The sequence below is a fragment of the Euprymna scolopes genome, chromosome 1, assembly GCF_053919585.1.
Source record: "Euprymna scolopes isolate OS-2025 chromosome 1, ASM5391958v1, whole genome shotgun sequence".
Classification (NCBI taxonomy): domain Eukaryota; kingdom Metazoa; phylum Mollusca; class Cephalopoda; order Sepiida; family Sepiolidae; genus Euprymna; species Euprymna scolopes.
In genome coordinates, this window is record NC_136482.1 from 139712958 (window position 1) to 139857136 (window position 144179).

The window sequence follows — 144179 nt, forward strand, 5'->3', positions numbered from 1 at the left end:
TAGTTATGTACTTTATTCCTGTTCTGAATCCAAATGCTTATTTAGTCAATAGTTATATTGATTCCCAAAAGTTTATAACAACTTATAATATCAACTTACATTTGTTGAGCCACATATAGCTGCACTTTTGGTAGTGTTCATGGCAAATTTAATATTGTGATTATTATATATTATTATAATTGCTTTTGTTTCTTCACTAAATTCTTACTGATTCTCTCAGGTTTTTACACAAGTTCTTTTCAGATCGCATTTTCCACATTGCGTCTAAAAGAGATTCAGAGTCCAAGTAATTCCTGGAGATTGAATTGTGTCCTTGATAGGCAATTCAAAAGATGTGTGCAATTCTTTGTTCCAACTTGGGTATGCATATATCAATATGACCTCTCCCTTCAATTAATATACTCATTCTCTTTATGTCAATCTATTTTGAAATTGAATCCAATGGAAGTTTTTTATGAAGAGTTGTAGATGACTAAAATGTAAGGAATAATATATACACACACACACACACACACACACACACACACACACACACACACAAATGTTGAATGTGTTTGTGGTGAGGAAGTAGAGTGGAGTAAGTGGTTTCCGCCTGTTGAGCTTCAACAGTCAACAGTACAACTTGTGCATTTGACTGCAAAAGCCTCATTTTGGTGCTGGGGTTAAGAAACCGTCAAGAGGTAGATTGAATTTCGCATTCATCTCAAAGAAAATGTCTCATTTATTATTTCAAAAATAAGTGCGAGATTAATTTTTATAATTGATATTGTAGAACAAAACAACTAGAAAATTCACAGCATAAATCTTTACCCTTCAGCATTTAGCAACTGCCTTGGTAAATACCCATAAAATTATTAACCATTTCACTACCACCAACAACAACAACCTTAAGCATCTCTCTGGTCTCCATGTGTCAAACACACATGGAAATGGCTACAAAGTCAGAAACCAACACAAATCCTATGCTTTTCAGGAATGCTTGCATCAGTGTCCAGGATTAGAGGGGAAAAATTAGTTAAACACGTTTTTAAATATTTTGAAATTCAAAATATGAAAAATACTGTCTATTTTTTTGTTTATTGTTTTATAATTGTTAATTTTCTTTCTGACTCTGAATGTAAGAAACATTTAATTAGAATTAAAGCAATATGATTTTTATATAGTTTCCAACTTTTTAATATATTAATACGAAGTTTTTTTTTAAACTGAATTATCTGTCTAAATATTTTTGTTTTTTTTAAATTTGCTTAAATCAAACCAATTTGTTTGAATTATTTTTCTTTAAACATTCTTGAAGCAGTGTAGTCTTATTTTACTTTAGGTGGGGTGGGGGTCATCTGACAATTAAAATCTATATATTAAAAAAAATGTTTTGTTTTTTTTGTGAGGTTTTGCATTTTTTCCTTTGTGTTTCCTTTGTATTTTTGATGTTCTTAAAATTAAAAAAAGTCACAAAATAGTTATAAATGATTAAACATTTTTCTTATAATACTTTAGTCATGTTTTATTTAAATAAGTTCAACTATAAATTTGTTGCTTAATCTTAAGTATAATGGTTATAAATCATAAAACTATATGACTATAAATCATAATGGTTATAAATTATAAAAATATATACTTATAAATCATAATGGTTATAACTCATAAAAATATATACTTATAAATCATAATGGTTATAAATCATAATAATATATACTTATAAATCATAATAATATATACTTATTTTATAAGTATATATTATTATGATTTATAACCATTATGATTTATAAGTTATATTATTATGATTTATAATCATTATGATTTATAAGTATATATTTTTATGAGTTATAGCCATTATGATTTATAATGGTTATAACTCATAAAAATATATACTTATAAATCATAATGGTTATAAATCATAAAAATATATACTTATAAATCATAATGGTTATAAATTATAAAAATATATACTTATAAATCATAATGGTTATAAATCATAAAAATATATACTTATAAATCATAATGGTTATAAATTATAAAAATATATACTTATAAATCATAATGGTTATAAATTATAAAAATATATACTTATAAATCATAATGGTTATAAATTATAAAAATATATACTTATAAATCATAATGGTTATAAATCATAAAAATATATACTTATAAATCATAATGGTTATAAATCATAAAAATATATACTTATAAATCATAATGGTTATAAATCATAAAAATATATACTTATAAATCATAATGGTTATAAATCATAAAAATATATACTTATAAATCATAATGGTTATAAATCATAAAAATATATACTTATAAATCATAATGGTTATAAATCATAAAAATATATACTTATAAATCCTGATCATAAATTATAAAAATATATACTTATAAATCATAGTGGTTATTAATCATAAAAATACATTACTATAAATCATGAATCTAAACTAGTTGCATGATAAATGTATAGTTTTACAAAACTAAAATTTCCTTTATTCTCATTAGATTATGGCAAGTGCTCGACTGAACTCTAATCTATGGTCCCCCCTTGCTAAACTTTCACAAAAAAAAAAACGTTTGACTAGCTCCAACCACTACACAACACAATTTTTCCCACTCTGTCTGTGCTTAGAACTAAATGTAGATTCCATGAACAAAGCTTCTTCCCATAACTACCTGCCTTTGGAATACTGTTCCGCTGGCCTGCTTCCCAGTTGAATACAATATGGTAGCTTTCAGATCCAATGTAAACAAGTTCTTGTTGAGTTTTCTCCGTAAATAATCAAATTGTATCTAATTTACATCATTAGCAATTACTATACTGCCACCTTATATTCGTTAATCCTTATCCTCTGGTGGCCTTCCAGCCTTGATAAAAAGTGACTCCCAAGTAAAAAAAAAAAACAGTTTACATGAACTCCTCCTCCTCTGTCCACACACACACACACACACACACACACACACACACGGCTTTGTTTTCAAGTATGTATTACTTTAATACATTTAAATGAACACTTCATTTTAAACTCTGGCTTTAATAATATTTCTTTTACTGTAATTATTTAGCCAATCGAAACACATTATTTGAATTCTTCAAACTACTATTCCCATCTTGAGTGTTCTTTTTCACATTTCCATCGATGTAGCATCAAACCTTTTTCAGGTGCATCTATCTCAAACTCAGGAATTTCGATTGGAATCCTTCGTTTAATTCATGGGATTAGTATGCTCTCATTCTGTTAGCCATGACTGAGTAGAAGTCCTAAGTAATTCACAACTGTATTTTGAGTGTCGCCTGCATCCTCCAAAAGAGTGTAACTTTATAAATAAATTTTACCAAGTACTTTATCCACTAGGTCATGGGTCCTAGCAGAATGATTCCTGAGTCCGGCAAGATACACCTGAAGATGGTCAGAGGTTACATTGAAACGTTGTACAAATAACACTCAAGATGGTTCCAGAGAATCCAAATAATATGAATAATCAATCGTCATCTCAAAAATTCAGAAACGATGAAAGTATAAAAGGCTAGCATTGATCAAAAGAAATTGGTTCATCTGTGTAGATAATGTTCTGTTTGTATCTTTTCGGTTGTTTTAGGTTTCTATTAGAGCTTGCCTATTCTAAACTTCTGTTTCCTGCTTAACCAAATCTCTTTCTATTGACTCTGTTATTTTTATGTTCGACTTCATTTAACTTATGGTTTTAACAATATAAAAGTTTCAGCAGATTGGATATTGGTTGAAGATATTTTTCAAAAACGGTTTTTGGTCCAGATCTAACATTAATGCTTTTGAATTGTTTTTCTCATTATTCAGCCATCTTTAATTGCTTCACAAGGGGTTAACATCTGTATGGGACAAGATAATGATAAGTGGTTCATATTTTTTGGTTGTTTGTTTCTGCTCAGGACTCTCGGGGGATTGAATTGGTCATTCTCATGCATATATTAACACACCCATATATGACCCCCCCCTCCTCCCTCATCATCTTTTTTTCTGAATTTTGTGATGTTCACTGCTTTCACTGATGTTTGAATATTTGTTTTGCTTTTGTAGTCTAAATATTTTTTCTGTTAATTTAATACCAATAACTGGAAATAATACAAACTGATTAGAAGCTTGACAAAAAAAAAACAAAACAGAATTTGAATAATTTAGTTTTATTTGAAAGAGAAAAGTATAGTAGCTCATAACTATCAAAATCTTTAGAAAAATGTGCAAATATTTTGAGTGTTTTAATGCAACTTAATGATTTTTTAAAATTTTATTATTAACATTATAATACTTTTTATTATTATTATTATCATCATCATCATAATAATATTGTGTAAAAAGTGTGTGCGGTGTTAAAATAATTGGATGCTAAATGTTAGAGATTTGTGTTTTTGATGAAATTGAAGAAATTTTCTGAATCAAAATTGAAGGATTGATACCAATTCTGAAAAAAAAATGGTCGTTAATAGAAATAATAGTTTGTTTGTTTTTTGTTTTTTCCATGAATTCTTAAATTATTTTAACATGGTGCACAAGCATTTTCCTCAACCTAAGACAAAAAAAAAAGTTTCCCACTAAATGTATTTTTTAATCACCCCTCCCCCCCAAAAACTTAATGATTATATAATTGCACTTCATAGGCCACTGATTTTGATCTTCTAATGTTGTCAAAGTCTTTACTTCAGTTTAGAGAAATTATGTGATAAAAATAAAACTATTTTTCATAAAAAAAAAAAAATTAAAAAAAAATATGGAAGAGTGATTATGACATCATCATCATCATCATCATCATCATTGTACAATCCAAGTTCATCCTCTTTATCTTTTCCTTTCTTCTATAAGAAAAAATAATATTAAAAACTATTTAAAGAAAAAAAACAAAAAAACTAAAACATGTATGAATAAAATAAATATATTATCCTTTAGAGCAATATTTCTTTCCAGAATGTTCTCTGAATTTTGCGACTCTAGATGTGTATGCCATTGGTGCACAATGTATGCACATCACATGGATATTTTAAACAAAGTACTTTTAAAATGACTGTCAAAAACATTCGCACAAAATAAAAAACGGACATTATTTGAAAAGTCAAGAAAATCAACCAAGTGTGTGTGCGTTTTTCAGAACAAATACAAATTCTGTATAATGTGTGTGTGTGTGTGTATGTGTGTGTATGTACATATATATATATAGAGAGAGAGAGCGAGAAAGAAAGAATAATGTGCATAAAGAAATAATGACTGCGATCAACTAGGTTGGTAAGATCATATATTTATTTATAATATCATAGAATGTGTTCATTAGCCATTCATACAGATGAGTTTGAATCCCATGTTCCATTAGCGGTCACTTGTGATGTGGCATTCAAATCTATGAGTTTGATTTACCTATTGATCCAGAAACCGCTGGTACATGTGGCTAATCAACATAATTGTATGACATTATAAATCAGAAATATACATATATACACACAAAAAATACAAAGAAAAAAAAAACTGAGTGTCTATGTGTCAATTACATATACTTGGTTTGGCCATCTTGCTAGCAGAGTGTGGTCCACTTTTATTACATGCTGTTGTGGCTGGTCCACTAGTTTCTTTTTGACTTATTTTTCATCTTTTTTCTGCTCACAATTGTTTGTCATATTTCTTTTTTTTCTCTTTTTTATTTATTATTTTATTTTTTATCGCCCCCCCCCCCACGGTGAGATTTCTTTCACCTTTTTCATCTGTTCGAAAAGTTTTTTTTAAGTTGTCCTTTTTATTTCCACCAATGAACTCTGCAAATAGATTTGTGATGAAAGACTGTTTTATTCCTTTCTCCTTTGCTGTTATGTAAACAGTGATTTTAAACAAATGTAAATAATTAAAATATTTCTTGATTAAAGAGAAAATGTTTTTTCTTCTTTTTTGACAGAATTCGATTTTACTCCAAATATTGACCCCCCCACCGCCCCTGGAAACTGTTCAGTGATGTTTAAAGAGTAACAATGTAAATTTGTATATGTCAGAATGTGACAATGTTAACAGCTTAAAAAGGGTTGATATGCCACGGAATTCAGATGGAAAAAAAATGAAAAAAGATAAAAAGCAGAGAAAAAAGGAAAGAAAGAAAAAGTTCAAACTGTGTTAAATGATTTTAGGAGGTCGTAACAAAAAAAAAAAAAAAAAACTATTGATAACAAAATGTTTTTTCTCAAGGAAAACCTTTGAGCTATTTTTGGGCACTAAAACTAAATGGAATTTGAGAATGGAAAGGACATAAAAAGAAATACTGATTTGATAACAAATTTCCTTTTCTCGAAGAAATAAAAAATGGCTGATATTTATAAAAAAAACACAAACTAATAACCCTTTATCTAGGTATTTTAAACATCTTTCTCATCGAGGGTAATCCTGTCAGTGTCTAGACAAAGAACATTAGGGTCTTGACCAATATGCATCAGGAGCTTCAGAGACTCTGCTTGACTCCACTAGTGTCCACATCGCTTGGCTTAGGGTTGAAATCGCTAAACTTGAAAAATCGCTTAAAAAGCGTTATTCTTTCTTCTTTTGGCATGAAATGACCTTTGCTCCCCAGTGATAGACTTTAGTGACCAGTGCCAGACGATTTGGCCTCATGATCTTTTTACAGTGTGGGGAGAGTAGTGATTCATTGTATAAGACCTTTCAATACCAAGAGTCTTTGCCAGAGTGACCGGTGAGCACCAAGAAACCAACTGGAACCCAAAATGGCCGAATTCAGTGACATCACTCACTGGAGAAGAATGGGTACAAGGATGTAACAACTTTGTAGAACTGGCAAGATTCTATTGTTGGTATTCTTGCAAGATTAATTATCTGAAGGTTGCCAACATCCCTAAATAAAATTGATCTTATAAAACCGACTGGATTCTGTTGTTGGCATAACATGGAGATTACCAACATCCCCAACTAAAATTGATCCTACAAAACTAATAGGATCTTTGATTTGATTGCCGATGTTTGATATGTTTCAGAGGCTTTTTTTTTTTTTTTTTTTTTTTTTACATGGAGGTCACCACTTATCAAGGCCCAGAAGCCACTTGGGGATAAGGGTTATTACGTATACAGTAATCAATGGGATAGTATCGTAGTAATTGTTAGTATTGGAGATTTGATAGTGTCTTACTTAAGGGGAGGTTTGTCAGGAATTTGTTTATGTTGGGCTTGAAGACATCCAAGTTGTAGTCAGGTGGGAAACAGGCAAACGGAAGAGAGTTCCACAGTCGTGCACTTCTAAGAAAAGCTCTGCTCATGGAATCTACACTTGGATTTAGACGCAGATAAAGAGTGGGGAGAATTAATGACTGGTTTCAGCCAGACGGGTGTTTTTCGTGAAAGATTGGCGAGGGGGGACCAGAGATTGGAGATCAGACGGGCACTTGCCATGAAAATAACGATAAAACAAAGATAGGCTTGCAACGTCTCTTCTGTGAGAGAGAGGTTGCAGGGAAGAGAAAAGGGCATCCCCCACTAAACCACAAAGTCTATTTTGTACTCTGTCAAGGCTGTTTTTAGCAGCTCCCGCCCAGATGTGGCAGCAGTACTCCATCCTTGGATGTACTTGGCTTTTATACAAATGTGACCCGATAGGGACCGGGCGATGCCGAGTGACCTTGCTTGTCGACACGAATTCAGAGGAATTCGCATGGCTGAATTCTAATGATGATGATGATGGTTTGATGTTGTTTAAACAGAAATGTCTGGGATTTTGTCAGAAAGAAAAAAAACAAATGATAATTGTTTTATCTCATTGCTGTTATATATCTGTTAAAAACCAAAAGGTTGTTTTTAAACCCTCTGTTGAGCGATATGAAAGAAACCCATATGTTAAGCTGACAGCTTGGGATGGGAATCAGGGGTGAGGGGTCGCCGCCAGGCATTGTTCGACCTGGAGTGACTAACAATTCCTAATTTGATAAGTTAACATCTCAGTGCAATGAGGGTTAAAAATTGATATAGATAAAGTGGAGAGGAGGAGTAGAAATTAGGGAAACAGAGAAAGGGAGGAAATTCAAGAGGGAAAGGGAGTAAAAATTAATAGGATAAAAGAAGAGAGGGAGAGGAAAGGAAAAAAAGAATAACTCCAAAAAGGTGGAAGGAGGAATTACTGATTTGATAAAAACAAGACACTTGGCTAATCGGCGTCTTCTTTTCTCCCTGGCAGCTGATCCCTTCTCGTGGACTGACGGTAGATGAAGAACGGAGAACTTGGTAAAGGAAAGAAAACTGCCAGCCCCCTAAGTTGCATGACTAGGCCAGTGTGTAACTATTATTTGTAAAGTCGGAGACAATAATCAATTCTATGTTAAGAAAAACCAATTAAGTTTTTACTTTCCTTTCTTTAATTGGAAACGCCATTGTGAATGCAATATATTTCTCTGATAGCCAGGTGATGTTTAGAAGCTGAATTGAAAGCGGAACAGAGCGTGACCGACGACGAAGACGAAAACATGGGAGACGCTACAGGTATCGGCTACAGGTGCATCTCAACCACAAGCCTATGCACCTGAGCTACCCGTTCCGTTCAAAATTCTGTCCAAACTCCCAAATTTGACAAGCTACACCCAAAGAAGATGATAGGTTACATCAGCCAAAACATGACAATGAGACACAAGATGAAAATAACTCATCTGCAAAACTCAGTAATGTAATGAATCACAATATTATAAAGTGTTTGAAACAAGTTTACTTTGATATTGCCTTTAAAAGACTAAATTGTAATTAGTCCTCACTATGTAGCAGAGTTTAGTCAAACTTTTTATTCTAGTTAAACGGATTATGTTTGTCTGGTTATTTCAAATCATACATTTACATGTGAAATCATAAATAGAATGGTTTAACAAACCAGTTCCATTTGGTTTTATTTTTTTGTAATGATGCCAATATTTTAACTGAAATATTCTTTATAGATACTTGAACAGATATTGTCAGATTAGTAAATCTTAAAATTACAAACCTTTAATGTCTTAACATTAAACTTAAATCATCAGCAAATGGCTGATATAATCAGAAAAATTCTTGGTTATAGCCAGCTAATGTACTTTCTAATTTCTGACAGTGCTACTGGTGACGTCAGTTCTTGCACTTTTATTATCCTTCAGTATTTTTATTGTGAAGCGATTTATTGTAATAAAATATTAAGGACATTATTGAAAAGTATAAAATAAAAAATTAACAAAATTAATTATGTTATTTTATTTGTATTGTCTTTATTTGCATTTTCAATAACAAAATTTAAAAATATAAGTTTTTTTATTTTATTAGAAATTTTATAAAAAAATGTTTACAAAATTATAAAAATAAATTGTTTTTTCTTGATTTCAATTATAAACTAAAATAAGACTGAAAAATCTTTTCAATGATTATTTAATAACATAAAAAAGATTACATGCACAGGGAAGATATAGGCACAAGAGAAAAAAAAAGCTAAGGAACGGATTTGTCAGCATTTAACTTCCATAAAAAAAAAAATTGTTTACATGCTTCCTAATTTCCGGCATAGCACTAGCATCGCTTATCTTATGGAAGTTAAACACTGACAATGGACAAAACAGGGAATTAAATAAAAGAAAAAAAAATTTTAAATAAAATATTGAGAAGTAAAACACTATACAAGCACAAATTATGACATTGAGATCAATTTAAATTTTCGGGACATTTACAAATGCCAAAATTAGTCAAAAATATTTGTAAATGAAAAATTTCACTATTATTATAATATTAAAATTGTCCATGAATTTATAATACAATCAAGGCATTTTATTATATACAAAAATTATGGAAATACAAAATATATTGTATTTTTTTAATACCTGAAACCAATGTGAAAATATCTTTAAAAAAATGACAGAAATAATTGTAAAAATCATTTTTCTTTGTACAGAAATAATAAACTCATGTGAACTAATTAAGAAATTTGTGCATTCATTCTGTTTGCAGATTTATCCTCATCTTCATAATTGTTTTACCACATTCTGGCCAACTAATCCTCTGGCTTTCTTCAGGATCCGTGGCGCAATGGATAGAAGTGTTAAGTCTCTATGGTTCCAAGTGACCATTGTCTGAAGATAGGAGTTTTAATCCTACCCAAGCAGGCCAGAGGATTAGTTGGATTAGACAACAACTATAGAAGAAAGTAATTACTGGGGAAAAGTTACAAAACTCAGCATCAATCCCATCACGGTTAATCAACTGAAGAAGGCCAGAGAAGGAGTTGGTTGAAACGTGAAACAATACCTACGAATATGTGGATAACAGTCCGCAAAAGGAATGAATGCAAAAATTATGAAGTCTCATTTCAAAGGATTAAAAAAAAAAAAAAAAAAAAAAAAAAAGGATTTTTCAATAAAACTCTTTATACTGAATTACTATTTCATTATTATCTTCATCTAAAAGTCAATGTTTGGGTGCTTACGTAAAAAGAAAAAAGGTAGATCATCCAAATAAGTTTCAATAAAGGTTAAATCTTACACAGAATTTAAAGAGAAAATTTTCCTTCAGTTCCATCTGGAGTCACTAGGGTCAGTTAATAATATATAAAAAAAAAAAAAAAGTAATTTTTCAAAATAGATTGGCTTTGTTTCAGAAACCAAAACTAAAATGAAACAGAATAATTGTGGAAAATGTATTAAAACAAGTTTAAAAAAAATGTTACAATGTGAAACCCTTTTATCATTTTACAGCCATCTGTAAGTTACTTTTTTATATAGAAAAGAAAACATTACTGCTAGCAGTTTTTTTTTTTTTTTTTTTTTACACAAAAATTATAAATTTTATAAGTAGCACGACACCAGTGAGAAACATCATTGGCATTATTCTGTTAACATGATTATTCAAAAAGTACCAGATTATGAAAATATTTGCTTGAAAGATTGGCACATGGGCTACAAACTAACCAGACAAAAAAAGAGGTGTGGATCAAAAAAATTTTTTTGATCCCCATTTTCTTTAAAATTGTAAGAAATTACACTTTTTAGATATCTTTGTTCACCTTTAAAGAATACAGATATTGCCAAATGTTACGTTTAATTGTAATGTTTGGATCTAACAGATTTGCATTTGCTTTTTATAGGAATGAAAAAGTAGCTCCATTAATATATCATGAAATATTAGAAATTTGATTTTGTTGGATGCTACAAATATTGGGATTTTGAATTTGATTTCAGGTACGGGCTTGTCTGAATTAAATGCAAATTTGTTAACTTTGTATATATTAGAGTAAGTTTCAATATAGTTATTGAGATTTATATATATCTCAAACAAAATATAATACAATGAAAAATATGGAAAATCCTACAAAGATGGAAAGAGAGAAAGTGGTAAAAAGAGATGGTGCAAAAATTAATGGAATGTTTTGATTATGAAAATGAACAATGAAGGTGAATGAACGATTTTTGTCAAATAAATAAAATGCACTTAATTTCTTATCAAGATACAAAATACAGAGCAACGACATCTATTATCATATATATCTACAAAATCCTCGAGTTGCTTCTTACATATATTAGTGATGAGATGATTCCAATATTTTTTTACTGATTTCGATACAATTTCCTGATTCCGATTTTTTTTTTAATATAAATTTCTAAATATTTATCCATAGCCGTTATATTTTTTCCGATTACCGTAAAAACATGCTAAATGTGCAAATATTTTTTTCAAAGATAAGTATACGTTTGTAGGGGCTGATCTATAGATTTTACTTTTACTGGTAGATTCAAATCAATAAATATTTATTATTTTAGCATTACTACCAACAGTGGAAGGTTTTGCTTTCAACAAAATCAAATATAAAAATATAATTGAAGACTTTCCAATTCCAATATTTCAAGGTTCTGATTAATCATCCTAACACTATGCATGATTATATCCACTGTTTTACCACAAGTCTGATTTATTTGCTCGACATTAGAGCAGAGAAATGTCCAGTCATGAAAATATGTGCTTCAGGATGGTGGCAATATATCATATAAACCCCTGATTATGCAGACGATCTCACATTGTCTCTCAATAGAAGGCAAGCCAAGTCAAAAATGTATGCATAAGAGAACTTTGTTCAATTTATTTCTGGCATTTAGTCATTTCTGTACACCTACTAGAATATTTGTTGCAAGTGTGTGTGAATTAAATGATCAGGGGTAACAAACAAAAAAAAAAAACTTTTATATTGGCAAGAAACGCAAAGAAAAAAAAATTTATTTTAATTATTTTTTTTTAAATAAGGCACTTTAAAATTAAAATAATCAGTTTTTATAAATAAAAACTAAAAAAAAAAATAAAATGTATAAAAAATAAATGTAGGTAAGAACTAAAATTGGATAAAGAACAGTTATAGAAAAAATTACAGAAATAAATTTTATTTTTATAAATTAAAAAGTATCAAAAAGTTAATTCTTCAACATAAAAATGATATCAAAAGATTTTTTTAAAACATATATACATAGGCGATAAAACAAGACAGAATGTATGGGAAAAGACGAAGGAAAAAAAAAAAAAAAAAAAAAAAAAATCAAACGAGGTTGACTAGTTTTTGAATATGTTGCTTCTTTTTTTTTTTTTTTTTTAAAGATTCATAATCCAAACAAAAACTGGTTAATATCTAGTTTGTTTTTATTTCTTCCTATGTAATATTAAGCCCTATCACACCATTCTGAAGTTGTGGGCAATTTCTTTTATTCAGAAACTTTTTAAAGCAATTTACCAAAATTATTTCAATTGATTTACATTGATAGTTATAAATTGAAGGTCATTCATTAGATAATGATAACGACTCCAAGCATAAAAATAATCCATCAAAAAAATTATGAAACAGTTTTGTCTATTTTTCTCAGAATTGTTATATTATGGTTTACATTTATAATAATGTTCAGCTGATATGATTTCTGATCAAGTTTATGGGTAATTTATGTATAGCAATGTTTTTAAACATGATTCTTGTAGATTATTTGTGTATGCTGGTTTTTCTTAGATACTCGAGACTACAGAACCGAATGTTTATCATAATTTTATTTATTCTTTGACATTATGTAACCATGACAGTTTGATAGGAATCAAAATCTGCAATTATGTTTACATTAGTTTTTAATAGCTGGCCTAAAGGGAACACTTATGCTGAAGAGATCTCCAAAAAATTTCTTCTCATTATCTCCTCCACCAAAGATGAGGATTTCATCATCCTCTTCATTTGCCGATGTGAACGGAAGACACAAGCAGGAATGTCCGGCACGAGGAACTGGACTACTCGTCAGTAGGATCTCCATCCAACACATTGTGGCTGGAAAAAAAAAAAAAAAAAAAAAAAAAAAAAAAAAAAATGAAATAAAAATAAAGAATGTCTTGTTAGAAATTAAAATCATAAATTTCTCATGTAAATAAACTAAATACAAAATCTCTGAACCTGTTTAATATTGAAGTGTTTTGTTCTTGCAAACATAAATGCGAGGATGATGGATTAGTTTAGAAATTTAAAAAAAATATATATTGACAATTTACTGATTTAAAATATTTCAATCGTTTTTTGTTTTTTTTTATTAAAGAAAATTGAAATCAATTTACTAAATTATTTTTTACAAAATTTATTTACAAAATCTGACACTATTTATTGATATAATTGGATTTAAAATTTTTCTTCTAATGTTTTATGTGCAATTAATTTTATTTCTTCCGTCAAAAAATTATAATCAATATAATAATCGTTTTTTATAATGAGAAAATTCATAAATATTTAAAATCTTAAAAAGTTCAACAGAATGCCAATTACATTTTTTTAGTGCATAAGACACATCTGATTGAGTGTAAATAAAATATTATCTTTTTAATTCTAGTATCTTCCTTTTTATAGTTTAATATTAATAGTTTTCGGTAAAATAATTTTCCAGTTAAACATTTTGCTGAACATTTTTCTGTTGAGGCAGAAATCTTTTTCAAGAAAATATAATACAACTGTAGAGGTTGCTCTGGTACTATGTGGTTTTGATGGAGTTGTTTAGAATCTTATGTTGTGTCGTGACAACAGAGATGTTTGGTATCGTATTGACAGAGTTGTTGAAGATAGTGTCGAGTCATGTTGACAGAATTGTTCAAGACCATGCCGGATCAATGTTGAGTGGTGTAGACAGAAGTGATCGGTTTATGTTTATTGTCCAGTTGACTTGATTGTCACATTTGTACTGCTGCGTGTGATAAGTTTTTCTTTCCATTTCTCCCCTTTGCTAGTTCTATATAGATTTATACACTTTTTTCTTTTTTTACGTGTCCTGATTGAAGAAATTTTCTCCATTATTTTTTCCAACTTCACCAATTCAGATGTTATTTTATATAGATACTAGCAGGCCACCCAGCGTTGCAGAGTCATAAAATATGTATAAACATCACATCCTAATTCATGCAGATTTCTTATTGATTATTAAACAATACATATAGTAATGATTTCAAAAGTTATTAAAAAAAATATGACCATCCGCTAGAATCAAAACCAGAACATTTAACCAGCCTCCAGCTTTAGGCGTTATTTATCTCTCTAGCGTCGTTACCGTCTGAGCGACTGACAAATGAATACTAAAGGTTAAAAATTAAGCAACTTTGAACTACGAATGTTTAATGAGTAACAGCAGGAGTAATTCGACTCACCCTGCCAAGGTCAACTGTTTTGTTTTCTATTTTGACCATTGAGTAAACAATTTTTGCCAGCTAACACAAAATCGAAAGTGTGCTAGATTTCCAAATACCCTATATATCATATTTCAATTCTGTAGACCAAATATTAAGAGGAATTTGGTAGAGATTTTTTGCACACACACCAACAAGGTCACTTCCGTGTGCTAGAACGTTTTCATCTTAAATTCTGTACAATTATGCAGAATATAGAAACTATGCATAAATAGAATTCAGTGTAATAGTGAAATGAAACCAATCATCTAATAAGAAACCAAAAAAAATGAATAAGTAATTAATGAAGGCTCGTTTTTCAAAGGGATATGCAAATTAGTTAACCATCATGTAGTTGTTTAGATATCATGACAGTATATTAAGTTCGTTTTAATAATTTTCATATAGAAAAAGTAGATCTTGGCAATGAAATCATTTCAATAAAAACAATCTATTAATGTTCATATTTATTTATTAAAAAAAAAAAAAAAGAAAAAAAAAGAGGTTGGTTTGAGAATCTTAAATAGGACAACATCTGAAGTCAATGTAGCATTATGGTGATTAGAGATTCTAATGACAGACATATATAAGGTACAGACAATGATAAGAATAATGCTATTTGGAAGAGCCTACTGCCCAATTTATTTTTTTGTATTTTTCAGTGTAGTATCTGTTCTGCTGCAACACTTAAAATAATTTGTCCTTAGTATAGAAGGGTTTCCACTACATATACTAAGGCAATTTTTATTTTTGCTTAACTCCAGAGTGCCTTTTTGGGGAGCTGCTTTTCCCACACATTAAAAACGACCTTGTGTCACATTTCTCTTGAGGGAAGCAAATAAATAGAAAAAAAGTAGGCTTTTAATATCAATGGCAAAAAAAAATCAACTTTATAGGTATACAGATATTAGTGCAAACACGGATGAAGGACATTCATCTATATATATATATATATAGAGATATATATAAAAGCGAAAATGTATGTGTGTATGTATGTATGTTCGCTTTTCCTCGATGTCCACGAAAGGCTTCTTTCAGAGAAGCGCTTACTCGCTTCACAACTTTTTAAAACTTTTTATATCATCTATAAATTGTAGTATCTACGAATTATCCACGGAGCTCGCCTCTCTATTTAATTTTATTGACTTTCAAACCTTAATTATTCCACATTTCCCGCATCGGCACGCGTTACATGTGGTTTTCGGTATAAAAAAAGCGAACCTCGACTCTAATCACAGGTCCAGAACCAGTTTGGTCAATGTCGACTTCGTCATATCAGACTCTAGCTTTCATTTCGCTCCTCCTAATAAAAAGGGAGCGGGTTTTTAAAAACAAACAAACCGATTTATTCACCTCATTCAAAACTGTCCCGCACAAAATCGGAACTACTGAATACCTATCGCCGTCACGTCAATCAAAAACGCGCACCTGTTTTGTTTTTTTTTTTAAAACACTTTACTATTTTCCAACTGCGCGTCATGAAGGCTTCGTTTTTTTTTTCACATTTTCGGGGTTTTTTCACATACCCCGGGCAACGCCGGGTACCCCTCGCTAGTATATATATAAAAGCGAAAATGTATGTATGTACGCCTTTCCTCGATGTCCACAAAAGGCTTCTTTCAGAGAAGTGCTCACTCGCTTCACAACTTCTTAAAACTTTTTATATCATCTATAAATTGTAATATCTCACACTTAACCACGGAGCTCGCCTGTCTATTTAATTTTATTGACTTTCAAACGTTAATTATTCAACATTTCCCCGCATCGGCACGCGTTACATTCGGTTTTCGGTATAAACAAAAAGCGAAACTCGACTCTAATTACTGGCCGAAAGCCAGTGATCTCTAGAGAGCTAAGTAACGTTTGGTCAATGTCGACTTCATCATATCAGACGGTAGCTTTCATTTCGAGACGAGACGCTCCCCCTAATAAACAGGGACCGGGTTTTAAAAACAAACAAACCGATTTATTGACCTCATTAAAAATTTTCCCGCACAAAATGCTAACTGCTGAATAGCTATCGCCCTCACGTCAATCAAAAACGCGCACCTGTTTTTTTTTTCACACTTTACTATTTTCCAACTGCGCGTCATCAAGGCTTCGTTTTTTTTTCATGGGCACCTGTTTTTCTTCGGGTTTTTTTCACACATACCTACAAACACCTGGGCAACGCCGGGTACCCCTCGCTAGTATATATATATATAAATGGCAAATGCGCGCGAGTATTTTTTGTATGTCTCGAAAAGAACTGTTTATATAGCCCCTAGATCATAATATGTACGATTTGCGCACGCGCGTTGCATCTAGATTTATTTATTTATTTTTTTTTTTTTTTTTACATGGGGGTCACCACTTATCAAGGCCCAGAGGCCACTCAGGGATAAGGGTTATTGCGTGTACAGTAATCAATGAGATAGTATTGTAGTAGTCATTAGTATTGGAGATTTGATAGAGTGTCTTACTTAAGGGGGCGGTTTGTCAGGAATTTGTTTATGTTGGACTTGAAGACATCCAAGTTGTAGTCAGCTGGGAAACAGGCAAACGGAACAGAGTTCCACAGTCGTGCAGTTCTGAGAAAGAAGCTCTGCTCATGGAATCTACGTTTGGATTTAGACACAGATAAAGAGTGGGGAAAATTATTGACAGTAGTTTCAGCCAGACGGGTGTTTCTCGTGAAAGATTGGCGAGGGGGGGCCAGAGATTGGAGCTCAGACGAGCACTTGCCATGGAAATAACGATAAAACAGACAGACTCGCAACGTCTCTTCTGTGGGAGAGAGGCTGCAAGGAAGAGAAAAGGGCATCCCCCACTAAACCACGAAGTCTAGGCTGTTTTTAGCAGCTCCTGCCTAGATGTGGCAGCAGTACTCCAACCTTGGATGTACTTGGCTTTTATACAGATAGAGAATTGCATCAGTAGTGAGATATCTTCTGGAGCAGTAGAAGGATCCCACCATTTTCCCAGCGTCCTTAGCAACTAATTCACTAATCCTATGAGATATAACCGTTAGCACATCTGCTGTAGATTTTGCAGAGCGGAAACCATATTGCATGTCACTAAGAAGGTTGTTTCTGTTGAGGTGGTTGACTACTTCTCTATTTAATATGGATTCCAACAACTTACTCATGACACACAGATGTATTAGTCTATACTGAAAGGGAGATGACTTTTCACCTGAATTCTTAAATACAGGGCATACTGATGAGGTTTTCCAGGGTGTTGAAAAGCACTTCTCCTTAAGGCAATGCTTAAACAGTTTTGGAAGTATGGGAACAAGTTCTGGTTGGAGCTTTTTCAGCACTATAACTGGAATGCCATCAGGGCCAGTTGCTTTACTAAAATCAAGGTTCTTGATTAGCTTAGCGACCTCACGCACAGATATTTGTATGTTACATAGCGTGTTGTCTGTTATAGGAGGAAATACGGGGAGTTGATGGCCTTTGTCGCATAGGGTAGAATTAGCTGCAAAGTTCTTGGCAAATAATCTCTGACGCTGACGAGGTGACCTCAGGTCCATTGATGATAGTTGGGATAGAACACACGCTTCTGTTCAAGATCCTGTTTGCTATTTGCCAGAACTGGTGGGAACCAATCCGCTGCTCAGCTACTTTGGATTTAACGAACTGGGCATATAGCTCTCTTGCATTTTTTATTACTCTTTTACAGTGGTTGCTGGCAGTCCTGAAAGCAGCTTTAGTCTCAGTACATCTATTACGTTGGTAGCTATGGAAAAAGTGATTTCTGTGCGCGATGACAGCAACACATTCAGGGGAGAACCATGGCTGGCTGTTAGGTTTTTGTTGGAATTTTTTGGATGGCATGAATCGGTCTAGGCCTACAATTAACCCAACTTTGGCTGGTTGTTTCCCCAAGATGTTGGGGGGGAGGGCAGCTCCCCATTGTCCAGATTGAATAGCAATTGTCTGATATAAGGAGTTTGTCCTCACATTGATCAAAGCTGATTGGCTGGACATTCCTCGGTGTGATTGCTGGGAACGGCACCTTAGCTTTGAATTAGTTTCGCTTTTATACAAAAAAGCTGAATGAACACAAAACAGGCTGAAATAGCAATAATTTTGTAAAAATCGACATATCACCCCCACAACAGTGGGGTTACTATCTTTAAGAGCATATCTGAGAAAATTGACCACATCCTGTCTGCTCATCCTTCGGCTAACATTCACATTTGCGTTGACTTCAATGTCCATAATGTGGAATGGCTGACCCACTCAAATAAAACCGATGACGAGGGGAGGTCCTGTCATGATTTTGCCACTGCCTATGACCTCACTCAGATTGTTCACGAACCCATCCGTGTGCCCGATACTTCCAGACCTTTTCCTCACAACTTCCCCTGAGCTATGTTAAAACACCTGGGTACTCACCGATTTTTCAAATTTTAATATCGAAACAGGCTTATTTAAGCCATTTTTCACATGTTTTTTTCTTTTTTGGTTTTTATTTTCCAGATTTTTTAAAGCAGTTTTAACGTTCGTTTTTCTGTTTTCTTTTTTCGATTTTTACATTTAACATCGTTCGTTTGCCTTACATTAGTTTTTTTTGTGTGTTTTATTCTCATGTTTTGATGCGGTGGGAACCTTATATCAGACAATTGCTTTCATATGGACACCCCTATTTTTTTTATGGGGAGCTGGTTTTCAACTCAACATCTTGGGGTAACTAAACCAAAACAAACTTCACTGTGGGATTGATGTTTGCCCTAAATCACGTTGTTTTTCCTTTTTTTTTTTTTTTGCTTTCGCCTCAAGGATTCGAGTTCGAGCCCCCCCCCCCAACTTTTTTTGGTTTTTCAAACACCCAGGCACCGCCGGACCATTCGTATTGCATCACATTCCTTTTTTTTTTTTGTTTTTAGAAGTTTTAACATTGTTGCTTATTAGTTCGCTTTGTAATCATTTTACCCCCCCCCCCACGCCTCTAAAAACCTGGGCAACGCCGGGTACCCCCGCTAGTTTAATGTAATTGTTTTTTTGTTTTGTAAGCTTCAAACACATTCAATAAAATTGAAGAAAAGCACACCGGAAATGTTATTGTTACAAGGACATAATGTCCATTCCTGATTTAATTAAAATTTTTCTATTACAGATGTATGTATATGTATATGTGTGTGTGTGTCTTTGTGAAAATATTTAAGCCTTAATTCTGCAAAATTTTAACTCCAATTAACATCAATGACCAAGAAATAATAAAACAGAAATAACATAACGCATTTCTTATGAAAAGTCCACATTGGAAAAATACTGTGGTCTTTATTTTTCAATACCATATGGACTTTTTTGTACCTTTCTGTATTAAAATCAGTAAATCGTTTCAGGTGTCATAATACTTACCAACATCAAAAATGTGAATGTCATCAAGGGCAAGGTCTCCATCATAACCACCGTGAATAAGTACGCGGTTGTGGCTCAAAGCACAAGATGCATGCCAACTGAGGAAATAAAAATATACAAGTAATAAAAATATACAAGTAATAAAAATATACAAGTAATAAAAATATACAAGTAATAAAAATATACAAGTAATAAAAATATATAAGTAATCTAATTAAAAGAATAGATTAGTCATGTTCGTAAACAATTCTCAGTATGAATCACATTTTATTCATTATTAAATCATAATGTACAATTTCTGTGTTATTAATTACAGTTTGTCTAAATTATGTATTGAGGCAGTTGTGTTACACAATTTAAACTTTTCGTTAATAGCACATTATAAATCTTATAAGAAAAAAAAAAACCTTGACTACTGAACATCCTTAGACGTAAAAAAAAAAAAAAAAAAAAAATTTAATCCCCACATTTAACCTTTTTAAATTTTGTAGATTATAAAATTTAAATATTTTTAAATTTTGTAGATTATAAAATTTAAATAATTTTAAATTTTGTGTAGCTACATGCCTAACAATTATGTAACAAACACAGCACTGATACATATTTTTAAAAACCTATAAAAAAGCTGCAGTTTAAACTTAGCAGACATACAGTAGCGTCCAAAACTAAGGGACAAAATTTTAAAACCAAATATTAGGTTAGAAATAACAACTGTGAAAAGCTGAAATTTTGACAACTGGTAGTTATCATCCATAATAACATACTAAAATTTGAATTATTTGCAGAGGATAGAAAAAGAATTATAACAATTATTTATTTTCAAAATAGAAATGTCCAAAAGAGACAAAATTGAGAAAAACAATGTAAACAGTCGAAAAACAATAAAATTACATGTACAATCAATATTTAGTAATGACAGCTGCACATCTTCGACTACAAAACGAATCGGTTCTTGACAATCCTCGATACTAATTTTAGATCTTTCTTCTTGAAGTTTCACCCACAAATCTTCTGTATTAGTGGGATTTCTTTCCATAACTTTCACTCCTAAGGTCTTCCAAAGATTTTCTATAGGATTTAAATCAAGACTTTGCGGTGGCCAATCCATAATTTCGAAATTTTGCTCGCTAAGGTGACTCATTACTATCTTTGCCTTGTGACATGGGGAATTATCTTGCATAAAGGTAGCCCTATCGAAACCTGAATTCTGTATGATTGGCACAACATGATCTTGAACAATGTTTTTATAGATCTGCGCGTTTACACGAGTTTGTAATAGGACAAGAGGCATTGTACCTTGGCTAGAAAACATTCCAATTATCATGACGCTTCCGCCCCCAAACTTGACAGTTTTCTTAGTGCACTTTGCACCTAATCTTTCACCAATACATCTCTTCACATTGTTTTTTTCCATCATTTCCAAATAAATTAAACTGGCTTTCATCACTGAAAAATACTTTTGCCCAATTTTCATACCTGTTTGCAAACTCTAATCTCTTATTTTTCAAACTAATAAGTGGGTTCTTTCCTGGGATTCGATTAAACAGCCCTATTTCTTGCAGTCTGTCTCGACACATTAACCTTTTTAATTTCTGTGCAAAACCTAAAATGGCTCTTTAATAACATATGCTGCATTATTCGATCTTCTCTTGCCAAAGTTTTGCGGGGTCTGCCGGTTTTAAAAGCACTATTTTGCCAATATCATTGTAGGATTTAACAACCCTACCTATAACACTCTTGGAACGTTTCACTTTCTCTGAAATCTCTCTAATGGTGTGCTTTTCCTTGTGTAGCTTCACAATAGCTTGTCTCACAGAGTAATCAAGTTTTTGGCGTTTTGCCATGGTACCAGCTGATGCAACGTTTACAAATGACTAAGTAAGACTTATTCTTTAGAGAAAATCAAAAAAATTTGAATATAGCATACTGTTTACATGGTTTTTCTTAATTTTGTCCTTTACTTTTGAACGTTCTTATTTTGAAAATAAATAATTGTTATAATTCTTTTTCTATCCTTTGCAAATGATTCAAATTTTAGTATGTTATGGACGATAACGACTACCAATTGTCAAAATTTCAGTTTTCACAGTTGTTATTTCTAACAAATATTGGGTTTTAAAATTTTGTCCCTTAGTTTTGGGCGCTACTGTTGAATAGACCAGACAGATACCTTGTCTGATGAGTCAGTTGAAGGTATTTAAAAAAGCTACAGAGCCTATTTCTATTTATGACTATTCAACAGAAATATGTGATGGAAAATTGCTGCTGTACAGTATTCACTATAGGAGGATTGAATCTGTTTTGTCCAAAGGAAAAAGTGTCAAGGGAATATTGAATTCACAGATGGTCCCCAGTCACTTGTAATGTTTGGTGCATTTTTTGGTCAGGAAATTAGTAATTTCAGACAGCCTAATCTGGTGGCACACATATTACCACTCTGGGCCAAAGTGAACCTGGGAGCATTGGTAACTAAGGGGCAACTCCACATTCCTCACAACCTCCAAATGTGACCTCACCACTGGATGTTTAAGATTAAAAAAAAAAGAAAAAAAAAAAAAAAAAGGATTAATATAAATTATTGTTATTTAATAAAGTTTATCTAAATGAAAAAAATGCTGCCTAAATAAACAGACATGCACGCCAGTACATATGTTCCCTACAGAAAAAGGTTTAAAAATTTGCATAAAAACTAAAAGTTCATTCATATGTACAATTTTCTAAATAAGACAAAACAAGTCTCCTAAACCTTTAAATGCGTCTCTAAGGGGGTGTGAGCGTAGAATCCCTTTCAAACTAAATAAATCCCACTTAAACGTAATTTAAATCATGTGTAAATTCTCCAGATAATAAATGGAAGTGGTCCCAAATCCATGTAAAAGGGAGCTAAAATTTCAAATATGTATATCCAATTGTAATGAAATTGAAATAAGTCACTAAGGGAGTTTACCAAAATTTTAGTTTCTTCAGACTATATTAGGAGCTGAAACAGGGAAGGAATTTAGTAAAAATAAATAAGTTATTTGGTGTTATGAGCAATGTTGGATTTTCCTGCTAAAAATATTTATCATTTGAATTTATTTAAAATTCACAAAAGTTGGGTTAATAGCATCTCTACTGGATATACCCCTCTCAAAAAAAAAAAAAAAAAAAAAAAAAAAAAAACCGGGCCCAACCCTAATTAGGTCTCGTTTCTTAGTGTTTTGTCTGAATGAAATGAAATTGGTTATAACTAGGGTCTTTGGTCTTTTTTTCTCCGTTCTACAGCATATGTTTTAGATGGCCTCCATTTAGCTTTTGTTTTTTTTGGGTTACCCTGTATTAATAGAGCCCAAAACAATTTAATAAATGTTCAGAATTTCTAAAAAAAAAAATAAAATAAGTTCAATTTTTTAACCCCCCCCCTCCAAAAAAATTGAACATTAAAATTGTTTTTTATTTCACTTATTAATAGCAGACCAATGAAAAAAGGAAAAAAGAAAATATCTTTTTTCATAATGGTTTTCATTAAAAGAATGTACAAAAAAAACTTATAAAGAAAAATCTTTATAGTGTGCATACTTGTCATGGAATGAAGATGTCATATTCCAAAAATGAGGTAAATTGATCAAGTAGTTCTTTAAAAAAAAAAAAAAAAAAAAAAAAAAAAAAAAAAATCAAATTTCACGATTTTTAGTTACTAGAAAACTTATTTTGAATACAAACAAAATCTCTGTAGTCAAACTGAATTGACGCCTTTGAATTTTGGCAAAATATACATGGCGCCTCGTAGCTCTTCCATTCAGTTCATCATAAAGCTACTTGATCAATTTACATAATTTTTTAAAATATGACGTCTATTGAGTAAGGAGTACAAAGATTTTTCTGTATTTTTTTTTTTTTTTTTTTTTTAAATACGTGTAATTCCAGAAAAATTCGACATTTTTCCCATTTTTTTTTTTTTTTTTTTTTTTTTTGTTGTTTACTTTTAATTTTTACCAAAGTCTTATTCATTTAAAAAAATTTTTTTTTCCATTTTACTACAGTATTTAATTTTATTCCGGCAACTTAGTGTTTTAGTAATTTTTTTTGTTCTAAATTTGAAATCAATTTATTTTTTTACTTTTATTATTAATTTCAATCAAAAGTATTAATTAAGTATTGATATTAAAATGATTGAAATTTTGATTGAAACTAATTAAAAATGGTAAGCAGGCATTTTGATAAATAATTAAAGACTTAATAAAAACTGGAAGTTTAGTAGATAACTTCAAACTAACTTGCAGTTTTATTTATTTTCTTTTTTAAAATTAATCTGTTTTAATTTTTATTATTTTCAATCCAAATTTGCAGACTACTGCAATTAAAATAATTTAAATTGATTAAAATCAAATTAATAAAAATCGAGAATTAGGATAATTAAGTATCACGATTGTAGCGTTTTTTGTTTTTTTTTAGTCCCCTGACAAAAAGGAGGATGTACCTTTAAATTCACCCTTGTCTGTTCATCTGTCCGCACTTTTCTCAATAACTACACCTTGGATTTTTTTTTTTTTGAAATTTTGCACAAACATTAAACATGATATGGGTAAAAAAAAAATAACGGAACAGATTTTCTGGGAAAACTCCGGTTGCTGCCCCCTAGGGGTGCCTTTCAGGTTAAAATTGACACTTTTGTGTTTATTAAAAAAATAAAAAATTGATTCCTTGGATTTCTACATAATTTTGTTTGTCTATACTTTGCGATAACTCTTGGATGTGCCCCAGGGGCTCTTTTAAGGGCTAATAAAAACACTCCATTTTTAAGACTTTTACCATATTTGTCCAAAATTTTCTGTTTATGTCTATTTAGCAGTTTTGCATGGTGCTGAACTCAAATTTAAATATGTTAAGGCCTTGGGGACTTTTGGGGCTTGGGAGGGGGAGGGCAAATGATGGACTTGATCATTTCTTTTTTTTTGCATGGTGCTGAACTCAAATTTACATATGTTAAGGCCTAAAACTGCACCACTTGTTTATTTTTACCAGGATTTGACGTCCCCTGGGGACTTTTGGAGCTGAATGCTGAACGTAATCATTTTTTTATGCCTCGGTCACTGTGCACTCACAGGGGACCATGCATGCTTCACTTGAATTCATCTACTTATTTTAATTATTTTCAATCAAAATTTGAAAAGTTTTAATTCACTTTTCTAACTTCTAGTTTTATTTAATTCCATTTTTTATTAAAAAATAATCTCATTTTAATTTGTATTATTATTATCATTATTATTTTTCAATTTCGATAATTTTATTACAATAGTCGACTATTTTTAACGTTTTGTTTTATTAATGTCTTTATGTATATATAATATTAAATTCCCAGGTACAAATATAAATACAAAATAGAAAAAAATTTGAATATTTTTACCTTCGAGGTTTTGGCAGAGATCCTTTCACTTCAGGCTTTCTCCACTCTACAAGATCTGAAAAAAAGAAAAGAATATATATTTATTATTAATTATTATTATTAATTATTATTATATTAATTATTATATTATTATTATTATTAATATTATTAAGAATATGTATTTATTATTATATTAAAGCAGAGTTAATTTTCTTTTTTCTCTCCACTCATTTTGGTATTTGTCTAGAACCCCACCTCCCCATGAAAAAAACAAAAATCCAAGTAAATACTTGTGATGGAAAGAAAATATTGTACACCAAAAATCACGTAACTTGATCAAGTAGTTTTATTTTATTTATTGGAATCTTTTGAGACAAGTAATTTATTTATTTATTAGCGGACTTATTCTCATCTTCGTAGTTGTGTTTCACGACGTTTCAGCCAACCATTCCTCTGGCTTTCATCAGGTGGTTAACCACGACAGGATATGAATGCTGAATCTCTTAACTGTATCCTTAGTAATTACTATTGTCTGAAGTTAGCGGTTTCAATCCTACCCAAAATCAGCCAGAAGATTAATTGGCCAAAACATGGTAAGACAACTATGGAGGGCAGTAATTACTAAGGATACATTTAGGAGATTCAGCATTCATATCCCGTCATCGTTAAACACCTGATGAAAGCCAGAAGAATGGTTGGCCAAAATGTTGTGAAACAACAACTACAAAGATGAGGATAACAGTTTGCAAATAAATAAGTTTTTATTTTGATAAAGAAAACATTTCCAAATGAACTGGAGTTTATTCAATGCCCCCCCCCCCATGTTAAGAATGGCTTTCTAAAATCTAACAAAAGTTTGAATTATTTGGAGTTATCTTCTTTGTTCTATCAGACTATTTTCAAGATAGCATAGCGGGATTGTCACAGATTATTTAGCGATAAAATATTATTTAAAATTAAAACTGCTTGATCAATTTATATGATTTTTGGTGTACGATATTTTCATGCAGATTTTTCTTTTTTTTGTTTTCTCATGGAGGCACTCTTTCTGACTTATTCCATATAAATATGTCAGGTTTGCCAGCAGCATTTTCAAGGTAAGTGGCTGTAGGGATTACATGGTCGTAATGTATGGTATACAAGTCATTTCCAACTGTTTTTTCAGGTTGATGTTCCCAAGACTTGCTGCTACACTGGATGTTTAATTTTTTAAAGATGGTCCAGTGGAGGTACTTATATACTTCATGTCTCACTATATAGTAGCCGTCCCCCAAAAGAACCTTGCAACTTGATATCAGATGACTCACACTTTCCAATTCTGTATGGCAGAACTTGCATTTATTGTCATTACTGATACATGCCATCTTCTTGAATGCATTGGTCATCAATCCCTGGTCTTGAGCAGTCATTATAACTCTTTCCTGATTGTGGTGGAGGGTTCCCCTCTTGAGCCAGTCTAAGGAACATTCTTTGTCTATGTATTCCTGCGAGAGTTCTCCCCAAAAAACATTTTGCACGCTGATGTTGGTCCCATTCTTTAAGATTCATCCTTTGGAAGGTCTCGGTATATTTCGGCCGGCTCTTTCTTGCTATTTCTGTGGCTTGTTTGGTGCTTCATCATCATCTGAGAGACAGCCCTAACCAAAATGCTTGGCCAGCTGGGTGACTGATGTTCTGCTGGCTCTCGTCTCTTGATGTTCATATACTATTGAGAGGTTGTGGTTCTGGGAGCTTCTCAGATACTGGCCTATGCTCACAATAGTTGCCCTATGTAAATAATTGATCTCTGAGAGCCCCAGTCCTCCTCCTCCTCCCCGGGACAAATACAGTCTTGGTAGACGCTGATTTCTATATATTATTTTTTTATTATGTGTGTGTGTCGTGAAAATATTTAAACTTTGTTTGGATGGATGAATATCGCGTATAGAAATATGTCGGCAAGTTGAAATGCAAACTGTTCATTCCAACTTGCCGAAATATTTGTACTACTTTTGCAGATAGGAAAATTCATTCCTAGCTTGAAGTGGTTTAATTTTAAATCTTAACCTGTTGATAGCTCAAACGATAAAGAACACGTCTGGAATGCTAAATGTTTTTGTTTCGATTCTAGTTGATAGCACTAAAGTAATTTTTTAAAGCTTTTGAAATCAGTATTATATATCTTGTCACACTCTGGAATGTTTCTGTTGAATTCTGAACTTTGGACGGAATTTCGAATGGAACACTTTACGGCATTTATGTAGGTAGTATGCCCTTATTCCGTCAGTCATAACAGAATAGAGGTTCTAAGTAATTCGGAATTGTATTTTTCAGTCACCCACACTAAGAATTAAACCTTCAACCTTCAGGAAAAGGTCCCTTTTACAATTGATTTTACAACCACTGTACGATGAGTCCTTGCAGACAGTTCTAGTATGAATCTTGAAAGCCTTAAACCAATTTTATTTCTAGTTGTAAATATCACTATTTATTATTAATTATTACTATATATTATCTCAAATATTCAGAAACGCAATACTTATCTGTGTATTTTTATTGTTTACTCAAAATTCAGAGCTTTTATCAGCAGTTTTTTTTTGCTTTTTTTACTGTTGATGTGGACATAATCAACAAAATCAAGGTAATAAATTAAATTGCTTGTTTAAGAATTAAAATAAAGAATTTATTGGCAATTTAATGAATTGGTTAGAACAATACGTTACGTATTAGAGGAAATAAAAAATTCGATCATGTTTATACAGCCATAGAAATGTACGTGTCTGAATGGGTGTATCATCTAGTGATAGAAAATATTCTACTATTGTCGTACGTGTAAAATGTTTGTGTCCTGCATGTATATAAAATGTGTGACAGGCCACTTCTTCAAATACAAATTTTTAACAAACACAACACAAACATTCATAGACAGCTTTTTAAAATCAAACGATAACATTGGGTCTGCTCGTCTCAAACCAAAAGAATCACATACTTTCTTATTGATCAAAACAACTAAAAGAATGCAATAAGTTATATTTTACATGGGTTTTATTAGTTTTAGGGATTCCCTTGTTGGAGTTTGGCACATTTTCCTGTTTCTTCACCTCTCTGCTTCCAACAGGGTCATTCATACGTCTATTCAGTAAGATGTTTCTCACCAACTTATTAATTTGATCTCTAATCATTATGGCAGCAAAGCAGACCAAATCACATGTCGTTCATGTGAGTTAAAATCTGTTTACTTAAACTAACCAAATTCCAAAATTTCTTTGTTTATTTCTGGGTTAAATTCTCAACTAAACATTCCAAGCTGTAAATCCACATTTTCCAAAATCTAATGGTTTTATTTTTCTAATAATAATCGACCAGATTACCCGATGTTGTCTGGTCAATATCTAACATTACTGGTAATCTGTTAATAAACAATAAGAAATCTGTGCTGGCGGTGCAGAGAGAGACAGATGAGCCACAAAGAAACAGTGAGCGTACGCAGACACAAACCTAGAATTGTTTGATTTTGAGGTGAGAGTTATGATTATTACAGTAGAAAAAAAAAACTAAATAAAAAGCGTGAGATTTGCTCAAAGATTAGTTCATTTTTGGACTCCACATCGTTCACACATATCTTGGAGTGTCGGTGAGGAGGAAAAATACTGCTGCTGATATTAAGAGCAAACATCTTCCCCGTTGTTGAAGAGACGAAAAAGAAAATAGTTCAGCTCCCTACATTAATATTGAGAGTTGGCATCCTGGGTTTTTTTTTCAACTTTAAATAATTTATGTAACTAAAATAGAAATTAATTAAACATCTTTTAAATTTCAAATCGGAGGATAAAATAAAAAATTAATTTTTTTTTTACATGTATTGCCTATTGCACATCAGATTCTATAAAAAAAAAAAAAATTGTAAAATTTAGTAGTCATAAACAAAATATATACTTTTCTTATGGCTATCGCTACAGACAAGGCATCTAGCCACCTAATGAAAGAACTAAAAAAAACATTTTCAAAGACAATTAGTAAAAAGTTTTGCTAAATTGGCAAAAGATTTTCAGTTTTCAGAAAATATTTACCTCCCTTTTGTTACAATTAGAAATCTCCAGTTTATTTATTTATTTTTTTTTTTGCAAAACTTAATTTTCGTTGTCTTTGAAAATTTTTTTCGGTTATACTTAATTTTCTACCTTATTTTTTATAATTTTGGGATATTTTCATTTGCTGCGACATGACAATTCAGTAGATACCATTGATTTCACTTGAAATTAAATATTTCATTTTTCGAATTGCGCTACAATAACGAAAAAGAACCAAATATTCTAAGCAGAACAACTAATATTTACAAATAAAATTAAATTAAAGGTGGTTAAGTACAATGGATAATTGTTTCTGTAATTGATGGGATTGAAAGCTAGAGACACACTGGAATAACCTAGAATATTGGAAAAGAGTAATTTGTATCATCAAAATTCATGCCAGTTTAAAAAATTTACAAAACTTAATGACTTCTTGAATACAGTGAACATGTGAATTGGAGAACTGCAACAAAGTTCACTCTACGAACATAGTGCAGAAAAAGTGATATTATGAAAGTAAATATCAAGAGTATTTTTTTTTTTTTTTTTATAATGGTTATCAAACTAGATTGAAAATAAGGTTCTTGAAACAATTAAAACTTGTGCTTCTATATTACAATAACGAAAAAATATTGAATTTCAAGTAAAACAACTGGTACCTACATAATTGTCATGTCACAAATAGTAACATATACAAAAACTTATAGAAAACGATAAGGTAGAAAAATAATAATTAATGAAAAACAGTTTTTGATAAAGTTTAGATGGGCAATAAAATTTATCCAACATTTTAAATTACATTCATCATGTGATGTAAACAATAGAACTTATCTCTTTATTAAGCGTGATACAGTGATTTCACAAATTTCTTTTTTTATCAATAATTATTTTTCTACTTTATCATTTTGTGTAATTTTTGGATATGTTACTATTTGAGACCTGATAATTATGTAGGTATCACTTGTTTCATTTGAAATTCAATTTTTTTTTTTTTAGTATTATATAGAAGCGCTAAAATCTTTTGGACATGAATCAGATGAAAGTACTTACTTAAATCCAGAATATAAATATCATTGAAGCAATATGGAAAATCCCATCCACCAAAGATTACCATTTTCTCCTTTATAATTGTAGCTGAATGCCTACATTAAAAAAAAAAAAAAAAAAAAAAGTGAACATTGGTAAAGAAAAAAAAAAAAAGCTAGCAAAAATATTCAGTCATTTTGGTTATAGTCAGCTTATTTACTTCTTAACTTCCGCCGTGGCTGCTACCGGAAACAGTGACAAAGAAAATCAGTTCCTTCACTTTTATTGTTCTTCAGTATTTCTATTATAAAGTGAGTTATTGAAATTACAAATATAGAAAAAAGACATTATTGAAAAGTATACAATAAAAATTAACAAAATTATACAGATAAAAATAACAATTAGTTTTTATTTGCACTTAATAACAAAATTAAAAAAAGTTTTTATTTTAAATTTTATAAGAAATTATAAAAATAGTTGTTTTTTAAATTTTAAAAATAAGTTTTTTTTTATTTGAATTTACAGAATAAATGTTATGAAAATAACAAATAAAATTATTGAAATCAGAATAAAATCTTTTAAAACTATTTTGGGAATATTATATATTGGATACATTTTTTATGACATTTGGAATTTTGTTAAAGTGTTTTCAAAAATTCTTTTAAAAAACTAAAAAATATTGGAAAAACATAATAAAAAAAAAAAAGTACATGCACAGGGAAAATACAAGTGAGAGAAAAAAAGCAAAGGAACCGATTTGCCTTGTTACAGTTTCCAGTAGCAGCCAAACCGGAAGTTAGTACTAATTAGGTGACTATAACCGTCATTTTCTATAAAGCATTCTTGTTTTTATATTCATTAAATCGTTTTGGAGAAGAAAATTTAAATAGTTACAAATTAACTGCTAAAATTTATACAATTAGATACACAATATGGGACATGAAAATATAAATAAAAATTAGTTTTATGATCGGTTGCGGAATCTTAAAATTAGTTCCCCCTCTTGCAATATAAATAGTAGAAACTAAATTATCTTTAAAGGAAAAATACAAAATCAAACTTAAATTAACCAAATTAATTTATAACAAAGCAAAAAATATACAACTAAAAATATTTGCTTTGTTATTTATGTCTAGATTAAGTAAAACCAAAATAGTTATATGGTCAATAATGGTCAAAATAGTTATACGGTCAATCACACAAAATTGTTACTCATTCGTTAATAATTAACTAACTGTACATGAACTGCATGACTACATATTCAGTTTTTTTTTCATCTTTATGAGCAATGTCAGTTTTGATGATCGATAATACCATGAAATTGCAGTAGCATTACAACTAAGTGCATTTATTATCATCTTAAATTTATATTTGAAAACTATTTTAGTTTATTCCAGTAAATTGTTGACGCATTCAAGTTTTTAATAGGATAAATTCTGATTAGCTGAAAACTTTAATTTTCATCTGGAGTTTTAATGTCTTGTAGTACAATTGAAAACAATGTTACAATTCTTTACCCTGATCTGGCAGCTGGTTTCTCACCAGTAACAATCGGCATATACCAATTCCCCATGACGGGACTGAAAACATGAATTTCATTACTGCATCCATCAGGTTGAGGATCCGGCTTAGGATAAACACCACCAAAGACCCAAATTTCATGTCTATATAAACAAGATGTATGATAAGCTCGAGTTGGTGCCTTGCCAGTCACCTGGAATAAATAAAAATAATAGTCAAATATTTTACCGAAATGTTAAGCTCTTCAATGTTATGTAATATCTAAACTCAAAGATATTTAGAAATAGGTGAAAAACAATTTTATAGAAATATAGAATCATAAATCTGAAATGGTTTTTAACAACTTATAATGGCTGCTACAAAAGTATTTTTAGCCCCCATCCCAAAACTATTGCAGTATTTTTATAGAAGAGAACTGATATTAACCAAATTGCAATTCAGGGAGTAGATTGCAACTGGTCAGAGTTATTGCTAAAGAATCAATTAGTACAGACATTAAATGAAATTTTTTTTTTCATTTTTCCCAGACTTAAAGTAGGGTCAATTAATACCCCCCTTCTCTTCACATTAAGAATGGGTTTAATTCTCATCTTTAAATAAGTGAAACAACTTCATTTACTGGAGAAGCTAAATAAAATTTGGTTTTACATCTACATGCTTTAGTGTCTACTTTTTATCATTTTTTTTTTTCTTGTGGCTTTCTAATTGTAAACGGCTTCATACACTTCCTGTCTGTTGTATAAATTGTCATGGGAAACATTCAGATTGATGTAGATACTTCCCCATAGAAGCACCAGTATATCCCTGCATCTTCAGAATTTATTTTCTACAGATACCTCTTAAGCAAACTTAACAGAATAAAAAAATTTTTTTCTTTTTTTTAATCGTATAGAATATAAATATTCACAATGAATGAAACCAGGAAGTGACAAAGAGCTTTAACCCATTCTAAAGGTAATCAGAAACAACTGTTAGTTCAGGAAAAATTGGATATCCATAGTGAAATGGATTGGTAATAATAACTGGAAGCACAATTGCCCCCAAAGAAACAAACTCGAAGAATTTTGGTCCTTAGGTTGTTTGGTTTCCAATAATAAATTGAGGCGATGGACTGACAAGCTGAGTATGCCAAGTTTGGCAACCTCTACGTGGCCCCTCCTGCGAAAATGCCAACAACAGAATCAAACCAATTAACAAAGTTGTACCAGGCTGACTCATACAAATTAATTTTTTTTTTTTTACTGATCAGTCAAGTCAATTGACCTAAAACTTTTGGCTTTCTTTCAAAGTGTTATGATCTTGCAGGCTAGTAATAATCCAAACACAATGGTATTAATTTAATTAACAAAAAGTGTATTCTGGAGGGATTGCTGCCACATCTACATCTAACTTTATTTACTGTCTCTGGATAAGTAAAATTATTCATATGGCCTCTCCTGCGAGAATATTTATCAACTTGATTCTGTGTTGACAAAGTTGTACCATGGTGATTAATACAAAGAATTTATGCTAAATTAGTATCAAATGCTTACAACACATTCCAGGTGATTATTAAACAGCACACAATTCAATAAAATACGTTTTGTTATATGATACACAATTTCCTTGTTTATCCACCTCAAATGTAACTTTGTATATAGATGAATGCCTGAATCCAACCATGAGCCCCCATAATGCTTAAAATAATGTTTTATGTATTCTGAAGGACTAGCAGGGGTGCCCAGCATTGCACGGGTGTTTGTTTGGGTAAAAAAGTGGTAGTAGGCAGGCAGGCTTGAATCTCTGACGCGAAGATGGAAAAGAAAGTGAAAGAAAAGCTGACGTCTTACCACTACGCCAAGACTTGAGAGGAAGTGAAAAGCGTTCAACTTAATTATTTCAATCAAAAAGTTGACTTGAAGTGAATAAGTTAAGAACCATGCAGGCGTAGAAATGAAGGTTGGCTGGGATTTTAATCTAAGCCGGCAAGATACAACTAGTTTTCTTAGACGGTTGTACTGGCATGTTACTTTTCTTGCTAAAGTAAGTTAACCAAATATTTCTTCAGTGAAAAATGTCCATCATCTCTTTCCTAATCATTTGTCATCTCTTGGTCCAAGAAGTGGATAAGATCCATAACCATTGTAACAGAGTGCGGACGTGCATATGGCAGTAGCAGCTATATGACCAAGCCGGGTATGAGGTGATGTCACAGCAGGGGAAAAGAAAAAGATTATGAAATAGGACAAATAGACTTGTTAGACACGTGGCCCGAGAGCGAAAGGAAAAGACATGTTTCTAAACATGGCTGGACAAAGTACCATGTGTTCAGCAGTCTTGTTAAGCACATCGACGGATGAGAAGATTTTTGAACAAGAGACAAAACATTCTGGATGTACCTATAAATAAACATCTATTGTTTCAACTGGGGGGGGGGGGTTGAATTCTTTCCTTTTCTTGTGACTGTCTGCACACAACGCGTAGGTCCCGAGTGTTGCCATGTTATACTATCATTAAAAGGGAAATACAATAATTTTGCGTTAATCTTAGCATGCAGAAAATGTTCGCCCCATTTATACTGTTTTTATTCCACTTATATATAAAAAAAAAAAATGGATTGCATACAGATTTTTGCTTAGTTTGTAATACTATTTTTTTTGATTTGTCGGTACTTGTACAGTTTAATCAAGACATTAAAAAAACGAAAATATCGGAAAAAAGTTATATTGTATGTATCCATTATGGAATGAAGTTCTCTGAAGAAAAAAAAACAAAAATTCACTTAATTTGATCAAGTAGTTTTTTTTAATAACTAAAAAAAAAAAAAAAGAAATTGATACCGATCAAAATGTTTCAAAGAAGAAAAGCTATGATTTAAGATGGGGAGGAGGTGTCGGCGCTTTAGACAGAGTGGCATGTTTTAAAACTCCAAACATGTCTACCTTCAGCACGCTGTCATAAAAACGTGTTTTTCCACTGTAAAAAAAAAAAAATTACTCAATCAAATTAAGTGAAAATTTTTTTTGAGAACTTCAGTCCAAAACACGTACAACCCCCCCCCCTCCGAAATTTTCATTTTTTAATGTACTAGTACCTAAATTTGTCAAATAAAATTAGCTATAAAAAAAATTAAAAATTATTTTTATTGTTCTTGTCCAGCATTCCTCTTATATTAAAAATACAAAAATTAAGAAAATTTTGTCAAAACGAAAAATTAAAAAAAAAATAAAATAAAAATATTAAGTAGTTTTATTTTTACAAAAATTAATGGGAATTTGTAGACATTACAAAAATCTTGCAAGTTTAGATTGTTGAATTATCTTGTTTCTTGAAATTATTTTCTGAGACAGTCATTCTCCTCTTATTCATAAAATTTGATTTTCTTACTTAAAAATAAAACTACTTAATCAAATTACAGGATATTTGAAATATGATATTTTCATTCTATCACGAGTATGTACATCATACAGATTTTTCTTTTTTAATATAAAGGAAATTCTGGACAAGAATTGCTTTTTTTTGTTGTTTTTGTTTAAATATTATAAAATTTAATTCATACCTCCACAAGCTGCCAAAGTCTTTCATGTACATCCAAGGCATGGACATCATTGTACCATTTGAGGTTTTTGGAACCTCCATAGACATATATACAACGGACTGTGGGGTCATATGTTGCAGTATGACCCATACGTAGATCAGGACGAGGTCCCTCAGACAAGGTTTCTAACTGTTTCCATTTACGGGTTTCTGGAGAAAAAAAATAAAAATAAAAAAAAAATAAAATACAACTTATTATATATCAAGTTGTATTTGGGTCTTCTCTATATTGTATGCAGTATTCCTGCAAATTATACCACGGAAATATTGGTAACTCAAAAACTATCTGATCAGGCAGAAACTTTGCTGAGTGATTACAGAACATCAAATAAGATTGGTCAAAGAACATGGGATCCATACATTGAATTTGGGAAAACCGCAAGTTAAAATTTCAATTCTGACAAGATCTTTCAAGGTCAGAAGATGTGAGACTTCATTAGCTACAATATGGACGAAGTAGAAAGTTTCTATGATGAACATAACCTTTAACCTAATCCTAAAATTAAATCTAATTTAGATCATGACTGATATTTTGACAAATTTGATGACTGGTGAAGTGATATAACGTTAGGCTGTACATAAACATAGTGACAGACTATCAAAAACAATCTCTGCATAATCAGCACAAAATCTGTCATAGTAAAATTGTAAGGATTTTAATACAACTTATACAAACCGTGTTGAAAGTAACTTTTTTTTTTAGAGACATACATTTTTTTTTAGTACTTATAACATGCAAAACTGAAAAGATTCGAAATGGAGGAAAATTAGAGAATTTCAATCAATTTTATAAGATCCAATCTATATATCTATAAAAGTGAAAATGTGTGTGTGTGTGTGTGTATGTACACTTCCCTACCAAATAACTGTCCATTTTCAGTCAACAGACCCAAGATTTGACATAAGGGGTATTGAGATTTGGGAAAATCTTTTTAAGCAGTTTTTCGACCAAAAATTTGGCTGTTAAAGGATCAAAGTTCAACGATTTGAACTTTGAGAACTCAAATTCCTTCGCCAATTTTGGGTCTAAACATTTGAAATTTTAGATATAGGTTATTTGGACATGGATCTAACTTTATAATTTGATTTGAGTCCAAAACAATAAATGTTAAGGGGTCATAATTAGGGTTAAAGTTAAAAAAAATTGACCTCTGCAGTCTACCAAATTACTAAGACAATTTTTGGTCACAACGTTTGAAATTTTACATAAAGTGTATTCAGACATAGGGCAAGCTCTTTAATCGTTTTTTTTTTTTTTTTTTTTTTTTGCTGAAAATTTGGCTTCCAAGGAGTCAAAGTTCAAAAGATTTTATCTTTACGGTCTCTAGCAAACTATTAAGCCAATTTTGGGTCTAAAATTTTACATAAAGGGTATTCAGACATGCAGCAAGCTTTTTAATCAGTTCTTGGACAAAAATTTGGCTGGCAAGAGATCAAAGTTTATAGAGTTGACCTTTGCAGACTCTACCAAACTCTTCTGCCAATTTGGGGTCTAAACATTCGAAATTTTAGATGTAGGTCACTTGGACATGGGTCAAACATTTTAATTTAATCTGAGCTGAAAATAAATGTTAGGGGATCAAAGTTAAAATAAATGCACTTACTGAGCCGTGCTATTTTTTAAATCGTATTTCCAAGTTTAATTAAAGTTTTATGATATGATTTTTTTATTCAATTGTACAGACTAGGTACAAAACACCCTCCCCTCCCCATGTTAAGAATGGCTTTTAAAATAATAACATTATTTTAGCGCGGATCACTAAGTGCATGAGTACCAGGAAGCCTATTATATAGAAAAGCATTACCATACATATTCATACTTTTTAATATATACATACGCACATAAAATTATGAACAGTACATAGGGCCTGAGCAAAGCCGGGTGGAACTACTAGTATATAAGAAAGCTATCTGCAAGTTAAATTTTTTTTTTTTTTTTTTTACATAAATCTCAAAAACAATTATTGAACATCATTTTGCCCCCATTATGTGACAATTTTTTGTTCTAGTTAAGCTATAAACATTTATTTTTCAAGGATCATTTTGTAATTATTGTTAAATGTATATAATTATATATAAGCAAATTTTTCCTCTATTTCATTGATAATTATAGCTTTCAAATTTTCATATGCTAATCTGTTCTGATATTCATTTAAATAATTTTTTTTATTTTTACATTTTCTTTTTTCAGATAAACTGCTTCTCCCAACAGTCATTTTTAGAGGAGGTTTGATTATTTTTTTCTTACCATCATTTATTGTATAAATTGGTATTTGCCTTCTTACTATTTATTCGGTTTTAAATGTAAATGCAGATTGCTCCCTTCAACTACTTTCTCTTTTGATGGAATACAGGAATAGTAGATACAAAAGCAAAACAGATCTGATTTTTATTCATAATTAAAAATACTTGAAATTTTTCCCCACATTTCTAACGCAATATAATTCATATATCATAATTACATTGCAGTGCCACATTAAATATTTTTCTCCATTTTTTATTTATTTTTTATTTTTTTATCTATCTTAGCTGATTTAAATTTTAAAATAAGAGAATATCATCTCATCTAATTTATAAATAATGAAATGACTATGCAATATGTCCACTAGTTTAGTTTTAATTCGCTTCCCAAATTATATTTTTTTCTTTAACGGAACTTCTGTTTGGACATGTACTTCATTTATATACACACAAAAAAAAAAAAACAGGCAGATTTAGAGAATGAAACACCCCTTTTTTTTTTACATCTGGCCATGTTTAGCATTTATTTTCTTCTGTCTTTTTGCATCAAAACAAACACATAAACGTACACTTCCAAATTGTATTTTGACAAGGTCACTCTTTTCTTTCATCTAGCACAAGTGTTTTTTATAGCAGTGACAGCACCTAACTTCTTTTTTAAAAAAAAAAAAAAAAGTTGCTAATTAAGCATCCACGATAAGTCAGAGAAAACAGTTTTACATTATATTTATATGTGCATGGGCGTCGGGGGGGGGGGGGCCTTAAGTTTAACAACCAGAAAATAGATTTGGAAAAAAATTCTACATTGTTATATCTAATTCAACTTGAAAAATTGTTTAAAAGAAATATTTATTTGTTTGGTTGTTTTGTTTTACGGCATATCAACCCTTTTCAGGTTATTTAATACTGAATCTGGTGATTTTGAAGAACGATTTTTGGTCAGAGTGGACCTGGGAGCAATGGCAATTAAAGGGTGGCTCCACACTCCCTAAGGCCTGCAAGCTGGGGCCCTCACCATCAGATATAGTTTAAGGTCATATCCAGGACCAAGAAATATTTATTTCTCCAAATTAAGTGTATACTGTGTAATAATAGTAAAATAATTTAAATATTTCACTGAAATGATATAAGCAGTAGATTATTATTTCTGAAGAATAGATAATTTTATGGTAAGTTGATTATTAATTAGATAGGTGAAAAAAAAAAAAAAAAAAAAAATCATAATGAATTTTACCTGGGTTTAAAGACCAGACTGAGTCCTTATTGAAGACTTGTTTTTCTCCTTGTCCTCCAATGAGGATTGCTTTATGCAAACCAACCATACTTAGAGTAGGACCCCAACGTTCACTTGGATGACAACCTAAAAAAATAGAAGAAAAAACAAAAAAAACAAAAGTCGTTCATTTTCTAAGAATGTTTGTGTGCCCAACATCAAAACCTAATCAATAAAAACATAACTGTTGGTCATTAACTTATTTAAAATTTTTCTTCATTATAATTTTTTATAATATACCAGCAGGGAGACCCGACGTTGTTCAGGATTGAATGAAAATAAATTTTCAACACTCCCATATTTTTTATTGTCATCGAAATTGTTGAAAGCCCATTTTTAAATCGAAGCTATTGATTTCCTGCTCTAATTGGGGACCCATCACGGTGTACCGAAGGGAAGCTTCACATGCCTCTTTGCAGTGACTTAGTTCACAATAACTTTTAGTTTATATTGCACTGTAGATAATCTACTCTTGACTTTATAAAATTATTTGTAAATATGGGCTTCACTTAGTTTAAAATGCAAAAGTCAAATACAATGATTCAATTCTTCCTTAAACAGAAACATTTATTTCAAACATACCCATCTGATCAAAAACCAACTGTTGATTTTTTGAAATTATACATAATCACTTGAATTAAAGTTAAATGTACAAAAGTTAAGTATCATGGTTCAATTGTGCTCTAAAAAGAAACTTATTTGGAACGCATGTAAGAACACTCCTAGACGCATCAAGTACCTTTTGTATGAAATTAAAAAAATTGGCCTAACCATTTTTGAGTCTTTTATACCATAGTAGGTAGATATATTACACATAAATAAATAAGTAGTTTTTAGAAATTAACCTTACATTTTGTAACCATACTAATTTAAGTTTTCCAGAAATAGCAGACATGCATCTGCTTGAATACATAGTATTTTTATGCTTGTAATTGAGAATCGATTAATTTATGACAGCATATCTTACATACTCATACCACCCGATGTTGCTGGATATGTTTAAACCATAAACTCTTGGGAGCAATCAGTGGTTTCTTGTAGTTAATGGAAAAAAGCTTTTTCTCAGTAGCATTAAATATGATCATCCATTTTTTCCCCCCCATTTTACTACAGCTGGGAGGCCATTTTTCAAGGATTTAATTGTTGCCTTGCCTGTGTTGGGTTGTCCTCATGCTAGAAATATAGAGTGGCATTAATCAACAAATATATATACACTTCAAGATGTGATTGCATCAAAGAGGTTGTTTATGAAGATCAGAAATAACAATGGTCCAAATATCAACCCATAAGTAATAACCACATTAATGTGGTATTGTTTAAATGTATATCCATTGAGGATGATCTGGATCTGTCATTTACTTAACATATTCATCCAGTAATAGTGATTTTCTTGAAAAGACATTCATGCCAAACTTTGTGAAAAGCCTTGAAAATATCTAACGCTACCATTCTAGCTTTTTCTTATTTTTTTAATGCAAATTGCTCCAGACAAAGTATGAAGCCACTTGATGCAAGGACATTAAAAAAACAGTACTACTTCAAAGTCAAAAACTAGCTAATAATGAGTGTTGGATAGATTATTTTTCTTTTATAGCTTACGTGCAAAGATCAAATTTCAAAGAAATGCAGAACAAACAAACCAACTAGTGCTGATTGTTTATTTAGCATATTTTTACAACAAAAACAAATTTGTTGCCAAATTTTTTTACATCTGTAACACAAAGTCAATTGCAATGGTTTTGTAGGTTGGTTTATTTTCATATTAGTTTTGTGATTCATCTCCATTTTTCTATCTGGGAATCCCTAGTGCCTGTTGCTTCCACCCTCTTTATAAAACAACATGGCAAAGATTTAAATTAAAGCTAGTCAATCAAAGAGGAGATGACTTTGGAAAATATCGGCGAAAAAAGCGACCCCCCTCCTCGTAGAAAACTGACCCAGTGAGGGTGAAGGAATTAATGCTTTTGGCCAATTTTTCGATATCTGTTGTCCGAAAGTTTGAAGTTTAAAACGATACTGGTTTCGTCATGTTTCGACACATCTGTCGAAAGTTTTAGGCAGACATACAAACAAACATACATACATTTAAACAGACAAGTGAGATTTATATTATAGATTATTTACATCAGCCTTAATTATCAGTTACTAAAACAAATTTGTAGGTTGTAGACTTTTTAAAGTACTTTACCAATCAAAAAATAAATGAAAATATTATCTCACTAAGTGTTTGTTTCAGTGGTAAGATTTTTATTATTATAAAGTAATTCGCAATTGTTTACAATGAAGGACGAGAGACAAATTTCGGTGAATGTGAATTTAACAACTACAAAGCAAAAAGAAAAAGGGAAGGATCTATTTTTTTTGTTTTCTTTTAAATGCTTATATGTAGCGTATAGAGACATTTTGTTTGGTGGGGAGCTTGCCACTCGTATCTAGGGTTAAAGGTAGGATTACAGGAGTTTTATTTAAAAAGGGCGTTTGTTTCGTTTTTAAACTTTCCAGTTTAAGACGTTTTTTTATTTCTTAATTTTACTAGAAACTGAGCACCCCAACAAATATTTAAATGTCGATTTTTTTTTTTTTTTGCATTTTTTTTTTTATAATCTGGCAGATTAGTGTCCATTCGATAATAATCTGCTGAAAAAAAAATTGTAAAAGAGACAAAGATGCAAAAACAAAAAGGGGGTATCGCTCATAGATGTGAAAAAAAAAAAAAAAAAAATCATTTCACATTTTTGGTTGTTCAAAGCAAAACACTGTTTAATTCACTGTTAGAAACTGATGCAATAGATAAAAATGCACACAAATTCTATACATTTACAAAAGCTTATTTTCTCGTCTTTTTAACCATATAAATATTTTTAAAATTTGACTAGAAATATGCAAGAAATTGCAAATTGGATGAAGTTCATTATGCCAGACTGGTTAGGATTGCTTTTAATAATTATATATTCTGATAACCAAATAACTTAGTGGTCCCATCAAAATTAGTGGCTTAGTGGTTCCATCGAACAATACTAAGAAACAATCTTTTAAACTGAGAGTAGGATTACAAATGATATTGGTATGAATACAAAGAAAAGTATTTAATATCTGTTTGATATAAATTTTGAAAGTTTGACAATACAATGTGAAAAAATTATTTAGTGAAAAAACTTACTTCGATCCGTCACATCTTTACACATGGCAGGGTATTTTGCATTGGATTCTTTCAAAAGAGGGGATTTAGCAAATTCATTTTTTAACGTTCGGACTCGTTTTGGACTTCTCTTTTTGGGTGTTGAGCCAGAGTCAGGTGTAACTTCAAAACTTACTCTTTTATTTTTATTTTTCTGAGGTGGTTTTGGTGGTGATGGGGTCTTGCAAGAGATTTTCATCTGGTTAAAAAAAAATATAAATATATATATATATATATATATATATATATATTATACATACAAGATTTACAAATAATCACATTAAAATAGAAACACAAAACGAATTAAAAGATACCCTCATTCAGAAAAAAAAGAAAAATTGGCTAAATTAACCAATAAATATTTCTAAAATGTGCTGTATATTAAAATGGCCTTATGAAGGATGAAGACAGGCTATAAACTATTAAGAGTTTAAATTTGATATATGGAAACAAAAGAGGTAAAAACAGAAGTATCTATTAGCATGTTGAAGTAAAGGATTTATTTAGAAGCAAAAAGCTTATAAAAATATAGCTCTAAAAAATTAAAAAAAAAAAAAAAAAGGTGCTTCTACATTATAATAACAAAAAATATTGAATTTCAAGCAAAACAAATGATATCCATGTAATTACCAGGTTTTAAATAGTAACATCCAAAAATTACGAAAAACGATAAGGTAGAAAAATAGTTATTTATGAAAAAAGAAATTTGTGAAATCACTGTTAGGGTTACTAAATAAAATGACAGGGGAGATAATTAAGTTCTGTTGCTTACGTTACGTGATGAACAAAATTAAAAATGTAGGACAAATTTTATTCCTAATCTAAACTTTATCGAAAACTGTTTTCCATTAATAATTATTTTCTTACCTAAACGTTTTCCGTAATTTTTGCATATGTTACTGTTTGCAATATGACAATTACATAAGTACCATTTGTTTTACTTGAAACTCAATATTTTTTTTATTATTATAATATAGAAGCGCACAAAAAAAAAAAAAAAAATCCGGTATTAGACCTCCCCCCACTCTTTTTGTCTGAGGGTTATATCTAAGATAAAGTACGATAAAGTGCTAACTATTTTTGGGTACAAAGGCTTTATGTTAATCGTAATTAATGATGAACTAGCAAGATACCTTCTAATAAAATATCCACTGGATATATATATCCAACCCAGCAGAATCAAAATCCATGACGACCAAGCAAGTTTTTTTTTCATATTTACTGAGTGTTATTGAGTCTCTGTCAAAAAAATTTAAAGCACTGAAATTTAGAGTTCAAAACTGACTCATATAAAATGATAGACCAATCATAATTCACCAATTTTGTATTTTAGGAGCAATTTTGATAGAACTTGGCTTTGCTCGGGCCCACCAACCTTATTTACTACTTGCATTTATGCCTGACTTTGCTCGGACGCTTTGTACTGTTTATAACTTGCCCTACGTGTGAATACACTTTATGCAAGATTTCAAATGTTGAGACCAAAATTTGTCTGAGTAATTTCATAGAGACCGCAGAGGTCAATTTTTTTTAAAAACTTTGACCCCAATTTTGACCCTTTTATTATTTTGGTCTCAAATCAAAATACAAAGTTTTACCCATGTCCAAGTTACCTACATCTAAAATTTCAAGTCATTAGACCCAAAATTAACAGAGGAATTTGGTAGAATCTTCAAAGGTCAATTCTTTAAACTTTGACCTTTTGGCAGCCTAATTTTTGCCTCAAAACTGATTAAAATGCTTGCTGCATGTCTGAATACCCGTTACGTATAAATTTCATATGTTTAGACCCAAAATTGGCCGAGTAGTTTGCTAGACACCACAAAGGTCAAATCTTTTGAACTTTGACCCCTTGGCAGCTCAAATTTTCGACCCAAACCGATTAAAAAGCTTGTCCTATCTCTGAATACACTTTATGTAAAATCTCAAATGTTTAGACCAGAAATTGCCTGAGTAATTTGGTAGAGACCGCAGAGGTAAAATCTTTTAAAAACTTTGACCCCAATTTTGACCCTTTAATATCTATTTTTTGGGGCTCAAATAAAATTAAAAAGTTGGATCCATGTCCAAGTAACCTACATTTAAAATTTTAAGTGTTTATACCCAAAATTAGTGGAGGAGTTTGGTAGAATTTTTAAAGGTTAAATCGACTCCTTGACAGCCAAATTTCTGGCCGAAAACCGATTAAAAAGATTTTCCCAAATCTCAATACTCCTTATGTTAAATCTCAAGACCAAAAATTGACAGAGTTATTCTTACTTTTATAGATATATAATTGTCTTCCATTTTACACAAATTGTATTCATCTATTTTGTAACCCATTATTTAGAGAATAAGGAGATTCATATATCAATATTTTGTTGTTTTAGCAAAAAATAAATGAGACGCAAACAAAGTATATAGACTAAAACTTTGTAGATGTTGCTTGTTATTTTGTATTTTTTTTATACAGAATATATTTTATATCATCCACAAAGTTGGAAGATACCTGGCAGATACTTTATATCATTACAAAGGAAAGACATACATTAAAAAGGGTTACGTCATAGATACTGCACTAACAAAAGGACAGCGTCATCTATTAAGACAAAACATACAGGATCATCACAATCATCCGAGTATAATATACTACTAAAACTTGGTGTATTTGGGCAGCATTTTTTCTCTTATCCAGGTTTCATTGAACAGCAATGATAATTTTTGCTCATTTCTCTTGCAATCCGTTTTTTCCATTTGGTTTTGGGCCAATGTTCAAACATTCTGTTCGAGTGTAAAAGGAAATTTGTCATAGTCGAACGTTTTCGACTTCCACGAGTCATTTTCAGACAAATGATGAATAAAAATTGCATTTGGTGAATTTATTGAAAACAATTGATTAAAATTGTTTAAAAATCACCAAATGCAATTTTTATTCATTATTCACCTGAATGGAAGTCAAAAACATTTGTGACTATGACTATGACAAATGACTTATGACAAATGACTATGACAAATTTCTTTTTACACTCAAACAGAACGTTCAAACATTGGTGCGCTAAATGGAAGAAAAAAAAAAAAAAACGATTACAAGAGAAACAAACAGGAATTATCCCTGTTCTTCAATGAAACATACTAAAACTTAGTGAACCTTGTTTGTCACTATGTGCATTGGAAGATGTCATCCACTTAAACATGAAGCCAATGGTAAGATTCTTTGTAACTTCATAAGGAATGCTATCATCCATTAAAATAGATCATTAATAACCTGAGTTTATATATTTTGTAATCCTGGCAAATATATGGAATACAAATTCCAGATTCTGAAATGCTTAATGTCAACGCCATCATTAACATTACATGAAGGTTAGTTTATAAGAATTTATGGTGCCTGTCTTAAATTCCTCTCTTGAGAGAAAAAAAAAAATCTGTATGATGTACATACCGGTGATGGAAAGAAAATATTGTATGCAAAAAAATAACGTAAATTTAGAAGGAGAGTAAGAAGTGAACGTTGGGTTTAGTTTTGGCAACCTCGTAACTCTTACTTCCTTTATTTTGTCCTTTACATTCCATGAACAATATTTCTAAAAAAGGGGGAAGAATTGCTGTTTTCAGAGTCAAAATCTTTCCAGCTAAGACTTATTGTTGGTTAGTTTTGAGACTTTTCTTTACATCAAGATTGCTTGGAGCAATTTCCACAAAAAACAAGTGAAGCATGGTACACAGTGAACGAGGCATAAAAAAATGACTAAGTTCAGCATTTAGCCCTTGAAGTCCCCAGGAGACATCAAATCCTGGTGAAAATGAACAAACAGTGCAGTTTTAGGCCTTAACATATGTAAATTTGAATTCTGCACCATGCAAAAATGACTAAGTCCATCATTTGCACCCCCCCCCCATTTAGCCTCAAAAGTCATTAAGATATTTAAATTTGAATACAGCACCATAAATAGACATACACAGAAAATTTTGGACAAATATGGTAAAATAGTCACAAAAATTGAATATTTTTATTAACTATAAAAGAGCCCCTGGGGCACACCCAAGAGTTATCGCAAAGTATAGACAAACAAAATTATATAGAAATTAGTTAGTTACAACTTTTCAGAAAGTTTTCTAAAAATCCAATGCATCAACTTTTTTTAATATGCACAAAAGTGTCAATTTTAGCCATTTTAACCAGAAAAGCACCCCTAAGGGGGCACCCAGAGTTTTCCCTGGAAAATACGTTGTTACTTTTTTTTTTTTTTGCAAAATTTTTAAAATTTCAAGGCATAGTTATTGAGAAAAGTGCAGACAAACAAACTCCTTTTGTCAGGGGTTGGGGGGGGGGAGACCAACAAAATCAAGTAACTTGATTTTTAAATAAATTTTTTTTAAATAATTAAAAAAAAAAAAAAAAAAAATCAATCAGGTTTTTATAGCTAAACTACAAGTGATGATTTCACAATGCCATCTAAAAAATAGTTTGAAGAAACAACGATAATTCCAAATCAAGATTTTAGAAAGTTATTCTTAACACGGAGAGGGAGCAATGAAAAAACTACAATTCACATAAAAATTAATTTCTTTATATAAATAAAACTACTTTATCAATTTATGTAATTTTGGTGTAGAAGATTTTCTTTTTATCATGAATAGAGTTTTCTTTAATTTTATATTTTCATAGTCAGGAATTCTGGACAAGTGCCAACTTTATTTAAATTGTAATCTGTGCATTTGGGTTATTGGATGTGCAAGTATGATATTAAAAAACCAGAAACTCATGAATGAAAATGTTGCATTACTGATGGCTTAATTACTGCAGTTATTTGTTTACTCATCAAGTAAAACTTTACAATGTTGTCTACCAACCACCCAATAAATAAAGAGTAGAAGTTTAATTATTTGTCACTTCATTATAATAGTGAAATTCAAAATATTGAATTAAAAGTAAAATCAATGATATCTATTTAATCATGTTTTAGCAATGAACCGATCTAAGAAAAAAAAAAAAAAAAAAGAAAATTAATTATTAATGCAAACAATTTTCAAAGACAATTAGCAAAATGGAACAAGGGAGGTAAATATTTCTGAAAACTGAAATTTTTTTAGCAAAAATCAATTTTTATCAATTATCTCTGAAAACTTTACTAATAATACATTTTTTCATAACTTTTCAGGTGTTCATTATAGTGACATGACAGATACGACTAGCTTTACTTGAAATCCAATATTTTGATTTTTGCTATTATAACGAAGTGCCAATTATTTTCTATAAACTTACGTGTGGTGTATTTAAGTTTTCCGTTGTGTTTTCCTTCTGATCCCTTTTATATTCAATATCTTTTTCACTACTAGGCATTTTCATTAGCGCTTCAGTATCTTTCAGTGGGGTCTCCGAATCAACATCAGTTTCTGTTTTCTTTCTTTTTGGGGAATTATCTAAGTTAATCTTTGATTCTTTAACATCATTTGGTGACTGTGGTTCTTCAGGCTTGTTCTCGACTGATTGAACACCAAAACTAACAGAGAGTTTCCTTTTCTTTGAGGGTGTTCCACTTTCTTTCAAGATGCTATTTTCTTTGGTTTTGCTTGACAGTTTTAAAGCATTGAACTGAAGAGTTGTCTGCTTTGTCTTCACAAGATCTTTGGAAATTTTCGACTTTGTTGGCCCTTTTTTATTTAGTAATGTCTTGCCTTTGGCTGCATTTTTCACCAAGGTCAGTTTGACAACCTTGGAGATACTTGATGTTTTTTTCTGAATATCTTTTTTAGTTTGAATCTGTTTCTTTTCCGGCAATTTTTTTTGGATTTTCACTTCTTTCTCTACAGAAGATAGCTCTTTCTTTTTCTTTCCATTTTCTTTAACAGTGTTGTTGCTTTTAGAAATCTCAAGGCTTCTTTGTTTCAAGTCTTTATTGCAATTTTTGGCTGTAGACTGTGTTTGCTTTTTACCTTTGCTCTTTTTCAAAGAATTTTTGTTATCTAAAATTTCTGAAGATTTTTTTTCTTTCAATTCCTCCTTGCATTCTTTTTCTGTTGTAGTCTTATTTCTTCTGCCGGCTTTAATCTTTAATACATTCTTAGGACCATCGGATTTTAAGTCGTTAGATTTTTGTTCTTTTGTAAACTTTTCTTTCTCATTATTCTGCTGATCTTTACGATTTCGAACGGATCTGGCTTTACCCACAATGTTACTACTTTTTATCTTTGGCACATTTTCTTTAATTTCCTTCATATGAAGATCTTGGACTTGTGACTCTTTTTGGGTCACCTCATTGGAGCTTTTACATCCAGCTTTCTTGACTTCTTTGGTAATTCCATTCTCATTACAACTTGTCTCCAATTCCTTAGGATCCCTCAAATTTTCAACTTCTTTTAAGTTACGTTTTCTTCTAAGAGACATTTTCTCAGGAAGCACGATTTTTTGCTGGTTGCATGGAGCAGATTTCTTCATTTTGGAAGAATTATTTATTTTAGTTTTGTCGGTAGATTCAGTTTCGATTTCTTCTTTTGGCACAATATTCATGGAATCACCTTTAGTTACTTTGTACTTCTCATCTGATGCTTTCGAAGAACATTTGTTGACAGGTTTCACTTCTAAACGAGCTCGAGAAATCTTGGGCAGAGAATCCAAATGAACTTCTTTCGCAATAGATCTACAATAAAAAGCAGTATGCAAACAATTATTCAAAAGAGAAAAAATATTTTTAAATCTGAATTATTTGGATTATTTAGACTAATCGTCTTGAGTGTTATTCTCACATTTCGGTCGATGTAAACTGACCTTTGTAAAGCCATGGTCATAATACCGTTAGCAATATACAGAGGCTACTAAGCTAATTAGGGAATGCATAAAACTTAGGAATATCATGAGCTCCGAAAATGTGATAGTGATACATGTTCATTCGCACAATTCTGAGGCAGGACGTTCAGGACTGCAGAACACAATACGAAAGGAAATTGTCGAGTACATCTCTGCACAAACACCACAGTGTGATTATGCAAAAGGTCTAATGTGAATGCATATCGTCACAGCTTTGGTCTGTTCAGCCGCAGCATAGGGTAGTATTTAAACTGTATTCTCAATCATCCAAATTATCAATTCTCATTTCAAAAATTCAGGAACAAAGTATGCTAAGAATTATTTAAAAATAATGAATAAAATAAAAACTTGAAATAAAAACCTTTTCCAATTTTAATCCAGTCATTAAAAATTGAAAACTGTATCAACTTTTGAAAGTTCCATACATATATGTGACTTTTCTGTATAAACATGAACTGTTAACTTAATTCTATCAAAACAAACTATAATCTCTTTAAGATTTAAAAAAATGTTTTTTTTTACATGGGGGTCACCACTTATCAAGGCCCAAATGCCACTCGAGGATAAGGGTTATTGAGTTTACAGGAGTCAATGGGATAATATAATAATCGTTACTAATGGAAATTTGGTAAACTGGATTACTTACAGGGATGTTTCATCAAGAATTTGTTTATATTAGACTTGAAGACAACCAAATTGTATTCAGCTGGGAAACAAGCAAACAGAAGGGAGTTCCACAGGCATGCAGTTCTAAGAAGTTTTGTTCATGGAATCTAGGTTTTGGTTTAGGCACAGATAAAGAGTGGGGAAAATTATTGACAGTGGTTTCAGCTTGAGTGTTTTTTGTGAAAGATTGGCGAAGGGGAACAAGAGATTAGAGCTCAGACGAGCACTTGCCACGGAAATAACGATAAAATAAAGACAGGCTTGCAACGTCTCTTCTGTGGGGAAAGATGTTGCAGGGAAGAGGAAAAGGGCATCCCCCACTAAGCTACAAAGTCTATTTTGAACTCTATCAAGGCAGGATAAGCTGCTTCCAGCAGCTCCTGCCCAGATATGGCAACAGTACTCCATCATTGGACATACTTGGCTTTTATATAGGTAGAGAATTGCATCAGGAGTGAGATATCTACTGAATCGATAGACGGATTCCATCATTTTTCCAGCGACCTTGGCAATGGATTCGATGTGTTTCATTTCAGAACAGGAGTAAAGGTCAAGCCCAGAAGTTTGTCAATACATGGAGCCTCCACAAGATGAGAGGCATTTATTTCAATTGATGCCAGATGAGGATCAGAGCGTTGATTTTAGATGCATTAAAAGTAATCAGCCACCTCTTTCCCCATTGTACCACGCACTTAAGATCAGAGGAAAGAGAATCAGAGAGAACTTGGTCATTTACGACCTTTGATGTGTTGCCATAGATGAGCGTTGTCACCATAAATGTCAACAAATGATCTAAGTATGTGTTTTGGGAGATCATTGATGTAGATCAGGAAGAGAGTTGGGCCTAAGATGGACTCTTGAGGGACTTCAGCATTAATACTAAGAGCTTCTGATTTCTGCCCATCAACCACTACTCTTATGAGCCTATCAGAGAGAAATGATTTAATAATTGAGAAGATATTTCCAGCTATACCATAGCTGGAAATCTTGTGAAGTAGGCCTTTATGCCATACCCTATCAAAGGCCTTTGATATGTCCAGAGCAATTGCCCTAGAAAGGAAGCCTTTGTCGAGAGATTCACTAATCCTATGAGATATAACCGTCAACACATCTGCTGTAGATCTAACAGAACGGAAATCATATGTATCACGAAGATTATTTCTGCTGAGGTGGTTGACTACTTTATTTAATATGAGTGATGGGAAGCAATTCTTAAGACAACGCTTAAACAATATTGTAAGTATGGGAGCAAGTTTTAGTTGAAGCTTTTTCAACACTATAATTGGAATGCCGTCAGGGTCAGTTGCTTTACTGGAATCAAGGTTCTTGATTAGCTTGGCGATATCACGCACAGATAAGATTATAAAAATGTTACTGATGAACCCCTTTTTTTTTTTATTACTAAGTCATTACTTATAAAGACCAAAAGCTACTGAAGGATAAGAGTAATAAGAGCAGTTGAATGATGAAAAATATTACTAGAGGATTGAAAATGGAATGAACAAAATTTGATTACTTATGAAGACGGTTTCTGACATCCTTAATATTGGATTTGAAGAAAAGATGCAACTACACTATCATAGCAAAATTCGAAATTTTTAATATTGAATTTAAGGCAAACCAATGGTCTTTACATAATTGTCATGTTACAGTAATGAATATATCCAAAGATTAAGAAAAACGATAAAGCTTTTTAATAATGCGGTCATATTTAAGTACTCCGACATGCCAATTAAGTAGATATCATTACTTTTAGTTGAAATTGATACACAAAGTCGGTAGATACCACTGTGTTTTTTGGTTTTAAAATCGATTTTATCCCTTTCAGAATTTTGCTATTATAGTGTAATTGCACCAAAGAAAATTATGTAGTTGGAAGAAAAGCAGTCCCGTGGTAATGTTAAAAAAGAAAATTTTCTGGAAATTTTGTCAAACATTATGCAAATGGAGGAAGAAAGATTCTTTGCCATTCACAACTGTGAAGTCTTATAAAAAAGAAACCATAGATTGGCACTTAGTCAAGCATTCTCTTGTTTCTCTTTTCCCCACTTCCTTAAACTCTTGTTATGAGAATTCGTACTCGCCTCTGAAGAACTCTGATCAAACAATGTCTTCATTATTTTTTATGCTTAAATTATTGAAGTTGTAACAATTCTTTTTTTTCAATTTTCTCATCATTTTGTTATAGCTGAGGATGGGACATCCTACCAGATGTCAGACATTCACCCGCTGTCTCATACATTCCAACCAAAAGATTTTTAAGATTCTAACTGTCTCTATAAGTACAATTCTTTGAATCTCTCTTGCACTTGGCTCACCAGGTATATTTGTCAAGTAGTTTTGAAATTCTTATCCATAAAAATGTTTTTTTTTACATCCAAGTGAAGTTTTAACAAATACCAGCATTGCCTGATAATGAAGATTTCTGTGTACATCAACTCACATGGACCTTTTTATTTTATTTTTACTTTCTATAATTTTCAAATTACAAATCAAATAGGATAATCGTTCTGTCAAAAGTGAGAGAGACATTACATTTTCAAAATATCAGTCAAGCATTGAAGGGAAAAAAGAATTATACACAAATAGAATTTGATTCACATTTAAAATTTACATTAGTTTCTCAAAATGAATGAATTCTCACATTTTGTCCATCAAACATGCAAGGTCTCAATGTTATATATCAATATTATAGACTTGATTTTAATCAATGTTTTAATATTATAGACTTGATTTTAATCAATGTTTTAATATTATAGACTTGATTTTAATCAATGTTTTAATATTATAGACTTGATTTTAATCAATGTTTTAATATTATAGACTTGATTTTAATCAATGTTTTAATATTATAGACTTGATTTTAATCAATGTTTTAATATTATAGACTTGATTTTAATCAATGTTTTAATATTATAGACTTGATTTTAATCAATGTTTTAATATTATAGACTTGATTTTAATCAATGTTTTAATATTATAGACTTGATTTTAATCAATGTTTTAATATTATAGACTTGATTTTAATCAATGTTTTAATATTATAGACTTGATTTTAATCAATGTTTTAATATTATAGACTTGATTTTAATCAATGTTTTAATATTATATTATATTATAGACTTGATTTTAATCAATGTTTTAATATTATATTATATTATAGACTTGATTTTAATCAATGTTTTAATATTATAGACTTAATTTTAATCAATTCAATTAATGTGTACTTATTTACTACTATAGTCCAAAATTATGATACATTGTCAAAAATCATTTTTAGTCAATTCTATCACTGATGCCTAAAGCTGGTAAAATCCAATAAGAATAAAATGTAATTTTTGTTTAATAAATTTAAAGAAACTTTATTTCACGCTTAGTGTTGAGGAGAAAAAGATAATCAGGGTTTTTCTGTTTCATATCTCATAAAAATAAATAAAAAAAACAATGTTTTCAATCAATATAATCAACAAAAATAATCTGCAGAAATGAACATTATGTTAAAAGATAATTTTTTTGTTTATTTTTTGTATTTCCTAGGTACAAAAAAAATCAGTTTCCACAAATGTTTATGGATATTATTTTGCAAGTTAGAACCAACTGAAAATATAACAGTGTAAAAGTTAGTGAAAATTGAAAAGAACAAAAACATATTTACTTGTTAGTTTTGTTGATAAAACCAAGTTCTTGACATTTATTGTTGACAAACAAATTGGCTTCCAAGCACAAATCCTCTTGAGAATCAAGCCATTTACCTTGACTGAAAATTAACAGAAATCCAGGAAGACGTTCTTTCACATTAAAACTATAAGTGAAACTACCTTTTGTCCTGTGTACAAAAAGAAAAAAAAAAAAAAAAAAATTTTAAACAAAAAATACATTTTTTACTTTCTAAGAAATATAAAATATATATAAGTAACTGCTTAAATTGTAGTTTTTGTTTAAAGTTGTCTCCCTTGGTTATGAACTCTGAAAATAATCGTTTGCCTTATCACGAGTCTAGAAGAGAAGCACTAGGGATGAAAAGTCGTGTTCAACACCATTAACCAAATGAGCAAGATAAGTGCTCCATTAAACTGTTCATCTGTGTGTGCACAGTTAACATAAAAACTACACAATACACACCCACAAAGCCGATATATTTTTTTCCAACATTACATTGAGTAATACTTAACCCCACCCCTTTTTTTTAATATTCATTCTTGGGATGAGGACAAATAGAGCTTAATTAAATAGTTATGTAGTAATTTAGAAGAAAACTGGAGTTATTCCTCAAGAATTTGAGAAAACATCAAATAACACCCAGGGAATTAGCATTTCTCTATAGACTATTCTCCTCAACATAATTTCTTTTCAGATTAATGTAATTGGATTTATCTTTCCTTTATCCACCATCAGCAATATTAGTAGGTATATGCCAAATTAAAATTTTATTTTCATTATATCTAAAAGCTTTTTAATATGGACACAGATTTTTGCAAAGTAAAACCATTGTATCAAGTTGATTTTGGTAGCTCAATTATGATCATTTAAATTTTGTTGGAAATTAAAAAAATTTGCAGACTTGTGTGCTACTGATTCAGAATCCAAATTTCAGTGTATAACTAAAATGACAGGCCTTAAACAAGTGAAAAATCCTTACAAATGTCATCTTGTGGTACATGAAAACGAAGTTAGCAGAAGCAATCACATCAACATTGGGTGAAATCCCATTACCTTTCAAATAAACATACAAAAATGGACACAGTAAAAAGCTAACACGTTGACTCTTTAAACAAATGAAAGAATTGTATAATTAGAAAAGAAAAGATTTAATTTTATTTATATCCAAATTTTATCAAAATACACACCAAAAAATAAGTAGGTTATTACAAGTTGCAATTGAAAGCAATTCTACTATACTCATTTTCCAAAGATAGGATTCTGTATAAATGGAAGTTAAACTGAATATAATGACGATGATGATTTCGCACTCATCTGGTTTGTGATATCAGTTCCTTGGATGGATCAGAAAATGGCTGCAAGCAGGCATTTTCTGAGAAGACGATTTGAAATTTAATATCCAGAAAAGCTGTGTCCCTTATGGCTGAAATCCATGTATTTCATCGTTTATGTCAAACTGTACTGAAATTGAACCCTTTAACTCTAAAACAAACTTAAATTATTCTTAAACTGCACATATCTGTTATTCAAACACTATTTCTTTTATGGTGTCAATTCGAACAACACATCAAAATTCAGTAGCATTTTGTAAGTGACCACTATTATATTGTTGGATTCCATTATAATCCCAATCATACAGAATCTGCAGCAAGTCAGATTCTTAGTATTTATTATGCCCACTAATGGTTCTATTAACTTGTAGTAATCTGGCGCTCAATATTGGAGGGTCAAGCATAGGTTTCTATTAACGTGATAGCATTTGACTTTAAGATAGAAGAAACTGATACTGACATCTTGTTCATGCTTCTTTTCCCTAGACATTCCCAAGCCATGTGACCAAATCCATTGCAAAGGATGTAATACATTAGCACTCCACGTCCTCTGCTCAGAAAATCTCTTGATGCATAATTCAAACCATTACATGTATAGCAGATAGAGAAAAAAAATCAATTGCTAGGACTGCTTATGCATTCTTTTTTTTGGGGGTATCTATCTTAAAGAATGCTCTTAGAATTGCCCTAGATGACAATGAAATTGGGTCACAAAGCATGCACATTAATCTCTCCAATGAGCACCATTAGTTTTTGCAGTTTTAACAAATACACCTGTAGAAATGAAGACAAATTCATTAATAGAAGCGAATTGATTTAATATATTTTATTTATTCTTTATGGAGTGAATTTTTTTTTTTTTAATATCTAAAGAAAAATACTGATTGAAATAGAAAAATTGTCGTAATTCTAAGAAATTTTCTGAACAATTATAAGGTTTCATTTAAAACAAAACAAAAAATTCAATGTTTATCATTTTTTTAAATTGCAACTTCAAGGTAATTTTTTGTTCAATATGTGTATTTAAATTTAAAAAAAAAATACATATGTTTTACTTATTTGAACTCTTATGTTTCATAATAAATAGAAATTTCGATAGATTTAAATATATTTTGTTCAAATTTCGAAAAAAAAATAAATAGGGAGGGGGGCACGCAGTAAAAAAAAATATTTCCCTTCGTATATTTTATGGAAACTGCATTTTATATGTAATTTCATTCTAAAATGGATAAGTATCGAAAATCTCACGAAAATCTAACCATTAGTTGATTTTTGCTAGATTTATTAAATACGGGTATGTTTTCACATTCGAAATGCTTACTACATGGGAACGTTATTTTAAAGCGCTAATTATGTAAACAAGATTTTTGTCTCGCAATTTCATTATTTTCGTGCGATGAAAAAAATTTTTTTTTAATTATTACTAGTTTATTTTGCCCTTCTTTTAAATGATACAAAAATTATATTGATAAGATTAATTGATAATAAAGTTACATCTTTTACATATGGGGGGGGGTTATTCTGTGGTGACTTTTGGTAGTGCCTATAGATACCCCTATCTTTGTCCGCCCATTTTTGCCCGTATACCTAACTTGATTTTAACTTCAAAATGTTGAATGAACATTTTGGAGTTAAAATCAAGTCAGTAAAGTTTTACAATGTAAATATAAAAATCCGATAAAAAAAAAAACAACGTTACTTCCATTAACACTTATAGCGCAAATGCTCATCCAGAGAAACTGACTCAGAAAATAGTAAACATGAAATGATGACGTTTTTATTGTGTAGAACGCTGACGTTTTACACACAACTTTTTGGTAGTGCCTAATGTTCATGTTATAGTCTTTAATAAAATTTGATGTTTATTATCGAGTATTAGGCATAGTCTGGCATACGATTTTATTATTTCCTATAAAACCTATTAATAATTTGGACAACAGAATATTCTCAAATAAGCTGTATAATTTAGATTTTTCGCACTCATCTCAATTGTTATATTGAATGTTTCGGCCAAGGTAAAATTTGATCTTCAAATGCATATTCCAGAGTTCGAAAAGATACGTCTGAAGATGGTCAGAGATAACATCGGCCGAAACATTGTGAATATATAACACTTCAGACAATAATCGTTCGAATAAGACTCAGTATTGTCTAAAAATCAAAACAAACTAAAGCATCATTAAATAATAAGCAGAAGTTACCGAGAAAACCTTTCTTTACATGGGGAGGATGTTTTGTAACTATTCTGTACTTTCACCTAACAATTTAATAAACAAAAGATATCGTAAAAACTTGAAAATATTATTTACAAAAATAACACGGTAACTTCTCTGGCTAAAGCACCAATAATAATCACACGAAGTCGAATCTTTCAAGATGTGACATGTTTTTATTTACTACGAGAAGTGAACACAGACAGAAATCGAAATTTATTTATGAAATAAAAAAATAACAGCATTAAAAACGCTATCTTCAAATGTTATAAAAACTAAAATTCTAGCAATAGCTGTTTAAATGTTTAACAATTTATCGAACTGATAAATAAAATTTAGGTCAATATAAAAGAAATCAATGAACACTTTATAAAAAAAAAAGAGAGGGGGTTACTGTTGTTCTATATTTGTTTTGTGACACCTAAATGTTATCAAAGGCAAAATAAGTTACTTTTCTACCTAACTGGATATGTTTTTAGTGTTTTTATTTAATGCAACATGTTTATTCAGCTCGAAAAATAGTGTTTACGGATATATTGGAAAATTAAAAATGGCGCCTGACTCTCTTTGGCACGGAAAGTTTAGGAAAATGAGTTATAAATAAAAAAAACTAGACAAAATACTGTTAAAAACCCGCCGAATATATGTCAGCCTATGTCACGGTAACATATATTGAGCGAGTGGTATTATTATACAAACACCGTGACAGCGTTAGGGTTAGGGTTAGGATTAGGGTTTAGGGTTAGGGTTAATTCGCTGTCACGGTGTTTGTATAGTTTTACCGAGCGAGTTTCTAACATTATTTTGCATAGTTTTTTATTTTTCATTCTTTTTCCTAAACTTACCGTGTCAAAGAGAGAGTCGGGCGGGCGCCACTTTTAATTTTCCAATACATCGGTAAACACTGTTTTGAGCTGAATAAACATATTACATTAAATAAAAAACACTAAAAATACACCTAGTTATGTAGAAAATTAACTTATCTTGCCTTTGATAACATTTATTTGTTCTATATTTGTTCTATGACAACTTTTTCGAATCTATGTGTACAGTAAAACACACACACACATATATATATATATATATAGTGTTGTGTTTGTGTACAGTTTATGGAGTGTGTTATTTTATTTTTAGAGGTATTTTTTTACGACCTGCCCCAGCGTAGTATAAACACTCCCAACCAACCACCCCATGTTAAGAACGGCTTTCGGAATAGACACCCCACCTCATGTTAAGAACGGCTTTCGAGGTTGGAGGTGTTTAATCTGAAAGTCGTTCTTAACATGGCGTCGTAAAAATTTACCTTTTTAGATAGGAGTCAAGTTAAATTCATTTTACAGTATCTTTTGTTTAGAAAATGAAATAGTTAAAAAGCTCCCTCCCCATATTAAAAATAGCTTTCTTTGATCGTTATTTTGTTATTACCGTACGATCCGTAAGAACAGTGTTATCAATTTTTACTAATATTTTCTAAATTAATTATTTGGATTAATTAATGTTTAAAAACTAAAGTCACTATTTTTGCTAATCTTTGCCCTGTTTCTCTAAAATCTTTATCAAACTTTTTTGTTTATGGAAATAATGAAAAAAAATTAGTAAAAAAAAGAAAACAATTTAAAAAAAACTAAAAACACACTAAAAAAGAAAGAAAAAACAAAAAAGTGCCTCTAAAAAGCAGCAGTTAACAAATAAATTGTATTTCTTAATCACCTGGAAGAAAAACTCGAATAACATGTAATTAAAAAAATAAAGAAAAGAGAAGAAAATAGCAATTACTTTCGTAAATAAATACTTTTTTATTAACGTTTTCATACCTTTTAAGTTCGACTGGGGGTGAATTCACGTCTATGACGCAAAATAAATTCATTTCTTCGTCCATATTTTCAAAGGATTTCAAAAACTCTTTCCTTCCACATGAGCTGAAATAAAAATGAGCTTGAATAGAAAATAAAAAAAATTGATTTAAAACTTTCCTCCTTCTCCTCCGCCAAAAACGCGTCCTTTATGAAGACTTTTTACAAAAGTGGCGCGGACAGAAATTACTGGTCCGTTCGAATGTTGGCGCGCCACCAACTACTGGCCGCGTATACATTATTATTAAAAGCTTTCACTTACTTTCGTAATTATTGTTTATTTATTATTATTATTATTATTATTTTTAATAATAATAATAATAATAAACACTTATTAAAAAATAATTAATTCTCAAAATTACGTTTCATTTAATTGTTATTTTAATTACATATTCATAGACTTTAAGACATGTTTTTTAAAAAGTTTTATTTCATTAAAACTAACACGACAATAATTGGCAGCTGTTGTTGCTGTTGTTTTTCTTTTCTGCCGTTTATTATTTCACAGGGGAATATGAAAGTGTAGCATCTGTTCTGTTTCAGGGAGCAATCCCCCAGACATTATCTTCTTTCGGAAGTGACAGTGAGTGTATGGTTATATTGAAGCGGTTGGCTCCCAAATGACGGCTAAATTTTATCGATTAGTTTTGTCTGATTTTGTAAACGGTGACAGAGCACTATTAATTTATCACCTGATTTTTTTCCCCCTAGACTTTTTTATGGTGCTTATTCGAATTGGCACATCTGGCGGTAATTAAAAGTAAGGAAAATACAGAAAAATATTTTATGATGTACGTACTCGATACAGAACGAAGATGTCATATTCCAAAAATTACTGAATATCAAGTATTTTTTTTTCAAGAAAATCAAAATTTACGATTAAGCGAGTCGTAGTATTTTCGTCCGCCATGATAAAATCCGATGAAATAAATAAGGGGGAGACAACTCTAATCGAAGTGTCGAGGTCAAAAATCAGCCTTATATTTAATACAGTTTAGTAGTAAAATCGCTTAAAATCGTAAATTTTGTTTTTAGTTAAAAAAAAACTACTTGATCGATATTGGTGGAATATAGGTACCTTCAACGCGCGCCACAGTTTTACCCCCCCCCTATGTAACACGTAATTTAATTTAATATTATCATCCTAACTTTTTTACCATTTAAAAGAAGAAGCTTCAAATAAACTGCTTATATTTTTTATAAAAAATTTTTTTACAGCATACAAAAATAATGAAAATGTGAGACTAAAACCGTGTTTACATTATCAATGCTTTAAATATATATTTATATATATAAAATCCCCTTATTTATTTCACTTACCTTCAAGTTGTAAGTAAAATTGGACATAAAATCAATATTATTATGTTAAAGAAAAATAAACACTTTTTCTTGATATTTTTTCTCGGTAATATAATTCTTTGAATTACTACAAAAAGACACAAGTCTAAAAAATAATTATTTTTAAAAATCTTTAAATGATATTAATTTCAAATATTACACGATATGAAGTTTAAACAAAGATATTTTTATAACAGGTTTCCAATATTAAAAAATATATATTCATATAATAGAATATATGACTTTTGATATAATAAAAATCGAAAATCCAAAATTGGCCTTAAAAAATTCGTTTTTATTTGATTATTTAAATTGATAGGGAGTGAACTTTATTTTTGTGCCATTTTCCAAAAAAGTATGAAGGCCTTTAAGCAAAATTATCTTTATGTACATAAGTGTCAACAGAAGATGTTAAAATTTTATTTTATTAACTATCGTCTGTGCAGTTGGTTAAAAAAATCTATTTGTTTTACAATGTAAATATGAAAATCCGATAGCAAAAAAAAAGTTACTTCCATTAACACTTATAGCGCCAATGCCCATCCATAGAAATTGATAAAGAAAATAGTAAACACACAAAATGATGACATTGCTGTTATTGTGTAAAATGCTGATGTTTTGTGAAATATAATATCTTAGTTCTGTAACAAGTACATGCATCTGTATTTTCTTTACTTTAAATAGCCGCCATAAGTGCCAATTTGAATAAGCACCTTACCTTTCTTCTTGTTTTGCAAATACTTATTTGTTTTCTGATTTTTGCTGAATAAATTGTAATTTTTTTATTATTTTGCAAATAATAATTTATTTTTTGCAGATTTCTTTCTTTTTTATTTTGATTTTACAAATCACGGATTAATGTTTTTGAGCATCTAAAAACTTTGTATATCTTACTATTAACAATAAGTCGTTAACAGGATTTTTTGAACAGGCACTCGAACTTGAGGTTGATGGTAGGGTTAAGAATGTGTATGTTTTATTTTGTAAGAAATAAATAATAAAATCAATAAAAAAAAAATAAAATTGAAATATATTACAAATTAAACATTATAGCATACCCAACATAGAATATTGCCAAAGAACTTTTCTTTTATACAATTGATGAATTTGCTTGATGGATTAATTCTATATAAAGCAGAAAAAAATAATAATATTTGCAAAACAAAGATTTAAAAAATCTGCAAAAATCAAACAGCAAAATTAATACAGTGGATTAATTTACTTTGTCACCGCTTGCAAAGTCAAACTGAAATTTGCAGCAATTTGGGATTACCTACTTCAATAGAATGGGGCCTACTGCTTCTCAAAATGAACTATGTCTATTTTTATATCATCCAGAGTGCCTCTTTTGGGTGGGTGGGTATTTGAAGAGCTAGACTTTCCAACTTAATCTATAGTCCAATCATATATTAGTGTGTTGCAAGTGTTGTACCTATTCTGTTTCAGGACACCATCCTTCCAAGCCTTATCTCCTCCTTTCCAAGTTGACCAGGGGCTTATTGTCTTTCAGAAGAAAGGGCAGAAGAAGTCTTTGCCTGTTATCTGAGGCAGCTTGTTACAGAAGGCCGGATCGGTTGAATGTTGATCAACTGTACAATTAAGAAAGTTGACAAAGAAGAGAGAACAGATGCAGATAAATAGTTATAAAAGAAATGTGTATTTATTTTGCCATAAAATACAAGAGGAAAAAACATAGAAGAACTGAAGAAAGTCGATTGAGGAAGATTCTGGAAGCAGGAATGTTGAAGAACTGGAAATGTTGTACCTGGGCAACAGTGGAGACTGGATGGACAGGATTGCGAGGAAAGGCTGGAAATGTGGAAACTGGATCCTGGACAGCATGGAGTGATGTCACACTGAGATTGATGTGAACATCCCTGAGGTGTGATGAAATGTCTCAAGTAGGTCTGGTTCATGTGTCTTATATTATGCTGATATCTTTTTAGGTTATATGCAAATGCATGTTAGCAAAAGTTAGCATTTTGGAAGATAAAAGAAAATATGTGTGTACATAACAATACATTTATTTAAACTGTGAATTGGCACCTCATGTATCTTATATTATTGGAGATTGCTGTAAGAGGAATAGTGTGAGTAGAATAGTGTGATTAATCCCAGTCAAAGGGGAACAATTCATGAATATCTAACATATTCGGGTTTTTTACAAAAACTTTTAAAAAAAACTTTTTATTTTTCATCTATTAAATGTATTTGTTCATTGCCTATATCTGGATAGAAGCCTGATTGTTTTTCCTCCCTTTGTGCGATTATTTTACAGAAGAGTCACCACTTATCAAGGCCCGGAGGCCACTCGAGGATAAGAATTAATGGGTGTACAGTAGTCAATGTGATTATAGCGTAGTAATCTTAAGTAGTGGAAATTTTTTAAATTGGATTACTTGGGGAGACGGTTTATCGAGAAATTTTATAGTCAGCAGGAAAGCAGGCAAACAGAACATAATTCCATAGGCATGCAGTTCTAAGAAAGAAGCTTTGTTCATGGAATCTACATTTAGGTTTAGGCACAGATAAAGAGTAAGGGAAATTATTGATAGTGGTTTTGGCTAGACAAGTGATTTCATGAAAGTTTGCCAAGGGAAAACCATAGATTGGAGATCAGACGAGCACTTGCCATAAAAATAATGATAAAGCAGAGACAGACTCACAACGTCTCTTCTGTGGGAAACAGGTTGCAGGGAAGAGAAAAGGGCATCACTTATTAGGCTACGAAGTCTATTTTGAATTCTGTCAAGTCAGGATAAGCTGCTTCGAGCAGCTCTTGCCCAGATGTGGCAACAGTACTCCATCATTGGATGTAACTAGCTTTTATATAGAGAGAGAATTGCATCAGCAGTGAGATATCTACTGGAGTGGTAGAAGGATCCTACCATTTTTCCAGTGACCTTGGCAACGGATTTGATGTATGTGTTCCATTTCAAATCAGGAGTAAAGATCATTTACGACCTTTGATGTGTTGCCATAGATGTTAGTGTCGTCAACATAAATGTCATCAGATGATCTTAGGATGTTATTTGGGAAATCATTGATGTAGATCAGGAAGAGAGTTGGGCCCAAGATGGACCCCTGAGAGACTCCAGCATTAATACTGTGAGCTTCTGATTTCTGCTCATCAACCACTACTCTTATGAACCTATCTGACAGAAATGATTTAATAATTGAGAAAACATTTCCAGCTATACTGTAACTGGATATCTTATGAAGTAGACCTTTATGCCATACCCTATCAAAGGCCTTTGGTATGTCAAGAGCAATTGCCCTAGAAACGAAGCCTCCATCAAGAGATTCACTAATTCTATGAGATATAACTGTTAACATATCTGCAGTAGATCTAGCAGAACGGAAACCATATTGCATGTCACTAAGAAGGTTATTTTTGCTGAGGTGGTTGACTACTTCTCTATTTTTCTTATTCTGTTTTGTGCGTTTTGTGTTTGACTATTTTCTTCATTAAATACTAGTGGAATCTGTGGAAATTCCACAGTGAACTATTTCATATGTAATATATTAATGTTAACATTCTGTGGATGTTAAGTGTAAATGAAGACTCCTTGTTATTATTATAGTTCTTTTGTCAAAATTGCAAAAATATTTATCTAAGCTAACAGAGACATCCGGCATAGCCTGGTCATAAAATACTTAATGCTTAAATATGATATTTCAATTTATGCAGATTTCGTATATATTGTTATTGAGTCAATTTTCAATCGATTCTTATATATTATAAAGTTGTGATTTCAAAAATAAAAAAAATATATCCATATTACTTGGGTGCATTAGTTCGAATCGAAACTGAAACCAAAACTTATGAACAAAAAAAATATATATATATATATATATATATATATATATATATATATATATATATATATATATATATTAGTGATGGGACGATGCCAAAATTTTCCCGATTCCGATTCCGATTCCGTTCAAAATTTCCGATTCCGATCCGATTCCCGATTCCGATTCCGATTCTTGTAAAATTTATACATATTTAATTAGAGATTTTTTTTGTTTGTTTTTTCGTAAATTTTCAAATTATTACATAAACCCCTGGTTAATGTCCGCGTATATTTTATCTCAAATGTTTGCCTTGTAATTGATTAAAAATTGTAACACAACAAAACATTTATTTTGATTTTAAAACAAAGCTATATTGTACCAGTTCGTATTTACTGTATAACATGCTACTTACATGAATAGTGGAAAATATTCGAAGATTGGTAGGCAAAATAAGAAAACGATGTAAGAACAATATATTTAACAACGCCACTTAGCAAAGCCACATCTCATTGTTACGAACGAATTTCTAAATAATAATATTACTATTATGAAAACCATTTTTAACGTGAGATTGCGTGAGCTTTCTGTGCTTTCTCTCGCAGCTAAATCCCTATTCCAAAATGAAATATTACTTTTATAGATTACGTGTTAGAACATTTTTTTAATTGGCGGAAAGAAAAGCGATCATTTAGAATTTAGAGTGTAAGATCAGTTTCGAATATAAATTTAACGTAAAATGATCATCATTTCTGGCCATCCTAATTCTTTATGGATATTAACTAAAGTGTTTCCCACTAAATTAAGTTCGGTTTGCAACGTTGTAAAACCATGTGTAATCGCTTAAAAAGTAGACACCCTATCCCCAATAAGCGCACATAATTTAAAATTGGTAACACACTACAGCTCATGTTACGTTATATTTATTTGTGAAACTGACCGTCTATTTTAAATTCCTAATCGTTTTATATTAGTGTTGTGTCGATTAATCGGAATCGGGAATCGGATAAATCGGTAATTTTGGGGGTATCGGAATCGGTATTGGAATCGGAAAAATGTGTGCCTAATTTCCGATTCCCAAATCGATTCTTTTAATATTTTTAAAAAGTTCATTTTCAATTGTTTGTACCGATTATAAATATTTCTTTCTTTTAAACTATTAGTAAAACTAAAGAAGATCTAAACTTATTTTATATGCGTAAAATAAACAAAACAAAAATTGAAACTTTGCGAAAATTCGCTATGTAACCTTTAGAAGAATGCAGTTTATTTTCAAAGTAGCGAAAGAATTGTCTAAAATTAAAGAAATATTTTGCCCAGAAAAATAATATCAAACATTATTGCTAATTAAATGAAAAGTAGAATATAAAAGTGTTGGGTTTTGTCGGTATGTTTGCTGCTCCCTCACTCGGCAATCGGTATTGACAAATATAACAAGCCGTGCATGCATGGTCCCCTTCTATGTGAGGAGGGGGGATCGAATAAAGTGATAAAAAAAGTGATACATAACTGATAAAAAAACAATTTTGAGTGAAAAAAAAATTTTCAAAAGTTTTCAGAAAAATGACTAAGTTCAACTTTTGCTCCACACCCAATATTAGCCCTAAAACCTCCAGGGCTTGTGACTCTGATTTTTCCCAGGGTCAGTGATACTTCCATCAGATGTATATCAGGTATGCCCATGGTTTTGCCAAGTTTCAGAAAAATCTAATGAATGGATGAAAAGTTATTCTGAAAAATATGTCAATTTTGTCTATTTAGAGTCATTTTGAGGTATTTTTTTTACCTCTTTTGCCCCCATGGGGGAGCTGATTACTTGTAAAAATGGACAAACGGCTATGTTTCAGGCCTTAAGACATGTAAATTTGAGTTCAGCACCATAAAAAAACACTAAATAGAGATACATAATCACATTTTAGACAAATATGAAAAAAAGAGCCTAAAAAAGGGGTGGTTTTTAGCCCTAAAAGTTCCCGGGGGGCGCAAACCAGAGTTTTGCCAAGGTCAGCGATACTGAATTTACATTTGCAACAATTGCCTTCACATTTTGGACAAGTTTCAGTAAAATCTAATGGACGGGAAAAAAGTTATGGGGCCAAAAGTGTCATTTTTGCCATTTTGGGCATTTTTGACCCCTTTTCAGCCCCTGGGGGAGCAACGAGAGTTTTCTTAAAAAAAAAACTCGATGTTGTGCACATCTACGTATTGGAGTACAACTTGTGGCAAAATTTCAGAAAAAAGTAATGGACGGTTATCCAGGAATCATCCGGACGAACGGACGAACGAACGGACGAACGGACGAACGCCACTGAAAACTATAGTCCCTCTCCGATAAATCGGGGGGACCAACAAGGAATGGGCAAAATTGTGAAAAGGCTTGGCCTTTGATTTAATTTGAAATATGCTTCCAGTGTGATTTTCTTTGATTCTGCCGGTATTGTTTATGTTTATACTTAAGGATTGCTACGACGGCGCCAATGCCGTCTGAAGCCGAGGCCTCTGTGAGATATATATATATCACGGAGGCCTCGCTGAAGCCCGCCAATCTCACTCAAAAGTTGAGTTGAAAGTATTATGGGGTAATTAACACCTTCGATGCCGTTGGTTTCGACAACAATACTTTTTCACACCCACTTGCCAAATTTCTCAAGGAGTTTAATATGAAAAGATTTCAAACGAATAGAGTTTTATTTTATTTTCCTGGAGCCACATTGTCTGACACCGTCACATTTTTCGGAAAAGTTAAAAATATACATGAATATCTCACAATGAATTTATCAAAGTCTGGATAAAATAGATAAAGAGAAAACATTTAGAAATTTTTCAGATTGAAAAAGAAATTATATTTACATTTAAAAGTCCCCCCTCATTGAAATTCTACTTCTGGACGATATTTGTAAACCCACTAAAAACCAAATTATTTTTAGATCTAGGATGAAGCTCTAAACTGTCTTCACGTATTAAAAAAAGGGTGCTTGTGCAGTTTACACTATGTTAAAAAACGAAAAATAAAAAAAAATATATATTCTACGTACTCGTTATGGAATGAAGTTCTCATAAAAAAATCACGTAATTTCATCAAATAGTTTTTATTTTATGCCGTAAAAACGATTTGGGAAATTCGGAATCTTCCTAAAAAAAAATGCGATAATTAGTCAAGGGAGCGTAAAACAAAAACTATTTAATGAAATTACGTGATTTTGTTATGAGAACTTCATTCTATAACGAGTACGTAGATCTATAGAGTTTAGTTTTACTAATAGTTTAAAAGAAATAAATATTTATAATCGGTACCAGCAATTGAAAATTAACTTTTGAAAAATATTCAAAGAATCGATTTTGGAATCGGAAATTATACACAAATTTTTCCGATTCCGATGCCGATTCCGATTCCTCGAAAATTACCGATTTAACCGATTCCCGATTCCGATTCCGATTCATCGGCACAACACTAATATATATATATATATATATATATATATATATATATATATATATATATATATATACTAGCATTTCAGCCCGGCGTTGCCCGGGTGTTTGGATGTGTGTGTTGAGCAAAAAAAAAAAAAAAGTGGTAGTAGGAAGGCAGGTTCAAACCTGTACTGCAAAGAAGAAAAAGAATGAGGAAAAAACCTGCTGTCTTTGCTGTTATGACCACCGCCAAACCGGAAGTGACGTAGGTTTTAATTAAGGCTAGACAATCGAAAGGAGAGGATGACTTTCAAAAATATTGGCAAAAAAAGCGACCCCCCCTGTAGAAAAGTGCCCAGTTGAAGGTGAAGATATTAATGTTTTTAGCCAATTTTTCGATATTTGTTGTCTGAAAGGTCGAACTTCAAAACAATACTGATCTCGTAAAAATCAATCGCCTCTGTCAAAAGTTTTAGGCAGACATGCAAACATACATACATTTATATATTGGTAACTAAAAATTTTCGACCTAAACCGATTAAAAAGCTTGCCCTATCTCTGAATACCCTTTATGTAAAATTTCAAATGTTTAGACCAGAAATTGTCTGAGTAATTTGGTAGAGACCGCAGAGTTCAAATTCCTTTAAATTTTGACCCCTATTATGACCCCTTAAGATTTATTGTTTTGGGCTTAAATAAAGTTATTAAGTTAGATCCATGTCCAAGGAACCTATATCTAAAATTTCAATTGTTTATACCCAGAATTGATGGAGGAGTTTGGTAGAGTTCTCAAAGGTTAAATCATTGAACTTTGACCCCTTACCAGCCAAATTTCTGGCCGAAAATGGATTAGAAAGATTTTCCCAAATCTCAGTAGCCTGTATATCAAATTTCGAGTCTGTAGACTTAAAATTGACAGAGTTATTGCGTAGGGAAATGTACACAGACACACATACACAGACATACAGACACACAGACACATTCATTTTTATATATATCTATCTATCTATCTATCTATATATATATATATATATATATATGGTCACTATAAATAGAACCTCGATGCCAAAAAGAAAAAAACAACAAAACATTTTCTTTTTGCCGTTGAGAGGTTCTATTTGTAACGACCATATGTAACTGTTTATCCTCAAATAATAATATATATAACTGTAGTTCCTTCTGCTATAATCGAAACTGAAACCAAAACTTATGAAGAATTCTTGGTAATATTATTTACAAAAAATAGAAGACTTGAGTGCCATCAGCTATAATCGAAACCGAAACCAAAACTTATGAAGTATTCTTAGTAAAATTATTTATTACAAGAAATGGAATAACAAGGTCATAACAATTAAACGACAGTCACTCTGAAGAAAAAAGATGTAAGCGTAACACACAAAATAACACACACGCTATTCTATTAATGCATGGATATTTTCATAGTCGTGTAGTTCTGATGATATGTGATGGATTTTTATTTGTTTTTAGAAGATGATGTCTATTGCATCTTAGATAACTCTCTTGTTCCATTTTTATTAAATATGAGCCAGATTCTTCCAATTTTTTACCTACGTTTCCTTTCTGGTTCCATTTTCCATCACATTATATGCAAACTGTGACGTTTTTGTTCAGACTTAGTAATTCATTAATTTTTTTGTCTGTTTCAGGTTTTTTTAAAAAATTATTTTGCTGTGCAAAATGTTAGAGAGATTTGTCCTAAGAGTCCTTTTCATCAACTGTTGGGCTAGTGACAATGATTTTTATTTTAATGGAGTAGTTCTTAATGCTAACATTGCTAAAAATGGGTCCTGGTTGCTTTCACAAGATTTTCTTAATGTCCTTTTTATAGTTTGTATGTTTCTTCCCACTAGAGTATTCATTTGTGGATGATTTGGACTCATTGTAATATGCTTAAAATCACATTCCTTAACAAATTGTTTAAATTTCATTGATCCATATTTTGGTCCATTGTTGCTGATCATTATTTGTGGAATAATAAATAAAGTTTTTTATTTTGTTGATCATTGCATGTGACTTACATTTGTTAATAAATATCTCATCATGTACGCACACGTTTTTTTTTTTATCCTTCTAAAATGCTAGCTCATTACTAACATGCATTTGCATGTCTATCTATATCGATAAAAGTAAAATTGTCAAAACTGGGGTCAAAGTTAAAAAGAATTTGACCTCTGCGGTCTCTACCAAATTATTCAGCCAATTTTTGGTCTAAACATTTGAAATTTCATATAAAGTGTATTCAGACACAGGGCAAGCTTTTTAATCAGTTTTTGGACGAAAATTTTGCTGACAAAGGATTAAAGTTCAAAAGATTTGACTTTTGTGGTCTCTAGCAAACTATTCAGCCAATTTTGTGTCTAAACATTTGAAATTTTACATAAAGAGTATTCAGACATGCAGCAAGCTTTCTAATCAGTTTTTGGGCGAAAATTTAGCTGGCAAGACGTCAAAGTTTACAGAGTTGATTTTTGCAGACTCCTCTGCCAATTTTGGGTCTAAACACTTGAAATTTTAGATGTAGGTTACTTGGACATGAGTTAAATTTTTTAATATATATATACATATGCACATAAAGTTATGAACAGTAGGTAGGGCCTCAGCAAAGATAGGCTGAACTACTAATAACCTATAAAGATATCAACATAATATAAAATGGTGTCAGAAGTGGGATTTTTGTCTTCCTGCTTAGTCATCATCGACATTTTGTTTTTTGTTATCTTATTTTTCTTTGTTTTACAAATCATAGATATGTTTTCTGTATCTTATGTAACCATTATTTTTTAATGTCTTTTGGTTTCTTCAGCACTGAGGCCTGCTTGGTCTGCGTTTTCCAAGTCCAGTGATGTTTCTCTTGAAATTCTTTCCTGTAGCATATTATCATTAATACCTCATATGAGAATGTCTTTCTTTAGTCTGTCTGTAAGTTGTCCAAACTCAAATTTACTACCTTTTTGCCGCAATTCCATAACTTACTCATTGAATCTTTGATTTTTGTTTTGTTTGAAAATTAATATGTGAGAAAAGTTAGAATAGTATGTATCAAATATTTTGATTACTTTTTCCAAGTTAAATTTCTACTCTTCGCCATCGAAATTGAATGTATTATAAATTTTCATTCCTTTGTTTCCTATACAGGTCAATAAAATTAATGTTTTTACCTTCTCTGTTTTTTTTTTAATCTGATTCTGTGGTTAATAGAAGTAACTGGAATTGGTTTTTCAATCTTTCCAATTCTTTTCCGAGGTTGTCTGAAGAAAAGCTTAATTCCTTTGGATGCAAATTTCTGGGAGTTCTTTGTTCCTTTTATGCCTTCTATGGCCAAGGGCTGGGTCGACAGGAGACAGAGGATTGCAGAAAAGGCTGAATCCTGGAGCAAGGTATCGATGATCATTGGAACAAAGGACCAGACGTTGGCAGATACTTGATTGTTGTCTGTTTCAAATGTACATAATTTTACATGATTAAGATTTTTATTTATATTGAATAAAATTTAGTTAAATCAAATCGCATTCCTTTCTTTTCTTTTTTAAATGTAATTTTAAGTAAATAATTAACATATTTTAATGAAATATTTAATTACTTTTAATACATAAACACACAACTTTTCTTTTTTGAATTTTTTCTTTTTAAATTAATATTGAACTAGCGGAACCTATGGAAATTCCACAGCAGCATCTTTCATATGTAATATATTGCTGTTGAGTATTCTATGAACGTTCAGCATGAATGGAGACCCATATTATTGTATTATTGCAACATTGTTGTACCTGTAGCCCTTTTGTTAAGATTGTAAAAGTATTTACCTGAGGAATCTGGTTAATGTAGTGTCAGAATATATCTGGTTAGTGTAGTTTATCTTCAATATCCTTATAGGAGTTTGTGACATATTTCCATTGTATGGACGCCCGGCATTAATGAAAACCCCACAATATCTTTATATCATCTTTAGACAGAACATATACTGTCCTTGGATCCAAGCCAGAAGACCAAGAAGGTATATTTTAGTTTTATGTACGGCCCAAAAATGACATCATTTTTATTTTTTTTATTTTTTTTACTTTGTGTCTTCGGTGATTGGGAGATCCTATTTATTATAAAGGAGGATAGAAGGTGATAACAAACTATGAAGAATAAATTAACATATCTAGATACTAATTTAATGTCCGTAGTACATTATCACCTTTTATACTCCTTTTTAATAAATAGAATTACCTGATCAAATAATTTATAATCTGGAAAGCATGGCACCCGTATATACATTGAAGGTACTACAGTATTAATATATACATAATACAAATTATCAATCCTCATCACAAAGAATAAATAAACTCCCACTTGTTCTACTGCTTCGTTTCTATTCGTGCACTGCATATGTGTGTCATGGTTTTTACTCACTCCATTTTATTTCAATTTTTTGTTGATATTTATTGGATTCTATCAGTTAGAATTCGATGCATCTAAAAGGTTATAAAATTCTGTATAGATTCCCGAGTTCAATAAGACATGCCTGAAAGAAGGCCGAAGGTTATATCGGTCAGAACGTTGTAAGTAAAACAAAAAATAAGAATGGTGTTCTGAATAATCCAAATAATACAGTTTATTCATTCGTTATGAAAATAAAATGTGGTATGATAGTTTTTTGGAACTCCCCACTTCTTTGTCAGCTGGAAATTAATGTGTTTGAACCACTGATTTGAAGCAAGTACGTGTTAATACAAATAAAATGGATACAATTTAACATCTTGTCCAGGACTATTTTTTTTTTTTTTTGATATATAGAAATTTATATACATACAGGGCCGGGAAAAAAAAAAAAAATTATTCAGTTGAATCCCCCAACAAGTTTTGAGAAAAAAAACTTTAACTTTATTCTTGTTGTGGGTTTCGTGAATACATCAGCGATATTTTGTTCTAATGATATGTAATTCAAAATAATGGATTCCTTTTTCATCTCGTTTTTTATGAAATGGTATTTTATATCTATATGCTTAGATCTTTGGTTGATTATCGTGTTCTGTGCTAAGACTATACTGGCTTGATTATCACAATTAATTACTATGGGGCTTTTAGTTAATTCTGGCTCTAAAATAGTCTTTAGGATATTTTTAAGGTAGAGTGCTTCCTGGGTCGTGTGTGTGATTGCGATAAATTCTGCTTCATACGTAGAGAGAGATACAATCTGTTGCTTTTTAGATTTCCATGAAATAATAGGCCCATTTTCTGAGAGTCTGAAACAATATTCAGATATACTCTTTCGATCTTCGTCATTTCCCCAGTCTGAATCTGAAAAACCTTCTAATTTTAGGGGATTTCTTGATTTTCTAAATACTAACTTCTGTTCTTTAGTTCCTTTTAAATAATGCAGGACTTGTTTAGCTCTGTTTAAATCCTTCATTGTCGGTCGTGATAATTTTTTGTGACAGTTTTGTTATGTCGGGCCTGGTTGCAGTCATTAAATATATAAGACTACCTATAATTTCGCAGTACTGTTTGTCATTTATTATTTCAGATTCTGCGTGTATATTTTTGTTAAGATCATCTTTGACTGGTGTAGAGCGTTTCTTGCACTCTCCCATTCCAAATTTTAATAGTATTTTGTCAATGTATCTCGATTGATTCATCGTAACAAGTCCTTTGCTTTGAGTAAATTCTATCCCCAGAAACCGGGATATTTTGCCGAGATCGGTCATTTTGAATCTTTTACTTAATTTGTTCTTAACATCGGTTAACATTATGTCACAATTTGATGCGATTAAAATATCATCGACCCACAAAACCAAAATCAGTAGTTTATCGTCTTTGTGTTGGGTAGATAAACAAGGGTCTACAGCGCATTGTCTAAATTGTTGTTTAATAATATAATCATGAAATACTGTGTTCCAACACTGAGCACTCTGCTTTAGACCATATAATGATTTGTTAAGTCGCCACACGCTATTTTTATTTTTCATTATAAATCCCTCTGGAAGGGTAATATAAATTTCACAGTCTATTGGGGCATTCAAATAAGCATTTTTTACGTCCATTTGATGGATGTTTAGGTCATATTGTGATGCGATTTGCAGTAAAATTCTGATTGTCGTTAGGTTTGTGGTCGGTGAAAACGTAGTAAAATATTCTATACTGTAAATCTGAGAGTACCCTTTAGCAACAAATCTAGCTTTTTACTGTTCTACACCTGATGCTGTAGTCTTTTTTGTAAAGACCCATCTTGTAGAAATAACATGTTTATCTTTTGGGAGAGGTACTACTGTATAGGTATCATTTTCTGTTAAGGCATCTATTTCTTTTTTCATGGCAATTTTCCATTCATCACAACATTTTGAATTAATTGCTTCATTAAAGCTTTTTGGCGCATTTTCCATTGAATAGCAATAGTTGATTTGATAATCTTTTATATTGTCGACCACAAAAAAAATCGGGTCGCCTTCTATTTCTTTTGGGATATCTTTCGACTTTATCATCATCATCGTCATCATCATGGACACTCTTGTCTCCGTCATTTTTATCATCTTCGTTTGTTTTAATTATTTGAGGGAATATAATTTCATCTTCTTCATATGACGGGTTTTCGTCTGTAAAATTAAACATGTCTGTGAATTTTATACATCGGATTCTTTTTATTTTATTCTTTTCTGGAAAAAATACTAAATTGGCTGGACTGTTTTTATCGTATCCAAGAAATATACCTCTGTCGGCTTTAATATTCAATTTACTCTTTTTATCTATACATGCGAAGCAAGTTGAACCAAATATATGCATTCTGCTTAAATTTGTTTTTTTACCACAGAAAGGTTCATATGGAGTTTTAGATAGTGTTTTGTTAAAACACCTGTTGCATATATAGGCTGCCACCATAAGTGCATACGTCCAGAGGTTTTTAGGGAGTTTTGATTCAATGAGTAGGCATTTTGCCATTTCAAAAAGTGTCTGCCATGCACGTTCAGCAGTCCCGTTTTGGTGTGGCGATCTAGGAGTTGATGTTTCATGCCTGATATGATGGTTAATTAGTAAAAGTTCAAAGTCTTTATTGGTGAATTCCGTACCATTGTCAGAGCGAATACACTTGACTTCACCGTAGGGAGCCATGTCAGCTAGATATTTTTTAGTTGCTAGCAGGGTATCAGATTTGTTCTTTAAAAAGTAAACCATTATTAAACCTGAATGGTCATCTATGAAATTCAACACATATCTATAATGTTCAAGTCACAATGCACCATTTATAGGATTTTTTGGCCTTTTTGTCTGGTATCTTGCTTTGATAGTTTGTAATTTTCCCTTGCGTACAGACGTCGTAGTTGAAGTTTTTTGATGTTTGTATTTTCATTTCATCAACTACAGTCGGCAACTTTTTGATATCAGGAATATTGCAGTGTCCAAGAATTTTATGCCATGTCTGTAGATCATGGCAGGCGGTTTTCGATGGGACTACGCTATTTAAATAATATAGTCTTCCATTTTCTTTAATGTCGAATACAGTTCCATTCGGGTATACCAGTTTTGATTTATTGGGGCTAAAGTTTATATTTGCACCTTGTTTTGTGGCAGCTTGTACTTCTGTACAATATATTTTGTTTAATATATTTTGTTTAAATTTTGGGATTAGAAGAGAGTTTTCTAAAATACAGAACCATAGTTCACCTTTATTGTTCTTTAGCGAGATTTTAGCATCGCCTCTTTTCAAAACGATATCATTTACTCGACTCCCGTCAGCTAGTTCTACAAAATGATTTTGTGGCTTAAAGTTGGGGTCAAAATTGATAAAATCAGGTTTCTTTGTAATCACATGTTCGTGGCCCCACAATTGACAAGAAAATTATTATTGTTTGTTGAAGCATTAAACGTACACAAAAATAAAAATGTATGTTCGCTAACAGAGCTCTCTACATTTTTAATGGAGTCGCCATTTTGAGTCCTATATCTATATTGGAAACTCTTGTGATTAGGTTGTCCACAATTATAGCAAATAATTTTTGTATTTTTCTTAGGAGAAAAATTGTTTTTGGCAAAGTTGCGGTTTTTATTCCTGGCATGAGTATAATTTAATTTTGGTGTTTTTATGTGTGTATTTTTAAATTTCATGATATTTGTGGATTCGTTTTCTCCTGTGATCATTTTTTCAGTTTCTTCGTAACTTCTGAGTGCTACCTTGAATTGGCTAAAAGTCATGGGTTTTTCTTTCTGGGTTATCACGGTGGTAAATGGCTTGAAATCACTCGGTAATCCCTTAAGGATCATGGAAATTAACAGACTGTCACTTATAACTTCACCAGACATTTTTAAAGAATTTGCAGTCATTTCGACTCTTATAATATAATCAGTAATAGTTTCAGCTTCCATTCGTTTTAGAGAGGTCAGTTCAGTATATAAAGAAATAATTTTGGGGTTTCCTTTTGGTAAATAATGCTCTCTCAATATGTTCAATGCTTTGCAGCCATCATCCAGGGCTTCTCTCATTACCAGTGATAGACTTTGGTCATCTAAACACTGTATTAATTCCGCAAAGACAGTTGTGTTCTTTTCAATGAAGTCAGGGTCGTTTCTGTTTTCACGTTGTGTTTGAAGTACTTTGTGTAGCTTTTGGATTCGTAGATATCCTAGAAATTTAACTTGCCACAATTCGAATTTTGATTCGGATCCATTGAAATAAAGACGCACACTGAAGTGTAAGCCATGTTTAGTTTCAGATGGTTCGTTGTTCTAAACAAGTCTTGAGAGGTGACTGGTTTACAGTAGACTGAACAATTTCCGATGGTTCGTTGTTACATACAAGTCCTGAGAGGTGACTTGTTTGCAGTAGACAGTTCTACAGAGCAAAATATTCTTACCGTGTCGAGACGGAAAAAAACATGTGAAATTGCTATAGAAAAGGTTTAATATTTATGGAGCAATTCTGGTTTCTTATTGGTTGGTAGCAGAACGTGCATTAATTCAATTCGTCAGTTCCTAGCACCATCGTTTATAAATAGAATCGTCCGACTGTGTGGGATCATACCCCATTACACGTCCAAAATATTGCAACACATAACCTCTAGAAGTGTAAGCCATGTTTAGTTTCAGAACAGTTTCCGATGGTTCATTGTTCTAAACAAGTCTTGAGAGGTGACTGGTTTGCAGTAGACAGAACAGTTTCCGATGGTTCGTTGTTCTAAACAAGTTTTTCGACAGAGAAGATAAATATAAATATTTTATTCATGTCAAAATAGATATTGTTTGAAACCAGAGAAATATGTTTTGCAGTTAAGTTGATGACAGGAAATTTCACGTATCACCTTGTCTAGCCTTGGTGAACTCAAAGTTGGATGTTAGAATTGACATCTGCCCTTGGAGTCGTGAGAATCAGAATTCAAACCTCAGGTTTGGGAAATGTACCCACGTAAAACCTGGGGCTTTTTGATGTCGTGGCGAAATCTTATTGGCTGGGGAAAATTTCCACCCCATCCACATGCCTCACTCTATATATGACTGTAGTGCGAAAATTAGTCAGATGGGATTACTTGTTGAGTTCTGAAGGAGTTTCGAAGTGTGTGACCGCTCCCAAAGATACGTGACCCCTCCACCTTCCTCATCTGTCACCGTCTGTGAAGAGATTTGAGACTTTGAAAAGACTTACAAAAAACTGAATGAGATTTGTAAAAACAATTGTACATAAAATTAAGCTTCAGTAGAATAGTCTACAATTGTTTGTTTTTCTTCCTGCCTGCTGCTTCGATATTCGCTTTCAGCATACCAGATTTCATGTGACCACCTCAGAGAAGACTAGACGACACAAGCCGAGAATTCCAGAAAAAAAAGTGTCTCAACCACCTTCTCACAGAGAGGAGTTACACTTGCAAAAACCATCTTCTTGAATTTGTCACAATAATTTGATGCTGCATGTGTATCAGCAGACCGATGTTCACCTGACATTGTTAATTGTCTTATACCATGTCTACTCTTAAAGCTCCTAAGCCATCCTTCACTGAATTTCATATCTTCAACTCTTTCTTAAGAGATTTTGCTTTAGCAATTAACATGGCCCCAGATATTGCTACACCTTCATTGCGTTTTGCTACAAACCACTCATGCAATATTCGATTGAATTCAACTTGCTTTGGTCTGCGAAGAGTCCTTCTTTTGACATGTCTTTAATTTGGAGAGAAAGGAGCAGCCTTCAATATTTCCTCCTTTTTCTTTTTGTGTACTTCCAATCTTATAATCTCTCAATATAACGCTATTTTCAACTCCAGCATCTAATTTTTCTATAGTTTGACGTTTTTCGAGTAAAGTTAGTGTCACTTGTTTTCTTTTAGAGTTGCAAGCCATTGTGATGGGTTGTTTTACACTATTTTAAATATAGCAATCTGAAAAAAAAAAACTTACAGTTAGTGTAAATTAATTATCAATAGCTAATCTACATTAATTACATAATACCAATATTAACATTTCTGCGCAATATCTGACTAAACCATGTAAACAGTTTTACTGCAACTCCGCATCAAATATGCTATACAATTTCAATGACGAGACAGTTCAAGTTTAGAGAAAGTCCAGGTTTAGAAGAAGTCCAAATGAGAGAAAGTCCAACTTTAGAGGAAGTTCAAATTAAAGAAGCTTTACTGTATTAGATATAAAACAAAATACAATTTTATTGCACCTGTGCGTTTATTTGGCACCAAATTTATATCTCTTCAAACATACATACACACACTATAGCAAATAGGGTACTGGCACACCTTACGAACCAGATTTTCATAAATGTTCCTTATGGCTCGACCAGAAACTGATACAAACTGCTAGAATATGCTGAGCTCTGTTCAAAATGATCAGATAATCAGAAAGTAATAACAAAGCGATTAGCCAATAAAAAGCTAAGCAAACAACTTTTAATAAATTGGAAGAAAAATATTTAGTTTGTAATTTTAATCACTCAGAAGAATGGAGCACATGACAATAAATCTAACTATGTTGGACAAAGTATTACGCTGAAGCAAGTCATAAATCCTCAAAATCATTTACCTGTGGACACACGACATGCCCACTAAAAAAAATCTGAAGAGAGAATATGAGATGGGCTCTGAATACACAATTATCAATTGGAGGAATTAACTCTAACCCCAACCCTTCAATCTTATCCTAATGTTCATTTTTTTAAACTTATGTTAGGTTATTATATTTTAATTGATTGTTTTCCATTTTTTTTTTAAATTATAATTCGTATTCAATAAATATTGTTATTTTCTGTTTGCTAGCGTTTTTAAATTTGATCGGTGTTCTCCATTTTCTGGCAGTTTATATCAGATGTTGTTTGAGCCCGAGTGGGCATTTACATAAATCTGGTTCAACAGTACTGGCAATATATTAAATTTAAAATCTTGTATTCCTTATAAATAAAATTTATTGAATAAATGATGAAAATTTAATTAAAAACTGAATAATTTTTTGATTTTCAATAATTAAAAAATGCAGCAGATTGGTTTGCTTACTCTTGTGTGAGCTTTGTATTGCTGTGCTTCGATTATAATTCAGCACTCTGAATGATATAACCAGAAATGAATCTTATGACAGCTCCAATGCATACGGCAGATATAGACACAATTTTATCTCTCCTCTCTGTGCACATCTCTTTTTTTCATTGACCAATCAGGTGACATTGGAACAGCACTATCAGCTACAGCCGATAAACATTGATAAAAAATGGGCAGTTTTGACACTTGTCAATGATTTGAGGATTTGCCATCATCCTTACAATCAGATGGCCTTTTGGCCAAGATCAAAGTTAAAATTGGGCTTAAGTAGGCACCCCTCTCCCACCACACACACATAAATACAAATTTAAAGGGGTAACCATGATAAAAGAGGCTGGCCGAGAGAAAAATCATTTAAAATTTACAACAGAGACGAGATGGATCAACCAACCTCACCATCCCCCCTTCTTTTTTAGTTGGCCTTGTGCCTAAGTTTTTTGTTCATTTTCCCAATTGTATTTTTTTTCCTGTGAATAAAAAAATTAATATCTCAAAGTGTAGTATCTGTTCTTCAGATGCGGCACTTCTATTTCTGGTTCTCTTTCAGTGCAGGAGAAATCCTTCACGACTGAGACAATTTTTATTTTTGTACCTTTTCTCCACGTTAAAAAACGGCCCTGGTGTCTAACTCTGTCCTGTGGGGAGGCATTGTAAATAGGTACAATTAGATGAGGTGGCAATCATTATCATCGTCATCGTCGTCGTCATCATCATCATCATCAACACCTTCATTGTTGTCTACGACAGTGCCTCTGTTCCTATATACAACGTGCAGCAATGACTATTCCTTCTACAACAAGCAGCAGTTTCCAATTTTGCCTATAGTAACATCATCACCTCCTACAGCAGCTCTTTCCTAGAGATATATTTCATTTTCCTGAAATAAAAGCGCTCGTTTTATCGTACACCTGTGTTGTCGCTTTTTTGTTATTGTCATGTTCATCACGCTTTTTATTTGATTTGTTTTTTTCATTCTTGCTAGCAAGAACCATGGTATACTACATGAATACTCATCACCATCCGTGCCACCACTTCTTCATAAACATGGGATGAACACATAAGTTCCAAACACTGAATTTATTAATGACCATTGGATTCTCTGAGAAATCTTTATAGTATGGTAAATTCTTTGCCAATTGGACATGATTAAATATATATAGAATTGTTTTAACTTAAAATTTAAAAAAGAATTATCCATAAATTTGTTGAGAATGATAAAAGTGTAGAAATTTTGCTAATTGAGGCTAGCTAAAGAAGAACGATAACTCGTGTTCATAATATTCTAGTCAAAGGACCAGGTTACAAAAATTCCCTTAGCCTTTTTTCAAGCTTAGTTTTCATTTTCGTATTTGTATGATACAATTTGTTATAGTCAAGTGTTTTTAATGTTATTTTTTTTTTATTGAAAAACAATTTTAAGTAAAAATAAATTATTTGGAAATAACATTACAACCATGTTGAAAACTATTCCATTCTGAACAATTTAGAAATAAACCTAAAAAAGAAAATTAAATTTTATTTTATTTGGAAAAATTCAAATAAAAACTATTTTATTGATCAAATTTAGATAAACTTTTGTCGAGGAGCAAAGTGTAGTATACAATAAAAAAAGAAACATTACTGAACTTGCCCTTGTTCTTGTTGCAGGGCCAGTCGTCCGGGGACAATCGACCCAACAACTAACAAGGTAGACACAGGCAAACGGTAAACAGCAAAAAGGTAAAGAAGAATGATAGACATGGGTTGTTCAGTTAAAGGCGAGGGTTCACCTTTTATTTTTTTAAAGGAAGCAAAAAAATTAATCGTTGGATCTGGAAGGCCGCACGTCACTGGGGGCTAAGGTCGGGAACAGTTATTCTAGACGTAGCGTAGTTCAGGATTGCTCGCTGGGTCTGGAATGATCAGTTGGACGTCAAGGCGGTCCGGAACAGATGGTGGACACTGAGACGGAGGGGTCAGTGTTAAGGAATGAGCAACACTGAGAACGGAGGGATCAGTGTTAAGGAACATACGACCCTGAGAACGGACAGCACTGAGAACGGAGGGATCAGTGTTTAGGAACGGACAACACTGAGAATGGAGGGATCAGTGTTAAGGAACGGACGACACTGAAAACAGATGGATCAGTGTTTAGGAACGGACAGCACTGATAACGGAGGGATCAGTGTTAAGGAACGTACGACCCTGAGAACGGACAACACTGAGAATGAAGGGATCAGTGTTTGGGAACAGACAACACTGAGAATGGAGGGATCAGTGTTAAGGAACGGACGACCCTGGGAACGGACAACACTGAGAACAGAGAGATCAGTGTTAAGGAACGGATGACCCTGAGGACGGACAACACTGAGAATGGAGGGATCAGTGTTTGGGAATGGCTAACACTGAGAACGGAGGGATCAGTGTTAAGGAACGGACGACCCTGGGAACAGACAATACTGAGAATAGAGGGATCAGTGTTTGGGAACGGACAACACTGAGAATGGAGGGATCATTGTTAAGGAATGGACGACCCTGGGAACAGACGACCCTGGGAACAGACAACATTGAGAACAGAGGGATCAGTGTTTGGGAACAGATGACCGGCAGGGAGCCAAGTGCGAGCAAGGTGGCAGGCGAGGCTGCAGGAGACACCAAGGGCCGAAAAGCTGCAGGAGTGATCTGATGGTGCTGGAGCGAGCTGAGAAGCGCCAAGGGCTGGAATGCTGCAGAAGTGAGCTGGAGGCGTTGGAGTGAGCTGAGAGGCACCAAGGGCTGGAAAGCTGCAGGAGTGAGTTGAAGGTGCTGGAGCGAGCCAGAAGCACTGAAGACTGGAAGTGAAGTTCACTGCCAGTGGGTCTCAAGAAGCAAGCAGTGGTGAATCGCATGTGTGAAAAAACTTATTAGTCCTGATAAGGGCTGTTTGAACTGCTGCTGCTGCTGCTGCTGCTGGAATCATTCGGTGCTGGTGGATTCGGACAACGAAACTGGTAGTGTCAGTTGTTGGTCTCTGGGCGAGATGCCCCGACTTTGCCAAAATAAGCTGCATTCATTTTGCCGGCGTAATATCACTGAGGTTGGTTCCCATGAAAACAAACAAACGACTCTAATCAATTCTAGAACGTTGTTGTTGGTGTTTTGTTGATATATGTTCATGTGTTTCACTCGTGCTTAGCCGCATGTTTCACTCGTGTTTGGTAAACGTTTCATTCGTGTTTGGTGAATGCACTCGTGTTTGGCGCTCATTTAACTCATGTTTAGCCGGTAAGAGTTGGAGCGGAGACAAAGAAAGAAAAGAAAGGAAAAAAAAAGAAGACGGTGACTTGAAACCGTGACATTCTCACCAAACTCTATAACAAATCTCTTGCTGAATCTTGCTTCTCTGTCATCTGGAAAATTGGTGCTGTGGTACCAGTGTTAAAGAATTATAGCAAAAGAACTGACCTGCAAAATTAGTCTCCTCATGTTCTTTGCTAAAATCTTTGAATCATTAATCAATCCAGTGATAATCCATGACATAACTCTGACCAACAGTATAGATTTAGGCAAGCCCGTTCTACTATGAATATCCCTAAAGTCATCTCTGAATGCATATATCATACACCTAGACAAGGCAGGTGAAGTTAGAATGGCAATGTTTGATAAATCCAAGGCCTTTAACAAGGTATTGCATGATGGTTTTCTCATGAAAGTTAATTCGTACGGTATTACTGAATGAGTATTTAATATAATCAGATCCATCTAAGCTGAAAGAAAGATCCGGATTGTCCTTGATGGCCAGACATGTAAACAACATCACATTAATGCAGGTGTGCCCTAAGGGTTGACCATTGGACCTTTATCATTCTTGATTTCCATAGAGGACCTTCCTAATGCAATTATATCCAAGATGTGTATATTTGCTGATGACACCAGACTCTATTCTCAATATGTGGGAAAAACGAATGCACGTTTTACCCAAGGCAATTGCTGACTCTTTCCCTTAAGAAGTATAAGAAACTGACATGGTTAAAAAAATTCTACCTAAAAGTCTAACATTCCAACACCTCAGCCTAACATTCATAAATAACATGAATTGGAACAAATACATAAAAGATATTGCCAAGTCTGCTGCAAAGAAGGTGAACCCCTGTATTAGAAAACATTTCTTACTTGCCAGTATCCTATATCTCGACAAAAATACATCATTCATCTATGCATGCTGTATTTTTGTTACATTTGGGCTGGTGCATCAATCACAAGTTACTCCCTCTTAGACAAGCTCTAAAAAAGAGCCTCTAGTCTATTAAGTCTCACACTGTCTATTAAGCTGAAGCCCCTGTCACATCACTGCTATGTTGCATTCTTGTGCTTATTTCATAAGTACTCCAATAAAGTATGATCTGAAGAACTAGCTGTACTTGTGCCCCTTTAACATAAATACCTTCCAACAGTCAGCAAAATTCCACCCATTCATTGTAGAGGGCCTGAGATGTCAGTAGTAGTAGATGTTAGTAGCTTCTTTCTTCAAGTTGCTTGTGTTTAGATTTCCATTTCTGCTCTCTGTTTTCTTGACAGTACAAGCATGCAGAAATTTAAATGTAATGTGAACAGACATCTTGCTGCACAACTTCCTGTTTAGCATGCATCTATAAATCTGACCCTGAATTGACGATAGCCCCTTACATCTTACTGAAAATCTGCCTTGTTTATTTAACTTAAGATAACAATGTTCTGATATTACACTTCATCTTTTCTAGTTGGCTAGGGATTTTTATCCTTGGGCCCCCAAAATCAAGTGATGAGACCATTCCTGGAATGACCTCATCCCTGTTGATTGTGGTGTATGCTGATTCTGTACAGTTCTAGGAGGTCCACCCTCCCAGGCTTTGCCTTCTCTCTTTGAAAAGGGGTTAGTTTATTGCTAATCACCTGATGCGCATTTATCGGGGAATACTGACAAGGTTTCCCGGGCACGTTTTGCAGGTCAGAGTGCCACTTCCTCAGGGGTGCTGACTTCTCAATTCCACTTTCCAACCCTGGTGTCACAGTTCTTGTAGCAAGAGAAAACTAAACACATTACACTTCATCTTTTGTGTTCTCTGTTAGTGAAGGAGAAATATTAGGTGCCTTCAATAAGTTTCCAGACTTTTTTGTACATGCATTTAAAATTGTCATAAACTCTTGAAAACTCAGTATGTTATTGCCATACATCTTATGAGATGACTGACCAATTTATATGACTTCAGGTTCAAATGAACAGCTACAGCAGGAATTGGAATACACCCTACTAAAGCCTGATTGTCACAGCCGGTTAATTTCAGAAATGCAATCTGGCCGTGAGGACACTGCAATAAAATTCTGTTTTAAGCTTGAAAAAAATGCCACAGAAATGTATGAAATGCTTCAGGCTGCTTTTGGACCATCTTGCATGAATTAAGCATCAGTTTTTAAGGGGCATAAGAGATTCAAGGAAGGTAGGGAGTCTGTGAAGGATGATGAGAGGTGTGTGGGGGGGAGTAAAGAAATCAGAACACCAGAGTTGATTGGCCAAATAAAGAATTTCATGGATAAGAACCATTGTGTGTCTATACAGACAATAAGTGCACTGTTTGATGTCAGTGTGGGAACTGCACACACAATTATTTGTGAGGAACTGAAGATGCGGAAGATTTGCTCAAGTTTGTCCCAAGGATGCTCAAAGAAGATCAGAAAGAAAGACGTTATCATGACAGCAGGGAGATGGTCGAGTTGATCCATTCAGATCCTGCAATGAAAGCTGGATCTACTGCTATGACCCAGAGACCAAGAGACAGATTTTCCAGTGGAAGCACGTTGACTCGTCTAGACCCTAGAAGGCCAGAGCAATCCAGCCAGAAACTTATGATGATCCCTTTTTTTGATGGCACAGGCATGATCTACATACACTGGATTTCCACTGGACAGACAGTCAACAAGGAATAATATATTAATTTTATTAATTTATTTTTATTTCGGACTATTAGTCTCATCTTTATTAGTTGTTGTTTTTCATCTTTCATTGGTTTGTTTATTCACAACGTTTCGGCCAACTATTCCTCTGGCCTTCGACACTTCCTCTGGTGAGACGACAACAACTACGAATGGCAGTGATGACTGAGAATGCAATTAGGAGATTCGAAGTTCCTATCCGTCGCGGTTACCACCTGACGAAGGCCAGAGGAATAGTTGGCCGAAACGTTGTGAATAAACAAACCAATAAAAGATGAAAAACAACAACTAATAAAGATGAAACTAATAGTCTGAAATAAAAATAAATTAAGAAAATTAATATATATAATGCTCATCTCAAAAATGAATTCCAATTAAGGAATAATATATATATAAGGAATAATATATATATAAGGAATAATATGTTGAGGTTTTAAGGTAGTTCGTCGTAAGAGGCCAACACTCTTCAAATTGGATCATCGGCACTAGGACAACAACTCCATCCTTGTTACACATCACTTGACCAAGATAGACATCAAGACACTTCCTCACCTTCCCTATAGTCCAGACCTTGTTCCCTGTGACTCTTGGTTAATCCCTTAGCTCAAGGAAAACCTTAGAGACTGTCGTTATGAGACTGTCGTGGTTTCAAAATCACCATCTCCATTTTTCTTTCTTTCTTCACCCCCGCCATATCTCTTCACCTCTTCCCTCAAATAAAGCACGCAATAGGCTAATACAAGCTAAACGTATGAACAATATCAAGGTTCACTGAATACGTTCACTTTCTCTTTCTTTCCATCCTCGACTCCTTTATGAAGGTTGGAATCTAAAAACATCAATAATTCAAGCAATTGATTTTTTTTTCTTTTAGACGAAATTAATTTAAATGGAATCAACAAACTCCCAAGCTATTTTTGATTGCAAAAATTTCGTTCTAGAATTAATTAGAGTCGTTTGTTTGTCTTATGGGGAGTGATACCACTAATATCACTCTTCCAAAATGAATACAGCCTGCTTCGGCCCAGTCAGATCAGCTCGTCCGGGGAGTAAGAGGAGGCTCCCGAAGTGCGACTGACGCTACTAGTTACATCAACTGAATTCACCAGCTGAAGCATTCCTAGCAGCAGCAGCCGTCTCAGCAGCAGTTCAAACATCCCTTATCAGGGCTAAACAACCAGCCCTTATCAGGGCTAATAAGTTTTTCTACTAATGCGATTCACTATTGAGACCCACTAGCTGCGAACTTCACTTCCAGTCTCCAGCACCTCCTGCTCACTCCTGCAGCCTTCTAGCCTTTGGTAGCTCCAGCACACTCCAGCGGCTTCCTGCTCACTCCTGCAGTTTTCCAGCAATCTCACCTGCACTTTGCTTCTCCAGTCTGCAACGTCGCCTGCACCTTGCTCCTCTGGCCTGCAATCTCACATTTACCTTGCTCCTCCAGTCTGCAACGTCGCCTGTACCTTGCTCCTCCCGCCTGTGACCTCGCCTACACCTGGCTTCTTACCGACTGTCCATTCCTTAACACTGACCCCACGTTCTCAGTGTCCACCAACCGTTCCAGATCGCCCTGACGTTCAGACGATTGTTCCAGAACCAGTGAGCAACCCTAAACCATGCTACCTCTAGAGTACCTGTTCCAGTCCTCCAGACCTTAGCCTCCGGTGACGGGCGACCTTCCAGACAACCAGCATCCAGATCATATGATTTTTCACTTCCTTTGCAAATAAAAAGTGAACCCTCGTCGTTAACCAAACAACCTGTGTCTGTCATTCTTCTTTGCCTTTTTGCTGTTTATTTTTTCCCCGTGTCTACCTTATTAATTGTTGGGTCGATTGTCTCCGGACGACTGGCCCCGCAGCAAGGCAATTGAAAATGAAATGGAGGGTCATTGATATGCTCACACAAGAGGACTTCCATAGGGCCTTCCGCAAGTTGTTGGAATGGTACAAGTGCATTGCAGCCAGAGGAGATTACTTTGAAGGGGACTAGAGTTTTAATTATATACTATCAATAAAAGTGCCTATACATTTTTCAGACACCTTGTACTTTTACTTTTGTTACAATTCAGTGTACCCTTCTTCTTTTTTTTTGGGGGGGGGAGGATCCCCATATTAAAAACCGACCTTATGTCTAACTGTTTTCTCTTGAGCAGGCGAGTAAATAGGGACTTAGAAATGCCTAAGACAGAGGAAAGTGACTAGAGTAGGACATGGAAACAGCATGGTCACCTGACAATGCCATATAAGGTAATGGCGTGACGTAAATCTTTCTTTACACCGTTATTTCATAGCACCGTACGAGAGAACGTATACAATGGCGGAATTGTTCCAGTACGGTGCCCAATAATGGGATGGAAAAATCATGCTTTGTGGTTACATAAACTGACTTAACTGATACGTATGGTCGCCCTGAAGGTAAAGGAAGCATTTACAAAAAGACAAACAAGGAGTACATTGTTATAATAACGATTGTTTCTCTTTCACTATCTGTTCATGTAGAAAGAAAAACATTCTGTCTCTCGTATCAAGACACCGGTGTTAAGGCTAACAAGTTCCCTCTTTTTAGAACCTCCAATTAGTATCGTTAAAATCAATTAAATATATTTTCAACATGTGAAATTTATGATGACTATTATGTAAATAAGAAGATAGTCTCCTTGTTTTAATTTAATTATTTATATAATGATTATTTTTATAATAATTTATATAATAAAAGAAAATGAGAGACTATATTTTCTAATCGTGACTTCTCCGTTGTATTGTTTATGTACTTTTTTGTTTTTTGTCATTTGCTATCTTCCCACTCACGTTTACATATTTTTTTTTACCCCGTTGTTTATTCCGCAAATAAAATTGAAATATCTATATTTATAATATAAGTTTACAGTTTTAAAAATTGTGACTGTAGTTTATTCTTTCAGGTCAGCTAATTTCACGATTCATTCTTCGTTTTTCTCTCTCTTTCTCAAAATTATAATTTGCAATCAAATTCGATTTTAATTATTGAAATAAGAAGGATATGTTTTATCTCATTTATTCGGGTGTATGCTTTTCATTGAAACGTTTTCAATGCATAGAGATTCGAAAAAGTGACCAAAAACAAATATATAACAAATAAATGAAAGACAAGATATCTAGTTGAATAAGTTTTTAGTGGTTTTAATTACTTTAAAACGTTTATTCGCTTCGAAAAACATAGTGTCGAGCGTTAGGTGAGAACAAGAAAATTGGCCGCGAATTGACATCTAAATATTTAGGGACTTGAAAATGACTAAATATTTAGGGACTTGAAAATGACTTAAAAATAAAACATAATACAAATACAGTTAGAAACCGACCCAATAAATGTCTCGTTAATATATATTGGGTGGGGTTTTAACAGTATTTTGTATAATTTAAAAAATTTTTAAGTCATTTTCAAAACTTTAAATATTTAGGTGTGAACTCGCGACCAATATTCTCACCTAGTGCTTGCTCGACTGCTCGACACTATTTTTCGAAGCGAATAAATAAACGTTTTAAAATGATTAAAACCATTAAAACTTATTCAGCTAGATAATAGAGTAACTTATCTTGCCTTTGATAATATTTGTTTATTAAAGGTTTGATATTTAACCACTTTTTTCGAAGCTCTGCGGATTGTAAAACATACCCCATATTTTGGTTCTTTATTTCGTTAAAATAATGTGATTTATCAACATCTTTTCGAGAAATTCTATTTAACAATTGCATGGAAATCGCTAATTTTTGTTCTTTACTTTTTGATGTTAACATCTAAAGTTATTTGCGTTTTTTTTTTGTTTTTTTTACATAGGCATCACCACATTATCAAGGCCAAGAGGCCACTCAAGGATAAGGGTTAAAGAGTGTACAGTAGAAATTGGACAATATAGTAATCATTAGTAATGAAAATTTGGTAAATTTAATAACTTGTATGGAACGGCTCATCAAGAACTTATTTACGTTCGACTTGAACACAACCATATTGTAGTCAGCCGGAAAGCAGGAAAACGGAAGACAATTCCACAGGCGTGCAGTTCTGCAGTTGTTCTAAGAAAGAAGCTTTGTTCATGGAATCTACGTTTAGGTTTAGGCACAGATAAAGAGTGTGGAGGGGGGGGGGAATTATTGATAGTGTTTACAGCTAGACGAGTGTTTCTTGTGAAAGTTAGGCGAGGGGGGACCATAGACTGAAGCTCAGTCGAACACTTTCCATGAAAATAACGATACATCAGAGACAAACTCGCAACATCTCTTCTGTGAGATAGAGGTTGCAGGGATTTCCGAAATAAAGAATTCTAAGTCAGGTAAAAAAAGACAGAAACAGTTCAATGTCTGGCAACATAGTCTTAAAAACAAACAAAGAATAAAACAAAACATTTAGATTGGCACTTATGGAGATAAACAAAAATGAAAAACAAAGACAAAAAAAAAACAAAAAAAACTATTATCGTTTGTAGATGATATATTTCCCAAAAATCACAAATTTTTTGAAAAACAAATTTCCCGTTTTTTAAGAAATGTTTTCAGAATTTGAAAATTTTATTAGTTTTTTTTTTGGGGGGGGGGACAGAAATACACGTTATGTTAACAAATTATTGTTTAGTGTTTTTGTTTTCTGTCAAAATTATCAAAAAAAAAAAAAAAAAAAAATTAAATGAATGTCGGTTGTTTGCCCTTGATTCTACCATGGTCGCTGGCACTAAGTAAAATTTGATTTTCTTGAATAAAAAAGAAACACTTGATCGAATTACGTAGTTTTTGGAATGTTTCATCTTCTTTTCGTGACTGATTCGTACATCATACAAACTGTATGTTCTTTAAAAAAATTAATTTAATTAAAAAATTGCCGCCATAAGTGCCAATCTGAATAAGCAGCAAAACAGCTGTTTTAATTACTTATTCCTGTCAGTTGTTTTGTCTACTTAAAATTAAGCCATTTTAAAATTCGTTTAGGTATTATTAATTAACCATCAGCTAAGATGGTTAAAGGTTCTTTAATACAAAAGGCATGTTTTAAAATTTATGTTTTCTTTTAGTTTAAGAGCACAAGTGGATACGATTCAAGCCGGACATTACTTTATATTTAGAAGCTTAAAGACTTCCAAACCACTTTCGAAGTTTGAAGGGTCATCCCATAATAAACATGTTGAATATTCTAACCCATTAAAAAAGTGGTCTGCATTTGTAACCATTCAAAATGTGAAAGTAATGTTGAAATATTTAAACTGTCGATTAGAGAATGATTTTTATATTTTCATTTAATTTTACTTACTCAGGGCTTGCACTTTGGGAGAAAAGTATGCCACTCCATCCAAGTATGAGTGAAATGGAAAGGTAGATAGTACTTCTAAACCTTGCTAGGGCAACTTATATGAGAGAAGGAAAGGTTTATTTTATATATATATATATATATATATATAGTGTCTTCTCAATTGTTTTTTTTCCCCTGTTAGCAACTTTATTTTAAACATATATTTTTTGGGGGAATATCTTGCTTTTAAAATAAATCCCTCGGTCCAGCTCTCATGATTGCGTTTATGTATATATATATATATATATATATATATATATATATATATTACTACTTCTCTCATCAGGGTGTGTGTGATTGGTTTAATGGATACCGTCATGGCCTATAGAATCTGCGATGCCAAATTCAAGTATATTATGTTCATTTACTATTAGGAAGGGTATGCCTCTCTCCAGCTATGAGTAAAATAGTCATTTGTGTTCAATGAATCGTTAAATATAAACTTTGAACATTTCTGTACATTGCTTGAATAACCTTCACCAACCACTCATTTGCTCTTAGTTTATACGGAGTGAAAGTACAGATTCCTTTTCTTACCAGCACACTTGTATTTTTCTCAGGATAAATATAACACCAGTCATATTTTGGCCATACATAAAACTGCTTTGATCTGTGCTTATCTGACTTGTTCAACCATTTTCAATTTTAAATTTCTGTAATTACCTCTATCTAGTACTTCCCTTTTAGCCTTGGAATAATTTACGATTGTATTAAGTTCCAAGTCTTTTGGGATAACCTCATTTTTTATAAACTGTTTTGTTAAATCTGTGATCATCTCAATACCTGTTTCACCCACAGTCTTCAATATTTCTGCAACAGTACTTATAGCATTACCCTTCTTCATCTTACAGTTTCCCATTTCTTTCTCAATCCCTTATAGCTGGGTCAAATACTGCTTCAGCAAATTCTACATTTTCAGTTCCATGAAAACAATTACTATAATGACATTTCCTAACATCTCTCTCGTCCTGTTTCTTTGTTGCTAACGCTCCATTGTCATTTTGAAAGCACTCCTCTTCAATAATATCTATATTTGTCTTTACCATATATTTGGTTATCCTGAATACTTTATTCTTTTTGTCATTTTTTTTTGAGTATATCTAGAAACCTGGCTTTCTCAGCCTCTTTTCTCTTGATTCACTTGTTTTTGCTGCCAATAACAAATCCTGATTCACTAAACATTTATTCATCAACTTTTATGCATTTATATATATATATATATATATATATATATACTAGTAGGCTGCCTGGCATTGTATGGTCATGAAGTACACTTAAATATCATATTTCAATTCATGCAGATGTCATTTATTATTGTAGAGAAAATTCCATATTGATTTTTATATTGTACCCAATATAAATATAATAACGATTTCAAAAGTTAAAAAACTGACTTCGGTGCCATAAGCTGGAATCGAAACCAAAATATTCAGCACTCTAGCCTTAGTCATTATTTAGCACCTCAATCTCCATAGTTACCATCGGAGCTATCCAGATGAATAAAAAAATGCTAAAAATAAGCAACTTCAAGCTAAAAATGTGTCTGTGCACATGCTCTGAAATTAGCCGATTTACTCCTAATTAGGTCAACTGCTTTTTTTTTTTTTTTTTTTTTTTTGACCCTTAGCAGCTATTTTTACTGGCCAAAAACCAAGTGTTCAAATACCCTATATAGACCAAATATTCAGAGAGGAGTTTGGTAGAAACGTTTTGCACACATCGACAAAGTCACTTTATATATAAACATTTCCATGTACTAAAACATTTTCAATTTAAATTCTATGCAATTATACAGAATGTATATACATAAAAAGAATTAAGTGTAATAGTGAAATGAAACCAATCATTTTATAAAAAAACCCATAAAAAATGAATAATTTATTAAAGAATGCTTGTTTTTCCAAGGAATATGCAAATTAGTTAACCTTCATGTAGTCGCTTGCATATTCATGACTGAGTATATTAAGAAGTTCATTTTTATAATTTTTAAATAGAAAAAGTAGGCTTTTAATACCAATGTCAGAGCCAAAAAATATTCAATTTTATAGATATTAAAATGAATAACAATATAGCTATTATTCCAAGATCCAAAGTATTATTAATCTTAACAATAAGTTCAATGTACCAAAGTTTTGATATTTTGAAAGAACTGATTAAGATAAATAAAAACTTAGATCTTGGAATAGGTATATTGTTTATATATAATGTGCTACTGTTATTTTTAACAAGCATAAAGTTAGTCAACAAAAAGGATTCCTATACGCAAACGGTGAAATATAATCGCAAAAGCAGATTTTCCCAATACATATATCACTAAATTTGAGACAACTTTGTGTGTTTCCATCATGCCAAAGTAACTAGTCTCCCCTTTTACTCGCCTTCATTCATCAGTTAATCAATACCCCCTCCCCCTCTATCAGCATATCTTCATATTCTGTAGGCCATGACGGTATCCATTAAACCAATCACGCAAATCATTATGAGAGAAGTAGTAATATATATATATATATATATATATATATATAACAATAAACAAGTGTATATATATATATATATATATATATATATATATATACATAAACTTTATGGAGTTGGGTCATTTATTGCATTAACAGATAGATTAAAATGCCAAATTTATATTCACAATGGAAGAAAAATAGTTTCTTAATATATTAATCATGTGTAGATGATTTGATACTGTAAGGTTAACTAATTTACATATTGTTTTGCAAAAGAGCATCTCATTAATTCACAATTTGTAGTGTTTTCTAAGTCAGTGATTGTTTTCATTTTATATTCTGTATTTCTATTTAAAAGTATTGAACTTGTATTACTGTACACATAGATTCGAAAAAGTTGTCAAAAAACAAATATATAACAAATAAATGTTATCAAAAGCAAGATAAGTAACTTTTCTACCAAACTGGATATATTTTTCGTGTTTTTATTCAATGTAACATGTTTATTCAGCTCGAAAACCATACAGTGTTTACCGATGTATTGGAAAATTCAAGATGGCGTCTGACTCTCTCTTTAACATGGTAAGTTTGGGAAAATGTGTTATAAATAAAAAACTGGATAAAATACTGTTAAAACCTCACTCAATATATGTTACCGTGACATAGGTTGACATATATTCGGTGGGTTTTTAATACTATTTTTTCTAGTTTTTTATTTATAACACCTTTTCCCAAACTTACCATGTTAAAGAGGGAGTGAGACGCCATCTTGAATTTTCTAATACATCGGTAAACACTGTATGTTTTTCGAGCTGAATAAACATGTTACATTGAATAAAAACACTAAAAACATATCCAGTTATGTAGAAAAGTAACTTGCCTTGCCTTTGATAACATTTATTTGTTATATATTTGTTTTTTGACAATTTTTTCGAATCTATGTGTACAGTAATACAAACCCAAAGTATTTTTATATTGTGGATAAATGATTAACATTCTGGATAAAAAGAATCTTTCCCGATTTTTCCAATCAATTTACTTCTGTAGGCGGTGAGAGATTTTTAAAGTGTTACTTTGAAAACAAAGCCATTCTCATCCAAACATACACCAACACCACTGTGAGCAAACAAGGTTAACAAATCCATTCCTAGCATTTATTTCATTATAAAATTAAATTCCACCATAATGCATTCTGGTTTATTTGTAAACAAGTCTTTTCTGGTCAGTTTATTCTACTGATTGTGAGTCTTAGTTTGTTCAAGTTTCCGAGCAGTGCTGAGACACTGGTTCTGCTAGTAGAATATATTTTTACAAAAAGTTATTGATAAAAAAATGATACCAAACTCCTTGCTTTTTTTCTAATCTTTCAATTTCTATTGATCAGGTTTTGTTTGAGACCATGTGACCAGTTCTCAAGATGGATTCTGCAGAAGCTGAGGGGGAAGATAGAAACGACCTCAGTCGTTTATCTAAAGATGGAAATACCTCAAAGGAGAAAGAATTTGGTAACAAAATTGATTTTGAAATGTTTTCTCAATCTTCTATACTCTTATAAATTCGTTTTTCTTTTGTGTGTATTGATATTCATATTAAAAACCTTCTATTCTATTTATTTAAAAAGAAAATACAATTTTCTTATATGGGTTGTGGAATTGCATTCACTATCAAAAGATTTAGCATTAGCTAAATCTTTTGATAGTGAATGCAATATTCTTTTAAGCATTCATTTTAATTAATTCCCTCTTAGTTGCTTCGGTTTTCTAATGGGATAATCATCTTTAGTTAACTATTACATGTAATTATATTCATGCAGATATTCTACATGATTTATACTTGCATAATATTTGCGTAAAAAGTTTAAAGTAAACACAAAATTTTTTCCATATATATTTATGTATACGTATATATTTTTGTTTAACAAATTTTGCCTACCAAACTCCTCCCAGAGTTTTTGGTTTACAGACAGGAAACTTTATATATGAGGTATGTGAATCCATGCAAAACTATATTTGGGTTTTACCCGGGGAAAAATCGGTGCAAAAGTGTGGAAATTAAAAAATATGAAATTTGTCAGGTGAAGGTCGAACGCCAGCATAACGTAGTAGCTATTGGTTCATGTTTTAATTTTTAGCCTTGCAGTAAACACGTTTTCATAGTCCAGTCATTAACGGCAGAGGCAAAATAAATCGTGAGCTGAACGTTTTGGTTTCGAATCTCGGTGGTGGCGCATAAGTCTTTTTTTTTAATATACTTTTTAAATCATTTTTTGTATCCTATCTATCTATCTATCTATCTATAAAAGTGAACGTGTGTGTGTGTGTGTCTGTGTACATTTCCCTACGCAATAACTCTGTCAATTTTAAGTCTACAGACTCGAAATTTGATATACAGGCTACTGAAATTTGGTAAAATCTTTGTAATTGTTTTTCGGTCAGAAATTTGGTTGGTAAGGGGCCAAACTTCAACGATTTAACCTTTGAGAACTCTACCAAACTCCTCTGCCAATTTTGGGTATAAACAATTGAAATTTTAGATATAGGTTCCTTGGACATGAATCTAAGTTAATAACTTTTTTTGAGCCCAAAACAATAAATGCTAACGGGTCATAATAGGGTTCAAAGTTAAAAAAAAATTTAACCTCTGCGATCTCTATCAAATTACTCAAATAATTTCTGGTCTAAACATTTGAAATTTGACATAAAGGGTATTCAGAGATAGGGCAAGCTTTTTAATCGGTTTGGGTCAAAAATTTTTAGTTACCAATATATAAATGTATGTATGTTAGCATGTCTGGCTAAAACTTTCGACAGAGGCGACGGATTTTACCAAGATCAGTTCGACCTTTCAGACGACAAATATCGAAAAATTGGCTAAAGACATTAATATCTTCACCTTCAACTGCGCACTTTTCTACAGGGGGAGGTCGCTTTTTTCATCGATATTTTTTAAAGTCATCTTCTCCTTTCGATTGTCTAGCCTTAATTTAAAAATAAGTCACTTCCGGTTTGGTGGTGGTCATAACAGCAAAGACGTCAGGTTTTTTTTTCTCATTCTTTTTCTCCTTTGCGGTACGGGTTCAAGCCTGCCTTCCTACTACCACTTTTTTTTTTTTTCTTTTGCTCAACATACATATCCAAACACCCGGGCAACGCCGGGCTGAAATGAAATTTAACCTCTGCGGTCTCTACCAAATTACTCAGACAATTTCTGATCTAAACATTTGAAATTTGACATAAAGGGTATTCAGAGATAGGGCAAGCTTTTTAATCGGTTTGGGTTGAAAATTTGAGCTATCAATATATAAATGTATGTATGTATGTATGCTTGCAGGTCTGCCTAAAAATTTTGACAGAGGCGACGGATTTTCACAAGATCAGTATCGTTTGAAGCTCGACCCTTCAGACGAAAAATTGGCTAAAAACATAAATTTCTTCACCCTCAACTGGGTACTTTTCTGCAGGAAGGGGTCGCTTTTTCCACCGATATTTTCAAAAGTCATCCCCTCTTTTCGATTGTTTAGCCTTAATTAAAACCTATGTCTCGTCTGGTTTGGTGGTGGTTGTAACAGCAAAGACATCACTTTTTTTTTCCCGTTCTTTTCACGGTACGGGTTTGAGCCTGCCTTCCTACTAACACTTTTTTGTTTTGCTCAACATACACCTCCAAATACCCAGGCAACACCGGGCTGAAATGCTAATATTCAAAATAACTAATCTTGCAAGTTAAATTTGAATATTTTTTGAATGATTTTGCATTCCAATTTCTGTTTTCAATGAAACAACCCAATGGAACTTTAAAACATTGTTAGTACAATGGGTATAATATACAAGAGACTTTCTTTTAATTCAGTTTGTTTTTATGGAGAGGTAGAAAGTAGATCTTGGGTTTAATTTTAGCAGTCTTGTAACTCTCGCTTCATTTATTTTGTACTTTAGTCCTCACATTCCATGAGAGATGTTTCTGACAAAGGGGTAAGATTTGCTGTTTTCTGAGTTGGAATCTATCTATATAACACTTATTGTTGACTAGTTTTTAACCTTGAAGAAGTATTTAAAAAAAATGTTTTTTAGCTCATTACATCAAGTGGCTTCATATCTTGTCTGGAGCGATTTCTATAAAAAAAATCTGTTAAAGAATTGCTGTTATGAATGAGTGTGTGGAATGAGAAGAGACATGAACTTTAACTCACTTTGTAATGAATTACCAATCATTGTAAATGTCTTTGTCTTGAACATGCACAATAATATTAGCATCTTTATTACTCTGATGGAAGCTCAGGAAAACTTCTAAACATAAAATGTATTTATATTGAGATCAGTAATAAGTTGCACGATCAATGAAAAAGCAGTGAAAATTCCTTCTTGGAGTTCATTCGTCAAACTAAAGCACTCACAGAAAAAAATGTATACTAATCCCAGTTTTTGAAAATATGTTTTTACACATTTGACAATATTTGTAAGATGAGATACTGTTATTTACGTCACTTACTACACCTAGGCAGTGTTACTCAATAGTGCTTTTACTTATTTTTGTAAAACTATTCTGTTTTTTGGTACTTTTGCAATTTGTGCACTGGATTTACATGATGTTGGCTTGGGCTGAATTGGCACTTGCTGTAAACTGCTGGAATATTCTGGGCGCCAATCAAATTAAAAAATGCTAGGAAACAAAAAATAACAACAGATCAGATATTAATAAAAAAAATCAGATATTAATTAAAAATAAAATGGAAAAACAATATAAATCTACCGTAAGTTTCATGAATAAATATTTTTTTTAGTTTTTTGTTTTAAATAAATAGAAACATATTTTTCTTTCTTTTCAAGAGAATTTTAAGAAAAAAAATTTGATATTTTTTTTAATGTGTATTATTAGGAAAACTTTTGAATTTGTTTTTTTTTCGTTTTTTTTTCAAGAAAAAGTACAAGAATTTTTAGGAAAACTGTTGACATTAGGGTTGGACTGATTAAATTTATACGTGATTAAAAATACATTTTTTTTCTTCCAATTTATTAAGTCGTCTGCTTTACTTTTCATTGGTTAAGTGTGTTTGTTATCGCTTTTTCATTGGCTGATCAACTTGATCAACGTTCAGCATATTCCGGCAGTTTACGTCAGTTGCCCATCAAGCCTGAACCAACATTTACAGAAATTGACGTTAAATTTGAACTCAACTCCAACTCCAAATCCAACTGTTCTCTTCTCTCTGCACTTTCCACACTGACCCCCAAAGGAAAGAAGACGGCTCTTTTATAGAGAGACCCAACCACATCTCATTTGCATATCCCCACACTCTCCTCACATCACATCCATAAATACCAGGGGGCGGCCATTTTTATTTTCTCTTTTTTTTTTCTTTCCTAACACGAGCCGCATGATGCATGAGGTAAGGTTCTTTACTTAACCACACGCCCCCTTTGATCTCTAAGATCAATAATTAGTATCATAGTCCACCATCCACGCTGGGTGTCTTCATTCACAGTGCGATAGTCGAAAAGGCTCTTCTTCAGACACTTCAACATCAGCATCAACCTCCTCTTCCTCTGATGGCAAGGAGACTCTCTGTATATCTAAAATGTGACGAGGCATTCCGTGACGAGGCATTCCGTCAATCGCTACCTTGTTTTTGGAGAGTACTTCAGTCACTGTACCTTTTCCCCAGCGAATCGTGCAACGAGAATTGGGTGGTTTCACCCACACCTCTTCACCAATTGCGATGTCCACGCAGGCCTGTTCTTCTCTCTGTGTTACAGCCAATGGATGTCGCCATTAATAAGAGAAAATAGACCGGTGTGGCACTGAATTTTCGTCTTGACCAGCCTTCGGCGTCATATTGTACCAAAAACTGCTTCTTGGGGCGAAATCTGGCTTCTTGATGCCACAGCTTTTATAGTGCGATGGTGCCTCTCTATAATTCCATTTCCACTTGGACGGTATGCAGCTCTAAAATATAGCCCACTTTCCACTTCGCACATAAGTCTCTAAAAACTTCCGAGCAGAAAGACGTACCATTATCCACCAACACCTCTTCTACTGGCCCCCTTTCCATAAAAACCTCCTCGACAACTCTCTTTACCTCTTAATGTGTGATGTCAATGACCAATCTCCGCCACATGCAGTTCCCCTTTTTCATGTCTAGCCGGTGCAGGGTCGATTGATTGGCATTCCCTACATTGTTCCACCACCTTTTGGATGTCTTGCATTGTGACGTGCGGGTTTACTTTTCTTGCCGGGTAAAGGGTCCGTTCCTTTTCAAAATGATGCAGGTTACGCAGGTCTTTTAAATTCTCTACTGCACGACATGCTGGAGCCCCGTCTCTTTCCTTGTTTAGCCAGGCTTTCTTGACTCTTGTCAGCCCATCTGCTTTATTTTTTTGTGACGGAACTAAGGTAATAGTTACCTTTAGTTCGAATTCTCGAACCAAGTCTACGCTTGATAAGCATCTCCGCTGCTCCTTTTGTTTTGATCCGCTTATCACCAGACAGCTCCGATTTAATCCACGAGACCACTGTTGCAGAGTCTGTTTTAATGTTCACTATCTGTAGCCCCCATTTTAGAGCCAGATTGATGCCTTTCATCACAGCATCGAGTTCCGCAACATTGATATGGGCGTTATGATCCTTTTTGCGTAGCCAAGCAGCATCTTCAACAGCCACTTCTCCTATTTCCAATAATACCCCTAATGCTACACTGCTAGCATCAGTCCATATCACCCCTTCATGGCCCTCCTTTACATGCTATTCTCCTCTCACAGGGTCCATTTTTTTCACTTCTGCAATGACTTCTTGTATCATGAGAAGCACTTTTTGATCAACTGCATCTTCCCAACTGTCTGTCCCAGTCTGCCTTTTAATAAAACTGCATGCAGTTCGCAGCCATCCAGCTATTGGGTAGTGGCCAACCAGCTTTCCACATATAGAGAAAAGCTCTCTCTTGGCTAGGTCAACCTTGGCTTCAGGGATCTCATTTCCTCGCCCAAACATCAATTTTCCTGCCTTATTGTTCTGTAGTCGAAATCCCAAAGCCATTCCGTTTTCCAGTGACTCGGCGGTTTTGTCGTCAGTCCATATGCTTTGATATGCTCTCTCACCCTTTCCTCAGTCACCTCTGTTTCGTCCACTAGTACATCGTCAATGTAAGAGCAGGTGCTTCTCTTCACTGCATCGTCTTTGGCCAACACTGTCTTAAGAACTGCCGTCATTATCTTTGGTGCAGAATTCAGACCAAATCCTAATCTGGTCAGACAATAAACTTGACCTTTGTACTCTACCAATTGATACTTCCACAATTTCTCATCCACATGAAGTTGGAGGTAGGCTGACTTCAGATCCACAATTTTAGTTGCCTGCTTCATCCTCCTCCATTTCCTTACGACTTCTTCACACACGTCGATTCCATCCTTTGTGTGACAAGCGACAAACTTGTTCAGCTCACGGAAATCCAACACTGGCCTAACTTTCTTCTTAATAGGTTGGACCACAGCCATGAGTGGCAAAATTCCTTCAACTTTCCCTGACCATGGCATTAATATTCCTTCATCTATCCATCTCTCAACTTCTTTTTCAAACTGCGGCTCCGCAGCTCCTTTCAGAGTGCTTTTGTAGCAGCTGACCCGATTCGTCAATACAGGTGGCTCCGCGGTCCATCGCCATTCTACCATCCATTTTTTGCCATCGAAGCAGGCTCGAAAGTCATCATCCTCAATCAGACATGGTCGGAGTTTCGATGGTTGGTTGGTATCACCCCTGGTTACTCTTCCTGTTATTCCCGGTGCACTCTGATTGCCAAACTTCACCTGGCCTTTAGCAATAGTAGCTCCTCCCAGTCGGTCTATTGCGTCCAGGCCCAGCACCACATCAATTCCTGCAACCAGTCTATCCAGCACGATCACTCTTAGCCGCAATGGCATATTCCTTACTACAATCTCAGCATCGGCCTCTTCACAGCATTCCATTTCTCTGCCATCCACCACTCTAACATTGCTGGTTCCATTCCAAGAGTTGGCGACGCTCGTAGTAATAAGTGTTGTTGTACATCCAGTATCAACAAGAGCTCTAGCCCTCTTTCCATTGATGGTGATCACTAACTGTGGCAACAAACTCTCATACGCCTGTTCAGTATAAAAGGGGTGACTACTGGCGCAATAGTACCCCTTTTACTTGTTTCCCGGAAGTGAAGGGCAATTCCTGCTAATGTGCCCTACTTGGCCACACTGAAAACAGATAATGTCTGGCCGTGGCTTCCTACAGTCTCTTATCAGGTGTGGCCCTTGACATCGAAAGCATTTACTGGTAAATCCACGGCCTTGCTTCATCACTGGTCACTCCTTTCTGCTTGCCACAGCAGCCGTGACCACCCCCAGCTCACCGGACTGTTTCACCAAAACTCTAGCATGCCTTAGAATCTCCTCCACCTCCATGGTTTCAATATCAGTAAGTCGTTGCAGTTCCATGGAGATGCGACCAGGGAAACTAGTTACAAGCGCAAGCTTTACAGTCTTCTCAAGGCTGCATCCCCCATATCCAGCCAATCCTTCTAGTCGCCTTATCTCTGCCACGTACACGTCCACAGACTTCCCAGTCCAGGTGACTCTTTTGAGCTTACAACAAGCCTCAAACGTGCTCTCGGAAAATACAGTCTTTAACCGTTTTTCAATGCTCTCAGCAATGGCCTGATCCGTCTCTCCCATTTCTAGATAGACCGCTAGAGCACTTCCTTCCAAATACATAGGTATTAACGTGGCTACATCCTCGATCTTCTGCAGCCTTGCCACCAACTTCGACTTGTTAACCCACGCAACCACGTCACCTTCTCCAGTAAATGGCCTCAGGATATCGCTGCTCAATCTTACTCGGTCACCCATTTTTGTCACTGTGCCGAAATAGCTTGACGTTAAATTTGAACTCAACTCCAAATCCAACTCCAAATCAAACTGTTCTCTTCTCTCTGCACTTTCCACACTGACCCCCAAAGGAAAGAAGACGGCTCTTTTATAGAGAGACCCAACCACATCTCATTTGCATACCCCCACCCTCTCCTCACATCACGTGATCATCAGTCCATAAATACCAGGGGGCGGCCATTTTTATTTTCTCTTTTTTTTTCTTTCCTAACACGAGCCGCATGATGCATGAGGTAAGGTTCTTTACTTTTAACCACAGAAATCCAGTGCACAAAGTGCAAAAGTACCTTGTTTTTATTTTCTCTCAAAATATTTCTTCCAAAGTAAATCTGTATCAATATAAATAAGTATGAGAAATAAAAATATAGTGCTGCAGTTTACAATGAAGGATTGTAACTTTTGTTGCAAACAGCCACCTAAATAAGCTGATGAATTAACTCTATTAACATTTCCAGATAATTAATGAGAGTTAAGGGCCAATGCTATATTAACCCATTAAAGAGGACCTACCATTCAAATTTCATTACATACCTCAACATCCACCCACACGTTAATTTCATGCTATTCTTATACTACAAGAATTAGTACATCTTTAGCTTTCATTCTTGTTAGTTCCTCACATCAAGTGGCTTCATGTCTTGTGTTGAGCGATTTTCATAAAAAAACAATTTCTGCATCTAAGAGGATTTTTATAAATTAATTTCACTGATGTGCCAAGTATATTTGTCATATAGCATTAATAATTAATCCTAAAAAAAGTTTTAGAAAAATTTATTTTTGTTTTGGTTGTTTTTCTTTATAAATCAGTTTATTTTTCTTTTATTATTAAATTTATATATAACTGTGGTGTTGGTCGAATGGAGATAATATTGTTAAGTGCTTGAATGCATGCAAGGCTTGGTCACATGCATTTTGAAGAGGATTTGGATACCAATTTATAAAGAACAGCTTCTGCACTCTGCCTATTTTCACTTAAGTAACAAAGTCTGTAGAGCCATCTAATTCTAACATAGAAAGTATGAATAAGAAAGTCAATCTAGATCTTGATAAGTTTTTCACTGAGGTCATATTGAGGCCTGCAATCATACACACAATCTTTCGACTCAACAAATGAAAAGCCACTTATTCTGTTAGCATCGCTGCTCCATGAACCAGATTTCCTCAGACAGACATGCTTAAAAAGTCCTTGAATTTTGAGTTTTGCTTTGAAAAGATCTTATTTCTGTTATTACCTTGAAAGATCCTTGAAAATATGGAAAGTTTCTTGAAAATGTCTTGAAAATTATTGTTTACGTTCAGTAAAAATTTGTATCAAAACTATTCAAAAAAAAAAATCGAAATAAATACTATTCAATTATTTTTTTAATATCTATATATCTATAAAAGTGAAAATGTCTGTGTGTCTGCCTATGTACGCTTCCCTACCAAATACCTCTGTCAATTTTTGGTCTACAGACTCGAGATTTTAGATAAGGGGTAGTGAGATTTGAGAAAATCTTTTTAATCAGTTTCGGCCAGAAATTTGGCTGTTAAGGAGCCAAAGTTCAACGATTTGACCTTTGAAAACTCTACCAAACTCCTCCCCCAAGTTTGGGTCTAAACACTTGAAATTTTAGATATGAGTTACTTGGACATAGATCTAACTTAATAATTTGATTTGAGCCCAAAACAATAAATGCTAAGGGGTCATAATTAGGCTCAAAGTTTAAAAAATATTGACCTCTGCCGTTTCTACCAAATTACTCAGCCAATTTTTGGTCAAAACATTTAAAATTTTACATCAAATGTATTCAGACATAGGGCAAGCTTTTTAATCGTTTTTTTTTTTTCTGAAAATTTGACTTCGAAGGGGTCAAAGTTCAAAAGATTTTACCTTTGCAGTCTTTAGCAAACTAATAAGTTAATTTTTAGTCTAAACATTTGAAATTTTATATAAAGGATATTCAGACATGCAGCAAGCTTTTTAATCAGTTTTTGGGCGAAAATTTGACTGACAAGGGGCCAAAGTTTATAGAGTTTACCTTTGCAGACTCTACCAAACTCCTCCACCAGTTTTGGGTCTAAACACTTGAAATTTTAGATGTAGGTTACTTGGATATGGGTCAAATATTTTAATTGAATTTGAGCCTAAAACAAATGTTAAAAGGTCAAAATTGGGGTCAAAATTAATAAAAAATTTGATATCTGCGGTCTCTACTACCTTTTCTCTATAGTAGTTATGGAAGTCATTTATATAGAAAGGCATTACCGTATATATGCACACTTTTTTAATATATACATATGCACATAAAGTTATGAACAGTACATAGGGCCTGAGCAAAGCCGGGCTGAACTGCTAGTTGGAAATAAAATCAAAATATATTGTTCTGAAATTGCATTATATTATTGTAGATACAAGAGTTATGTCCCTTTATCTTAAAATAACCTGATGTTTTCCATATAATAATATCAGGTAATTTTGTGATAAAGAACTTAAATCTTGTATCCAAAATTTAAAAGTAAAATGAACACAGCATAGACCATTCTACAATGGGGAAAATAATAATTGTGCTTGGTTGGCCAAATATAAGTGAGTCAGGGAATGTAAATGCGATTGTCAACAGACATATTGTTGTGTGTGTAAAAAGATATTTGTTTTGAGCAAAATGGGCGAAAGTGCCTTGAAATCGCACATGGCTGGCACTAAACACAAAACGAACAAAAGCCGTAAATAGTTGGCCAGTTTTGTTGCGCGTTAGAGAACTTCATGTAAATAATTGTGTGTTCTTTAAAATTATTTTATGAAATAAAGAAATAAATGAAAATGACTTTTCCTGTTGTCAATTAAGTTTTTTGGTTTATTATATCATTGTTTAAAAATCAAATTTTGTTTTGAAAACTTGAAGATCTTGAAAAACTTTAAAAAGTCCTTGAAAATGAACATTGAAAATCTGTACGAACCCTATCAGGATATAACATAGCAGTCCACTACAAACTATTCAATAGTGCATTGGATAACTGTTTTAAAGCTATATACATAACTTTTTTCATGCTATAACTCGTTCTTCTTTACATGGCATTATGTATTTTTCCTTTTTAATGTATTTTTTTTTTAACTTCCCATTGTTTCTTTCAGATATTCTGCAAATTAAAAAGGAACTTTTTGAGAATGATTCTCACCTGGATCCTCATTCCTCTTTGAATCTGAATGTAATAAAAAATGGTTCTTCCATTTTCTCGCCTTCCTCCTTTGATTTGATCAACTGCAGACCATCAACTCTATTTTCCAGTTTCCCTGAATCTGTCTTCTCTATGTATCGCTCTATGGCTGGCGTTTTCTATCGTGATTACTGCCAGATGAGCAATTCACCTATAAAGGTATGTAAAATGTTATTTCCCTGTTGTAGATTGGCCTATGCTGTGTTCATTTTACTTTTAAATTTGAATTTCCGGTATTTGGGATACAAGAGATGTATGAATGAAACTACACAGTATATAAAACATCAGGTAGTTTTGTGATAAAGGGATGCAACTCTTGTATAAAAAATAATACAATACAATTTCAGAACAATGCATTCTGAATTTATCTTCAATATTTAAAAAATATTTTAGTGATACTTTTATTAATACTTCAAACATAATTAAAAATTATTTATTTCATTAATATATGACATTATATATATATTCATATGACATTATAGTTTATTTGTCTTCAGCATTTTTAAACATTAATGACCTTGCCTGTTAGCTTATATTTCTGACTGAGTTAACCAACTCTCAGACAAGGAACCAGACAATTTTGGTTGTATATTTATCTCCAAATGATACATCACTGTTGAGAATCTGTAAGAAATTTGTCATTTCTCTGCATTTACACATATTTTTATTTCATCTCTCTAACAATATGGGCATTATCTGCATTGTCATGCAGTAATTATAATTCCTGTGAGGATTCATGTTTTATAGATTTTTTAATGTACTCATGTATTACACGTCTTTTTCACTTGTTTTTAATGTTTGTCAAACTATAAATAAACTAAGTGTTATATTTTAATAAACTGTTTCCTTTCTTTCTGACAAATGTCATGTTTATTGATAAAACAAAAAGACAAACGAACATGACTACCATATGTTTAGCAAATGCTTACATATTCCCACACGTGTGCTGTTAAAATAATAAACTTGAATATCCAATATTACAACTTTGCATCAGTATAAATCGTCTGTTTCAGAATGAATTAACTTTGGAGACTCCAGTCGTGTCACACCATTTTCCTTCCTCCATGTTTGCTGCTGCTTCACTTCTAAAAATGTGTTATTCGAGTAAGAATGAAGAAACACCAGAAATAGACGATGTTCATGAATGTCGGTGGATCAGGTGTGTTAAAAAATTTGATAGCTTGGACCAGCTTGTCAAACATGTGAATGAGGAGCACGTTCGTTCTGAACAGTTGTCAGGGGAATTCAGGTGTAAATGGGATGGATGCCAACGTCTTGGCAAAGGTTTCAATGCCAGGTGAGTGAAGACAAAAAAAAAAAAACTGGAATTATGTAATTAATAATTTATCTGTAATATTTTTGTCAGTACTAACCAACATGATATACTTATATGTATTTTGTTTATTCATTTATTTTTGATAAATTTATTTGCTTATTTTGTCAAAGTATGGACTCTTGCATGATACAATTTATAAAAATTTTTCATCTCGAACAATGCCACTCAAATACTACTGTAATAAGGGGCCAGTTTTATAGTGTGAATCCTAAGTGAGGAGCTCTGCAGCAAGATGTTTGTTCAAATAACATTTATACATGTTGCTGCAGTAGAAGAAACATGGAGTAGGGAGGGGATTTTGAAACATGCAGTGAGGAAAGAAGCTATTTGAATATAAAAATTGTTTGGTATCTTGGGACCTCTAACAAAATCACACCGTTTTGTCGACTTTAAATTTTTTTCTTCAGACCACTTGCCTTTGAAATCTCTCCCCGTTCCCTATTTCCTGACTGTACCAACATACAGAAATTTAAATGTAATGTGAACAAACATCTTGCTGCATAACTCCTTGCTTAGGAAGGCTACTAAGAATCTGGTCTTTAATAACAGTAGCCCTTACGTTTCAGTGACAATATTCCTTGTTTGGGTTGAATAAAAAGTAAAAATAAAATTTAAATGTGACAAAAGTAAATAAAAAAAAAAAATAAAGCTATATGACGAAAGCGATAACTATTCCCCCAAATCAAATTGAATTTGATGATATTTTTGTATTGTTTGTCTAATAATTCATATTCAAACGACTTTTTTTTTTTCACCCCAAGCAAGGCACAGTGACACTTGAATGTAGGGGATACCATTTGGGACATAATTTGCAGGGATACCATGTTGGGAGTTGAATATCAAGATGCCTGTTCACATTACACTTGAACTTCTGCATGTCAGTACAGTCAGGGAAGCAGGAACCCTGGAAATTCCAAAGTCTAGCAATTCAAGTGAAGAAACTATTAGAGTGGAAGGCTTTCTGGCATCTGAAGATCCTTACTGTGTAGGTAGGATTTTGCTGCTTGTAGGGTTTATCGGGAGTATATATGTTGAAGGAGTACTAGGGCTTAGAGTTTGTCGGAGCCCCTTTCATGCCTTAAATAATTTTCCAGATGTTTTTTGTATGAGCACATGAAACTTTAGTCTCCTTCAAAGTAATCTTCTCCAGCTGCAACGCCCCATCAAAGTCCTCTTGTGTGAGCACATGTCAATGACTCTTTCATCTCCTCAATTGTTTTATAACGACAGTCTCTAAGGTTTTCCTTGAGCTTGGGGAATAACCAAAAGTCACAAGGAACAAGGTCTGTACTACATGGATCTTCTTCAGTTCCTCGCGAATAATTGTGTGTACACTTCTCACACTGACATCAAACTGTGCACATATTGTTTGTAGAGACACATGACGGTCATTATTCATGAAATTCTTTATTTGGGCAATCAACTCTCATGTTCTGACTTCTTTATTTCTCCCACACCTCTCATCATCCCTCGCAGACTTCCTGCCTTCCTTGAATCTCTTATGCCTTATTGGTCTTCTAAAGTGTGTCTTCACGTCCAAATTGAATTTTTGAAATTTACCAGCTGTGACAATCAGGCTTTAATAGGGTGTATTCCAATTCCTGCTGTAGCTGTTCAGTTGTACCTGAAATCATAAAAATTGATCATTCATCTCATAAAATGTATAGCAATGAAATACTGAATTTTCAAGAGTCCACTACAATTTTAAATGCCTGTACAAAAATGTCTGGAAACTTATTGAATGCACTTGTACTTGTAAAATAAGCTGAGGGATGCAATATTTTGTCGATAGAACATGGGTTGTAATTTGGTTGACAGAACAAGACCTATTAGGTGGTGATTCTTTTTTGAACCCTGTCTAGGAGAGATAGACTAGTAGCAGATACACCAGCCCAAATATAGCAACAATACTCTATACATTCGTTGATGGGGGCCTTGTAGACGTACAGCATACTCTCAAGTGCAAGTAATCCACTAGAGAGAGCCTAGCTTCTTCACAACAGCCTTGAAAATGCCCTCAATGTATTTGTTCCAATTCATGTTTTCTGTGAATGTTAAGCCGAGGAGTTTGAACAAAGAGCTTTCAGGTAGTGTATCATTAGCCACGGCTATCAGTGGTGAGAAGGTTTTTTGTAATTATTAATGAAAAGGAGCTTAGTCTTGGCAGCATAGAACATTACCATCCATTTATGTTCCCATTACACTACAGATTGTTTAAGTTAGCTTTTCAGTATGTTATAAATTTATTTTGTTCAATTAATGACAAATCCTTAACATAAGTAATTTAATTAAATTTCATAAAAATTCATTAAAAATAAATTAACTAGCATGCAACAGCTGTTTTAAAAAACTTGTTTTGTATCATGTCTATTTCATCATTAAATCAAGAAAAACAAAGTCCAAAGTATTTATGTGATATAAAATTCACCATTTCATAAGACATCCTATCAGTTTTATTACAAAATCAATCTTTTTAATGAAATCTATTCTTTTGTTGAAGTATATTTCCAAATGTATAAATATTTTCTTCCAAGAAGTAAGAAAAAAGGCAAAGGTTGTTAATGAGTGAAACAAAAATGGAAGGTAAAAAATTCTTGATTAACAGGTAAATATGGCTAGTTAATAATGTATTCATCTATATATTATAACTATTTCTCACTCATATATCATTCAAACACACTAGTATATGGTTAAGTGGCAGTTTTAGTCATTTAGAACTGCTTTAAAGCTTCACCGCTCACTGATTTTTTGACCAAATTTCAAACAATTATTGCAGTTTATAGATCACCTTCTCAGCTATATTGCGAAAAAAAATTTTCAATTTTCGTTCAGTAAAACAAAAGTTATGATGAATTTTCTAGTGTTCAAAATCGTAAAAATATGTAAGGAGGTGAGCAACGCTTATGACTGGTTTCCATAACAACCACGTCACTTCAGCAACTACTGTTGCTACTAATTCGAAAAGAAAAGTAACAAGTCAAACAGAATGAAACGATAAAAGGGAGATAATTGTGGGATTTTATTGAAAACAGACACGTGCCGTACATATGTGATTATAGGGGCAAAAAATAAGACTGAAATTAAACAAAGAACTGGTGAATTTATTGGAATCCTGGAAAAATCATGGATTACATTAGAAAAATGTGAGTATGAAAAGTAATACGGTTAAGCTTAAACATGGAAAAGTAAAGGACTAGTTGTTAAAACTGGAAAAGAAAAGGACAAGATATTCTAGTAAAAAATATAAATTTATAATTTAAAATATTGCAGCATTCAGAATTTTTAAAAAAATTCAATTTATAACATTATATAGATAATTCTTAATACTGCAATATTTTAAGTTATACATTTATATTTTTTACTAGAGTATTTTGTCCTTTTCTTTTCCAGTTTTAACAACTAGACCTTTACTTTTCCATGTTTATGGTTAACCATATTATTTTACATGCTCACATTTTTCTATTGTAATATATAAATATATGTTAAGCAGTTTTGAAAATATATCTGGCAATTAAGTTAATTGCCATATAGATTTTTTCAAAACTTACTACTTATTATTACATATACTAACTGGGTTTGCCAGCTTGCTACTGCTTCACAAAGTCTGCTACTTAAAGCATGGTTTTAAGTATCAGAATTATAAGAGCCAGATAAGTCCTAAAATGGAGTACTGTTGCCACATCTGGGGGGGAATTTTGAATAATAAATATTACATTCATAAGTTTCTTGCAAACACAAGACTAAAACTTTTGTAGGCGCTTTTATATTATACAAATGAAAAAAATATTGAATTTCAAATGAAATGATACCTATGTTATTGTCAGGTCTCAAATAGTAACATATCAAAAATTAGGAAAAATGATAAGGTAGAAAAATAATTATTTTTGAAAAAAGAAATTTGTGAAAGAAAATGAAATCACTATATTACGCTTACTAAGAAGGAGATGTTGACAGGGGAGATAATTAAGTTCTATTGCTAACATCACGTGACAAACGTAATTCAAAATGTCGGATAAAATTTATTTCCTGTATAAACTTTATTGAAAACAGTTTTTTATGAATAATTATTTTTCTACCTTATCGTTTTTGGTAATTTTTGCATATGCTACTATTTGCAACATGACAATTATGTAGGTACCATTTGTTTTACTTGAAATTCAATATTTTTTTTGTTATTATAATATAGATACACCCTTTTGTATTTATCTATGTAAACATTAACATCTTGATAATGTTGATAGAAATGTATTTATATTTTAAATAAGTTCATAACGAAATCAGAACAAAGAAGAAATGAATTTCATTGGGAAAGATATATCTCCATTAATGGGAAGGAAAGCGAGTAAGATTGCCGCTTGCTCTCTTACCTTTTCTTTTTTGCTTTTGCCTGTAAGTATGAATTCTAGAGAGCAATGTTAGAGGAAAGGTTTTTAGTAAGTTACTCATTTCTTTTATTAAGCCAGTTTACTTAATTAGTGTTAATATTGATGACAATTATTCCATAAAATGGTACGATAAAAGTATGATTATATAACCCCAAACATTAATTTAATATGAACTATTTAAAAAAATAATTATGCTAATCAAGCATTCAAATGATTGTCTTTGGATTGTTTATCGGTACTATATATAGAGTATTTAAAAATATTATGTATTATTGATTTACATAATGTTTTGATGCTAATACAGGAATGATAAATGAATAAAAAAAACTTACATTTCATTTATATATACATTTGTGTGGTTAGGGTGCATTCTTTCATTCAAACATATTTTATTAAATAAGATAAAGGTGTTTATTTGATCTGTTGATCATTTTAAGAAACCCATGCAAGTCAATATTCAAAGCAAATAGACATTTTTTAAAGGTCATCTTCTTTCTAATTTTGTTGCTTTTTCCATTTATTTTTGAAGCTTGTGATTAACATTAGACATCTTTTGAAGGAATTGTAAACATAGGAAGCATTTTATTCATTCAAGTGTATTTCTATAAATAAGGTAGCCATGTATTATTTGGACTATTATTTTTATCTTGGTTAGTATTTTCACAACTTTTCAGGTGATGTGAACCTCAACCTTTTTCAGGGGCATTTCTTTTTATAACTTGAGAACCATTACAGAATTTCAAAGAACGGCAGAGGTTACAACTGAACCGCTGTGAAAATAAGTATGAGCATAGTAGTTTGATTAATACAAATTATCAATTCTCATCTCAAAATTTCTCAAACAAAATTATATGCTCTGTAAGTTTAACTTTAAAGCTAAAAATGGACATTTTTTTCAAAAATTATTCTTTTGAACTTTATTTTTCCCTTTATTTCTTGAGCTTTCAATTAACTTTAGTCATCTTTTGAAGGAATTGTACACATATGCATATAGTTTGATCAATTAACGAAAACATATTTAGTTAACACATTTATAAGAGCTCCAAAACTCCTAAAATAGAGTACTGTTGCCACATCTGGACAGGAGTATTCTATCCTGCCTTGATAAAGTTCAAAACCGGCTTTGATACCTAATAAGTGATTACCTTTTTTCTTCCCTGCAACCTTTTTCCGCACAGAAGAGATGTTGCGAGCTGTCTCTGCTTTATCATTATTTTCATGGTAAGTGCTCATCGTAGATTCAATCTATGGTCTCAACTTTCCAAACTTTCACAAAAATCACTCATCTAGCTACAACAACTATCAAGTTAAATCATTCGCTGTCATCATCGCTGATGACACGACCATCTATGGCAACGCATCAAAGGCTGTAAATGACAAAGTTCTCTCTGATTCTCTCTCCTCTGATCGTGAGTGCGCGGTACAGTGGGGGAAGAGGTGGCTGGTTACTTTTAATGCATCTAAAACCAAGCTTCTATCTTTACATCATCAACGCTCTGATCCTCATCTGGCATCAATTGAAATGGATGGCTCTTGTCTTGGGGAGGCTCCATGTTTTGACAAGCTTCTGGGATTGACCTTTACTCCTGATCTGAAATGGAACACGTACATCAAGTCTGTTGCCAAGGTCGCTGGAAAAATGGTAGGATCCTTCTACCGCTCCAGAAGATTTCTCACTGCTGATGCAATTCTCTATCTATATAAAAGCCAGGTACGTCCAAGGATTGAGTACTGCTGCCACATCTGGGCAGGAGCTGCTAAAAATAGCCTATCCTGCCTTGACAGAGTACAAAATAGACTTCATGGCTTAGTGGGGCATGCCCTTTTCTCTACCCTGCAACCTCTCTCCCACAGAAGAGACGTTGCGAGCCTGTCTTTGTTTTATCGTTACTTCCATGGCAAGTGCTCGTCTGAGCTCCAATCTCTGGTACCCTCTCACCAATTTTTCACGATAAACACCCGTCTAGCTGAAACCACTGCCAAAAATTTTCCCCACTCTTTATCTGTGCCAAAATCAAAACGTAGATTCCATGAACAAAGCTTCTTTCTTAGAAGTGCACGCCTGTGGAACTCTCTTCCGTTTGCCTGTTGCCACCTGACTACAACTTATATATCTTCAAATCCAACATAAACAAATTCCTTATGAACCGCCTCCTTAAGTAAGACGCTTTATCAAATCTCCAATACTCCCGGGTCCTGGATATGACCTTAAACTACATCCAGTGGTGAGGCCCCAGCTTGTGGAGTCACCCTTTAATTGCCATTGCTCCCAGGTCTACTCTGACCCGGAGTGGTAGTACCTGTTATGGTCCCAACTATGGGTTAAATAGAAACTGACTTGAAAACAACAAATATATTCTATTAAAAAATTTTTCTTCAAAATCTTTGGATTTTAATAACCTAAAAAAAGTTGATATGCTGTAAAACAACCAACCAATACTAACGATTACTACGATACTATCCCATTGATTACTGTACACGTAATAACCCTTATCCCCGAGTGGCTTCCGAGCCTCGATAAGTGGTGATTACCATGCAAAGAAAAAAAAAAAAAGTTTCCCTCACTTGCTATTTGTGCCTAAATCTAAACCCAAATTCCATGAACAAACTTTGTTTCCTAGAACTGCCCGCCTGTGGAACTCTGTTCTGCTGGCCTGCTTTCCAGCTGACTACAATATCTTCAAGTTCTATGTAAACAAGTTCTTAAATAATCCAGTTCTACCCCATTTCTACGACTAACTATTAATATGCTGTTGTCTCAATAACTACTGTACACTCATTAACCTTTATCCTCAAATGGCTTTCAGACCTTGATAAGGGATGACTCCTATGTAAAAAAAAAAAAAAAAAAATTGATGATTGTCATTGTTCTAATTCTCTTGCACGCAACTTCTGTAAAGGACAATCGTAAATCCATTTGTCGGTTAAGCATTTATTTTTTTGTGAAATTGTTCAAGCAATTTAATTTTCATTTTGAATGTTGACCAGTTTTCAGTAAAATACAAGGTGACCACAAAAAAACGGACCCCAACTCTAATTAGACCCCGTTTCTTAGGCTTTTGTCCGAATGAAATGAAACTTTGGTCATAACTAGTTTATTATATTCAAAACATCACATCAAAGCACTAGGGTTTTTGGCCTTTTTTTCTCTGTTCTACAGCATATGTTCTAGATGACCTCCATTTAGCTTTTGTTTTTTTTTGGTCACCCTGTATTATGCACAATTTGTTAAATTGATGCATTTACTCAGGAAGTTTCTTGTTATTTTATTATTTTATTTTAACAGGTACAAGATGCTCGTCCATATTCGAACACATACAAATGAAAAGCCTCACAAATGTCCACTCTGTGGCAAATGCTTCTCAAGGTTGGAAAATCTCAAAATTCACAATCGATCACACACAGGTGAGTTAAATTAACACATTTCACCAAAAAGTAATTTATGTAAATAAAATATATTTAATTAACTTTGTTAGGCAAATAATGAAGTTAAACTCTTTAGCCCGCTCTCTCTCCATATATATAATATACAAAATTATTTCCACAGCCAAACAGTATCGCAGTTCGCAAGAGCCATGACAGCTACCAAACTGGAAGTCAAAGATTTGAGTTTCGCCCTCATTTGAGCTCGTTAGTTAGACATATCTGAACTCTGGATTTGAAACCCGAGCCTCTTGCATGCAACTATCATTTATATACAGGGTGTTCCAAAAGAAACAGTGCACTGAACACAAGAAAGGATATTTGCAACTGCACATACGGCTCGTGTCAGTATGACTGCAGTTGGTAATGTCTTTGGGGATTGTGTGATCTCTCGTGGTTTGTGGCCACCTCGATCACCGGATTTAACACCTCCTGACTTTTATTTGTGGGGCAAATTGAAAGGCTCAGTGTATGCAGACAATCCTCGAACTACGGATGAACTGAAGCAGAGAAAAACAAGTGTTATTCAAAACATCAAACCTGATGAATTTGAGTGTGTTTTTCAAAACATGCAGCGTCGCGCTCGTTTATGTCTGCAGGTGAATGGCGCACACTTTCAACAGTTATTGTAGATCATATCTTACTGCACGAGTCAATCCTCAATCGTACTTTAGTTGATAAGGTATTGGATTTGTGAGTATTTGCAATAAATAGTATGTTTCTATGAGTTTTGTTTCTTTGGGTTATTAGCATATTCCTACTGCACTGTTTCTTTTGGAACACCCTGTATTTACATAGTTTTTTTGTTGTTGATTTTTTTAAACGATATTGAGGTTAGCGTCTTCACCTTGAAGATTGGATGGTTTTTGTTTTTTTTTTAGAAATTGCCCATTTTTTATTTTGGACGTAAACAAATAATATTTTCATTTATGTATAAAACAATAATCTACGTACATGCATACATAAATATATAAACGATAAAAACTAAATAGTAAATCGTCTATGGCATCATAGCGTAATGGATAAGACGGACTGAAATACATAAGGTCCAGGGTTCGAGTCCTAATAATTGTCAAGCTACACTGAAGAGGGGTAGGGCCCCGAAACATGCATGTACGTAGATTACTGTTTTATAAATAAATGAAAATATTTGTTTACGTCCAAAATAAAAAATGGGCAATTTCTAAAAAAGAAAAAACAACAAAAAAAAACAAAAAAACATCCAATCTTCAAGGTGAAGACGCTAACCTCAATATCGTTTAAAGAAATCAACAAAAAAAAAAACTATGTAAATAATATATAAACGCTAAAAACTAAACAGTAAATCGTCTATAGCATCATAGCATAATGGATAAGAGGGACTGAAATACATAAGGTCCAGGGTTCGAGTCCTAATAACAGTCAAACTACGCTGAAGAGGGGTAGGGCTCTGAAACATGCATGTACGTAGATTATTGTTTTATAAATAAATGAATATATATATATATATATATATATATATAGTTCAAATTTAAATGAAAAAAAATGAATTTAGAGAAAGGGCCAACTTATCTAATGATTAAGAGCAATAAATTATAAGAAAAGGAGATCAAGAGTAAAGTTTTATAAGAACATGTCAATAAGGTTAAAGATGATTACAATAAATGAAAGGGAGGATAAGGGAGGAATCTCTTTAGGCCATGGCATTTCAAAGCTAAATTCTTCTCATCAGAAGAGGAGAAAAATCAGTATTATACAAAAGTATAGGCAAAATAGATAATACTGAGTTTTTAAATACATTTTAGATTAGAAATGGAAAAGTTAGGTGGGGAAATGCAATAAAAGGGCGGGGGAGGTGAGAGCGGTAGAAAAAATTTCAAAGGTATAAGAAGAGAGGTATTGAGTAGGACAAGAGTTAGATAGAAAAGAATATATTTAATAATGGAAAAATGTAGGAAATAAAAATAAATAAAAGCATCAAAATAAAAATTGAAAACAACAAGTGATTTTCTAAAAATATTGGCATACAAACTCCGATAATATGAACTCTGATTATTGGAGGCTTAATCCAAAAGAGGAAAGGAAAAAGTGTATAGCAGGTAATAATTCAGTTCAGTGAAAGGTACAAAATTGCTGAAGGTGTTTTAATTCGTAAGTGATCTGTGGAAAAGTTGCAGCTGTGAAATTGTTCTCAGTTCTCATCCATCTTTATCGTCTTATGCTTCTTGTACACAAACAGGTTATCTTCTTTCATCAGTAATTCCATTGCATTTCTTGTGAACGCAATGCTTACAACTCTGCAAGAAAACTCGTGTTGTTTTTCAACACTACGAAAATTGATAGTCATTTTAGTTTTGGTAACATTCACTCTTAAATCTTTACTTTTCATACCTCAAATTGGCAACACTTCAAAGGCGAACAATAACCAAGAGCCAGGTACGTTCAAGAATGGAGTACTGTTGCCACATCTGGGCAGGAGCTGCTAAAAAGGACTTACCTTGCCTTGATAGAGTCCAAAATAGACTTCGTAACCTTGTAGGGGATGTCCTTTTCTCTTCTCTGCAATCTTTTTCTCACAGAAGAGATGTTGTGAGTTTGTCTCTGCTTTATCGTGATTTTCATAAGTGCCCGGCTGAGCTCCAATTTATGGTCCACCCTCGCCAAACTTTCACAAGAAACACCCTTCTAGCAGAAAACACTATCAATAGTTTCCCCCACTCTTTATCTGTGCCTAAACCTAAATGTAGATTCCATGAGCAAAGCTTCTTTCTTAGAACTGCACGCCTATGGAATTGTCTTCTGTTTTCCTGCTTTCCAGCTGACTACAATATGGTTATCTTCAAATCTAACGTAAACAAGTTTTTGATGAGTTGTTCCATATAAGTTAACACATTTACCAAATTTCCTTTACTAACGAGTACTATATTGTCTAATTGTCTACTATACACTCTTTAACCCTTATCCTCGAGTGGCCTCTTGGCCTTGATAAGTTGTGATGCCTATGTAAAAAAAAAAACAAAAGGAAAAAAAAAGATCTCTCTGGGTTTCTCTCTGTTGAGTGCAATGGGGTAAAAAATGGCTGGTTAATTTTAACACATCCAAAACCAAGCTTTCATCTTTTCACCATAAGCGTTCTGATCCTCACTTGGCCCCAATTGATATGAATGGCTCTCATCTAAAAGAAGCTCCTTGTTCTGACAAACTTCTGGGTCTGACCTTTACTCTTGACCTGAAATTGAAAACATATCAAATCTGTTGCCAATGAAAGCTGGTTGCGTCATTTTACCACTCCAGATCTGTATAAGAGCCAGATACATCCTGAAGTGGAGTACTGTTTGAGTACTGTTGCTTTTTTCCTATAAATCCCAGCTTGTGGAACTTTATTCTACTGACCTGCTTTCCAGCTGACTACAATATGGTCATCTTCAAGTTCAATGTAAACAAGTTTTTGTTTAGCCCCTCCCACCTAAATAATACATTTATACTCTATTTCCACCACTAACTATTCATACACTGTTGCTTCAGTGACTATCGTACACTCATTAACCTTTATCCTCTAGTGGCTTTTGGGCCTTAATAAGTGATGATTCCCATGTAAAAAAAAAAAAAAAAAAAAATTAAAAAAAAAAAACATTACATTTGTCACATTTTATTTATTATAAGCATTTACATTGTGAATATCTTCCTGTGAATAATGTAATTTCCACATAGTGACAGTCCTACTAATCTTGAGAGTACTGACCTGCCAATTTCTACTTTGTATAAAAAGTTTATAATGTGCAGGTTAACCATCAATTTTAATTAATTTTTAAACACATACAAATTATATCTAAAATCGTATAATGCTTATTAGCATAGCAAGTGGGCTTTGCATGCTGTTTTCAAGTTCTGCTGGGTTTGTTATCACATTCTGTGTACTATTCTTATTCAATCATCTCTACTCTCTCTAGCTATGGAATAAATAATATGGTAAACTAACTTTTTTAACCTTGTTAGAGCAACTAGTCTATATGAAATAAAACTAAACACCTGCAACCATGTAGGTCTGTGACAATGGCACATTGTGCACTGGTACAGACATTACTTATCTGTTGGAAAGAGTGGGTCTTTTTCTACACGTATTTCTCCTTCCCCCAGCTATGGTTTTTGTAGTAAAGTGAATTTGACTCACAAACTTTGAAAGGGAAACTCATCTAGTATTGTATACTAGGAGCTGGATTTTTACTTAGAAACAATGCAAGACTGTCGTATGTCATATCAACCATTTTCATTGTCATCATCATCATTATTATCTCAGCCATTAAAGAATCTTAATTGTATGTTATAAGGTAGGAAAAGGAAAAATCATTTCTTATTCCTGTATTATTTCTGGTTTGTAAAAATATATTGATATTAGCTTGGTGCAAAAATAATGTTTTTTGACATTCAATTTTAAAAGATCATAACTCTTTTCATAATAAACTTTATTAATCGAAATAAGAACCATTAGAATCGACACATTTTTGCCAACAAGAAACAAGTTTATTTATCCCATTAGCATAGAAATCTGGAGTTCTGGGAGCGATGAAGTCATTCAAAGCCGATTCAGCATCATCTCGGCTTTTGAAGCATTTTTCGTGCATGACATTGTCGAGATGCTTGAAAATGTGATAATCGATGAGTGAGAGGTCCAATGAATATGGCGGACGAGGCAGAGTCTCGTTGCCCAATTCGTTCAGCTTCTGCAGGGCCAGTTGAGCAACATACAGGTGAGCGTTGTCATGGAGGAGAATTGGTCCTTTCATATTGAGCAATCTCGGACACATATGTTGGAGCTTTTGGTGCATTTTACCAATTTGTCAGTACTTCTCCGCCATAATTGTTTCACCCTGATTCAAGAAACTGTGATAGATGAGACCAGCCGCAGACCTCCAAACCATAACTTTTTTTAGGTGCAATTTCAGCTTTGGGAAGTGTTGTGGAGCTTCTCCTGCATCCATCCACTGTGCCAAACATCGCTGGTTGTCGTAGAGGATCCACTTCTCATCACACGTCACAATCTGCTCAAGAAATTGGTTGTTTTTGTTGCGCAGAAGGAGCATAGAAGACACTTCAAAATGACAATTTTTTTTTTTTTTTATTATTGTTCAATTCATGTGGCATCCAGTTATCCAACTTTTTTGACTTTATTTGCTTCAAATGAACAACTGTTGAGTTCAGCAGCAATTTCTCATGTGATCTTGTGAGGATCAGTTTCAATTTCAAATGTTCGTTATCAACTGCAGTTGGTCGGTCATGACCGTCTTCATCTTTGAGGCTCTCATCACCATTGCAAAATTTCTTGAACCACCGTTGTGCCACCGTAGTGGTTCCTGGTCCAAATGCATCATTGATATCACAAGCTATCTTGGCAGTTTTTCAGCCTAGTTTGAATTGGAACAAGAAAATCGTGCGGATTAGAATTTTGTCTATGCTGTTGTTAAGCCTGCAAAAAATGAATGAAGAGATTGAGAACAAATAACACGATTCGATAGAGTGAAAAATGTGCTTCAAAATGATATATAACATGGTTATATATATATATGTATCAATGAATTAATTCAGAAATCATATAAAAGTAACATGTGAGAAAACGATATTGTTTTTGCACCAACCTAATATTACACCAACCTAATATTACACCAACCTAATATTACATCAACCTAATATTACACCAACCTAATATTACATCAACCTAATATTACATCAACCTAATATTACACCAACCTAATATTACACCAACCTAATATTACACCAACCTAATATTACACCAACCTAATATTACATCAACCTAATATTACATCAAATCAGTTGAATTTGGACAAAAATAGCAAGAAGCCATATAAAAAGATGAGATATTTACTTCCACGTAAAATCTGAATATTTGTCTGGGACAACTTTGAATGTGGATATGGTAGACATTGTCATAATCTCCTTTGGAAGTCTATTACATGGAGTAGAAACCCAGAGAATGTTGCTTTTATTCTGTTGAGACAAAAGCTATGATGGTACATCTTTCTGCAAGTGTTTACAGACAGACTACAATTTGTCAAAAAATCAGTTTTAAATTTCTGTTGATGATGTTGTATGTCAGAATCAGGTCTCACATGCTCCACTGCTCAAGTGAGAACATGTTTTTGAAGCCAGTCTTTGTAGACAAGTGTGGAGAATCTCATCACCATTATTCGAGAACGATGGCGGTAATAAAAAATAACTAAAATATTTGTAACTTTGTGATTGAACACTCATACTTTATTCAAATTTAGAATTTGTAAATAAGTAAGGTTGAGGAAAAGGTAAAATTCTTGTATTTTAATTATACCTGATTACTTGTATTCTTACAAAAATGGTAATGTCTAGTGAATGCACATTTTAATAGTTGTATCGCATGTATGATCCATGGCCAAATCCATATTTTTTTCTATCTTTTCCAGGTGAAAAGCCGTATGTTTGTCCCGTAGATGGATGCGATAAAGCCTATTCAAACTCTAGCGATCGCTTTAAACATGTCCGTACCCACCAAGAAGAGAAGCCTTACACCTGCAAAACACCTGGATGTAACAAAAGATACACAGATCCGAGTTCCCTTCGCAAGCATATACGAACACATGGACACTACTTTCCAAATAAAGACTTAGTTACTGACAGAAGAATAAAACCTTCCGTCCAAAATGGTCTCTACCGCCACCGTCGAACGTTTTCATTCCCAGATTCATATCTTCTATCTTCCCCACGGAATCAGCCGATTATTCAGAACAGTTATATGCCATTGTCCGGATTTTTTGACGATCCGTTTTTAGCGTCAGGCATTTTAAATTCTTCAAATATATACCCGCATCCACAAACGGACATTTTAAATTCGGGTTTGGCTTCTGTTTTTTTGAACCATGAAACCAAATTTGATGTTGAAACCGATATAATTGATCAAGAAAATTATCAAGACAGTCCCCTTGATTTGACAATTTGTTCAACTCAAGTCAAGCGTAGTGACAGTCCTGCAAGTACTGAATATGCAATTTCTACGTAGTGACAATCCTCTTGCTCACTTTGCTAGCACTAAATCTGTATTTTTCACAACGTGACTGTTCTGCTGTTCATCATGTGAGCACTGCATCTGTAGTGTATACATAATATAAAGGGTGACCATATTTTCTGGCATATAACCTGCAAAATATTTGTTAATTTTAACCATTTTTGAAATTTATATGAGTTATATCGAAAGTGTATTAATGGTTATGAACGCAGACTTAGCATGTCATGTTGATGTTCCATCGAGGTTATTAAGTTCACTTTCTCTAATAATTAGTATCGGGAGGATTAATCAGAATTAGGAATCGGAAAAACTGGAGCTTTTGGAGTATTGGAACTGGAAACATTTGTGCCTGTTTTCTGATGCCAAAAACAATTCCTTTATAATTATCGTTTTTTTTAATCTGATTTTTAAAATGAATTTTTCCACTGATTGTAGCAATGATAAAGTAACCAATATTTATTGATTTTAAACTAATAGTAAAATTAAAATCTATAAATCATTCTTAAGAAATGTATTTTTATGTTTGAAAAAAATAATATCTGCACATTTTACATGCGTTTTTACGGTAATCAAGGCAAAAATAACAACTCTATAGTTAATTATTTAGAGATTTACAAGAATCAGAATCAGTAATTTAATATGAAATCGGTAATTGTGTTGAAATTGGGGAAAATATTGGAATCGTCCTATCACTACTAAAAATCTTGGGAAAGGTATGAATCCATATTTCCTTCCCTTAGCTATGAGTGAGATTGGAAGGGTGGACAAGATTCTCAAACTTTGGTAGAACAATTAGTCTAGAAGGAAAACTCTTGAAATAATACCAGTCCTTGGATTATTACAGCATCTCTTTCAGTCATCTTGGATTTAAGTAATGTCAGGTAAGGAGAAATCTGATTATAAACTCCTTATTGCACAAGCACCCATTAAGAAAGTACTCTTTGTTTCTCAAGACAAAAGATCTTCCTGAATTATTTATACATATCATGCTATTTATCTAAGGATCATTTTTTATTTCTAGTTCTTCAAACTAAATTTGAATGTTTCCCCTTTAACACAATGATTAGAATTGTGCAGTTAAGACATTTTGATATAAATGCTAGTAAAACGAAATGTAAGGAACTTCTTTTTCTTTGTATCGAGGTCACATAGGAGACTTGCTTGTTTTAACATAACCTAATAAGAATATCAGCTTACAGATTTAACTCCCTTTAATATATCATGGCAGAGTTACTTACCTTTATTGGCAAGTTGATGCCAGTACCGGAAGCGCTATTAAATGTCAAAAAGATTTTGTTAATATAAATGAAGCCACTTGCCACCCGTATCTAATAACTTAAGGAGCAAAACAATATTAACAAAATCATGAAGTAAGTACTGGCATTAACACATAACAAAAACAAAGTGATTTCTTACATATGATAAATCACTTAGAAACCAAATACGATGCAAGAAGATTTTTTTTCAAACGAAAACAATATGCATGTGATTTATAATATTGTTTTCATTTATTGGAAAAAATCTTGCGCAGTATTTGGTTTGTAAGTGATTTATCATATTTTCATTAACCGATACTTTTAATGTAGAAATATTGAATTTAATATATATGGGATATTGAATTTAATATGGAATAGTGAGGTGATGTGTTTAAGTGTTGTTTGTTGTTTTTGATAAGGTCTTATAAAGTTTTATGAAAAATTAGAAACTTAATTGCAAACTTCAACAGCAAATGAAAAAATCATTGGTCCAAAACCTGGCTGACCTAAAGTTCATCATCACAAAGCTGAAAGCCCTTAGTTTTAGGCTGAAATTTGTAGTTGAAATACACAAAAACAGCACCACTAACAGCATACTTTATAAGTACAGATACCAAGGCTGATATAATGAAGGACTTCATCCAGAAAATTATCCTAGAATTATTCTCAACACCCAAAAAACAGGCGTTATCTAATCACGACATGCTAACTCTGGAAATGAAATAGCCACACGCTCAGACATTGTTGTCAGAAGCAACAATATAGACATCTTACACAAACATACTTACCACAAAAAATATCACAACTTATTTAATGAACACACTATCTAATAACTCACAGACCTAAAAACATCTACAAAAACACTGAAACTTTCAATAAACTTTACAAAAACTTCAAAAACGACAAAGAATGAACGGCACACTATGTGATTTCCTAAGACGTGTGTGTGTGTGTGTGTGTGTATATAGGGCTCTACAGACAAATTTATCTTTAGTTAACTGTTGACAACTAAATATATTTTGAATAACCAAATAGAAAAATTACTAGCCAAACTCACATGATTTTTGGGATATGACATTTTCATTTCTTAACGAGTACATACATGATAAAGATTTTTCTATGTTTTTTTTTTTTTTTTTAAATAAGTCCAATTCAAAGTATGCACCTAATTTTATGTTGAGACTTGAAGGTATGAACATTCAAATTTCTTCAGATGTTTTTAAACAGTCTTCATTAAAAAAAAATTATTTTGTTCTATGAAACCTTTTATTGTTTGAATAATTTGGCTTGACTTGTTTTATAAAAATAAATAAAAGTTGAAAAGCCATTTTTCACTCAGTAATGAACTTTCGAAGATTGTTGATAAAAAAAAAACACAATCGCCAAACGATAAGCATTTTATTATTTCTAGTCACCACTTGGAAAAATCATTCACAAATGTGACTGTTTCACTCGCAATGTAAAGCCGTGATGTATATATGCAGACGATAGCAGTTTGTGAGAACAAGCCTCGAGAAACTACTTGGCTGTTCCAGAGCATCTCTCTAACTATCACCTGAGTCAACACCATGTCCATTATGACATAACCTTCAAGTCTTGAAGGAGAAAACAAAAGAAAAAACCCCAAAAAACTTTGTCCTCCTGTGGAGGCGAGTAAATAGAAACTTATTGAAGTACACTTTTATTTTTAATAAATGTTCTTTGCTTGATAATATTGTGTTATATTTTCATTTAAAGGAAATGCTAATGCAAATTGTTTTGTTTAAAAAAAAAAAAAAAAAAAAATATTAGATATGCAAATTCAGTTTCTTGCCACATGATTTTGCACGCGATCCTTTTTCTTTAAAAAAAAAAAAAAAAAAGTTCTTTCTCTCTTGCTTTAGTAGCTGTGAATTTTGTTCAATAAAACCTTGGAAAAAGGTTTGTTTTACGTCTTCATTTATTTACAACACTGCAATTTACTGAACAAAAATTTATTCCCTCATGGAAAAGATCATTCGTCTGGACAAATTTGACATATCCTTGGTGGACCCTCAGGCTAGCAAGCTTTGGAGATTGTGGTATCGTAACTTTAATTACTATTTATCAATTTTTGCTTTGTTAAACCCTGATAAACTCGAAATTCTTTATTTACACATCGGTTTCATTGTTATCGAGGGTTGTTCGGGATTTAAACATTCTGTCGAATTACTGAAAGGTGTTTATGACAAGTCTCCAAGCGTTATTCATGCTAGACATCTGCTTTCTACACGTCTGCAACAAGAAAACGAGTCTGTCGATCACTATCTTCAGGTTTTGAATCGACTTGCCGCTGACTGTTACTTTAAAGACGTTACTGCTATTACTTACAGGGATGAATCTGTCCGTGATGCATTTATACGTGATCTCCGATCCTCAGTAATATGTGCTAGACTACTTGAAACTGATACACTAACTCTCAAAGAGGCTACTCAATGTGCTAGAGCTTTAGAACAAGCTCACTTTCGTGCTGAATCATACGCTTCCCCGATTGGAGCAGCCGCTGCTACTACTACTACTACTACTACTACTATTACTACTAGAAGCAACAATGTGTCTACTGATCCTGCCGAGGAGGCCATTACTATTACTAAAATTTCTGATTCTACTGGTTCTCGTATGGAGTGTGACTCTGTACCATTTTCTGCTGCCCTTCCTGCTCATGGCAAGTGTTACAACTGTGGAGGGAGAATCTTGATTGAGCATTCGGATATCTATGTATCACCTCGATGATGATCGGCGTTATTGTCCGCGATAAAGTATGTCAAAACTGTGGTAAACTCGGTCATTTCTCCAAAGTTTGCTGCCCTACTATGCCGACACCTTCACATTCTACTTCTGCTATTATGGTAACCCATACTAAAGGTGGTGATAGGTGCCATCCCATTACTAAAATTGTTGAATTAAAAGGAAAAAAATTAACTGCCCTCACAGACACCGGCAGTTCTGATAACTTTATCAATGCTCGTATTGTTAAAACAATGAAGTTGTCTACTTCAAAACGTAATTCCATAATTTACATGGCATCATCCGCCGTTTCCCTCAAACTATCAGAATATTGCATGGAGAACATTTCCTTCAATGGTTGTGAGTATAAAGAAATTGACTTTACAGTGCTTCCTGATTCCTGATATTATACTCGGAGTGCCTTTGTTAAAACTACACCAGTGTATCACTATTTCTCTTTTTAGTGGACCTCAGGATATTCTAAAAATCTGTGCCCTAAGCAAGATCAGCTGTGCCTCTGTGAAATTGTTTCGAAACTTAACCCCTGATTGCAAACCTATTGCTACTAAATCCCGAAATTACATTGAAAATGAAATTCTACAACTGCTTGAGGATGATGTAATTGAAACAAGTTATTCACCATGGCGTGCTCAAATTGTGGTGACTTCATCGCCTAATAAAAAGAAACGATTAGTAGTTGATTTCTCCCAAACTATTAACCATTTCACTTTACTTGATGCATACCCTTTGCCTCGGATTGAAGACCTCATGAACCAAATAGCCCAATATCATATATTTAGTACAATTGACTTATCCAAAGCGTGCTACCAGATCGAAATTTGTCCCAAAGATTGGCCCTACACAGCCTTTCAAGCTTTAAATCGATCGTTTGTACCAATTCAAACAAATACCCATGGGTGTCATTAATGGGATTTTTGCTTTTTAACGGTTTATGAAGTCTTTCATTTCTGACAACAAATTATCTGGAACTTTTTCATATATAGATGATATTACTATTTGTGGTAAAACTCAGGAGGAACATGATGTTAATTTGGAGTGTTTTTTAAAGGCTGCCTCGAAATATAATCTCAAAATAAACAGAGAAAAATCAAAGTTTTCACTTCATTCCATCAATTTGCTTGGGTACCAAATTTGTAACGGGACTATGCAATCAGATCTTAAGCATTTGAAACCTCTTTTACAAATGCCTCCTCCTTCCCATTCAGTTTCGTTAAAGAGGTGTCTTGGTATGTTTTTGTACTATGTGAAATGGATACCTAAGTATTCATACAAAATTCGTCCACAATTCGTCGAAAAGAAACAATTTCCCATGCCTCCTATAGTTATCAATTCCTTTGAAAAACTTAAGACATTTCCGAATCGTCTGTAAAAGTTATTGATGATGAATTGCCATTTACTATTGAAACCGATGTCTCAGAAAAGGCTATCGAAGGCACTCTCTTACAGGCTGAGAGGCCTGTAGCATTCTTTTCTCGATCGCTAAACCCATCTGAAATACGACTTCACATAGTCGAGAAAGAGGCTCATGTCATAGTTGAGTGCATCCGAAAATGGAGGGATCTCCTTGCTGGGAAGCTCTTTACTATTGTAACAGACCAGCAAGCCGTATCTTTTATGTTTAAACCAGCTAACCGAGGAAAAATTAAAAATGATAAAATTATACGGTGGAAAATGAAACTTCTCCCGTTGTCATACGACATAAAACACCATCTTGGAAGTGAAAACATCATTGCCAATGCATTATCAAGAGTATGTGGTGCTGCTGCTTCTTCCTTGGAGTAACTAAAGTCACTACACAATTCATTAATACATCCTGGAGTACAGTGCTTTTGGTATTTTGTAAGATCACAAAATATGCCATATTCAATTGATAAAGTCCGATGTGTGACATCTGACTATACGACTTGTGCCAAAATAAAACCTCAATTCTTTGATTCTACTAACAATACACTGATCCGTTCTACTGCCTCCTTTCAATGCCTCTCCATAGACGACAAAGGACCTGTCCCGATATCTTTGACAGGATATTGTTACATATTTACTGTCGTCAATGAATACAGTCGATTTCCTTTTGCTTTCCCTTGTCACGATTGTTCTTCGCAAACCGCAATCTAGTTCCTGACAAATATTTTCTCCATATTCGGACTCCCCTGATTTATCCATTCCGATTGAAGAACTTCATTTATGTTGGAAGAATTCAAAAACTTTTGGACGCGACTTGGAATTGGATCCAGCAACACTACTGCATACAACTCGAGAGGCAACAGTCAATGCAAGCTCTACAACGGCTTTATTTGGAACACTCTGTTATTAGCTCTGGAATCTAGACGATTACACCTTAGCGCTTGGCAGGATGTTCTATAGGATGTTTTAAATGCTATTCACTCCCTGCTGTTCACTACTACAAATGCAACTCCCCACGAACGCATGTTCAACTTTGAAAGGCGCTCTTCTACTGGTACTGCTTTACCTGTTTGGCTCTGTGACCCAGGGGAGGTATTATTAAAACGGTTTGGTAACAGGAGCAAATATGACCCGATTGTCGAAGCTAACCCTACATATGCAAGAATACGACATAATGATGACCGGGAAGATTCAGTAGCGCTGAGATATCTAGCTCGCTTTCCACACTCTGATAGACCTCAAAATCTTGCTAAAAGTATTCAACCCGACATTGCAAATGCAGACCCGACCCAGTTGACCGAAACAAGTCCTGTTAGTACTACACCTAATACAGAAAATGAATTTGACTATAATAGTCAGAGCCCTGAGAACCAACTTCGCAGAGGATCACGGTCCTTTGAATAGTGAACTACCTCCACACTGATCTAACAGAATTCGCAGACCAGTCCAGTGACTGGATTTATAAAAAACAAAACAAAAAAACTATTTACAATCTCTTTTACAAGTGGGGGAGATTGTTATATTTTCATTTAAAGGAAACGCTAATGCAAATTGTTTTGTTCTTACTGTTAATAAAAAAAAAAAAGATATGCAAATTCAGTTTCTTGCCACATGATTTTGCACGCGATCCTTTTTCTTTAAAAAAAAAAAGTTCTTTCTCTCTTGCTTTAGTAGCTGTGAATTTTGTTCAATAAAACCTTGGAAAAAGGTTTGTTTTACGTCTTCATTCATTTACAACACTGCAATTTGCCTGATGTTTATCATAATATAAGCTGTTTAGTGGAGGCAGCAAACTTTAAATTAACAACTTTATTTTCTTTAATTGAGGATTTAGCAACTAACGGTTATTTTGAGTTCAGCTTGGTTTAGCAATTCATTATGGAGAGAATGACACTGGAGCAGACTTTATAAATTGTGCAAATTTATTTTGCAACATTTGATAAACAAATAATTTCACAAAATTTACTTGTCAGCTGACCAGCTTGTTCATGCGATTTAATCCCATTAGATTATTTTCTTTGGGGGATATATAAACTCCCATGTATATGCTGATAAACCAAACACAATAGACGACTTGAAAGATAACATTCGATACATTATTGCTGAAATACAGCCTAATTTAATGCATAGAGTTTGTGAAATTGGATTTCTAGATTATGCCAAATATGTAATTATATTTAAATTATAAATGTCAAAAATTAATCTTTGGAATGAACCACATATTTGCATAATAAAAATATTTTTCTGTGATTTATTTTAATTTAAAGTTCGCTGCTACAAGAAAGACACTCTTTAAAATTTATTTACCTCTGTTAACCTGAAGCAGGAAAGGTAAATACTTAAAACTTAACAAAATAAACGTTACTTCATCGATTACATTCATTTCCTGTATATGCTCTTGTTTTCTTGTTTTATTTGAATGAGTTGCACATATCTCGGCACCTCTTTCTGGCCGTAAATGTTTGGTTTCTATACAAGATACATAGATATCCGAATGCTCAATCAAGATTCTTCTCTACCTCTCATATGTTGGGTTAGTAAAACAGTAAAAACATGCCAATTTTCCTCTACACTTAATTATGCTATAGTTTATCTTTATTATGATCGTTTACTGAATTTTTCTGGATTCCAAGATAAGAATTCATCTAGTCTGGTGGAGTATCCAGCTATGTGCTGTTACTTGAGGTAACATCACTTGGACAAAGATACTCCATATCTCACATGAGTCGATGTATACCTATGTTGAGGCGATCTTATTTGTGTGTGTGTGTTTTTTTTCTTACATGGGAGCTGCCACTTATAGCCACCACTTATCAAAACTTGAAGGCCATTTGGTGGAAATGAGGTAGAAATGGATTACTTTTTTTAGGGGGGTGTTAGCAAGAACTTGTTTGCATTGGACTTGAAGACGACCAGATTGTAGTCAGCTGAAAAGCAGGCCAGTAGAACAGAGTTCCACAAGCAGGCAGTTTTAGGAAAGAAACTTTGTTCATGGAATTTGTGCTTAGATTTATGCACGATAAATTGAAGCTCAGACAAGCACTTGCCATGGAAATAACTATAAGGCGGAGACGGGCTCGCAATGTCTCTTCTGTGACAAAGAGGTTGCAGGAAAAAAAAGGGGGGTATCACCTACTAGGTTTTGAAGCTGGTTTTGAACTTTGTCAAGGCAGGATAAGTATTCTCTGAGCAGCTCCCACCCAGATGTGGCAACATAACTCCATTGTAGGATGTATTTTACTCTTGTACAGGCAGAGGATTACGTCAGGAGTTAGATACCTTCTGGAGCAGTAGAATGATGCAACTCTTTTCCGGTGACATTGGCAACAAATTTGATGAAAGTCTTCCTTTTCAGATCAGGAATAAAGGTCAGACCCAGAAGTTTGTCAAAACAGGGAGTCTCTTCTAGAGTCTCTCAATTGAGGCTAAGTTTTAAATACTATGTTATTTTGAATATCGGATGAAGCGTCCTCATGCTGTTTCTTTTTTTCTAACAGACTCTTGTACAGGGAGACCGAAGAGATCCAATAATGGTCTCTAATAGGTAATTCAATTCAACATGCACATTCTAAATGTTTGTTAATGAAGGGAGTTAACTCTGTCATCTCTTAATAATATCCTGTAGGAAGAAACTTTCTCCAAATAGTTTTTAACAATGCTAAAAGTGTGGATTTAACACCGATGCTCATTTATTTTAAAGGTACATTTTAATTAGTGCAAATTATCTATCAGAAAATATGGAAATATAGAACGTTCTTATCAATATTGATAAATTTGTTTACTTAGCCAGATTCAAATTGACAAATCAGTTTATTTACAGGGATACTGGTTCTAATGACAATAAATTTAGAATTTTAATAAAGAAGTTTTGAAGAAAACTCCTTAAACAAATTTTTTGTTTCTTTTTACTAAAAGCCATCTGAAATAAATTCATTTATTAATCTCTATCTAATCTATAATATAAAGCTGAATGTGTGTGTGTCTGATCACGAATAGGCTCCTATATGGTTGACTATTTTAAAAAACTAATTACATATACTGATAGAAGATGTATCAAGACACAGGAATGGGTATGTTTGATCTGGCAGAACGGTAGTTCATTAAAATTGTGGGGTCTGCGTTCGTGCCTGGTCCACAAAGTATGGAAATAAAAAATTAAAAAATTAAAAACAAAAACATTTACAAGTGTTTTTGATATAGATGTATATAAGAATACTTTGATAAGTATGTTTTAACTTAAATAGGGATGGTATAATAAAATTGTGGGGTTTGCATTCGCGCCTGGCTTTCATAGAATGGAAATAGGCACACACTTTAATAAAGACTTTTCATATCTATCTGCGTAAGTATACTTTATAATACTGTTTCAGTTTGAAGAAATATGGTATAATAAAATTATGGGATGTTCATTCGCACCTGACCTCCATAGAATAGAAATATGTCACAAAGTTTAACAAGGTTTTTTAATATAGTGATAAGTGTTTCAGAATATTGTGATAAGTGTTTCAGTGTGAACAGGTATGGTATAATAAATTATGGGGTTTATCTATTTTATTTTTACTTTCATCATATTTTGCTTTGGTTTGATACACCCAAATTCAAAGCTATCTCTTTATAACCCTTCCTATCATATTTTAATAAATCAGAGTCCATTTTCTGTAGGCTTTTTTTGAACCCAGTCAACGACGGGTACTTTTGCTAGTATTATATAAATGGCTGGGCCATTTTTTTTTAATTTCACACAAATGTACTTTATGTATTTGGCAGTGTTTTTAGAAAAGTTTTGTATTGGAATGTTTTCCATAAGTATCAATAATCAAAAAAATGAACAGGCGATTTTGACTAAAGTTAACACCTTATACAGCCTAACATCGCAAGTGTAGTTCAGAAGTTTTATTACCACACAAGCAGAAATGGCCCAACATATAAAATCAATAGTAGTCTCTTTGATATAACAGGGGTGCATTCGAAATGAATGTTTAGAACACACTTTAACCATGATACTAAACTTTTGCATTTTACACTTTAATTCAATTTATGAAAAAAATTTATGAAAAAAAATAATTTTATAAAATCAACAGTATCAGTACGTTCTCTACAGTGCAATGTAGACTACAAAATATTGTGTACTAAGTAACTGTGGGGAGTATGACAATACAATATGGGAGAGTGAAACATTTGTTGATCTTCATTCATTCCCGGGCAACGTCGGGTCTCGCTGCTAGTTATATCTACATGAATCTATCGAATTTGTGTGTTTAAAACTATATGAGAACCTTACCTTTTAAAAACATATCAGCTGAATGTAAAGTAAAAATTTTCGATGGATTTTGGCTTAAAAGAAACAACAAAAATAAAATATTCCCAGATATATTTTCTTTAAAAAATATTTTAAACAATTTTTTTCGTTATTTATTTATTTTATTTATTTATTTTATTTATTGCGGACTATTCCCATCATCTTCTAGTTGCTGTTTCATAACGTTTCGACCAACTATTCCTCTGGCTTTCGTCAGGTGGTTAACCACGATGGGATAGGAACGCTGAATCTCCTAACTTCATCCTCAGCAATTACTGCTTTCCATGGTTGTTGTCTTCTCACCAGGTTCCAGGTGAGCATTGTCTGAAGATAGTGGTGTCAATCCTACCCAAACCGGCCAGAGACGACGACAACTAATCAAGATATTTACACACTCCATCGTGTCTCATTCTATAGAAGCTGTTTCTCAGCAGAATCTTACTACTGGATGTCAGGTGGTTCTCACACACTCTACATCTGTGTGGTCGAACTTGCACTTGTTACCAAGACTGTTCGTCTCCTTAAAAGCATTTGTCACCAAGCTTTGATCCGGAGCAGTCATTATCATCTTCTCTTGATTCTAGTTTGGTGTAATCCTCTTTTTGAGTTTTCTTATCATGTTGTTTTGCAATGGGCCATTCTACTGGATGCCAGACATTCACCCACTATTTTAGTCACTCAAACCGAGAGATCTTTTTAAGATTTTAACTGATCTTTTAAGTGCAATTGTTTGTATTGCTCTTGCGCTTGATTTACTAGGTAAATTCGCCAGATAATTGTTGAAATTTCTTTTCATGAGTTTCGTTACACCTATAATTACTGGAATGATGGAGATCATAAGATTCCTGTTTCTTTTCATATCATACATTAGGCCTTTGTATTCCATGATCTTTGTTAAGGCCAGCATCATTAGGGACACTTACTTCAACTAGGGTTGCTACTTTCTCCTTTTTTTCCCATATCACTATGTCAGGCTTGCTATATTCTAGTTTCTCTCACTTGTTTCATTTTACTTCAGTCGAAGTTCTCAAAAATCAAATTGTCCCTTCCTCGGGGCTAACACTTGATCTCTGTATGAGATACATAGATATTTGTATGAGATACATAGATATTCGAATGAGATATTTGAATATTCTATTTGAGTTCTGCTTTTACATCTCAAATACTGAGTTAGTAAAAAAGTTGAGAACAATTTTTTTTATTTCCCCAATTGATCATTTAAATATGTTATATGTTTCTTGCAGTCTTATGGACTGGATTCCAGGACAAGAATTTATCTAGTCTGGTGGAGTATCCAGCTTAGTACTGTTACTTGAGATGATATCAACTGGAGAAGGTGCACCATTCCTCGTAAAAGTCAATGGGGGTTAGCCATACTGAGGAGATCTTTATTTGGTTGTGAGTACTATATGATTTTGAATATTTATTTAGTGTTTACTTATAAGGAAAAGTATCCTCATGCCAGGTTGTTCTGACAAACCCCTGTAGGGAGAGACCTTAGACACTTGAGGATAGTGTATAGTAAGCATTCAAGTTTTTCCTCTTTTTATCTTTTTTGTTTTTAAAATTTTCTCATCGGTTTGTTCAAGTTGGCGATGGGGCAATCTACTGAATGATAAGCATTCACCCATTAACTCATACATTCCAACCAAGAGATCTCTTTAAAATTCTGATCATACTATAAGTGCGATTGTTTTAATCTCTCTTGCACTTAGTTCACCTGGTATATTTGCAAAATAGTTTGTGCAAGCCTTTTCTTGTCACACACAAACATACGCGTTCACATTTTAAGCCACTTTTCTTGTCATACACATACGCGCACACAAACATATGTGCACATGTACACACATACATATATTCACGTTCACGTACATACACTAACATTCATGTGCATACACACACACTAACGTACACAAATGCACACACATACACGCACTAGGTGTATCAGAATTTTTGTAGGAATTTTTGACACCCCTAACACGAAACTGCGAATACAATATAAAAATCTCGGAATTTCTCTGTTAAAAGTGGGTTATTTATTTTCTTTATGGATTATACTTCCAAAATAAACTATTACAGTTGTTTTAAAAGTAATAGAAATATTTTTTTTTTTTTAAAACAGTAATGAATTTTCCGAACTCAATATTTTTCAATTAAAAATCTATCAAAATTTTTCTATTGATTCTATTTTTACGATATTTTCAGGGTCAGTGTGAAATTTTATGTTCTTTCCAATAAATCAAATATAATATTTTAGACAAACGTTTTTTTTTTTTTAAATTCACGACCCCCCCCCTCATCCCAATTTTTAAGTGTCTATTAAAAAGTACATACTTAATTTAGTAACCCGAAAGTAAATAATTAATTTACTCACAAATTGAAGAGAAAAGGTCAATACATAATATATTCAAATTTAAAAAAAAAAAGACATCGTGTTCTTTTAGAATTTTACCTGTAAAGTTTGAAGTTTAAAACCTTTTTTTTAAACCACGTTATTTGTTTTTTCTTTTTTCTTTTTTTTTTTTTAATGGAACCTTGGTCCTTGCTCCTTTAATTGAAAAAAAAATTAGGGCTTGAATTACATTTTTCGAGGAGTTATAAGCTTGGAAAGACAGGGGGTCGAATAATTCACGCCTCCCATTTTGTAAATGTCTAATAATAATTAATTTAGACCCCCATAAGTACATAATTATTTACTCACAAATTGAAGAGAAAAGGTCAATACATAATATATTCAAATTTAAAACAAAAAGAACATATTGTTCTCGTAGAATTTTACCTGTAAAGTCCGAAGTTTAAAACCTTTTTAAAAAAAAACACGTTTTTTTTTGTTTGTTTTTTTAATGAAATCTTGGTCCTTGCTCCTTTAATTGAAAAAAAAAATTAGGGCTTGAATTGCATTTTTTGAGGAGTTATAAGCTTGGAAAGATGGGGTGGAATTATTCGCTATTTTCACGAAATTTCTGACACTGCTATACACGCACACATACGCATGCATTGGCGACGTCATGAAATAAATTCTAGTTCGTTTATTTCAATTTCACGCGTTGTTCTTTTCTTCCTTCCTTCCAATCGTTTCATTAATATATTTTATTTTGTAGTGGTTAGTGTGTAAATAATATTACGCTAGTTCAAAACAAACTGGCGACTGACCGACGTGAAACGAACACGCAGGTGACCCTACTTTTTTTAAATGAATTGTTTTGAGCGAGACACGCATTTTATTTGATAAACAAAAAAAAAACAAATTTTCAACAAAGAAAAACAACGAGTGAACTACTACCAACAACAATCTCAACAAGCAACAATAGCACTGACGCCTCTTTTTCCTCTTCGTGCTAATGGACCTCGTTTTTCCAGAACTCTTTTCCTCTTCAAACGACTGGAACATCACCTCATTATTTGACTAAACACAAGCAACGTTGTGTATACTCCAGCAGCGGACTAACAACAATGACGAAACCCCTCGTCAGACACGGCAAAGAAAAATAAACACAGAGCTGTCGACTTCATACCGAATTTAAAAAGTTTGAGCTCGACAAACATTTTTCACGGTTTCCTGACATTACCCTGCAACAAACGTGAGGAGCAAAATCACATATACCTATACACATTCTCTCCCGCACAGCAGATGCAACAACAAAGAAACAATTACAGGACATCCCTATCAACACATAGGAAGAAGTTGAATCAACAATACGAGTTGAGATGCATCACGCACACTGATAAACTCACAACTGGAAGTTTCGTTGACAGCTGGCAACTGCATGCCCACCGTTCAACATGAACGAATGTGCAACAAGCGCCCGTACAGGCAATGTACACACACTACTGCAGACTCACTTGCAAAGACTCCTAGAACTGCACACCCACGTCAACATGAACAAAAGTTTTCCTTCCAAACGAACAATTCACTTCATTGTCCAAGCAACTCGTTGCACATGTCAGCACAAAAAAACAAACAAATGTCAGTCCTAAAAAAAAGAGTAAATACCTTTTCCATGCAGAAGTAAATACTTTTTTTTTATGAACACACTCCGTTTTTGAAACAACCACACCAACAACAAAAACAGGACGAAAAGTCAATTGCCCAAAACATTACTTATTTAACATATAAAAATATACACTGCATATTTTTTTTCTGGGAAGGGGAGTATTGTGCAAGCCTTTTCTTGTCGCACACAAACACACGTGTTCACATTTCAAGACACTTTTCTTGTCATACACGCACACAAACATACACATGGACGCACACACATGTACATATATTCACATTCATGTACATACACTCACATTCATGTGCATACACACATGCTAACATACACACACGTATGCACACATTGGCGACATAACTTCCCTTTAAGTGAAATCCGCACATGCACGAAGGACATCGGAAACAATGACTAAAGCAAGAGACCTAAGCTATTTCTTTTCGATTTGGCTCCTGACCTGAGCAGTCGACGGACCTACTGCTCCCTTCAGGGCATGCTCGTGCTTCACGTCCCCTGCCACTATGTGTAGGGCCCGAACCAACAGACTACGTTTACACCTTACATGCTTACTCTTTCCATGGCCTGGATTGACTTCCTCACCCTCTTTCTCTTCAACAATAGACTTTTCCTCTCACCAGCTAATAGCAAGAGACGAATGCCAAACTAAACACGTGATGTACCCTTTCTTTTATTTGTTTCTTCACAAAATAAATTTTAGTGCGTTTATTTCAATTTAACACATTGTTCTTTTCTTTCTCAATTCAATTCATTTTTCCTATTTTGTGCGACTGGGGGATATATATAATATATCCTAGTCTGCTACAAGTTTTTGAAATGCTTTTTCGTGAGCATAATTACTGGAATGATAGAGATTTTCCTAAGACTCCAGTTTCTTTTCATGTCGTACATAAGACACCTTGGTATTTAGTTATCATTTCTCTCTCAGCTCTGTTTAAATCAGCATTTTTGGGGACTCTAACTTTTACTAAGGTAGCCTCTTTCTCCTTGTTCCATATCACTATGTCAGGTTTTATGGCTCCGTTTTCTAGATAGAAAGCTGTAGAAATTGCATAGTCATAATGGACGGTGTACAACTTATTTCCAACTATTCTTTCTGGTAAACATGATCCCAGGACTTGCTTCTGCATTCAATATTCAACTTGTTAGATATTTTAGTTACACATTCCATGATGTCATGTATAGTAGCCGTCCCCCAACAGAACTTTATGGCTGGATGTCAGGTTAGGGTTCACACTTCTGTGTGGGAACTTGCACTTTCCGTCATAACTCACATGACTCATTTTCTTAAACATATTGTTCATCAAGCCTTGATCTTGAGCAGCCATTATAATTCTCTCCTGATCATAGTGGAACGATTCTCTTTTTAACCAGTCTATAAAGTCATCTTTATTTGGTGAATTCATCCAGATAATACGTGGCCCATTCTTCCAGTTTTTTGCAATGGAAGTTCTTGGTATATTTTTTACTCTTTTGGGCTATTTCTGTAGTAGACTTGTTTTCTGATTGTGTCTCATTTGTAAGACAATCTTGTCCAAAATGTTTGGCCAGTTTCATGATGGTGGTTGTTCTGCTTACTCTTGCTTCGTTTTGTTGGTGCACCATTTTGAGATTTGGATTTTAGGAACTCATCAGATATTGTCTGATGTTCACGATAGTTGCTTGAGGCTGATCATCAATCTCTGAGAGACCATACCTCCTGCTCCTCTGGGCAGATACAGCCTAGGCAGACACTGGTTTCTCTATGTTATTCTGTAGAGTGTCATCATTTTCCGCGTTTTAGTGTTCAGTCGGTTTATGTCTTTTTGTAGCCAGTTGACAATGTCAAAGCTGTATGTTTTCACAGACATGACTAGTGGGTTAATTGCAGTGACCTTGTTTTTGTTTCTTTAGTACATAATCACTGCCATTTTTTTTTTGGCATCCTGAATTGAATCGTCCTCTTCTATGCCAAGGTATTGATATTTTTCCTGCTTTCTAGGTTCTTGATGTCAGTATCTTCATCAAGTTGATGTTTTTCGTTTGGACCTTCTTCCTGGCTCTGATGGAGTACTTGGCCCATTTGTTCAAACCAAACTTCATTCCAATATTTTTGGAGAAGTTATGTACGACCTGCAAGAGTCAACCTAAGTCAGCATCTGAGTTACCCTACAGCTTAAGGTCATCCATGAAGAGCAGATGATTAACTCTTCTGTTTGGGTCTAGTTTACGACCCTGGCTCAGATTGTAGGCACTTTAGTTTAGTCTGTTTGCCAACAAAAATACGATTTCAAACCTTATAGAAATGTGTGGACACATTTGATCAAGTACTTATGATATAGTAGAAAATCCTGACACGCCTTGAGAATGGATTACGCAGTCTATAAAAGACGGTAAGCAGCGGAGAATTTTAGTGTAAATATCTGATTTGTTACATTGTACCTTCTTTGTACAATAACCCTGTGTGTTGACCATTTCATCTGCATTAATTTATACTAAATATATTCCTCCAAAGAGATATCGGATTAGTGATGAAAGGATTCAAGAACAAACTTACATCGAACCTATATCAGATGGGCCTTGAAAGATTAGAATATACAATCACATATAATCTACAACAGATTAGCGAAAGAAGATTCAACTAGGAAATTGCATCAAATCTCTATAAGATTGGTGACTGAGAATTCAATTGTGAGCTTGCAACAAATCTATGCACCAGATTTCACGACAAAGAACAAGCTTTCAGCATGTATCAATTTGCAAAAACTTAGATGAATATAAAAAGTTTTTTCCTGTCACTGTATTATTATTTTGTTCTATCACATCTATTTCTTTTTGATATCTCATTTTTACTTTCATACATGTATTACTCAAATGAAACGTGTTTATTTCATATTGTGGACAGGGTGTCTGGCCTTACGCAATCGTAAAATACGCTTAAATATATTTTAATTCGTGCAGATTTTGTATTTATTATTACAGAGCCAATTCTCTACTGAATATTGTATTGTACTTAATATATAATACTGATTTCAAAAGTTTTAAAAAATTAAAAGGACTTTGGTGCCATCAGCTAGAATCAGAACCAAAACATTTAGTACTTCAGCACTATTCACTACAATTTGAACTATCGTCAGACAGATAAAAAAGATTTTAAATGAAACCACTTCAAGCTATGAATAAATTTGTGCAGAAATAATAGAAATATGTCAGTAAGTTGAAATGAACAGTTTGCATTTTAATAAGTCAACATATTTCTATACGTATTATTCATCCATCCAAACAAAGATTTTACTCGTTATAAACCATCCTTGGTGTATGATTACTATTTCCTGTTAATTTCAGTGTTATGTGACAAGTAGTTTAAGAGTTTATCAGTTAAATATTTTCACACACACACACACACAAATATAAGTTGAACACTTGCACAAAATTATTACTGTTGGTTATAAGTTGGCAAGATGACCTTGCTACACACACTGAGAAATCACATAAATAGGAAATGTATCTGATAGTTAAAAAGAAACAAAAAAAATGTCAGCTGCATAAAATTGTAATAGAGGTATCGGAAAACAGCAAACATAAATTAAATAAAAGAGTAAAATAAAGATATTTTAAAAAGTAAAACAAATTTTTATTAAGAGCCCCCATTAATTTATGTTACGATTTCCTTCAGCCTAGGGGTATCGAAAAACCACAAACATAAATTAAATAAAAAATAAAAGAGTAAAAAAAAAAAAAAAGAAGATATTTTGAAAAGTAAAACAAATTTTTATTAACAAAGAAAGAAAAGAAAAATTAAAATAGTAAAAAAAAAACAAAAAAACTGAATTTCAATAATTTTTTGTTCTATCTTCTGAAAGTCTCCAGAGACGCTAATTTGAAGGTTTTATTTTCAAATTCTTAAGTAATACTTTTTATATTATTTTATATAATCTTTTATTGTTTTTCCCTTTTAATTAAGTAATTTATTATTTTATATTATTTTTTATTATTTTTTATTATTTTATAGGCAAATGCAATAGCAACGGACTCCTCCTCCTTAGAACCTGTGCGTCACATGATCTCAACATCACAAACGCTATGTTCCGTCTCCCAAATCGCAATAAAACCACATGGATGCATCCACGCTCTCAGCACTGACATCAAATCGCCTATGTCATCACCAGAGTCAAGGACAGGCAGGACGTGAGACTGACCAAAGCCATGTGCGGGACTGATTGTTGGACCGACCACCGCCTCATCATCTTAAAATTCAACTTCTTCATCCAACTAAAGAGAAGGCCTCAGGGTAAAAAAACCGCCAAGAGGCTCAATACAGCCAAATTGAAATGTCCTAAAACAGCAGAGGAGTTCCAGAGCAGCATACATAGTAAACTTGCTAATTTCAATCTTAATTAATTCAGCGTTAAAGAGAGCTGGACATCCTTCAGAGATGTTGTTCACTCTGCTGCTCTTGACGTTCTAGGTCCTGCCACTAAACACCACCATGACTGGTTTGATGAGATCCACAACTTGTTGCAGGAAAAACACCGCCTGCTAAGAGCGCATCAAAATGACCCAGCTTGTGTGGCGAAGAGGTTTACAAGTCTGGTGCTGCAACCTTGCGGGAGCAGCTGACCTGCTTGTATCAGATCATGTGGAGGAAGGGACAACTACCACATGAGTTTAAAGACGCCACAATCGTTCACATCTATAAGCGAAAAGGAAATCGCCAATCCTGCGATAACCACCGAGGTATCTCTCTCCTGTCCATAACAGGAAAGATCTTGGCTCGCATCCTCAACCGCTTACTTGGTCACCTGGGACAGGGACTCCTGCCAGAGAGTCAATGTGGTTTCCGCGCCGGTCGGGGGACCACTGACATGATCTTTGCCGCTCGTCAGTTTCAAGTGATCAAACAACACCGAGACCTTTACACAACCTTTATCGACTTGACCAAGGCATTTGACACAGTCAGTCGGGATGGTCTGTGGAAAATAATCAAGAAATTCGGTTGCCCAAGTACTTTCATCACAGTAGTTCATCAATTCCATGAAGGCATGATGGGGTGTGTCCTTGACGACGGTGAACCATCGGAGGCTTTTCCGGTAACAAATGGAGTTAAACAGAGTTGTGTCCTTGCCCCTACACTGTTCAGCTTGATGTTTTCTGCAATGCTATTTGACGCTTTCAGCAACCAGTCACCAGGTATCAACATTAAATTCAGAACAGATGGAAAGCTGTTTAACCCAAGGAGACTGCAGGCTGCAACAAAGGTGAAGGAAGTAGTGCTGAGTGACTTTCTTTTTGCTGATGATTGTGCCCTCAATGCCAGCAACGAGCGAGAAATGCAAGACGGATGAACAAATTCTCCGCAGCCTGTGACAACTTCGGCCTCACAATTAGCACCAAGAAGACCGAAGTTATGTTCCAACCAGCTCCCAGAAATCTGTATCATGAGCCAAGTATCTCAGTCAAGGGACAGAACCTTCAAGGGGTTGAGACCTTCACCTATCTGGGCAGCACTCTATCTCGGACAGCCACAATCAATCTCGAAATCAACAACAGAATCGCCAAGGTAAGCAGCGCATTCGGGAGACTCAGAAGCAAAGTCTGGGAAAGGACAGGAATCAGCATTGACACCAAGCTGAAGGTTTACAGAGCAGTTTTCCTCACCACATTGCTCTATGGCTCAGAAACCTAGACTACCTACAGAAGGCACGAAAAAACGAACCACTTCCACCTGAGATGTCTCCGAAATCTCTTCCATTTCAGATGACAAGACAAAGTCCCTGATACAGAGGTCCTGAAAAGTGCTAATCTTCCCAGAATAACTACTACCATTCGAAAGACCAAACTGAGATGGGCAGGTTACGTCTCCCGCATGCCAGATGAAAGAATCCCAAAACAACTCCTGTATGGCGAGCTGTGCCAAGGCAAGCGTTCAGTCGGAGCACCAAGAAAACGCTTTAAGGACAACCTCAAAGTCTCCCTTAAAGACTTCAACATCATTACCTTGTCCTGGGAATCGCTTGCATCAGACATACCTCACTGGCGTCACCTCATCAACAAAGCAGCTGAAACAGCTGAAGATAGAAGAACCCTCAAAGCAGTACAGAAGCGTGCAACCCACAAAGCCAGAGCAACAAGCTCTGTCCCCCACAACACCTGCTCACCGCTGTCCAACTTGAGAGAGAGCCTTCCATACCCAGATCGGCCTTACAAGTCATCTCCGGAAGCACAAAAACAATACTTCTACTCACTGATGTCATGGTCATCTTCGACTTCGAAGGACAAACACGACGATATTATTTTATATTATTATATAATATTTTAAGTATTGTTATTTTGTTATAATTCTTAATTATATTAATACTTATTTTTATTATATTTTATTTTTATTATATGTTATTATTTTGATAATGTTAAGCGGAGATAGGTAACCAACCCGGAACATTCTACATAAAGAACCGGTTATTTATTTGCTTCCCCACTTAGTGAATTAGGCACAAGGCCGTTTTTTAACGTGGAGAGTGAAGGGGAGGGGGACCAGTTCCCCCGAAAGGGAACTGGATAGTGACAATTGGTATGAAGGGTTTCCCTACAGTGACCAATAACTGATTGCTCAAGAGCAATGGTCTTATATGTGGGTTGCCTCCACATATGGTCTTTGAGATTCATGTCTGGCCCCGCAGGGCCCGGAACTGAGTCACCAGATCCTTGAAAAAAAAAAAAACAGAGACTTCCTCCCTGAACATTAACACGCTGTATTTGTCTCTATGTAAATATGTAAATAAACTTCTCTTTCAGTATTCAAACCACAGTATATATTTATTTATTCCTTTCATGGAATACTTTATCTTTGATTGTCCCAATAATAGGCCACCTTAGGACATATTAAATTGGTGACGGAGACGAGATGCGAACTCAGTAAAAAAAAAAGAAAAATGTGAGCATGTGGTGAGCGCGAAAAATAAAAAGGAAAAAATTTCTCAAAGAGTTTATATCCGATTAAGGAAATACTTGTTAGAAAGCAAAAGACGAGTATTCACGCAAGTACAAAGAATGTTTATATTCTTATTGCCGTTTTTCTTTGAACCTTCTGAAAAGTTGACGTCATATCGTCTCGTGTTGAAAAACAATTTGGAGGTGTTATGTTTTTGGTTAATACGATAAACCGAATTGTACTGTGGATATTGTTTTTCTGTCATAAACAAATTCTTAAAAGAAGCTGACCTGTATTTGAAAAAGATGAAAAGGATCTCTGAAAATGTGTAAACTATTGATATTTTGTATGGTGATTTTTTTTTTCTCTTTGAACATTTCTGAAGTGCTGACAATTTTTTTTTTGTGACGAGATCTGATGGGGAACATCTTATTTTTTGGAACCAAATTTTAGTATACGTTGACTTTGTATTTGTGCGTTTAAAAAAAAAAACATGTCTTCGGAACAAATAACAGAGTTAACGGAAAACGTTAACTGAAAGCTTGGTCGCTCAGCAAAAAATTCAAATTGAATTTCAAAAACGGATGTTGATTCAGCAAAAACGTTTTGAATCACTCGTCATTCAGCAAACTACAGAGAATCGTTTATTATGTGAAACTGTGTTGTCACAAAAATCTGAAGATGGCGCATCTAGATTTTTTTCGGCAGAGGATATAGCTAACTCTCTGGCGGAGTTCAAATACGACCCAGAACGAGGTGATATATTCCCTGCCTATTATTGTAGATTTGAGACGATTTTTACAAAAAGATGTGAGAAATGGTCGGACGAGGAAAGAATCACGCTCCTATTTCAGAAATTGGGTACGGAGGAAAACACAAAATTTATGAATTTGATTTTACCAAAGAAACCGGAAGATATTTCTTTTTTGGAAACTGTTCGAATTTTGTACTCGATATTTGGTGAAAGAGACAGCCTCTTTTCATACAAGGTATAAGTACTTGAACATGCAAAAAGAAGAAACTGATGATATTGTCACATATGCACGTAAAGTCAATGCCCAGTGTGAACTATTTAAATTAAAAGATTTGTGAGTTGACATGTTCAAGTGTTATATATTTGTTCATGGACTGAAAGCACCGAAGGACAAGGATTTAAGGTAAAAGATTTTACGATTATGGAGCAAGATCCAGAAATTAACTTGCAAAAAGTGACAGAACAATGTCAGAAATTGATAAATGTGAAAAGGGATACCACTAGGATTGAGGGAAAAACTACATCCTATATCCTAATGGTAAAACAAAAAAACATTTCCCAAGAACAAATGAAAAAGTTTTGAATGTTGGAGCTGTGCGGGTTCGCACTTAGAAAAAATTGCCCTTTTAAAGACCAACCTTGTGCCAAATGTGGTTTAGGTGGACACCGAACTTCCCAATGCCGAACTAAACAAAATAAACAAAGACAAAAATTTAAGTCTAAAGTAAATGTGGTGTTGTCAAAAGAAGAAGTGAGACAAGGAGGTAAAAGAAAATTTGTCAATACCAAAATTGACATAGACATAATTGACATAGTGAAACTATTTTTGGATACAGGTAGCGATATTTCAATTATTGATCAAGTGACCTGGAAGAGGATTGGGTGTCCAAAACTAGAAAAAACATTTAAAATTGCCAAAGGAGTATCCGGCAAGAGATTAAAATTCTTGGGAGAATTTAATTGCAGTGTATCCCTTGGATTAA

At 33.1% G+C, this 144179-nt stretch overlaps 2 protein-coding genes across 2 annotated transcripts; one reads left to right on the top strand and one right to left on the bottom strand.

The window, feature by feature from the left end:
• Positions 1–12599: 12599 nt before the first annotated feature.
• Positions 12600–59000, bottom strand: LOC145274323 (uncharacterized). The gene is made up of 11 exons (XM_080127432.1): positions 58706–59000; positions 53343–53513; positions 47480–48854; positions 42217–42433; positions 39018–39143; positions 35505–35692; positions 31963–32159; positions 30470–30561; positions 25392–25446; positions 20006–20103; positions 12600–13281 (listed from the first exon to the last, which is right to left on the bottom strand). The coding sequence occupies exons 1-11, from the start codon at positions 58768–58770 to the stop codon at positions 13082–13084; spliced, it is 2784 nt and encodes a 927-aa protein (XP_079983558.1). The 5' UTR covers positions 58771–59000; the 3' UTR covers positions 12600–13081.
• Positions 59001–87012: 28012 nt separating this feature from the next.
• Positions 87013–123768, top strand: LOC145274445 (uncharacterized). The gene is made up of 6 exons (XM_080127457.1): positions 87013–87167; positions 93910–94030; positions 104544–104785; positions 105640–105923; positions 113634–113752; positions 120202–123768. The coding sequence occupies exons 2-6, from the start codon at positions 93943–93945 to the stop codon at positions 120792–120794; spliced, it is 1326 nt and encodes a 441-aa protein (XP_079983583.1). The 5' UTR covers positions 87013–87167; positions 93910–93942; the 3' UTR covers positions 120795–123768.
• The last annotated feature ends 20411 nt before the right edge of the window (positions 123769–144179 follow it).

Bases quoted from the DNA above. Each gene is read 5' to 3' on its own strand.
- LOC145274323 (XM_080127432.1), bottom strand. From the start codon at position 58,770: ATGGACGAAGAAATGAATTTATTTTGCGTCATAGACGTGAATTCACCC. The intron at 30,562-31,962 runs GTAAAGAATTGT...TTTTTAATGTAG, and splicing joins AAACCAGCTGCCAGATCAGG to GCATTCAGCTACAATTATAA. The intron at 25,447-30,469 runs GTAAGTACTTTC...TCTTTTTTTCAG, and splicing joins TATTTATATTCTGGATTTAA to ATCTTGTAGAGTGGAGAAAG.
- LOC145274445 (XM_080127457.1), top strand. From the start codon at position 93,943: ATGGATTCTGCAGAAGCTGAGGGGGAAGATAGAAACGACCTCAGTCGT. The intron at 94,031-104,543 runs GTAACAAAATTG...TGTTTCTTTCAG, and splicing joins CTCAAAGGAGAAAGAATTTG to ATATTCTGCAAATTAAAAAG. The intron at 105,924-113,633 runs GTGAGTGAAGAC...TTATTTTAACAG, and splicing joins GGCAAAGGTTTCAATGCCAG to GTACAAGATGCTCGTCCATA.